The 142,567-nt window shown below is 33.9% G+C and overlaps 11 protein-coding genes, 2 long non-coding RNA genes and 2 pseudogenes across 32 annotated transcripts; 7 read left to right on the top strand and 8 right to left on the bottom strand.

The window, feature by feature from the left end:
* The first annotated feature begins 10,429 nt into the window (after window positions 1–10,429).
* On the top strand, window positions 10,430–17,880 carry LOC112290000 (pentatricopeptide repeat-containing protein At4g21880, mitochondrial). Of its 3 annotated transcripts, XM_090254608.1 has the most exons (17): window positions 10,525–10,712; window positions 10,860–11,124; window positions 11,752–12,188; window positions 12,405–12,732; window positions 13,161–13,337; window positions 13,467–13,534; window positions 13,769–13,876; window positions 14,157–14,270; window positions 14,398–14,493; window positions 14,677–14,775; window positions 14,937–15,065; window positions 15,285–15,389; window positions 15,685–15,852; window positions 16,061–16,224; window positions 16,626–16,695; window positions 16,808–17,043; window positions 17,486–17,880. In XM_090254608.1, the coding sequence occupies exons 2-17, from the start codon at window positions 11,007–11,009 to the stop codon at window positions 17,733–17,735; spliced, it is 2,667 nt and encodes an 888-aa protein (XP_090110734.1). In that variant the 5' UTR covers window positions 10,525–10,712; window positions 10,860–11,006; the 3' UTR covers window positions 17,736–17,880. The 3 variants fall into 3 exon arrangements, with proteins under 3 accessions (XP_024391600.1, XP_024391603.1, XP_090110734.1); XM_024535832.3 differs by having other exon boundaries at window positions 10,430–11,124; XM_024535835.3 differs by lacking the exon at window positions 11,752–12,188 and having other exon boundaries at window positions 10,478–11,124.
* Window positions 17,881–44,906: 27,026 nt separating this feature from the next.
* On the top strand, window positions 44,907–47,610 carry LOC112289410 (arabinosyltransferase RRA2). 4 transcript variants are annotated; one of them, XM_024534597.3, is made up of 5 exons: window positions 44,907–45,225; window positions 45,509–45,755; window positions 46,029–46,358; window positions 46,499–46,664; window positions 46,783–47,610. In XM_024534597.3, the coding sequence occupies exons 2-5, from the start codon at window positions 45,582–45,584 to the stop codon at window positions 47,382–47,384; spliced, it is 1,272 nt and encodes a 423-aa protein (XP_024390365.1). In that variant the 5' UTR covers window positions 44,907–45,225; window positions 45,509–45,581; the 3' UTR covers window positions 47,385–47,610. The 4 variants fall into 4 exon arrangements, with proteins under 4 accessions (XP_024390365.1, XP_024390363.1, XP_024390362.1 ...); XM_024534595.2 differs by having other exon boundaries at window positions 44,928–45,225; window positions 45,531–45,755; window positions 46,026–46,358; XM_024534594.3 differs by having other exon boundaries at window positions 44,928–45,225; window positions 46,026–46,358.
* A 1,491-nt stretch (window positions 47,611–49,101) lies between these two features.
* Window positions 49,102–55,844, bottom strand: LOC112289409 (uncharacterized). 2 transcript variants are annotated; one of them, XM_024534593.3, is made up of 10 exons: window positions 55,114–55,844; window positions 52,825–53,663; window positions 52,579–52,628; window positions 52,269–52,404; window positions 51,861–51,990; window positions 51,013–51,630; window positions 50,731–50,780; window positions 50,191–50,322; window positions 49,957–50,001; window positions 49,102–49,523 (listed from the first exon to the last, which is right to left on the bottom strand). In XM_024534593.3, exons 2-10 carry the CDS (start codon window positions 53,485–53,487, stop codon window positions 49,386–49,388), a joined length of 1,962 nt encoding a protein of 653 aa, XP_024390361.1. In that variant the 5' UTR covers window positions 53,488–53,663; window positions 55,114–55,844; the 3' UTR covers window positions 49,102–49,385. The 2 variants fall into 2 exon arrangements, with proteins under 2 accessions (XP_024390361.1, XP_024390360.1); XM_024534592.3 differs by having other exon boundaries at window positions 50,191–50,325; window positions 55,114–55,843.
* Window positions 55,845–71,013: 15,169 nt separating this feature from the next.
* Window positions 71,014–72,973, top strand: LOC149987997 (uncharacterized). The gene is made up of 2 exons (XR_016505697.1): window positions 71,014–71,751; window positions 71,852–72,973. It is a non-coding gene; the product is annotated as an uncharacterized LOC149987997 (long non-coding RNA).
* On the bottom strand, window positions 72,464–76,337 carry LOC112289642 (transcription factor ILR3). Its single transcript, XM_024535016.3, has 5 exons — window positions 75,677–76,337; window positions 74,628–74,690; window positions 74,031–74,108; window positions 73,675–73,837; window positions 72,464–73,388 (listed from the first exon to the last, which is right to left on the bottom strand). The coding sequence occupies exons 1-5, from the start codon at window positions 75,811–75,813 to the stop codon at window positions 73,113–73,115; spliced, it is 717 nt and encodes a 238-aa protein (XP_024390784.1). The 5' UTR covers window positions 75,814–76,337; the 3' UTR covers window positions 72,464–73,112.
* Window positions 76,338–83,689: 7,352 nt separating this feature from the next.
* LOC112289915 (uncharacterized) lies at window positions 83,690–85,242 on the bottom strand. The gene is made up of 2 exons (XM_024535652.3): window positions 84,608–85,242; window positions 83,690–84,104 (listed from the first exon to the last, which is right to left on the bottom strand). Exons 1-2 carry the CDS (start codon window positions 84,873–84,875, stop codon window positions 83,965–83,967), a joined length of 408 nt encoding a protein of 135 aa, XP_024391420.1. The 5' UTR covers window positions 84,876–85,242; the 3' UTR covers window positions 83,690–83,964.
* A 1,358-nt stretch (window positions 85,243–86,600) lies between these two features.
* Window positions 86,601–92,201, top strand: LOC112289232 (uncharacterized). Of its 2 annotated transcripts, XM_024534274.3 has the most exons (6): window positions 86,601–86,739; window positions 88,554–88,910; window positions 89,177–90,356; window positions 90,875–90,973; window positions 91,160–91,311; window positions 91,508–92,201. In XM_024534274.3, exons 3-6 carry the CDS (start codon window positions 90,098–90,100, stop codon window positions 91,691–91,693), a joined length of 696 nt encoding a protein of 231 aa, XP_024390042.1. In that variant the 5' UTR covers window positions 86,601–86,739; window positions 88,554–88,910; window positions 89,177–90,097; the 3' UTR covers window positions 91,694–92,201. The 2 variants fall into 2 exon arrangements, with proteins under 2 accessions (XP_024390042.1, XP_073393600.1); XM_073537499.2 differs by lacking the exon at window positions 86,601–86,739 and having other exon boundaries at window positions 88,568–88,910; window positions 91,530–92,201.
* Window positions 92,202–98,173: 5,972 nt separating this feature from the next.
* On the top strand, window positions 98,174–99,736 carry LOC112289447 (expansin-A10). The gene is made up of 3 exons (XM_024534670.3): window positions 98,174–98,393; window positions 98,591–98,897; window positions 99,022–99,736. The coding sequence occupies exons 1-3, from the start codon at window positions 98,246–98,248 to the stop codon at window positions 99,332–99,334; spliced, it is 768 nt and encodes a 255-aa protein (XP_024390438.1). The 5' UTR covers window positions 98,174–98,245; the 3' UTR covers window positions 99,335–99,736.
* A 59-nt stretch (window positions 99,737–99,795) lies between these two features.
* Window positions 99,796–104,927, bottom strand: LOC112289445 (COBRA-like protein 2). Of its 3 annotated transcripts, none has more exons than XM_024534663.3 (7): window positions 104,600–104,899; window positions 102,716–103,062; window positions 102,501–102,580; window positions 101,737–102,196; window positions 101,081–101,270; window positions 100,653–100,939; window positions 99,796–100,366 (listed from the first exon to the last, which is right to left on the bottom strand). In XM_024534663.3, exons 2-7 carry the CDS (start codon window positions 102,783–102,785, stop codon window positions 100,080–100,082), a joined length of 1,374 nt encoding a protein of 457 aa, XP_024390431.1. In that variant the 5' UTR covers window positions 102,786–103,062; window positions 104,600–104,899; the 3' UTR covers window positions 99,796–100,079. The 3 variants fall into 3 exon arrangements, with proteins under 3 accessions (XP_024390431.1, XP_024390434.1, XP_073393883.1); XM_073537782.2 differs by having other exon boundaries at window positions 100,032–100,289; window positions 104,602–104,927; XM_024534666.3 differs by lacking the exon at window positions 104,600–104,899 and having other exon boundaries at window positions 101,737–102,207; window positions 102,716–102,777.
* Window positions 104,928–106,438: 1,511 nt separating this feature from the next.
* Window positions 106,439–111,150, bottom strand: LOC112289446 (omega-6 fatty acid desaturase, chloroplastic). 4 transcript variants are annotated; one of them, XR_012218677.2, is made up of 13 exons: window positions 111,087–111,150; window positions 110,580–110,675; window positions 110,210–110,255; window positions 109,884–109,921; window positions 109,378–109,593; window positions 109,048–109,191; window positions 108,735–108,886; window positions 108,343–108,468; window positions 107,965–108,142; window positions 107,717–107,835; window positions 107,393–107,507; window positions 106,962–107,250; window positions 106,439–106,646 (listed from the first exon to the last, which is right to left on the bottom strand). XR_012218677.2 is itself a non-coding variant. In XM_073537783.2 (12 exons), the coding sequence occupies exons 2-12, from the start codon at window positions 110,646–110,648 to the stop codon at window positions 107,092–107,094; spliced, it is 1,362 nt and encodes a 453-aa protein (XP_073393884.1). In that variant the 5' UTR covers window positions 110,649–110,675; window positions 110,950–111,150; the 3' UTR covers window positions 106,730–107,091. The 4 variants fall into 4 exon arrangements, 3 of the variants coding, with proteins under 3 accessions (XP_073393884.1, XP_024390436.1, XP_024390435.1); XM_073537783.2 differs by lacking the exon at window positions 106,439–106,646 and having other exon boundaries at window positions 106,730–107,250; window positions 110,950–111,150; XM_024534668.3 differs by lacking the exon at window positions 106,439–106,646 and having other exon boundaries at window positions 106,730–107,250; window positions 111,022–111,150.
* Window positions 111,151–111,967: 817 nt separating this feature from the next.
* On the bottom strand, window positions 111,968–113,993 carry LOC141046026 (uncharacterized). Of its 2 annotated transcripts, none has more exons than XR_012218680.2 (4): window positions 113,552–113,673; window positions 113,321–113,416; window positions 112,418–112,563; window positions 111,968–112,163 (listed from the first exon to the last, which is right to left on the bottom strand). It is a non-coding gene; the product is annotated as an uncharacterized LOC141046026 (long non-coding RNA). The 2 variants fall into 2 exon arrangements; XR_016505699.1 differs by lacking the exon at window positions 111,968–112,163 and adding an exon at window positions 113,865–113,993 and having other exon boundaries at window positions 112,303–112,563; window positions 113,552–113,612.
* Window positions 113,994–116,335: 2,342 nt separating this feature from the next.
* Window positions 116,336–119,064, top strand: LOC112289448 (reticulon-like protein B10). Of its 5 annotated transcripts, none has more exons than XM_090254603.1 (6): window positions 116,336–116,437; window positions 117,058–117,266; window positions 117,566–117,746; window positions 117,856–117,997; window positions 118,146–118,215; window positions 118,367–119,064. In XM_090254603.1, the coding sequence occupies exons 2-6, from the start codon at window positions 117,095–117,097 to the stop codon at window positions 118,534–118,536; spliced, it is 735 nt and encodes a 244-aa protein (XP_090110729.1). In that variant the 5' UTR covers window positions 116,336–116,437; window positions 117,058–117,094; the 3' UTR covers window positions 118,537–119,064. The 5 variants fall into 5 exon arrangements, with proteins under 5 accessions (XP_090110729.1, XP_090110730.1, XP_090110732.1 ...); XM_090254604.1 differs by having other exon boundaries at window positions 117,048–117,266; XM_090254606.1 differs by having other exon boundaries at window positions 116,336–116,494.
* A 352-nt stretch (window positions 119,065–119,416) lies between these two features.
* LOC112289444 (alpha-1,3-mannosyl-glycoprotein 2-beta-N-acetylglucosaminyltransferase-like) lies at window positions 119,417–125,652 on the bottom strand (annotated as a pseudogene). Its single transcript, XR_016505698.1, has 17 exons — window positions 125,257–125,652; window positions 124,874–124,924; window positions 124,413–124,618; window positions 124,142–124,182; window positions 123,812–123,888; window positions 123,530–123,575; window positions 123,319–123,381; window positions 122,659–122,725; window positions 122,399–122,467; window positions 122,160–122,229; window positions 121,918–121,979; window positions 121,567–121,656; window positions 121,172–121,266; window positions 120,714–120,776; window positions 120,328–120,366; window positions 120,030–120,200; window positions 119,417–119,675 (listed from the first exon to the last, which is right to left on the bottom strand). The product of XR_016505698.1 is annotated as an alpha-1,3-mannosyl-glycoprotein 2-beta-N-acetylglucosaminyltransferase-like (transcript).
* A 3,627-nt stretch (window positions 125,653–129,279) lies between these two features.
* LOC112289350 (argininosuccinate synthase, chloroplastic-like) lies at window positions 129,280–132,176 on the top strand (annotated as a pseudogene). The gene is made up of 7 exons (XR_016505656.1): window positions 129,280–129,345; window positions 129,624–129,646; window positions 129,789–129,918; window positions 130,405–130,587; window positions 130,724–130,797; window positions 130,957–131,126; window positions 131,337–132,176. The product of XR_016505656.1 is annotated as an argininosuccinate synthase, chloroplastic-like (transcript).
* Window positions 132,177–134,908: 2,732 nt separating this feature from the next.
* LOC112289838 (uncharacterized) lies at window positions 134,909–138,308 on the bottom strand. The gene is made up of 4 exons (XM_090254506.1): window positions 138,062–138,308; window positions 137,765–137,834; window positions 136,438–136,650; window positions 134,909–135,562 (listed from the first exon to the last, which is right to left on the bottom strand). Exons 1-4 carry the CDS (start codon window positions 138,306–138,308, stop codon window positions 135,370–135,372), a joined length of 723 nt encoding a protein of 240 aa, XP_090110632.1. The 3' UTR covers window positions 134,909–135,369.
* Between the last annotated feature and the right edge of the window lie 4,259 nt (window positions 138,309–142,567).

The following is a 142,567-nucleotide window of genomic DNA, read 5'->3' as shown; positions in this document are numbered from 1 at the left end:
ATAAGTTGACACCTTAGTGTCTTTGACCTTTCTCATTCTTATAGTATTTTTTAATATTGCATATTGCCTTAAGCTTCTGCCACATATTCAAGTCTATCCAATCTTCTATATTTTGCAATTCAAGGAGTTTTATATTGAGCCAAGGTACTTTTAGGACTCATATCAACCACTACTACTACCACCAATTGTAATTGATGATCAATAAAAGTATGAAATAGACAATATTTTAAAGCATCGCTACTTTTGTTGTGATAATAGACATCTATAACTTTAATACGAAGTCCTCTAAAAAGATTATTCTATTTATAATGCAATGTAAGATCCTACAAAAAATAATCCACTATCAAGAAATAATTTGGAGATACCATTGGGAGCAAAACAAGGATGTTTTACATCAAAGGAGGTAGATTAATTGTAAAAAGATATGAATAAGATATTTATATTGTTGATGCATAGAGATAGGTAGTTGAAGCTATATGTAAGAAGTTTTTAGAAGTTTTTAGAAGTTTCTAAAATTGAGACTAGATTGGTGGTCTATATAGAATCTATCATGAAACATTCTAAAATGAGCTTAAAATGATTATTTAGATAGAATCTATTATTTGGAACATTCTAAAAAGTTCCAAGATGATTGCACAAAGTATAAATAAGATTTATTAGGGCCATTTGGATATCCAATCAAGTATTCCTTTCATCCCTTTTCCTTAATAAAATTTGGTTTTGTACTTTTCTATCCAATTCTATTCTATTGTCTTTTGCTTGATTTTACTTTTTATGTTGTATTCTAATTTTACTCAATTTTATTCTAATTTATATTGTCCTATGTTGTTACAAGATATATATTTCTATAGATTAGAAGAATCTTAGATCTTCAAAATAATCTAGTCTCATTTCAATCATCTACAACTTGATCATTTTGACTACTCAAAAGTTAATAATCTTACAATAAGAGATTTGGTAAATCATTTTTTTGAGCTACATACAACAATAAAGGTAAAATTTAAAGAAGCTTAAAAACAAGAAAAAACCAATATAAATGCCTATCATAAAAAGCAACCTCAATTCCGCATTGGCAATAAGGTATGATTATTTTATCACAATATCAAGATTAGCCATCATTGTAACAAGTTGGATTATTGTAGGCTTGGACTATTTTTTATTTGTGAACAACTCAATCTACTTGCTTATTAATTAAATCTATTGTAGTCTATGAAGATCTATTTCATATTCTATATGTCTCTTTTTGAATCATATAAGATAATATATATTTTAAGAAAAGATAAATGTCACTTCTTTTTATAGAAAAGAATAATAATTATAAATTTGAGAAAAAAGAAGTCTTAAACTCAAGGCAATACTAAAATAAGTTAGAATATTTTGTTCATTGGCATAGATATGATATTAATAAATAAACATAGAATCAAGCTAAGAATCTTACAAATATAATAAAAAAATTGATGCTTTTCATCAAAAACATCTATGAAAATTAAGATGAAGAATAAAAAAACTTTGCTACAAAAGAAACAAGATCTAAAAAAGATATCATTCTACCTTCTATCTTTGTTTATAATTTTTATATATTTATAGCTTTAAAGAAATAGAAAATAAATAACCAACTAATTTAATTCAAGAGCTATTGTTTGATGACTTATTAGACATGACATTATAATTGTTATAGCCTTAAAGAAGAGGTAATATTAATGAAGATGCTAAAAAATGACATGTTCTTCCTTGAATAGATAGCACGATACAATTCATTTGGTATCACAACCTTAGAAGAAACTTCCAATGCTTGATGATTTTATTGAAAGTAGAAATGACTTTTGATGGTATTTCAAGTATTTTATTTAAAAGAAGTTACAAAGGCCTCAATAATGATAAAATTAAGGTGGTCTTTTGACATTGGTAAAGGACACTATTGATGGCTAAGAAGACCTATCAACCATCTTTAAAAGAAATAAAGATTAGAATAGGTAGCAAACACAATTTGATGCATCTTGGACTTCCTTAATATATAATGACCAATCTTCATAGAACTCATTCCTAGAAAAGAGAATAATGCCATTGATACACATATTTATTTAGATATGAAGTACTAGATAAAAAATATATTTATTTTGATTTGATATTATCTTATGATAAAGCTCTTTAGAAGCTTTATAGACACATATTTGACTTTATATATGTTTATAATTGATTAATAGGTTAAACTTGGCCAACAAGATAGTCATGTATTGCATGTATGGATAATTTGTGGTATAAGCTAATCATGTGGCACACTTATAAGAAACTTGTCTTACAAGATAAAATATGTATCTTACAAATTGGACATGTATTGAAGGTCTTATAGAACATCACTACATAGCTTTTAATTAGATAATATATATATAGAAATAAAAATAAAGCCTTTTTTATTCTTGTCAATACATTTCTAGTCCTTAATCTTATTTTAATATTTTTTTAGTTTTTTTTTTTTGGCAATAGTATATTTAATTTAAGATTATACTATTTTTGAATGATTTTTTAGTCTATTTGAATGATACGAGAATTTATTGATCTTTTAATTCTTTGAAATTTATGTCTTTCATACTTGTGTATTTCAAGCAAATTTCACAATATACAACAAATTTGGTAAACTTGATATAAAAAGTTGAGATAGAAGATATTTGAATTTTGTTGTTTATTTGAATTATAACAAATGAAGGCAAGACAATAGAAGGAGGAGCTATAAGTGGTACTTCAATTAGAACTTCAAGTGCAATATGAAGTAGGATTATAAGTAGAGGTATTGGTAGAAGAGAAGGTATTTTGATCCCAATTCTATAGTATATTAGAAGATTTTTCTTTATTTATGTAATAGCAAAAAATTAAAGATCACAAAGAAGATATGGCAAACAAGGCTTTACAAGCATTTTTGATAAAATTCATCAATTCAAAAGAAAAGATATTATAAGTTATTTAAGGTGTTATGTTAAAATAATAGAATTGAAGCATGTTTTTAAAAATGAAATGGTTCAATTATTTGAATTAATATTTGCTCCTAAAATAAAAATTCGTATAAAATCTATTATAGGATATTTTGGAAGTTAATGGAAGAAATTTTTACAATCATTAAAAGATGAATTTTTCTTAAAAGATAGTAATTAGGTTACAAAAAAGTCATGTTTTGAATTGATTAAAAGACCTAAATAGGATCTTTAAGCAACAAAATTATTCAAGGATTTTGAAAGATAATACTCTTATTTATCAAAGAAGAAAAAATAATTATTAGATCTAAGCAAAATGAAGCTTTTTCTTCAAGCGACTAATAGAGAGTTGCAAGAAAAGTTGGAAATTTTACTTGAAGATAAAGAAGAAGAAAAAGAAGGATTTACAACAAATTAGAAGGAAGTATAAGAAGTAATAGGATTTCTTACAAAAAGAAAAAGGAAAAAGAACAAAATTAGGTATTTAAAGACCATTCTAAGAATCTAAGATAAAAATACCTATTAACCATCTTACATCTATGATTCAAAATTTAGTGACTACATCTAAGAAAGAAAAAATGAGAATTGATGAAATCATATATGAAATGAGAGATTTATAAATAAAATTTTTAAAACTTGAAGAAAATGGTTCTATATCAAGAATATTAATAAGACAAAAATTATGACTAATAAAAGATGTGAGTAGGTGTATGTTGTATGATAGTATGGATCATTCAAGAAGAGGGTGTGAAGGTTTTATAGAGGTGCCATGCAAATGATTTTTAATTTTATTTTTAAGATGGTATGATATACTTAAAAGAAAGTAAAAAAAAATAAAAAAAACAAACTTTGATAAAAGAAGAATGAAGGTACTTATAAGGAAAGTATTTAAAGTTTTAAGTAATAAAGCATTAATATATTAAATAAGACAAAATCCAAGTAGATATCTAAGGATAAACCTTAAATTTTTAGAAGAATCTAATTCTTTGTGGTTAAGTGCAATGAATTATGCTGAAAAGAATAAATTTATAAAAAATAATTTAAAAAATTTTAGAGATAATATTTGATAAATCATTAGGTAGAATAATTTTATAGATAATTTATCTATTCATGCATGTATTGCAAAGAGTGATCATAAAGCACTAATTAAGAAACAAAATAAAAATAAAAATAATGAAAAGCCATCAAAAAAGACTACAAGAGAAGAAAAAGCATGACAATAAAAAAAAAATCCTATACATAAAGAGATAATAGATAATGTTTCTACAATATATATATATATATATATATATATATATATGTATATATATATATATATATATATAAAAGAAAAAAAATCCTTGCTTATAAATTAAAATTGGATATTGAGGTTGTTATAGATTTGAAGAAAATATTAGAAAAAAAAAATTTAGGTAAAAAAGTTGAATTTACAATTGGTAAAATTTTAGGAATTATAAAGGATAAATTTCATGAAGTTATGATTTACATAATAAAGAAAAAATAACAATCTATAAAAGATATTATAACATCAAATTCACATAGAACAAAGACAATGAAAAATAGTATAGATGAAGAGCTTAAAATACAAAATATTGGAGATGTTTTATGAGTTAGATTTCCAAAAAAAGAAGATGTGATTCAAGTTTTTAGTCATTTTTTTCAAAATCATTGAGCAAAGGCTACTACAAAAAATTTAGTAAACTTAGAAGAATTAAAAGAACCAATTGTATCATTAATTGATCATGGTTATAAAATTAATTTGATGTCAAAAGAACTATATAAAAAAGAAAAATGACCTAATGATATAGAACATGGATAGATGATGAGATCAACAAAAAATTCAAATAGAGGTTTATATAGGGCTTGCCATAATATCAAGGTCATAATAGGAGGTATTATTTATAAAAAAATCATGAAAAAAATTGAAATAAGATGAAAAAAAAACCATTATCAAATCAAAATTTTGAAGGCCTTGAGGGTTTTTATCATACACCATTGTCAAGTAGGATTGCAATGGATTTAAAAATTTAAAAAAATAAAAAAAATTTCAACTTATTTTTTTAAAAAAAACATATTATCTATTGGATTTATTGAATTAACAAAAGATTGTTTATTATCATTTAAGAGTATTGACAAGATGAAAAGGATGGATAAACGATGTACTAAAAATATTGAGCAAAACTTTAAAGAAAAGAAAAAATTGATTAAGAATGAATTTATTTCAAGAATATTTAAAGAAGTATGATTTGCACATATTTTGAAAGAATTAAATTATTTATTACAATATAGAAGTATTAATGTATATTCTAAAAAAATTATGATAAAATTCAAAGATGTATAGAAAATTTAAGTTTCCAAGAAATATAAGTTGAAACTAAGTATAAATCAATGTAAAAGAAAATTAAACCAATGGCTTTGCTACTACCAATAGATTGTGAAAAAAGGGTGAATATCATTTTAAGGAATCGTAGGAAAATAAAGCATGAATTTACAAATGCTATATTAGATAGATTACAAGTTAAATGTGATGGATTTTTGACAAAATGTGAAAACAATTTAATCTATTCAATGGATGATCTTTACTTAAGATATGATCAATTTTAATTGGCATTACAAAGAGAAAATTTAACTATTATAAAGACTCTATTAAATTTAGTAAAAATGTGTACATTACCTTAAAAGACTACTAATTTAGTGGCTTATATGATGAATGGAATGAATAAAATATCAAAATATTTTTATCAAAAAAGACTATGTATATTTTTAGATAATATTCTAATTAAAAGATATGCAAAAAAAATGAGACATTGGATTAAATGAATTATCAAAGATTTGTTGCAAATCATATTATGGATTGTGAGAAGATTTTATAACAATCAAAAGAAGTATATTTGACCTTATTAAGTCTAAAATTTATATTTGGAATAAATAAGATATTTTTTATTAAGTTCATATATAAATCGTATAAACATAAGTCGAGTATTAAAAAAATTAATATTATTAAAAAATTAAAAGAATGTGCAAACACAATAGAAGTCAAAAGATTTTTAAAAGCATGTATTTTTTTATATATATATAGATATTCCATTTTGCACATGTGATAAATATATTATATGAGTTATTAAGAAAGAATAAAAAAAATTAATGGAAAAAAAAAAAAAAAAACTATAGAAAAAACTATAGAAAAATTGAAAGAACTTCTTTATTTACTTTCAATTTTGAAAAAAAAAATACGAATGTAGAATATCAATGGTATTAATGGTTGATGCAAGTCCAATCAGAATAGGTTGGATAGTTGAATAAGATGATGAATAAGGGAATAGATATGGAGTAAGATTTGGAACAAAGGTTTTGAATATTAGACAAAAGACATATATACAAATAAAAAAAAAAATATATATATATATATATATATATATAGAATGAAGTAATAGCTATGAAAAATAAAAACCAATACTTGATTGATACATTGGTAGTTATAGAAACAAATTGTCTATCTTTATTAGATATGATTATAAATTATTCAACTCTTATTATTGTTATATTAAAATAGATAAAATATATTAAATCTTTAAATTTAGAATTTAAGCATATTACAAGAAAAAATAATTCAATTGCAGATATATTATCAAAAATAAGATATTATGATAAAAAAGATATGATTGATTTAGAAGATGATGTAGGTGCAAAATTTTAGACTAATGTATTATCAAAAAAAAATGTGTATGTTTGAATACACCATTGAAATTATTTTTAAGAGATTTATTTAAAGGTAAATGGAGAGATGTTAAAAAGTATCTAAGCATATTAAAGTAATAAGAGAGTTGGACAAATTAAGAATTTAAGAAAATCCATAAGAAATCCTATTAATATTTTCTACATGATGGATATTTATAGGAATATCCAACAAAGAAGAGAAAAGTACCACAAAGGATGATATGTGGTTTAAAAGCCTAATAAAATATTATCAAGGAATTCCATAAGAGTTTGTGAGTAGTACAAAGGAAAATTTGGACAACTTTTATTTAAGTAAAGGAGAAATATTGGTGGAAAGGCATATAGAAAGATGTGGCTGATTTTATAGGATCATGTGAGATTTGTCAACTTTATTCTAACATTTGGCATTGAAATGGATTACATCTTACTTATCATTTAATACTATGTTATAAGTAGATAGTAGATTTAGTGGCAATGTTTATGGGACTTGGAAAAATAGAGTATTTGATACTTGTATGTAAAGATTTATTGAATATGATTGATGGACAAGCATTAAAAACAAAAAGTAGTGAAACTATATATCAATTTTTTTTAAAAGACGTTGTTTGTTGCTATGGTTGTATTGAAAAAATCTCTATAGATAGAGGTGAATTGGATGCAAAAAAAGCAAGAAAATTCTTTGATAAGATAGGAATTAAATTTTCTTTGATAATAACATATAATCTAGAAGGTAATGGAAGAAGTAAATGTAGACATTTACTTATTGTTAAGACATTAGTAAAAGCATGCAATGGCAAAGTACATCACTAACCTAAGCTAATACCATTTGTATTATGAATAGATGCATAATTCATAGTATAATAACTAGTTATATGCCTTCTAAATTAATGTGTGGACAAAAGTTAGTTATGCCAGTAGAAGAAATAATACCTACGTAGAGAGTGTTGCTTTAGAAGGATGATTTTAATAGAAAAAAGCTATTAGTATTATGAATTCAATAATTGGAAAGAAGACCTAAGAATATTGAAGTAGCAATAGAAAGATTGAAAGAAGCATAAAAAAAGAATAAACAAAGATTTGATAAAATGCATCAACTAGAACCTAAAATAATTGAAAAGGGTAATTGAATCTTAGTCTATGATAATAGTTTGGATAACCAATATAGTACATTACAAAAAAATAATTAAGTATTGGTTTGAACTATATATTATAATAAAATTCATATTTTTTACATACTTGTTAATGATATATACTTGATAATGGTACATACTTGTTATAAAAACTTAATGAAACAAAATTGAAGCCACCTATAATAAATGAGTGAGTTAAGTTATTTAGACAAAAAAATTTATGTACATGTTTTGATGAAGATCAAAATCTATCAAGTGATATTGAAATATAAGTGGAGGAGCAAATTGGAGATCAAGAATTTGACTAAGTTAAAGACAATCCTACATCAATATTTTGAAGAGTCATTAATACATACTAAGAGATGCTTAAGTTTAAGGGAGGTAGACATTGTGTTATAACACGATCATTAGGTGAAAGAGGAAAAAAAATTATACTTTAAAGAGATTAAATAAAAATATTTTAGCAATTTTTTTAAAAAACATAAATAATAGACAAGGAGGTAGTAAAAATTAAAAAGTGTTAAAGCTGCCTTCTTATAAAAGAAGTTTCTACTTACTTTATAAGGCCATAAATAAAGCAAAATAAAATATACTAAGAAATTAAATCATATAGATATCTTTAGGAAGGAGTTAAAAATAGGTTTTAGTAAATATTATCCTAAAATATCAAGAATTGATATCCAAAGAAGACCAATTATGAACTTGGATTAAAATTAGATTCTAAGGTACAAAACCATGTACCTATAGTGATTCTAGGATTTTTTTGGTTAATTAGAGAGTGAAATTTGAAAGCAAATAAGAGAGAGGTTTTTTAAGAGTTAGTTTTATGTGATTTGGAATCATATTGAGTTTTTGAGGGCTTTTCAAAGTGAAAGATGTATTCATGGATTTTGGATTTTAAGAAAAAAAAAAAAATACAATTTTGAATATTGTATGAGTACTATAGCACATTTACAAGTAAAATTTTGTGATTTTTTCATTGTGGTTGTCTTCAATGTATTTGAAAAATTTGATATCAATCAAATAGTTAAATTGAAGGATATGAAAGTTTTATTAAATTAGGATCTTAGATTTTTGAAATTTAAGATCAGTGAGGGTTTTTATGATTCTAAAAAATCCACTAATTAGATTGAAGCTAAAATTAGTAAAAATTATTTAGACTTAGAAATCTACATACCAACCAATTTTTGAAGCAATTAAATAATTTAATAAGGAAAAATAATTGCTCAAAGTTCAACATCTAAATTGGAGAAGAAAGACTGCCAACATCTAAGAGGTTTAGGAGCTTTTTCATTTCATTGATAAGTTCAATTTTTCTCAAATTTTGTATGCTTGTTACTTGCTTGTAGATTAAAATGTGGGTGAAATTTGAGTTGAGATAAATGGTTTGATTAGTATTTATTGAGATTTTAAAACAACTGTAAGGATTGGTTGGGATTTACTTTGAGTTTTCTTGAATTTGTTTAGGATTTTGCTAGGATTGGTTTAGGATTTCATTAAGATTTTATTAGAGTTGGTTTACGGTTTTATTAGAATTTGATTAGGATTGATTTAGGATTTCATTTAGATTTGATTAAGATTGGTTTAGGATTTAACTAGGGATGGTTTTGGATTACATTAGGGTTTAATAAGGCTTCATTTAAGGTTTCTATTTTTAATATTTGTTAAATATTTCTTTAAGATTTTTTTTCTACTTCTTTATGATTTCTTATATATATATATATATATATATATATATATATAAGATTATTTTATAATTTTTTTTATGTTTCTTTTATAAGTTCTTTAAGACTTCTTTTAGAGTTGATTAGAGATGGATTAGCATTGTTATAATTTAATTAGAGTTTGTTTAGGATTCTATTAGAATTGTTAGAACTTTCTTGTTGCAAATTCTATTTTACCTTCTACATCCAAGCACACCTCATGGTATATGAAAATGTAGTAATAGAAAAAATCATTTTACAAAAAAAAAAAAAAAAAAAAAAAAACGAATCTCACTTAAAATCACAAGGTATCCTTGAAAGCTGAGCTCTACAAGACATAATTAAAATTTTATTATCAAATTTAACCCCGCACACATACTCAATTAAAAAAAGAGATGTAGCAAACAATGGAAAATAAAAATATAAACAGTACGCACCAGTTTGAGCATAGCAGAGGCATGAACACCAAACCCGCCACAATTCCCATGACTCTTAATATCTCTGCACACCATTGCTGAGCCATCTTGCACCTGTGGGTCACTTCCACCTCATCTACATAACCAAAAACTACTGAAAACACTCATAATGAAGCTATTTCGACACCAACGTTGTAAGAAATTGTTATCGACATTGCGATGAGCAAATGTTGCCACAAATCAGAGGGAGACATACATAACCTCGCGAATAATTCAGCAATAAAACAAACCAAACGGAAACTCATTATCTTCCAGCGAGAAACTTGTCGTCGCCAGTTCTCAACGAACTATTCACCGATTGTTTCAATCGTTCATTTCTCGTCCATGTTCCCCTATTCATCGTGTTCCTTTTGTCGGAACTGCACACTGTTCGCCATCTGGAATTTGTGTTCATATGGAGAGATTCTTTCCCAGCCAGAAAGTGATACGAAGTCTATTCGACAATTATACGTGGAATGGTCATGCTTTGATCCAAACCCTAAATCTAGATTAAGTTGTTGTTGCCACTTTGTTCTGCTTCATTCCGAAGTGTGCATGCGTCGATGGGTGCTTTACGATCGCGCATTGCAAGCATATCTCAATAAGTTTTTCTAACTGTAGAATACCAATGGTCTGTTGGAATTTAAGGTCCGTTGATTTATAGCATCACTATTTTTTTGAGGATGAGAATCTAAACTGCTTTAGAATCAGTGTTGGTACCGGATATGAGAATTCGCGGAGGTGAGTCTTCATCAATATTACCAGCTCTTCTCCTGCTTGTCGTCAGCTACTTGCGTTGGTTTAGAGCTGCTCAATTGAACCAAGTGCGTTGAGGGATAGGCTTTTCAGCTTGGCTGAGAAAAGAATAATTGGTGGATTGAGGTTTAGTCAGGGTTTTGTCGTGGTGAGAATGGATTGGCGATCTCGTAGGATGAGTCCACAGTGGAATAAGCATATGGCCGAGACGTTCTAGAAGAGATTTTGCGAATGTTTGAAAGGGACTGATGCTGCCGAAGGAGGTGATATCTGTCTGCGATGGCACACATACTGCGACTCCTGTGCCGTGGCTACTTTGTTCAGCGACATCACTTAGTGTCAGCTTCCTCCCGGCGTTTTGCGCACACTTTGGCTGAGTCCTGCGTCCCTGCTGCAGGTTTTTCCCCAAAACTTCTCACATTGTTCTGTCTCACAGGGTTGTTCTACGTTGCACTAAGTTGAATACTTATGTGATAAAGTTGCTTATGTCAGCAACAGGTGCCTTCAAATTTCACGTATTTAATTGAGATTGAGCCCAAAGTGGCGCAAAGAAAATAATGCACTCAAGTAGCTTGTTACGTAAATAAGTACGTGAATGCTATTGCAGGAGGACTTAAATGTGACTTGCAATTTGATTCCGTGACTAAGGTGAAATGTTGTCATCCAATTAAATTTAAAATAAAAGATATTCATCTTCGCCCAAAATAACTATGATTTTATGACATGCCTATTGAATGGGGTCTTGCATGTAATTCTTGTGTGGTACAATGAATTTGATGGTGCGATGTGACAATGTGATGGCTTAGGATTCGCGAGTGTTTTTTGTAGATTTTCTCTTTTGATTCCCAGCACCTGAGATCTTTGGTTTTATCAATTTTAAATTTCTTAAGAGCTTGCGCTAAGCATCATAGGTCTCTATGAATACTTGGTCAGATTGTCGAACGCTTGTAAAGACTTGAAAGTGTTTTTTCTCCACTTCAGAAATCAGCTCATCTCACAATGACCTTCGTCTCAAATTTTGCAGAATCAGATAGTTCAAATGAATTTGTTTCAACAATTTCGTCCTTAGATGCGCAGTTTGCTGAAGAATTTGACAATAACAATGTCCATGCTGCATCCATCAGCAGTTCAAAGGATTGGTCTAGAGACTATCAACTTGATAAAGTCATGACAAGACACCTTGATAGTGCTGTATTGGGTGTGAGACGCCTCTTCGATCTCGTTAAGCAAAATAAGCTTGAAGAGATGTTAGTAGTGCACGATGAATTAGCGGAGAAGGAGAAAGAGACGCTGCATACATCAATGGATGTTGTTATGTATTCTCGTTTAATGACACGTATTCGGGAGTTACGGCCTCATTATGTCCTCCCGGTTTTCCAACGCATGCTGTCTATAGGGGTAGTTCCAAACGTGGTCCCGTACACGATTTTGGTACAGGCTTTCATGGAGATAGTGGCAAGGGTGAGATTCTGCATTTCTGCCGTTGTTTCTTCCGCGCTGCTGTTTCTCTTGGTTTTAATTGGGTGCTGTTTAATTTCTGATTTAAGTAGAAGTTGACGGAAACAGAATACTGAAGATGCGTTAAGATCTCGTGTGTTGACTACATTTTACGGGTCTGAGAATTCAGGAAGCAGAGATCTCACTGTCTGTTTTTATACTGTGCCTAAATGGCTGCAGGAGGATGGGAAAGGTACTAAAGTAGTTTCAGCTACTCAGGAGCTGTACGTGACAAGGGCTTTTGAGTTAATAAAGGAGATGCGAGGCAAGGATATACTTCCCAACAAGTTAACCTATAAGCCCATAATGTCATGGCTTGCTGCTAAGGGAAATGTAGGTCAGTTTCAAGAACTGCGGAAGTTGATGGAAGACGATGGAGTGCCTTTTGATGGAGTATTTAAATACTATGAAATCCAACTTTTTCTGCAGTCACGTGATTTTGAAAGAGCAAAGTCTCTTTACCTTGCTGCTAAGAAGTTGGATCAGAAGCTGCCTTCGTCATTAGATTGTGAGTACTTTCGATGATACTCCATTCAAAAGAGCTGTTCCCAAGATGCATCAACCTTTTTTAATCTCAGGGGAAAACTAAGACTCCTCACATTTTGATAATCAAGAAGCTACTTTTTGGAAATCATAAGAAAATTCTGCAGACTTTTCAGAATTTTTTGTCTGAGAATAACAGTAATTTGCATCATACAATTTATGGATAGAAGAGGCTTTTAATGTCATGACGCCTCTTTTACCAATGATTTGATTTTTTTTCTTCTATATTCTCTTGTACAGTAAAGGTACTTTGTTTTTTTTTTTATTTGTTAGGAGAAGGGCAATTCATCACAAAAGTTATTGTTTTTATAAATGTATTATTCTTGATTTTCTTTCGAGAGATAGGGAAACTGATGGGGCACGCATGATTCAATGGCATGGGAAATATGGTAGCTCGGTTCCTGACGGCATTGGCAAAGGAGGATAACATATCTGTTGTGGTGGACTTGCTCCCGAAAGTTATACCCACCATAAAGTCGAGTGCTAGTGTGGTTACTGCAATGCAGTGTCTCGGCAGACATTTTCAGCGCGATGCTGCTCTGCAAGCCTTCTCTTTGTTGAAAACTAAAGGTACTATGTTGAAGGCAGCATTTCCTTAAAGCGTGAAGTTATCACATCCGTCCGGTCCGGACGATATGCATCCTTATTTTATTACAACTACTTACCAACATTATCTTGAAATGCGGATTGGTATTATAGGTACCAGTGATCAACAAATGACCTTTTACTTGAACGCCTACATCCAAGGATTTAGTCAAGCCGGCAAGGTATAAGCCAAACAACTCATCAAGAGCGCATATCTGCTCTTCTGCACATCTTGATGTTTGCTGATTTCATCAACCATGTAGTAGAGTTGACAAAATCATTTCACAACTGAAGTTTTGGTGATAATGTTCATTTTTCTAAGTAAACAAATGCAGTTTAAGGTTGCCTACGGTGATTGTTTCTTGCGACACTTAATTTGGAATAAAAAATCACACTTCTGTTTGTACTCTTTCCAGCTGGCTGATGCCATAAATGCTTTTAGAGAGCTGGAGATTGTATCTCAGGTCAAGGGAGGACAACATCTGTTCAATATCCTCATAGACTTCTGCTGCAAACAAGGCAAGGTGAGAAGCCCAGCGTTATTCTTTTACAACTATGACCGTTGGTCTAGGAAATTGTAAGATTGGTCTTGTGGGCGTTGTGCTGCTTGTGCTTTCAAGTGGGAGTCTAGACTTCTTTCCTTCTTTCTTTTCTTTCTTTTTTCTGTGTTTTTTAATATATATTTTGATCAAATATTTGGTCAGGTGAGTACCGGAAGATATTGTTGAAGCGTATCCTTCATCCTTGAGAAAGTGTGTTTGAGATTTTTGTTCTGTAAACGCTTTGATTTTACTGTGCTACCAGATTTCTCAAGGCCTTGATTTCTTGGACGAGATGCAAGTAAGAAACTTGGAGCTTTCTTCGTTCTCCTTCAATCCATTTATTCGAGAATTTGGGCGGTGGACAATGATTGATGAGGTAGGTTTACGCTTATGGTGCAATAATTGAGAATATTATATGCTTGGCAGTTTATGTTGATGTGAAAGACACAAGTAGTATGTATGAAAAATAAAGCAAAACTTGGGTTCATGTTGCTGGAAGGTAGGCATTTGAAATGAAAGCGGCAATGCTTCGGCTGGGAGTACAGCCGACTGTTGTGACATACAACTCACTTATAAGTGCTTGTGTCAAGATTGGTGATGTAAGTATAATTCTTCCCAGTCCTGGACATGCTAGATTTCCTGTGTAATTTGAAGACACACACTGAGTTTTGTGAAAAATCAGCTGGTAATGATTGTTCATTCCGTATTGAGCAATATTCCGATTTCTGAGTTTCATCAAAGAAGTCAATGAGATTTACTTGGACAACCTGGAATCGAATCAGTTGGAGAGGGCGTGTAGCTTATTTCCCGAAATGAAGGAGCTTGGTGTGGAGGCCAATACTCACTGCTACAACCCTCTTATTCAAGGCTTTGCTATGCAGGTTATTCACTTACTGATCGGTACACTTTTGTAGTAAGGTTTGAGATCACTTGCAGTGTGCGAGGTAACTAGTGTTCTATCTCGTTTTGTATAGATTTCTTTTCTTCTATCTTAGCTGAAAGTTCAGATGGGAATTTTCTTGTGCTGACATTGTGAAAGCAGGGACGATTTGATCGAGCCCTAGCAGTTATGAGGAGTATGGATGCAGCTGGTGTGAAGCCAGATGTGAACACTTACCGCCTTCTCATATTTGCCTGTTCTCTGAGCAAAGACCAGGACAAGGCAGATCAGGTGACCAGTCAATTGCCTGTGGTATTTTTTTGTGTTGAGCATTTTTCGAAGTAGACCTGTGCACTTCTTACCGACAAAGCGATCCCTTGAGTTCAGCTATCCAGTTTTTCTGTTTAATCATGAGATATCAGGTGGTCACGTAATATACCAGCGGAGACACTTTGATATGATCGTTTTTTCGTATTCTGAAGCCCTTAAAGCTGTAGTGTGGATCTGTAGCTTTTTGCAGAAATGCAAGAGCGTGAAATAAGGCCAGATGAGTCCATATACACTGTGATGATTATTGTATACTCGAAATGTGGCAATGTTGATCGTGGTATCGAGGTAAGCGCATCTCTTTCCCACTTACAGAAGAACTTCTGCTACTCTTCTGCTATGGAGTATTATCTACTTGAACTTTTGAATGAACGATTGATAAATATTTCCTTCATCCAAGTGGCTTGGTTGTGGCGCGGTCACCAACTTATGACGAGTCTTACTCGTACATCAGTTGTATCTCAGTTGATTAGGCTCATAGCACTTTCATGATTGCACGAAAATGAAAGCACCAAAACTCTTTTAACTAAGCAAATCATTCAATAAATAAATGAATAAAACTGAATAATGTCTTTATGTTCAGATGATTAGGAGCCTCGAAAAAAGCGGCGAAACAGCAGGAATTGAGGCCAAGAGTGCCATTTTACATGGGCTTGCTGTTACTGGTCGCCTGGAGGAAGCCTTAGCGTTATATGCAGTTTTCAAAAGGGAACGCCTACTACCACATTCATATGCTGTTGGCACTCTTTTGGTACGTGATTTCCTCTGCTCTCAATGCCTGGATGATCCATATTCCTCATATGGATTTGTCTGTTATTGTCTGTTATCATCAGTCTGATATTGTCTGTTATCATCAGTCTGATATTGTCTGTTGTTGTTTGACTTCGTTGCAGCACTTACTGTTGCAGGATACAAGATATCTTTTTCATTTGGCTCTTGAATTGTATGACTGTATGCAGGCAGCGCTTGGTAAAGTGGGTGATCTGGACAAGATGTTTGAGTTATTTGAGGATGCTCGAGGAGATGGCAAGTGGCCTTTTATGAATTTAAGGCAACGTGCAGAACATCTCAACATTCGGTGCATAAATTCGGTTCTTGCATGTATCCGTCACAACCAACTTGGGTATGCTTTGAGTTTTTTGCAATCTCGTCTCAATTTGTGCTTTATAAGATAACTTTATTGCTTTCCTCTGCATGTTGATTATGCTAACAAATTTATCTCCGATAGTACAATAAGTCCAGATAGCCTTCTCTATGTCTCTAACGAATGAGATGTACCTTCATATTCTAGTGACTCTGCTGTGATCTTACAAGAGGGGCTTGAAAATATATAGATATGTGTTTATATATATATATATATATATATATATATATGTGTGTCTATACACGAAGATGAGATGTAAGGATCTGGTCAACTTGATATATATTTTATTGTCTTTGCTTAAGCTGAGTTTAATTGATGTTTCCTTTTTAAAAGCGTCTCATCTAAGTGGTCTAATTACTGATAACTTAAGAGAACTACAGGCGTGCGATCAGTTTTCTACGAAAGGTGAAGGAAGAGGGCATCGCCGACGAAGGTGTTTTATTCGACAAGGTCGAGACATTATCCATTGCAAGAGTGTAGTTTCAGCTGGTCTTTGGTCTTTGACATGCAGTTTTTGCTTAACAGATATTGAGCTTGTTTGTTTGTTTTATTTTATGCGCAGATTTTTTTGCATATTTCTACCGGAGGGCAAGATGAAAACGAAATGCGCTGGTTAGACGTAAACGATGGTTTTCTAGTGATAAATGCAATGCGAGAGTTGGGATTGCGACCATCTCGAATGTCTTTGGAAGCTCTCCTGGATGGATGTGCTGCCCTGAATGACTCTCAGCAAGCTCATCGAGTGCTTCAAGAGATGGAGCGAGAGGGTCTGCAATTAAATATTTTCTCTATGATCAGGTATCGTATTACTTTAACAGCCTTCTAATATGATTAGACTATATGCTAGGGCTCACACTACATAAAAGCAATCTGGGATAGCATTGTACACTTCATCATTATTGTTTCGTTAATGGTCTTGGAATCTCTTTATCAGGAGTTGTAGTTCCTCCTTACTTTTATCATCCATTAGTTATCGTGCGGATTAGCAGCTGTGTTTCACTTAAATGATGCAGTCTGGTTAGTAATCAGAACAATGAGTTCTTACGAATCTCATCTAGATGTGAAAATTGCTCTTGTCCACAATCCCTCTGAAAGGGTTTGAAGGAAAACATCCACTTCCGTCATCTTCCAACTCTTTTGCATCTGAACGGTATGAATCGACAAGTAATTCGTACATTTTTTCATGAGTTTAACTTTGGAATAAGTGTTTTACTTAGCAAATTGGTCGATTGTTATGCAGGGTGTTCCGTGCATATGTAGCAGGAGAAGATGAAGAGAAAGCATTGGATCTGTTGAACCAAATGCCAGAAGAAGATTTGAAAGACAGTGACGTAAGATTACTGCTTGTTCAGATACTTCAACCACATTATGTGGCAGCTGCAGATTCACCGATTGCTGCAGAAGCACTAGAAACGTTGCCAAGGGTCCGGGAAAAAGTAGACGAATTGCTGGGAGGGAACATGATACCAGATACGGACATAGTTTTATGAGACATCTCTGATGGTAATCGAACACTGTAAGGAGCACCATGGAGCTGCCAATAATATAGGATTTTCACAATCTCAACCACAATACTATTCTTTAGAATAAGGATCACTAATCAAAAGTTTGTGAAATAATTTATTGGTGTTTTAATGCAACCATTTTGAAGCTAAGACAAAAATCTAAGTAAAAATTAGGGTTATTTTTAATTCATTAGGGATTAGAGAGCTTAAAGAGATAATATGTTTGTTAATAATGGAGTGATTTTATTATAGTTTGGACTAGATTAAATCAATTAAAGACTAGCAAGGAATTTTTTATGGATAGGCAAGCAATCTAATATTATCATAGATATACATATATATCTAAATTAGAAGTATTAGGTACAATGTAAATGTAAATAGATTTAATATTATCTTATGGCAAAGCTTCTTAGAAGCTTCATAGACATATATTTGACTTTATACATGTTTGTAGTTGATTGGTAGGTTAGAAATTTGATCAACAAGTTAGCCATGTATTGCATGTATTAGTAACTTATGGGAGAAGCTAACCATGTGGCATACATATAAGAAACTTGATTTATAAATTAGATACATGTCTTATAAGTTGGACACATATTAGAGGTTTTATAGAACATAGCCACATAGCTCCTAGTTAGATAGTATATATGGAAGCAAGAGCAAAGCCTTCTTCACTCTTATCAACATTTTTTTTTTTTTTTTTTTTTTTTTTTTTTTTGTTCTTAGTGTTATTTTAAAACATTCTAGTTTTTTTACCTTTAGCAATAGTCATTTTAATTCAATATTACATCATCTTTGAGTGATTATCTAGTCATTTGAATGATAAAAGAATGTCTTGATTTTTTTATTTTGTAAGATTCATGTTTTTGATAGTTTGATAAGAGTGCTAATTCATTATTCTTATTTTATTTTAGAAGGAAGTAGATTATTTAATTTCTATTGTTCTAGACTATCAACCTTTAAACTAACTTTTTAATTTCTAATAATAATTTTTTCCTTAAAAAAAGTGGACTATCTCTCTCTGTAGAAATTTCCATTTGATATTAGAAGTTATAGATTATCTTCTTATTTGACTTATAGATTTCTTTAAGTTGTCTATAAAAGGAAAAATTATGGATGCTACTCTCAAAAGAAGTGAGAATAGATTTGCAACTATTAAAGATCTTCACAAACTTATCAATACTCTTAGGATGGAAATTTCACATATTTTTAATATCAATGATGGATGTAGTATTTTGACACATATGAAAAAAGTCAATAATAAAGTTTAAAATTTATGCAAAAAAATTATGTAATTGAGAGAAGAAAATAGATCAAATTCACAACTAAATTTAAGAAGTCTTGTTGCTACAAGTTTGAAAGAAGCAAGGATATATATGCTACAGAAGTTTGATGGAATTGGAGCAAAGTTCCAAGGATTTTTATAACAAATAAATCTCTATCTAAGGTTGTATCCTTTTCAATATGTTGATGGATTTATTCAAGTTGGATTTATAATTGTACTTTTTATTTGAAAGATGCAAAGAATAAAGATTTAATTGAAGAAGTAGAAGTCAAGTCATAGTAATAGCTTTTAAGTTTTTAGAAGCTTATTCATTGAGACGAGAACCTATGTAAATTGACATAGTAGGTTTCAAACATCTTATTGAGCAAGAAAAGTTTTAAGCCACCAAAAATGATTCTGCTTATATTGTAGAAAACTTAAGGACAATATTATCCAAAGAAGCAAGCTAATTATAAAGTAAGAAGCATGGTTGAAAAAAAAAATGATGTGTCAAAAAACAAGTTTTTTTAACTACAATAGGAATCATGCAACTCAAATTTCATACAATACCTTATAAAGGTCATATTCTCTTCTCAAATCCCTCATCTTGCTTTATAGTAGAAGTTTGTTTATGACCAAAAAATTAAAAAATCTTTGCTTTGTTAGATTTAGGAATCTCAAACTATTTTTTAAACAAAGACTTTGTCAAAATACAAGAAATATCTCTAATGAAGAATATCAAATTTGTGCATATAAAAGTAATAGATGATTATTTTTTATCTTTTAGAAATATTATCTATGAAATTTTTCTTTTCGGTGTAGCAACTAATGATCATAATAGTTTAATAGTATTTAATATGATTAATAATTAAAAATAAATACATAGACAAAAACTTGGCTAATAATATGACATGCTATTTTAAATCTCTAATAAGAGCTCTTATCTTATTTGTGAAGTAGAAAGACGGATCATTGTAGATGTGTGTAGACTATAAAGGACTCAACAAGATCACCATCAACAATAAATACCTTTTCCCTTTGATTTCAAATTTTTTAGATCAACTCAATTAAGCAAAGATATATAAAGAAATAAATCTACAAAGAGTATAGAATTTAGTCTATATTAAAAAAAAGCTGAATTGATGATTGTATTTTGAATAAGATTTGGATATTTTGAATATACTATCATATCTTTTGGACTCACAAATATACTAGCTGCTTTTTAATATCTAATAAATAATATTTTTTAAGAATTTTTTGATAATTTTGTTGTTTATTATCTATATAACATTCTAATCTATTCTAAAAACATAAAAGAGTATGAACTTTATGTTCATTGTGTGTTACAAAAATTTAAAGATGCAACATTATATGCAAAGATAAAAAAGTGTATATTTCAAACTACTCAAGTTTTCTTAAGATACATCATTTCAAATGATGGCTTCACAATAAATCCTAAGAAGATTCAAACTATCATGGATTGTAAGATTTTAAGAACAATAAGAAATATCCAATGTTTCTTGAGATTTATCAATTACTATTGGATCTTTATTATGAAATTTTTTCAAGTTGCGGCTCTTCTTATATATTTAACATATAAAAATACTCTTGAATAGAATAAAAAAGTTGAAGCATCTTTTTAAGCTTTGAAGATAATTTTTATTTTTATACCAAACTTCTATTCTATCAATTTTTTTAAGATTTTTTTTCATAAAACACATGCATCAAACTTTGCTTTAAAAGTAGTATAATTATAAATAGAAAAAATTAAAAAAATCCATCTAATAGCTTTCTATTTTATAAAGTTTTCAACAACTAAGATTAACTATGAGATACACAACAAAGAGCTTCTTATAATAATGGATTCATTTCAAGAATGGCGTCATTATCTAAAAGGCACTTTTAATCAAGTCACCATATATAAAAATCACAAAAAACTTGAGTATTTCATATTGAGATGTTATATAGTAACATAGCCATTAGGTGGAAAAAAAAAATTATAGAAGAGCCTAATTAAAAAGATGTAGTAAAATATATATATATATATATATATATATATATATATATATATGTATATATATATATATATATATAAAAGATCCTAATTAAAAAGATATAGTAAAAAAGAAATATATTTTATTATAGAAGAGCCTAATTAAAAAGATATAGTAAAAAATATAGATAAAAGATAGGCAAGTAGTAAAATCTTATAGTATTAAAATTGATTTTTATGATAATAGATTCTACTTACTTTGTGTAGCCATAAATAAGACAAAATAAGATAGATTAGAAAAATAAAAAATATAAGCATATATAGAAAGGAGTTAGGAATTTATTTTTACAAAAATTACCTTAAGCAAAACAAAATTGATATCTAGAGAGGACTAATTGCCAACTAGAATCAAAATCAGATCCTAAGGCAAAAAACTAGACATCTATGATGAGTTTGGAGTTTTTTTGTCAATTAAAGAATAAGATTTGAAATAAAACTTGAAAAGCGATTCTTGAAAGTTTATTTCATGCCATTTGAATTAATATTGAAATTTTTAGAGATTTTCAAAGTTAATAATGTGATTGGTGGATTTAGATTTTGAGAAATTAAAATAAGTTTATAAATTTGAGGATTTTGTAAGATTTGTAGTATATTTATAAGTGAAATTTTGGCATTTTTTTTTTTTTTTTTTGTGATTTTTGTAAATGTGTGTAAGAAATTTGAAATCAATCAAGTAGTTACATTGAAGAATACAAAAATTTTGTGAATTATGAACTTGAAAATAGGAGTTTAAAAGACCAATGAGGATTTCTAAGATATCTGGCAATCCACTAATTGGATTGTAATATAATTTTGTTCAAAGATAGTTAGCTTGACTTTTTACAATAATATTAGGTTTGGAACTAATTAAATAGTGAAATTGAGAGATTATAATTCAATAATATTAATATCAAGGTTAAAAAAGGATGTTAGTTGATACTCCAGCAAAATTTAGGAATTATCATCTATTTGATATGTATGATCTTCTTCAAATTGTTTGTACTTATTACTAACTTAATTGTTCCAAATTTTGCAAATTTTGAGTTAAAATCAAAAACTCAATCATTAATTATTAAATTATTAATTTGCTATAGGATTTTTTTAAAATTTATTTAATATTTAGGATTTGATTAAAGATTAATTAGGATTGATTATGGATCTAAGTTTTCATTCAGATTTACTTAAAATTTGATTTAAGATTTAATTAAGATTTAAGATTTATTTAAGATTTGATTAGGATTAGTTGAAAATTTGATAAAGATTTTATTAGGATTTAGAATTTTATTAAGGATTAATAAGGATTTGTTTAAAATTTGATTAAGATCTTATAAGGATTTAGGATTTTATAAGGATTTGATTTTAGATTAGGATTTAGATTTTGATTAGAATTTTTTTATAATTTGATTAAGATTTAATTAAGATTTAAGATTTTATTAGGATTTATTTAGAATTTAATTAGAATTTGATTAATTTTTAGGATTTGATTAAGATTTTATTAGGATTTAAAAAAGATTTCATTAGAATTTTATTAAGATTTTATTTAAGATTTGATTTAAGATTTGGTTAGAATTGGTTTAGCATTTCATTAAGATTTGTTGAGAATTATATTAAAATTTAATTAGGATTCAATTAAAATTCTTGTTTTTGATATTTTTTAAAAATCATAAATTAATATTTCTTTATTATATATATTTCATTAAGATTAATTTATGATTTTTTATATTTCTTATGTAAATTCTAAAGACTTTTTTTGGATTTAATTAAAGATTGATTAGCATTTTTATAATTTAATTGAAGTTTGTATAGAATTCTACTAGAATTGTTAAGATAATCTTGTTGCAACTTCTTTTTTTTCTTCCACAACTAGGTATATAATGAATTTTCAAGCAAATTTCACATTATACAATAACTTATTTTGAATTGTCACCAAACTTGCTAGAACATGTCTTAATCAAGATTTGATTTCAAAATCACTTATTAAACAAAAAAGCAATAAGGTTTGTCAAATATTTTTTTAAAAATATTCTTATCTTCTACCAAAAGAAGGAGATATAACTTTTGACTAATAAAGAACAATTCTCTTGAAGCTAGGGCATTTTCAACTTTGAGCAATGAAATCAATATTGATTGTTGATTCAACACTTTTCAAGCAAGTTCAATCAAGTATATCTTTTAATCTTCTTATTTACAATATTAAGAATAATTCTTCAAAGTCTTATGAAACTTTTAAGTTTGAATTCAAGAATCATCTACTATATTTTAAGGGATAATTACATATTATTGAAGGTGAAGCACAATAATGTATTTTTTAAGCTCGTCACAACTTTCTAGTAATATAATATTTTGGATACAATAAGACTTTAGAACTAATATTTAGGGATTTTTGATAGCTTCAAATATAGAAGATTAATAATAATAATAAAAACTTTACAATCATGTGACGTTTGTTCAAGATCAAAAATTCATCATCATCAACCTTATGGACTTCTTTAGCTATTATTTATTCCAAAACAACCACAGTCTTCTATTTCTATGATTTTATCACTGATCTTTTAGTCTCAAGTTCTTATGACTTTATATTTATTATAGTAGATTGTTTTATGAAGATGAAAAAAATAACTAATCTTTTCCTTGAAAATATTTATTTCTATTATGAATTACTAAGAGATATTATATTAAATAGAAGGCCTTAATTTTTATTTAGATTTTAGAAAATTCTTTTCAAGATTCTAAAGGTAGACATAAAAATATCTTTGGCTTTCTACCTTCAAATTGATGAACAAATGGAGCAAGTGAGTAAAGTTTTGGAGTAGTATTTGAAATATACCATCAACTATCAACAAGATGATTGGACAATTCTTTTGCCACTAATAGAATTTGCTTATAATAATATAATGTCATATTATGTGAAGTCTTGCTTGAGAATGTACTAGGCACTTAACTATGGAAGATAAAACAAAATTACAATAATGAGTCCTAACAACTCTAATAAAATTATATATAAATTATAATTAAAGTTTAATAAATATAATAAAATATTGATTAAGTCCAATTAAATCTTAAAATAAACTATAAAAGAGACAAAAAAATCCTAAATATAACTTAATTGAATTCTAATCAAATTTTGAACAAATCTTATACAAATTTTAATCAAATTATAAACAAATCTTAATAAAATCTTAGACAAATCTTAATCAAATTCTAATAAAATATTAAAAAAATCCTAATCAAATGCTAGATAAATCTTAATCAAATCTTGTACAAACCTTAATCAAACCTTAATCAAATTCTAAATCCTTACCAAATTCTAATAAAATTTTAGATCCTAATCAATCTTTAATCAAATTCTAAATCTTAAATAAAAATTTTAACAATCCTAAAATAAATTAAAATTTCAATAACTAATGATTTTATCATTGATTTTGACTCAAACTTTGCATACCTTAAAACAACTAAGTTATCAACAAACATATAAACATTGAAGATTGCACATACTAAGTAGATTGCACGTACTAAGTAAAAAATAAATCCTAAAGTTTACTTAGATATTGGCCGGCCTCCTTTTTTAATCTTGATGTTAATCTCTCCAAGCCAAAAATCTCTTAATTCTACTATTAAATAGCTCTAAAAATTCACATATATATTAGAAATCAAGTATATTATTCATTCATATGAATTTCACTTCAATTCACATATATATTAGAAATCCTTACTGACCTTCAAAACCCTATTTTTAAAACCTCAATCCACTTGAACTTCAATAACCTTTAATCTAACCATTTGATCATGTTCAAATTTATAGCACATAATAAAAACACCTATAATCATAAATTCACAAATTTTCACTTATAGATCTATTATTAAATTTACAAAAAAAATTCAAATATAATTTTTTTTATTAATTTTAAAAACCAAATTCATTGAAAATAATCCTCACTTTGCAAGGTTTTATAAAGTCATTAAAAACTCAAATTGACCAAAAATAAAGCTCAAAAAAACCTTATAAAGTTTTTTTTCAAATTCCACTCTTTAATTTCCAAAGGAACCCTGAAGTCACTGTAGGTGCATGATTTTGTATCTTGAGTTCTAATTTCAACTTTGGTTAGCAAGTGGTCCTTTTTGGATATCAATTCTTGTTTTTTTGAGATAATATTTGCTAGAATCATCTTCTAACTTCCATGTATATATGCCTATATCTTTTATTTTTTAATCAACCTTATTTTTCTTTATTTATGGTCTTATAAAGTAAATAAAAGCTCATTTTTTAAAAAAGTAGTATTTGTACTTTTAATTTTACTATCCTTTGACTATTATCTATATTTCTAAGATAATTTGCTTTGATATTTTAAAATAAAATCTTCTATAATATAATATTTTTTTTATTCCTTCATCTATTAGCCATATTACATTACAATAATGTTACATTTTTCTATTAAAAAAATATATTTCTTTTTTAATTATGGTTTTTATTCATGATTTCATACTTTTGACTTTTTAAAATTTAATGATCTTATAACAAAAGATTTTATTAATTTTTCAACAAAGCTAAATGTAAAAATAAAGGCATAACTAAAAAAAGCTTAAAAATAACAAAAAATTAATACAAATATTTATTGCAAGAAACAACTTCAATTCAATGTTGATAACAAGGTATGGTTACTTTATCATAATATCAAGAATATTGAATATTGAATCTTAAATCTATATAAAAAAATGAATTATTATAAATTTAAACCATTTTTTATTTGTGAATAAATCAATCCAATTATTTATTGATTACACTTATCAAATTCTATAAAATTTTATTTTATATTCAATGTATTTTTTCTTGAGCCATATAAGGCAATAGATATATCAAGAAGAAAACATATGCAACCTCTTCTTATAGAAGTAGACAATAATCAAGAGTATGAGGTTGAAGAAGTTTTAAATTTAAGGCAGCACTAAAATAGGTTGAAATCAATGTCCATCAAAACTAAGATGAAGAATAGAAAATCTATACTTTAAAAGAAACATGATTCAAGAAAGATCACATTTTACCTTCTATCCTTATTTGTAGTTTATGTATATTTGTGGCATTGAAGAAATGAAAAACCAACAACTAACATATTCAACTTAAAATCTATTATTTATTGAATTATCACATGCCATGGATACACTGTACATGAGATCCAATAAGAAGCCAAACCAAAAAATTTCAACATGAAATCTAACAAGAACTTGTTCTAATCAGATGAGTATAATATCAACACTAAGAAAGTGAACTAGGGCTCCAAAAGATGTGTTGTCAAGATTGAGGATCTTCTTAGTCTCGATTCCTATATATGTTAGGTTATAGGAATCTTTTCAAAGAGTTTCTATATTGCTTAAAGATGAAGCGACTTTAGGAAGCTTCATAAAAAATTCTCATGTTGCTTGAAAATAAAGCAATGTTAGGAAGCTTCTCAAACTTCATTAATTTTTCTAAAACTTTCTAATATTTGTTGGAATATTTTAAAAACCTTCTAAAATCTTTTAAAATCTAATAGAATATTTTTAGAATATTTCTAAAATTTTCTTATTAAATGTCTGTAACATCACTTTTCCTTCTAATTCTAAATTCCATAAGGAGCATTGATTTCATATATATTTTCTTTTATATATACAACATCCTAGCAATAGCTTTATAAAAAAATCATTGTAAAATAGATTTGGATTTTTAAAGATAGCATCAATAAAAAATTCTTATATCTTTTGTGACACATCAATTAGATTCTTTAATCATTTTTATATAAGCTCATTGATATTGTAGCTACACCAATGAATAAAATACTCTAACTTGCCTCTCTTTTTTTTTAATCAAAAATCAAAGATTTTTTCTATCTCATATTCTATATAATTATCTATTTTAATACAAAGTGGTGATAGTTGTATTCTTTCTAAAAAAATTGATTTTGAATATGCTTCTAAGAAAAACATGAAAGATTGGATGTACCTTCATAGATGTGGATAGTTCCAATTAATAAGCTACTAGATTGATTTACTTTTGAATAGAAAATGGTCCAAGTTTTTTATAATCTAATTTATTGTAATGCCAATTGATCTTCATATTTTGTTGAAGAAGCCATATTTCATCTGTAACTTAAAAATTAAGGGATTTTTTAAAAAAAAATTGTTTGAAGATGCTTTTTAAGAATCTTGAGCTGCTTGTAAATGGAGCTTCGAAGTTGTCTAGAATTGTGACAACTGTTTTGTAAGTTCTTCAATTGCTAAATTTTCATCTTTTGATATATCTAATAAATCAAGCTTTATATGGTAACCATAATTAGAGTAAAATGGTGTTTATTGAGTCAAAATATAAAGATTATTATTATTAAAAAACTTTGCTAAAGATAAATATGAAGTCCAATCATCTTACTAATAATTGATGGTACATCACAACTATTACTCAAAAACTTAATTGACTTGTTTTATTTGACTATCTATTTTAAGATGAAAGATAGATGAAAGTTTGATATCTTTCTTCAATATCTCAAAAAAGAATCTCTAAAACTTTGATATAAATTGAAATCTTCAATCAAAAATGATGCCATCAAATAAGCCATGATGTTGATATATATTATTAAAAAAGAGCTTTACCATTTCTTCTTCAAAAACTATCTTTTTTATATAGAAAAAAATAAACCATCTTTATAAGTCAATCCATAAAAACATACATAGCATCAAATGTAACTAATGGCGGCAGATCAATATTGAAATCCATTGATATTCAAGACCATAGTTGCTTTGAGATTAGTAGTGGCTGTAGAAGTCCATAAAGATGATATCAAGAATTCTTGGATCTTAAATTGATGTCATATAAGAAGACAAAGTTCTTTATAGTCAACTACATTTGAAACTACCAAAAATCTTGAGAAATAAGTTCTAATGTTTTATTAGATCCAAAATGTCTTCCAACTAGAAAATCATGATAAAATTGATGAACACAAAGTCACATTGGTCTTCTTGGAATATATCAATGATCTTTAATATATAAAAGATCTTTCACAAATTTGAGCTTATTATTATTAGGGTGCTTCTTGATATTACAAATCAATCAATCCTTAGCTATTTAAGAAAACTTAAATCAATAGATAGAACCATAAAAGTAGCACACAGACAAAATTGTTCTAGCTTCAAAAGACTCATATATTGTTGATCAAATATTGCTTCTTTAATCTTTAAACCAATAAAATGTCTAATAGTCTTTGTTGCTTTTTTGGTCAATATACAATCAAAAACTTAAAATAAAATAATGATATATTCCAACAAACTTAACAACAATTCACAATCTAAGCTAACATGAAATACTTCAAATTCTTATAATTTTTCTATACAATCTAAATATATAATACCTTTCAATAAATGATACTATTTTAAAAAAGTTTTGATGGTTATAAAAAGATCTTTATTAAAAATTTCATACTTGATTTCTAGAATTAAAAACTTTAAAATAGAATGCAATTTCATAGAGCTTTTCATCTTTTTGTATCTATGATAGTATAACTCTTAATGCAAAGTTGGAAGCATCAATCTCCAAATAGAAGGCCTTTGTAAAATTTGGATCCAATAAAATTGGAGCTGTAATAAAAGCTATCTTTAAATCCTAAAAAGCCTTCTATGCTTGAAATCTCTATTCCAATTTATATTTAGATGTAAACCAAGTGAGAGGAGCAGCAACTTGAAAATAATTTTTGATAAATATCTAATAGAAATTAACAAATCTAAGAAAACATTGTACATCTTCTACTATTTTTGAAGTTGTCTATTTATTATAGCTTAAACTTTCTTTTGGTCTACCAACAAGCCTTCATTAGATATAATATATCCAAGAAATTTTACTTTTGATTGATGGAATATACATTTTTTAAATTTGTCATATAATCCTACATCTTATAATTTTTGTAAGACTAACCGCACATGTTCTTCATGTTCTTCAAGAAACTTGGAGTAGATTAAGATATCATCAAGATAATAGATAACAAACATGTCTAAAAATTCTTGAAAAATATCATTCATCAAATGCTGAAATATAGCTGGAGCATTTGTCAATCCAAAAGTCATGACATTATATTCAAAATGTCTATACCTTCTCCAAAAAACTATCTCTTATTTATCTTGTTCTTTAATCTGTACCAAATTATATGCTCTATAAAGTTCTATTTTGATATAGATCTTAACTTCATCGAGTTGGTCCAAAAGCTCTAGTATCAATGGTAATGGATAACAATTCTTCATTGTTAATTTCTTGAGGCCTTGATAATCAATAAATATTTGTAAAGATCTATCTTTTTTATTAATAAAAAATATTGTTGCACCTACTTGATATTTGGAATATCAAATAAAGTTCTTTGCAAGATTTTTATTGATATAATCTTTCAATGCCAAAAACTTGTTTTGTAATAGGTTGTAGATTGGGCCAAATGGTGGTTGAGCCTTTTCTTGAAGATTGATGGAACAATCATATAATCAATACTTTGGCAATGTAATAGGGTATAGATAAGATAATTATGTAGATAATTAGAACCATGAAAGTTTCTAGAATTAGAATTAGGTTAATGGACCAAGTAGGACCCATTGTAGAACATTCTAATAAGGATTTAGGATAGTTATTTAGATGGGCTCTACCATAGAATCTTCTAAAAGAAAGCTTAGGATAATTATCTAAGTAGAATCTATTATAGAACCTTCTAAAAAAAGAATTTAAGGTGATTTTGTAGATAGAGCCTATCACCTAAGAATATTTTAGAAAGTGTAGGATAATTGGATAAGATATGAATAAGACTTGTCAAAGACTTTTTAGGCATCTGGTCAAGTATGGTTTTGGATCCTTTCTCTTAGTTAAGTTTGATTCTACATCTTTCAGTTTAGATCTGTTTTATTTTGTTTTATTTCTGTTTGCTTAGTTTTGACTTTCATGTCTTATTTTATTTAATTTCATTCAATTTTATTCTCAGTTGTTTTGTCTTATTTTATAAGGAGGCCTTATGTTGTTATCGAATAGAAGTATCTTAGATTTTTGAGATAGTTTAGTCGTGTTTCATTTATATCAGAGCGAGTATTAGACTATTCACTTTTGTTAGCATGTCAATAGTCATCATTTAGTCTAAGGTCAATTGTTATGGTCATAGTGGGTACTGTGTTGAGGCTATCACAAGCTACTCTTAAAAAGTCAATCAAGAGGTAAAAAGGTATTATAATAATAAAATCAAATAGAGAAATTATAGTATGAGAGATATGGCAGAGCAATCCCAAATAGAAGCTCAAATACAACTCTTCTTAGGCTAGATCGCTCCTTTCTAAGGACAAATAGAAGCCTCAAGGATAAAAAAGTGAATATCTGATAGGTTGAAATTAAGTAAGCCTAATACATACTCTGAAACTTTAAGACAAGAAGATGTATATCAATGGCTCTTCAATATGCAATAATATCTCAAACTATCTAGAACAAATACCACTGAAGGAATTATATATGTAGCAAGCTATTTAAGAGATGCGGTAGCCATTTGGTGGCGACATTGAGTTCAAAGTTATGGAGCTTAAGAGAGATTTTGTGATTGAGAGGAGTTTGAGACCAAGTTAAGTAATTAATTTTAGACCATCAATGCAAAGAAGATAGCATGCAATCACTTAGTAAATCTTATATAAGCTAAGTCAGTGGAAGATTATGTCTCCCGATTCAAGTCCTTATATCTTCAATTTGGCAATGTTTTAGAAGCAAAGATGATGGATCGATTCCTATAAGATTTGAAAGTTGGAATCTAACAAGAGATAGAGCTAAAGGATCTATAAACATTCGAAGAGGCAATTTGGATTGCAGAGAGGGTCGATGCTATAGATTTAAGAAATCATGGAGTACAATCTATAGCACGAAGTCCTATGCAACTATCTAATATTACAGTACAATAACCAATATCAATAGAGATTGGTACCTTACAATGATCATTGATACCACAAAGATGACAAATATTGATCCAAAAAGAATTATATTTTTATTATCGAGAACCAAGCCATGAGATTGGAGGTTGTCCAAAACATGAAAGTGTAAGTATTAGCAAGACAAAGCAAGTTCATAGTCTCAAAACTCATCAAGTTTATAATAAGTCAGAGTAAGAAAACGAGGCTTTCTAATAAAGATACTAGATGCTAGTATTAGAGGTAGCTATTATCTCTGATAAACAAATGGGATAGCTCCAAATAACTATAAAAAGAGTCAATTGGTGCTTCTAACAAGACTACTAAGAGGACAACTATGTCGAGTGCTTGTAGATTGTGATTCTACAAAAAATTACATCTCAACTGAAATTGTCAACGAACTTGGAATTAAAACCAAGAAAATCAAAGATGAAAGTATATATCTTATAGATGACTAAATGTCACGGACACAGAATACAGACTTGATATCTACCTAGAAGTTCAAGAAGAACTGGCAAGAACTAGATTAATCAGATGAATACAAGAACAACACCAAAGAGGTGAGCTAGAGCTCCAAGAGATGTGTTGTCGAGACTGAAGAACTCTTCAGCCTCGATCCCAATATATACTCCTATTTAGGAAGCTTCTCAAGCAACTTCTACCAACTAGGAAGCTTCTAGAAGGTTCCAGAGACTTGCTTCTAGAAGGTTCTAGAAACTTATCTCTAGAAGGTTCTAGAAACTTATCTCTAGAAGGTTCTAAGGACTATGTCCCTAATATCTTCTACCAACTAAGAAGCTTCTAGAAGGTTCCAGAGACTTGCTTCTAGAAGGTTCTAGAAGCTTGTCTCTAGAAGGTTCTAGAAACTTGTCTCTAGAAGGTTCTAAGGACTATGTCCCTAACACTAAGAGAACGTATTGAGTAAGATGTTTATAAGAGAAACATTGAGATTAACAGACACCTACGTCTTAAGAAAGAGATTGAAGTTAACAAAACTAAGGTATGATGTTATCGTTGGTATGCTATGGCTAGAGATGGAAAATAAGCAAGTTGATTGGATAGCAAAGACAATCTCTTTTAAAGATAGAGGACGCAAGGTGATTCTTTGCACCTCTACATCAAATGAAGAGGAAAAAAAATCTACAATTAAAGACTTACTTGTAGGGACAACCTTTATGAAGAAGCAACTACAACATGAGCAACTAGTATATATGGTGGTTCCAAATCTTGCGTCAGTGGTCGGAAAGACAACCAAAGGTATAGAATAGGCCGAGCAATACATATAAGAATATCAAGATGTCTTTCCAACCGACCTATCTAGTAGCATACCTCTTGATCGAGGTGCCTCCTATCAAATAGAACTATTACCTAGAGCCAAACTAGAAAGAACTATTGCCTAGCACCAAAAGAACTTGAAAAGTTGAAAAAGACATTGGACGAACTCTTGGAGAAAGGCCTCATTTAAAAAAGTACATCACCATTGAAAGCACTTATATTCTTTGCATCTAAAAAAGATGGTGGACTTCACCTTTACATTGACTATTGATGTTTCAATAAGCACACTGTTAAAAATGCATATCCATTTTTACGTGTGGATTAGCTTTTTGACCAACTTTGAGGTGCGATCATCTTTAGTAAATTGGATCTTTGGAGCAGCTATTGGCAAACACCTATTGCAAGAGAGGATGTGAAAAAGAAGACATTTTGTATGGGCTATGGACATTTCAAATGGCTGATTTTATCCTTTGGCCTCACCAATGCTCTAGCCTCTTTTATGAGTCACATGAACAAATTGTTTCAAGATCTTTTAGATAAATATGTACTTGTCTTCATTGATGATATCCTTGTATATAATAAAACCTCTTAAGAGCATAAGCAATACTTATGAGAGGTGTTGTGTTGACTGCAAGATGGTTGCTTTTATTGCAAGCAATCAAAATATGAACTTAGGAAGTTGGAAGTCACCTTTTTGGAGCATGTGGTGTCTTCCAAAGGCTTATGTATGGAGCAAAATAAGGTAAAAGTAGTAGAGGATTGGCCAACATCCAAAGATGCTTTTGAAGTTTGCTCAATTTTAGGCCTTGCTGGATATTATTGCCATTTTGTTCAACAATTTGTTCATATTGCTGCCTTATTGACAAACCTATTCGAGAAGGGTGCTCTATTTGAATGGAAAGTGGAAGAGCAAAATGCCTTTGATAAGTTGAAGGACGCACTCATTACTGCTTTAATATTGTAATTGTATGATCCGAATCTCTCTTGTACACTTGACATTGATACTTTCAGTTTTGCTATTGGAGCAGTTCTTCAACAAGACTTTGGTAGGGCCCATCAACCTGTAGTGTATGAATCATGCAAGCTCAAAAAGATAGAACACAATTACTCTGTATGTGATAGGCAGCAATTAGCAATTATATATGTAACAAAGATATAGCAATACTATTTATTGAGAAAATAAATAGTTGTTCGAATTGACTATCGATCCTTGCTACATGATTTGCATCTCAAAAATATGAAATCATGACATCATCATTGAAAAGAACAGTTTCAACTTTTTGATATCCAGCTTGAGTACAAACAAAGGTGACAACATACTATGCCAGATAATTTATCACAAAGACTAGACTTGAAATATAAATCTAAAGACAATACAGAAGTCGCTACTATAGTGGTATCATTTCAAATCTAATCAAAGAGACAGAATGAAAGGGAGCTATGCAACAAGATACTTATTTCAAGATGATTAGCGATTGGCTGAAGGTGGCTAATATATAATATCAAGATTACACTTTCAATAAAGGCTTATTCTATTTCAAGAAGTGAACTTATGTATCTAACAATGTTAAACTCCAGACGAGCATATTTCAAAAAGGACATGATATCCCAATAATTAGATATCTGAGACGAGAGAAAACCTTAGAACATATCTCAAGGACATGGTTTTGGACAAGTTTGGATTATGATGTTGGAGCCTTTGTATACTCTTGCCAGTTATATCAATGTAACAAAGCACATAATGCAGCATCTCTTAAATTATTGTACCTAATTCCGCTACCCACGGCATGTGATAGGAGGTGACTATAGATCTCATTACATATTTGCCATAGACGTCTCAGAATCATACCACAATTATTGTCTTTATAGATCAATTCTTGAAGCAACTTTACTTAGTTGTGGTGCATTTTCGTAATATATGAAGTCTTGCTTGAGAATGCTCCAAGTACTTGGCTATGGAAGATAGAATGGAAATTATAAAAATAAAATCCTAACTCTAATAGAATACTAACTAAACTCTAATTAGATCGTAATAATGCTAAGTAAGCTTTAATCAAATTCAAAGAAACCTCAAAGAAATTTCAAAGAAACAATAAGAAAATCTTTAAGAAATATTAGAATGATCACAAATATATCTCAAATACATCTCAATTCAATCTTAATTTAATCCTAGTTAAAATCCTATTAGACTTCATTCAAACTTTGGGCCAAAACTAATTAAATCTTAAATCCTAAACAAACCCGAATAAAATCCTAAACCCTAAATCAAACCCTAAATCCTAAACCAAATCCTAACCAAACCTTAAATCAAACCCTAACCACATCCTAAACCAAATCCTAACCAAATCCTAAATCAAACCCTAACCAAATCCTAAAGCAAATCATAAATCCTAAATCAAACTCTAACCAAATCCTAATCCTAAATCAAATCCTAACCAAATCCTAACCAAACTCTAAACCCTAAACCAAATCCTAACCAAATCCTAGTAATTTCCATAATAGATTTAAACTTCAATAACTAATGAATGAACCGTTGATCTTAACTCAAATTTTGCATACTTCTTAAAAACTAAGTTGAAAACAAGCACAAAAAATTTGAAAAGAATCGGAATTATCAAATAGACAATAACCTCAAAAATGTGCTCGGATATTGATTGGCCTCCTTCTCCAATCTTGATGCGAATCTTCCAGAGCCAAAGTCTCTCTTTTTTACCATTCGATTGATTTCAAAATTCTCATATACATAGAAAAACAAGTCTAATATCTTCTCACATAAATTTCACTCCAATTCAACTAGTAGATTGCAAGAAATCTTAAAAACCCTCACTAGACCTAAAATTCTACTTTCTGAGACCTTGATCCATTTAAACTTCATTAATCCTCAATTCTATCATTAGATCGAATTAACATTTATAATACATATTGATCACAACTATGACCATTAATCCACAAAATTTTACTTGTAGATCTCTTATAAAACTCTTAAAATCACTAAAAATATCAACCCTATTTTATTTCACAAATCCTAAGTCATCCAAAAACAATCTTAACTTTGTAAAGCTCTTACAAAGTCATAATAATTCCAAATCACCAAAAATCAATGCTCAAAGAAACGCTATTAAGTTTGTTCTCTACTACACTCTTCGATCTGCAAAAGAGTCCTAGAGTCATCATCGAGACTTAGTTTTGTGCCTTAGGGTCTGATTTCGACCTTGGTTCATAACCGGCCCTCTCTAGGTATCAATATCTAATTTTTCTAAGTAAATTTTGCTAAAATTTATTCTTAACTTCCTTCTAAAGATGCTTATATTATTTATTTTTCCAATCTACTTTGTTTTGCCTTATTTATGGCCCTACAAAGTAAGAAGAAGTCACTTTTCTAAAAAGACAACATTACTACTAAAAGTTTTACTACCTTCCTATCTTTTATCTATATTTTTTTATTTTATATTTTAACTTGGCTCTTCTATAATAAGATCCATATTATCATCTTTCACCATATAGTTGTGTTACAACACAACATCCACCTCTTTTGAACTTGTGTATCCTCCGATATGTGCCAAATAATCCAACTTTGTTTGATTCATACTATATTCTCAATGTCTTCATCTAATTCTTCTTCTTCATTTTTGCTATTCAAATCAAAATCATCTTAATGTCTTAAAAGATTTATGTCTTCAACAAAGTCTTTTATATTTATTTTCCTCTATCTTTGTTTGAATATCTTCAATCATTTTCCTTATCATCATCCTTCAATTCAATAGATGCAATTTTCTCCAAAAATCTTCCAATCCATTTTCTTGATAAATCCCAAAATCTTTCATCATCTTCTAATGTTCCTAATTCACATAATTCTTTCTCAATCAATTTTGGTTGTAGTGCGCTCAAATATTGATGCCTCAACGCTTGTATGACTCTTCTTTAATACCATCTTTTTTCACCATAGATTACCTCATCTCATCATTTCATATTGGAATCCATGCTTTACGAGAAGTTTTTGGCAAGCCTTATTCAAGCTACTAAGTACACGACTTGCCATTTCTACAACCTTCCATCTTCAAAGAGATGGACAAACAGAGCATGCAAATTGGACCTTAGATGATATGTTGTAGGTATTTGTGGCAATTCATCATAATGATTGAGATCAATACTTGACATTCTTCAAGTTTGCTTATAATAATAGTATTCAAGCAAGTATCTGTTATTCACCATTTTTCCTTAATATTTGTCAGTATTCAATTATGCTAGTAATTTTCTATCATTCCATCAACACCAACAATCTATGAATGAAATAATTTATACAATAGCTTACAATGGCCTTATAAGACGTATAGTGCTGCCTTTCTATTGCACAAAATTGACTAAAATAATATGTAGATAACCATCGATAATACAAGACCTTTTGAGAGGGTGTTTAAGTATTACTTTCTAATGCCAACTTGTTACTTGCTACATCAATCCAAATTCGTAAACTAGCTTAGACCTTTCCACATTTCTGCAATGATATTTGATGTTGCATACTGCCTCGAGCTTCTGCCACATATTCGAGTCCATCCAATCTTCCATCATTTGTAACTAAAGGAATTTCATATCAAGCCAAAGTACTTTCTGGATCGATACCAACCACCACCACCACCACCAGTTGTAGTTGATGACTAACAAAAATATGAAGTAGACAATGTTTTGGAGCATCGCTACCTTCATCGTGGCAGTGGACGTCCACAACTTCAGTACAAAGTTCTTTGGAAAGGTTATCCTATTCACAATGCAACATGAGTACCTACACAAAACCTCACTCATTGCCAAGAGACAATTTGGAGATACCATCGAGAGCAAAATGAGGACGTTCTACATTAGTAGAGGAGGATTAATTATAACAAGGTATAAATAAGATAATTATATAGATAATTAAAATAATAGAAGTTTTTAGAATTGATGTTAGGTTAATATATTAGATAGGATCCATTGTAGAACATTCTAAAACGAATTTAGGATAGTAATTTAGATGGAACTTATCATAGAACCTTCTAAAAAAAAAGTTTAATTCAATTATCTAGGTGGAACCTACCACCCAAGAACATTCTAGAAAATGTAAGGTGGTAGGACAAGATATGAATAGGACTAGTCAAGGCCTTTTCAAGCATCTGGTCAAATATGGCTTCGGATCCACTCTCTTAGTAAAGCTTGGTTCTACATCTTTCTATTTAGATCTATTTTGTTTTGTTTTTATTTGCTCAGTTTTGTCTTTAATGTCCTATTTTTTTTTTAGTTCCATTCAATTTTTTTTAGGTTTTTTTTTGTCCTATTTTATAAAGAGGCCTTATGTTTTTGTGAATTAGAAGGATCTTGGATTTTTGAAATAGTCTAGTTATATTTCACGCAATATGTCAACATTCTTCTTTTCAAAGATAACTTGAAACTTTTTATATTGCTTTGACATAGCTATTAGCAAGCTACTTCTTCATGAGTTAGAGTTGCATAAATAAAAAATAGAATTTTTTTTAGTAGCTATCTTTATAAAAGCTTATGCTCTCAAAAATAAAGGCTTTATTGTTGATGACTTTTTCATAGGTTTTGCTCAAAGAGATTTTATAGGAAATTCAATCTTATGATACCTCCAATCTATAGATGGATTATATCATTTTAACTACAAAATTCCTAGCATGATAGGATTAGAAGAGGTTTTAATAATAATAAATATTATTTTATTAATATGGCCCTTAAGTGATATTTTTAGTGGTATGATTTCATGAGTAACATTGCTTGTAGATAAAGGTCAATCATCTATTGCTTTTATATATATATATATATATATATATATATATATATATATATATATTTTCATTTATATACTAAAAGAATTTTATGAAGTTTAAAAAATTCTTCATCTAAAAAGTAAGAAAATGGTCCTAAATCTAATAAGGTATTTCTTTTTGTAGGAAAAAAAATAAATATGTAGTAAAACAACAAGCAAATTAGAGAGATAGGGACCTTAAAGAATTTGAGGTATTAAAATATCTAACTACACGTTTCCTATTATGATTGGACTTCCTTGTTTTCCTAAATGATTGTACTTTTTAGTCCTAGTTTTATGTTATTTCTTTAGACAATTCTCAAATTTCTTCATCATAATATAAAAATAGGTATTATTAAAATCAATACTTTTTTTTCTTTTATTATAAGAAGTTTAAATTTATTGTATCAATTTGCATATTTTCAACTCCAAAGTATGGAAGTAATGTATTTTTTGAAGCAATAGAATAGAAATTTTTAGTGTATTATTTTATCAAAGTCCACAAGCATTGATCTTCATAGCATTGAAATAATTGATTATTATACTTCATACCTTAGTTGATAGCTTCATTGAGTATTTAATGATCAAGTAATAATAGTAATAGGTCTTTTATATCATCCCTTAGTTTTCAATAGAATTGGCTTATAAGAGCTTATTCATCCTAATTGATTTTATAAGCCAATTATCTAAAATTAAATATATAAATTGATGCAAAGCATGACCTCTGATATAATGAATAAATCGTTATTCTTGCCCATTGAGCCTTAACATATTTTTCAAATATTTTTACAAATTCTTCTAAAAAAAAGCTTTAAAGTTGTTGAAGATTAGAAATCTCTTTTCAAATAAAGGAGCAAATCAAAATTAGTCTTGTTTTATGAATAAGGTTCTAACTAAATCAACTCGCAATTCTTTTGTTATATAGTGTAGTTGTAATATGTGTTGTCTTGTTTGAAAATGTACTATATACTTGGCTGTGTAAGGTGAAGTATTTTACAAATATTCAAAAAATCTTAATAGGTTCCACATATATATGAAAAATGCATTTCGAATTTTAATTAAAAAGTTCTTAAAGCTAGTGAAAAGTGCTCAAAAACACTCTTCTTAGAAACCTCAATCATACATGAAATCCAATTGCCTTATTACTTTCATAATTATGCAATTTTGATTTTTCCTTGCAAGTCCTAATACTAATCAATGAGCTTTTGTAAGCTATAACTTCTAATTTGACTATCTACTTTGTATAAAAAAATTCTAAAAAATGCCATTATAAGCCTTCTACATGTTTAGAAAAATTCAATCCAATCCAACTTGTAGATTGTAAAAAAAAAGTCTAAAAATAGTATTGATGTTTTTAATATCTTCTTATATCAAAACCCAAGTATCTTTCAATTGTACCATTAAATTAATACAAAATATTACACACACTTAGTATACCTAATGAACCAAGTACTATCAAATTTTGAATTATAAATGTGACACCAATTGCATGAATTAGTTGAAAGTACTAGCTCTTTTTGTATTGCATAATTCCCAAATCACCAATACAAACCTTGATTTTGAACAAAAATTGCAAAGTCATTCCAAATCCTCTAAAAACAAGCCTATACCTTTAAAATCAACTTAAAGCTAGCTTCCAAATTCTAATTGTTGATCTTCAAATGCCTTTTTGTTTTATCGTAGGTGATTATTTTAGTCATTAGAGATCTGATTTTGACCTTGTCCCACAAATGGTTGACCCTCGGATATCTATCTAATCTATCTTAGGAATTTTTTTAGCCTAGCTCTACTCTCAATTTAATGCTAGTATCAACTATGCTAATTATTTATCTCTTCTAATCTAATTTTACTAATTTTATAGCCTTTTTAAAGTAATAAAAGAGTTTCTATAGCCTTAAAGGAAAAATTATTAATCAATCTTTAATCTACTAGCTATTAAGATAAAAAAATATACTAAGAGGTTTTTATAAAAGTCATGTTTAAATATCTTAAATTATTATTGAATCAAGATATCAAATTAATAATTAAAATTATTAATTAAAAATTAAATTTTTATTATAATTTTACCATATAATTATATTATAACACAACAACGCTCAAATTGTAGAAAAGTTATCAATCAAATTTGATTAACAAACTCTTAGAACTGTAAGCGTGTGCTATCAAATTTTTTTGGAAGATTAATCTAAAGCTTTTTATATTATTGAATAGGTGAATTTTCTTCTTGAGGTACAGGTGCTATTGCCTCTTTGGATGTAAAAGTTTAAAAAATTGATTACATTATAGGCTGATCTGTTCTAAGTCTTGTATCACCATAAAATCTTGCAATAAATCCTTCAATTTCAATAGTTCTATGAGCTAAATCATTTAGTGTATTTATAATAATATCTAAGTTGGACTTGGAAGATTCAACCATACTAACATCTTCACCTCCAGCCATCCTAGAAAAAAAAAATCTAAAAGAATTTTAATTTAGAAGAAGATACTTTGTAATCTCTAAAGTATTTAGATGCCTTTAAGAAGATGGGTAATCTACTCTCTATCAAGAAGAATCAAGCTCTATTATTGATAAGAGAGCAATCTTTACAAACTATCATGGATATATTTTATATGAAACAAAAAATAAAACTAAACCAAAAAGTTTTAATATAAAAATTAACAAGAACTTGATTAAATCTGATGAATACAAGATCAACACTGAAAAGGTGAGCTAAAGTTCAAAGAGTTGTGTTGTAAAAATTGAGGATCTTCTCAACTTTAATTCTTATATATACTAAGTATTAAGAAGATTATCAAAAAGTTTCCATATTGCTTGAAGATGAAGCAACCTTAAGAAGCTTCACAAGAATTTTTTATGTTGCTTGAAAGTGAAGCAACCCTAAAAAGCTCCTCAAAGAACTTCATTAATTTTCTTAAAACTTTCTAGTACCTATTAAAATATTCTAAGAATATTCTAAAATCTTTTAGAAATCTTTTTAGAATATTTTGAAATCTTCTAAAATCTAATAAAATATTCTTAGAATATTCTTTTTGATTGTTCATAATACCAGATAAGATATTGCAACTATTACAACCTTCAAGATGACGTAATAGACATGAAGATCCTCAAGAACATGTTCTTTCTTAAAAAGATGGTAAAATATAATGTGTTTGGTATCACAACCTCAAAAGAGACTCCTAATGATTAGAGATATTATTGAAGGTAGAAACCACTTTTGATAGTATTTCAAATATTTTATTTGAAGGAAGTTATGAAAGCTTCAACAATGATTATATATCAAGGTGGTTATCTCACCCTGATATGAAACACCATTAATGGCTAAGAAGACCTATCAACCACCTTCAAATGGAGCAAAGATTAGAATATGTAGTAAACACAATTTATTGCATCTTGAACTTCTTCAACATATGCTTGTTGCTTCTTGTGGAACTTTTTCCTAGAAGGAGAAATAATGGCATAAACATACATATTTATCTATATAAGAAGTATTGGATATAAGATAAATGTAGGTAGATTTGATATTAACTTGTGGCAAAACTTCATAGATGTGTATTTGACTTTCTACATATTTGTAGTTGATTGATAAATTAAAAACTTGGCTAATAAATTAGCTAAGTATTGCATGTGTTAATAATTTGTGGAATAAACTAATCATGTGGCATACATATAAGAAAATTGACTTATAAGTCAAACATGTATCTTGCAAATTGAATACATATCAAAGGTCTTATATGATGCAGCCATATACTTCCTAATTAGATAGTATATGTCGAGGCAAGAATGAAACTTTCTTCATACTTTCAATGCCTTTTTTGTTCTTAATCTTGTTTCAAGAGACTCTAGCTTTTTTAACTTTGACAATAGCCATTTGAATTTAATATTATACCATCTCTAAGTAATTATCTAATCTTTTAAATGGCATAAGAATGTATTGATTTTTTGGTTCTTTGATATTCATGTCCTTGATAAATACTTGTATTAGATTCTTTAGATAAATAGTTAGTAATTACATAAAAAATAGAAATATTTTATTTCTTTAACTATAAAAAATAACTTATAATATATTAGTAGCTAGATGGATGGTTAAAGCATTGATGCATAATGGTACTTATCTGTAGCAATTTTTAGAATATAAAGCCTAAGACACAAGATCTTTCAAAAGTATAAATTGATGGACTTTTATATCTATTAGATAACTAATTTGACATCAAAATATTCCATTAGTTGATATATTTATATGATTTAGAAATTATTTGATAAAAATATTAAATATATATGAATTAAAAATTATTATTTCATCTTCAAATTTCCTCTAAAAAATAAATATGGTTTAAATTTTATTTATATATTTATTAATTTTTTTAAATATATTGGAATTTGATTCTATAAGGTTAGAATATACTAGATTAAAGGCATGTGGTATAAACAAGCAAATAATCTAAGACAATGGAATGATGCAATAATTTGATTTAATTTATTTCCTTAAAATTACATATAGAAATATTCTTAATTTTATAAACACATCAACATTGGATTGAGACCTTATATCAAGGCTCTTTATTTTTTTAAGATAAAGATTAGATAGGAGTCTATAATATTAACAATTTAGCATGGTCTAATCTTTTGCTTCAAATTTCCAAAGATAAAAGACAAAGATAAGAAGAAAAAAAATTCTTGTTATAATTGAATAATATCTAGAACATCTACACATAAAATAAGGTAAGTTTTGTTTTAAGAAAAGATCCTAAAATAATCACATTGCATGAATTCTATACAAAAATAGATATGGATAATTGGAAGATAATATTGATGTATCTTTACAAGATGGTAACTTGGCAAAAAAAACAATGTAGTTGCACATCTACTCTTATTGTTTACAACTTCTACAAAACTTAGAATTTGACTCTAATAATTTTTTATCAAGCAATAAGTGTTCTCTAAAAAGATATCAAGCCAAAAAGAGCAAAAATACTACTAATAAAAGATCTCTTTATTAATCTAATCTAAATCTGATTAAAATTTAAAATAAATCAAAAAGTTGAATAAAACTATATAGAAAGAAAGAAAGAAAAAGAGAGATTAATTAATTAATCTAGCTTATTTTCCATTGAAATAGTATGTTAAATATATTGAAGAAAAAACTACAAAAAGATATCAATAATACATGTCTTATTAGTACCTCCAAAACAACAAAAACTATCATATATGGATTTTAAAAATATCCAAAAGCAAAACCAATATAGGATTGAGAAGCTATTTTTCTACACTTTTTGAGTAAAAATGGAATCTAAGCAAGTATATACACAACCCTAAACTAACAACAAACAATCTTTGCTAACAACCTTAATTACTTCAAAGGTATGAAAGCACTTTTGGCACTAATTGTTAAACTTTGCTTTTGGACTATTTAGAAGCAACATAAGAATATAAAATTTAGGAAATTTTATTGGCCAAATGACAAAGTAAAAAGAATAATATGGTATAGATTTTTAATCCAAAAAAAAAAACAAAACAAAACAAAAAAAAACAAACATGTTAGAAAAAGACAAAAGAGAATATCATAAAGGAATTTTAAAATCAGCCAATTCTTTTTTGCAATTTGAAAAATCATGGATTAAGGATAATTACTTTAGTTGTTGAAATGCAAGTTCATATGTACAATTGAACTACATACTCTCACCTAAGATATGTAAAAGACTTGCAAGAACCTAAAAATAAGACTCTTTTGTATTGGCCTTATTATTAAACAATAAAGGAATAAATCTCCTAAAAAAATTTAAATATATATATATATATATATATATATATATGATTGTAATTTTCTTGAAAAGATAAGCAATAATTACAAAAATTTGGTTCACTTTTGTATCTTGCTTAAAGCAATCAGATATGGATTTATACATAATCATGACTTTTGTAATATTTTAACTTCTTGTAATAATATATTATGATGTCCCCACATTCTAATGAAATTATAAAAATAATAATAATAATGGAATAGTTCTTAAAGGAGGAATATTAAATTGACCCATCTATATCTTAAATCAATCCACCACATGACTTTGTGGTTTTAAATTGCCCCAATGATCTACTTGATTAGCCCCAATTCTATTGCAATAGAGATTTTTATTTATTTTAAACCTAAGTGATATTTTGATTGTTAATTCAAGCAAACAGCTTAGGATATCTTGTTGGTGGGGCACCAGTATCCAAACACATGAAATCAAAACCTAATTAAAATATCACAAATCCACAACAACTAGGAGGAGACTTGAATGTTTATGTACACAAGTATTTTGTGGTTGGTCAATTTAAGATTTAGACAAATTAATTTATCATCCTCCTTTTCACAAGGGGTGCTCAATCAACCAAAGTTTACATAGAAAAGCATTTGATTTTCTCTACACATTGTGAAAATAGCTCTATGAAAATATCGCAAACTCTAGGAGAGTCGGAACAAGTGGGGCACACGAGCTCCATGGCTTAGGGCACCTGCGGCTGAATCAGACTTTGGCACATGCTGTTCATGTTTTCACTCACAAGATGGTAACCTCCACGTCTTGATAGACATTATTAAATAACCCATCTGCGAAACCCACTGGACACTGCATCTCTTATACCGAAGCATCATTGAGATCATTTCCAGCCAACTTTTTTGCACCGGAAGAATGTCGGATTCAATCGAAGGATTCCAATTTCAAAAGATGCCACCAAATTTCGAAATCCCCGCTCGCTCCCTCGCTCCATATTGTACCATTCATTCCGTCGATGAGATGAACGAACTTCAATTCAAGCTTCCGTTGGTTAGGAGTTCGTCACTCTGGTCCCTGGTTCGCAAATCCCGTGTATTTCACGAGGGGAGACTTGTCTTGTCCGTCACCATCCTTCGCCAAACTAACCCATCGAATTCCGCCATAGCTGAAGGGCTTCATCTCGGGTGTGGATGCTCTCACCTAGTCTACCAGTATTTGTTCCCCTGTGTCTTCGTTACTGCAATTTCACATCACAGTTGCATATTAGATGAACCCCGAATAGGTGTGTGTGTTAAAGACAATCTAAGTAGAGGCCAGCGCGCGAGGAGGTGGTGAGCGAACACCTCCGAATGGGTGGATGGAATCGTCTGGCTTCGTGTTGATGCGCAATCAGCTCATGAAGCTTGTGGTGCTCATTCAACAGGTGGGTTACTTCTCCACCCCTCTTTTGCTTCTTCTTGGGGGTTGGTGATGTTCAGTGTAATGTGGGTTCGGAACTGCTTGGATCCAGCGAGTGTGGGTTGTCTTCTGGGAGGATTTGTTTAGTACGAAGAGTCAGCGATCGATGTGAGAGAAAGAACGGAGGAATGTGGGTTCGGTCGCCTTGACTTGGAGCAAGGCATGAGAGAGTCATTCGCGTTGAGTGTTGAGTCATTGAAGACGCCATAGCTGGTTCAGGGGGGCATAAGAGAATGGTGATGATGCAGAGAATGGGGTAGGGCTTTGCAGAGCTGGAGAAAGTGAAGGTTGGTATATCTGGAAGGGAAGGGAGAGGAGAAGATGAAGGGAAGGAAGGACCCTTTGGGATTGCGAGGAGCGACGAGGGATTACAGAATTGTGTACGCTGTTGTGATCGGCCTGACCTTGGGAGCCCTGTGGGCCTATCTCAGACCCCATGGCATGTCCACCTCATCCACCTTCGGCTACGATCGCTTGGATGGCTCTTCAAGCAAGGTAGGCAGTTGTCGCCTCATTTCGGTTGACCCAAGATCTATAGACACACCCAATTTTCATGAGAAGAATGCTTTTGCTTTGTAATTGTTGCCCGAGTTAGGGTTTTCAATATGTCTTTTAATTGTTTCAAAATATAAAAAGAATTAAAACTTGTAGTAAATGTGCCTGTGAAACCTGAATACCTATGAGAAGATTGTTATCTGAGGATAGATCGCTGTATGTATCGACATTTGACTCCATCTTCCTGGAGACGTCTTGCGGGTCATGCAGCAGGATGGAGCCATCTTGTCTTTGGAATCGAAAGTGGCGATGCTTGAAAGGGAAGTCAAGCGCCTCAAGGTCGAAAACACCGAACTAGCTCAACTCAATTTAAAGAATGCCTTGTTGGAGCAAGAGGCTGCTGCAGCTAAAAAGCAGCTGAAGGCGGTGTCTCCTCCTGTCAAGGTAGGGCCTCCTGGCACTGTAAAAAGCATGCGTACAAATCAGGAGGTGCACCCAGATGAATCGACCAATCCCAAGCTCTCTGCGCTTCTGAAGAAGGTTGCCGTGAATGGAGAGCTGATTGTTGGCATCTCGAACAACAATGTCCGAGATATGGTCCAGGTAATGTTCCACACAAACCATGTAAATCAACTCACTCAGTAATGGTTTAGTAGCAAATGTTTCTGCTGGTAGTGCAACCCCATCATCCTGCTATTATCTTCGTCTGGGTCCACGCTTACCCTTCGCCAAACCCTCCACAGATTTGGTTTGAGAGCATCAAGCGGGTGGGTGTTACAAATTACTTGGTGGTTGCTTTGGACGATGAGATTGCCTCTTTTTGTCAAGACCATGATGTGCCTGTCTACAGACGAGACGCCACGATTTCGAAATCACAAGCTGGAACTGGCGCCAATCATGCTATCTCAGGTGACCCATCCTCCATCCCCCACAATCCTTACCACAACCAATCTTTCTACTTCATCTTGAAGTAACATTTCCTTTTTTTAATGACTTATTTGTCGAACTCCTGCTGTTGCCCTAATAGGTTTGAAGTTTCATCTTCTGCGAGAGTTCCTAGTGCTGGGGTATAGCATCCTCCTCTCCGACGTTGATATTGTCTACCTTCAAAACCCCTTTAACCATCTCCACCGTGACTGTGACGTGGAGAGCATGTCGGATGGCTTCGACAATACCACAGCCTATGGGTACGATGACGTTATGACTGACCCTTCTATGGGCTGGTCCCGCTACGCACACACCATGCGTATCTGGGTGTTCAACTCTGGCCTGTTCTATATTCGCCCTACCGTCCCCTCTATCGAGCTCCTCGACCGCGTGACTGCCAAGCTGACGAAAGAGAAAGCTTGGGACCAAGCAGTCTTCAACGAGGAGCTCTTCAATCCTTCACATCCTGGTTACGAGGGCCTCCATGCCTCCCGGCGAGTACTCGACTTCTATCTGTTCATGAACAGCAAGGTATTGTTCAAAATACTTCGCAAGGAAAAGGATTTTGCAGAGTATAAACCCGTGACCATTCATGTGAACTATCATCCTGACAAATACGATCGCATGCTTGCCATTGTGGAGTACTACGTGAAGGGGAATACGAAGGCTTTGCAGCGCTTTCCGGATGGTTCTGAAAGGTAATGCTGTCTAATATTGGCATTCGATAGATGAGGCTTCTGAATTGAAGGTCTCTTGAAACTTAATTTTTCGCCTCGTGCCCGTAAAAGTTGAGTTTGGGCTATGAGGTGTGACCATGGGAGACGACAGTTGTAGAAGAACAGCTAATTTTATTACCAGGAGAAGCAATCAAGTACTTCACTGCTCATCTTTAACTAATTCTTGAAAAGTCCCCTGTTTTTCGCCGCGACTAGAACTATTTTTTTTCCCATTTTCAATCTTCTATTCATCTTGTGGTGTAACTTAAGACTATGCTCCACGAAGCCGTATGGGCTCACCCGGCAAATAACCACATGCCCACCACTCAAAATTGCTATTCTACGGACATAAGTTTGATGGTTGAAATAATCTAAGTTCAACTTTCCAAGGTTCTTTTCCATGAGAAAACGTACAGAGATGGAAGCCAAGACGGAGCAGATTAGAAACACGTATGTAAGTCTACAATATTTAGGCTAATTACACCCAAATCACTTCTAGGATGGGACTTCGTTACCATACAAGCTCCGGTTCGACTGATTCTTTTGTTCTAAATCTTTCCCGTCCAGGAATGAACCGAATCATCCATTCCTCAATCGCTCTAAATGGTTGTCCGTAGACTCATGGTACTACACGGTAAACGTGATAGTCCCGGCCAGCTTGATTGCAGCGAACCTGCCTGCATGCTCACCACTGGTGTGAAGAAAATGATGAGCAACATTGTACCCAGTTTCTGGAACGTACACCCCCTCAAATCGCAAGCAAAATCTTTCTCATGAAAATCTCAACTGCAAATAGTATATGATTCCCTTCGGCCACTGACTCCGAAGCTCTCGGCACATTAAGGCTGGCACGGAAGCTTGAAGGTAGTCATGCTTCCTGAATGTAATTGCAAATTCAAAGCAAGTCAATATGAATTTGATTTTACATAGTTATTTTACAATTATTTTAAGAGTTGGTGGTAATAAGTCTAATAGCAATTTTCACTACGTAAACAACAATTGCACTATATAAACGACACTGTGTATGATTACGTTAATTTATCAATAAAAGATGATGTTTTTGATAGTATAATCTGATGTATATCGGAGAAGCTTAGGACACATTAAGATATTATATCCCACTTCAGTCGCAAGATTATTTTCATGTTGCAAGTAGGATAAAACAGGTAGTACATGCGAAACGCACACGAGAATGCGATAAAATGTTACATATAGAAACTAATAACTTTTTGAGTTTTATGGTACCTACACATGAAAAGATTGACTACGAGGCCACTGTAATGTTATCACAAAACCTACCCGCTACCACAACGTGATTGCCACTCCAACAAGTTCTAAATTAGTTGCTAAAATAACTTACTACTAAGAAAAAATTCTAATGTTCATGTGACTAGTAAATCAATCCAATTCTTTTGTAATGTGATACACGTTGGATTATGACTGCAAACTTGACAAACACTCTTCAATACACATTAGATTGTGTATCGCCATTCGTCAAGGTTTTCTGCCCCTCATCTACAGACGAATGCAAATCAAATGTAGAAAAAAGGAGATTAAGAGTATAAAAGCATACGTATGCACAAGAATGAATTCAATTACTATGCTTCAACTGTTGATGCGCGTGCCATGCTTTCAAGAAGTTCAACTAGGAAATAAAAAATATTAACAGGTACTAGGAAACAATGTTCAGAATTCAAGAGCAATTAAAAGGGGACTGGCAGTAGAACTGCAAGCATAAAAGCCTGAATTGGGCTTTATTACTTTACCTGAAAACCTACTGAAGTGGGCTTTAAATACCATTCAAAGACCCAAATAATAGAATATTGTACATACAGTTGGGATGCCTCCCATGGATAAAACTGACCCATATGCATAGCACTCAGTGACACATCTACCCAATGTTCCAGTGAAGGAAAATAAATAAACAAACAAAATCTTGTGGTAGATACAGGTGACATCATTTCCTACAAACATGCACAGTACAAAATCAGTTGGATAGCGTCTGAGGACTGCCTTCTTCGTACTCTGTATCCCAATTTTGGTAGAGAAGAGCAGCAGCAGCCCGAGCTGCCACAGAAGAGCTATACTTCTTCCGCAAAGATGCCAGCAATGCATCATGAGATTCCTGAATGTCAGACAATTACTTGATCGTTAATGGCTTTACTAAGAGCTTGTTTTACAAAAAACAAAAAGTAAGAACCAACTAACGGGGACAGCCATGAGAAAGACACTGCCAGGTTCGAGAATTTGGAAAAGTTGCAATGTCCAGGTCTATTAAGATCGGCTGAAGAGGCTCCCAGAAATAATTCATGTGAGGAGCAAAGCACAATGCTCCACACTAAATGATAATGGAAGTATTAATGATGATAATTTTAAATTAGTTGTTTCAGAATAGTTCTAAATGACTTCACTCAGTGCATTGCTAGGGAGCTAGATACGATTTCTGCAATGGTAAATATTCAAAAAAGTTGATTTAAATCACAAAATTGCATGTATGAAACGACAAGATCCCGGATAGATGAGTCAGCCATGTGATTGGAGCTAGCTACAGCCCATACCTTCAAGACCCGAACTTCCTCTTCAAGAGCAGCTGCTGTTTCTTTCTGAGAGCCAAAATAACAATCACACTTTCATGTTAAGACCCTCAAATCTGCACATAGAACGCGACTTGAGAATAACAAAAACTCGAAAACAGATATTTGTTCTAATGTAAGTCATATCAAAGCAGATAACTACTAGTAACCAAGAATACACATTCTCGGACGCATAACACGACGACGTACAAACAATACCTGGCGACTTATTTTAACTTGCAATTCGAGACTACGTTGACGTTCTTCAGCTAAAGCTCGCATAGCCGCCTGCCGATTCTTTTCCGCAGCCTGCACTGCCTTGCGCAATTCCTCCACACGGTCTTTAAAGTCCTGCTGCAAAACCAAATAAATGCGATGTAAATATGCAATGCATGACGCATCACATTTTCTGTTGAAGTGTGTCAAAGAAATGAATCGTACACCATCCATAAATTAGGGCTGGTGACGGCCAAAGCACAAGTACCGGCTGCAAATATAAGTGCCAACATCGCCCATAAGTTGTCACCAATACCATATTTTAGAACCTACGACTTTCCTACGGAAGTTCGCGCTCGGCTGTCATATAGCTACCACTACGAAATTGATAGAAACATCACTAACAACTGCACAACTTATATACAATAACACTTTTAAAAGAGAGAAACTATGACAAACAACAATCCCTTTCGAGGTTCCTTGATCGTACAACCATTCCCAATTCAAATGTGGACACGATGTTCTACAAGACAACGTCCTCACCTCATCCTCGTCCCGCCATCGGTTGCCACCCATCTTGAAAGCCTTGGAATCTGTTTCAGTATCGAAAAGAATGTGCTTGTTATAGATCCTATCGTTACGTTGTGCTGGAAACTGAACCCAGAACTTGTCTCTAGTTTCGTCCTAATCTCCCAAAACCACCAACTTCTAGGAGAGAATGAAACTGAGAAAAAGGTTGCAGATAGAGTTTGATTGCATTTTACTTGATTATCTTTGTAGGCTTGTTAAACTACCTGCAGCATTCAAATCTACTACGTTTCTCACCTCGATTGCGCGCATTAGTCAACCCATTGAAGGGAATCTGACTATCTTGAGAAATTTTCTCGCGTAATGCAGGGAGTCTCTCGTTACTTGCTGATTTTTGCATAGTTTTGTCTGTCGATTCTTGTAAAGAAAATGAGGATGTCTTTGCTTTGGGAGGAACTTGAGAAGTCCTTCCAGAACCACGGCGAGACGTTGGGTCGGTCACAAAACGATGCGCATGACCAAGTGTTTCATCTCCAGTTAATACCTGTCCTTCATACAATATCAAGCGATCTGTACGCCCAACACCATTCGTTGAACTAGGATTTGACTTTGAACGAAGCTTATACTTGAAATTTCCTTCTCCAACTGGAGGCAGATCTAAGCCTAGGAAAACGTTAAGGTGCCTTTTTGGCTTTGTCGAGGTTTTGCCAATTAAGTCATCACGCCAATGTGCTCTTAACAGCCTTCGCCTTACAGGTTGCCCACGTTGTCCATGAAACAACCCTACGACAGAGTATCCAAGACCAAATAGAGCCACCAGCACCCCTAAGAATAGTCCAAATATTGCAGCACTTTTAGGGATTTTGGCTGGCAAATGTCCCCAGTGTAGAGCAGAAGACAAGGTTGACATAAATTCTGCGGCATACAAAAGGGACAAATTAGGAGATTGGTCCACCAACCTCTCAAAATCGAAACACAGACAAGAATGCGTTGATCGAGTAGGCCAGTAAGACTGCAGATACAGGAGCACACCCAATGTTCTACTCCAGCGACTAATTAGCATCATCACATGAAATCTCCTCACAATACTTCAACATTGTCTCTTGATCATAATAGTGAGGAACTGAACAAGAGTAGAAAAAGACCTTGACTGTGCCCACCCATGCTGTTCATCAGTTCTGAAACACGTATGCGAACATCTGCACCTCCTGCATTAACTTCGTCTACCGAAGTAGAATCCGGAAGTTGAAAATCATCGTGAACAATGCTTCCCTCCTGCAGAATGTCAACATCGAAGGAGTTTCAGTTACCTCCTCATCAATGCTGATTGTTAAAAAGAAACGTTACAGACTACTAATCATAGAAGGAGATTATAATCTTAACAGCGCCGGGATATGATCCAATGCACCAAATACTTCGCATCAACCCAGCGGCACATCAGACCTACAACGAGGTCAAAAGCCAGAAATTCACAACTGAAACCCTGATAATAACTGGGAAGTGCCAATCCCAAACTATTCAAGTACTGAACGCAGTAAACAAAGAACACTCACAGAAAATGAAGACCTGTCTTCACTGAGTAGCTTCCACAAAGCTTGTCGAGATGAGGATCCCCATGCACCAGTGGCCGGCACGCCATGCGCAATCTGAAACTGCTGCAATGCTTTCTTTGTCTCTGGTCCAAAATAACTGATAACAACACAGTTTAAGAGCGCGTATTTTCACTATCAAAAAACTCGATAAGAATGTTGAAAAACCACACAAAGTAAAGGATAATTAACTCGTAACTACTGTACATATTCAAAAAAAATAAAAAATTCTGTAACGTTTCTTTTTAACAATCAGCATTGATGAATCTCTTACGCTGTCAATGCTGTACGATTTGGGAGGTAACCGAACCAGTATAATGTTCTCTGTTCATCATCAAAAAAACAACCTTTTAGATATTGAAAACTGGAAAAAGCTCGGTTGTGCTCTGATATGAACTAGTATCACCAGAGCTAGTTTATAGCGAACCATCCCTGCCACAGCCTATACTTACCAAAAAACAGAGAATACTCGAGCGAATCAGAGAACCAGCCATAGAGGCAAAAGATACTATGAACCAACCTGTAAATCCAAAACCTGAGGTCCTGAGTCGTTCTCCCATATGTCGCCCGAAAATCTTAAATCCTGAATCTTTTGATATTCTGAATTAGATATCCCAACCTCCAATCCCCCTCCGTATGGGGGGTTAGTTAGCAAAAAATTCTTCGGTTCGCTACCTTCTCCTGAATCTAGCGAAACACTATTTGTCCAAGATGAGGTACTCTCAATAGGACCGGATTGCTTTCCACCATGACCCCTGCTTCCCCCTCCATTTTTATCATCCTCCCTTGATACACCATTCGCGTAACACCTTATCCAGCGTCTCTTTACTGTGACTTGATTGCATATTCCACGTCTTCTTATCAGATTTGTACTAACCACCACTCTGCTAAGAGATACTCCTGATTCTGAGCCAGTGACGCTGGTACAGCTTCCGTTCACGCACAATATACAGGATTGGTATTTGCATGTCGGCAAGTTCCTACAACTGATTCTTGTTCTAACAAGTCCAGTAATTCTTAGATTCTCTTTCCTGAATACGCTCGTGTGCCATTCCTTGCTCCTCTGAGATACTTCGAGATTCTCGTTGCTCGATAATCCACAATATGGTGGAGCCTGACAACAGCTTTGCAGGAGATCACAACGACTCCCACCAGTCACCATCATCGTGAACAGTCCATGCATTGAATAAAAACATTTAAAGGTCTTTGCGATTCAAGATGATTCATTCCGAAGAAAAGATAAATAGTGTCTCGCCATCTAAACCAGAGGGTAGTCGATAAAAAGAGCTTAACAATGTCGTGAAACTGATCTCATTCCAGGATAATGAACTCAAGAATATGGTTTCCTTCACGGCTTTCCTGCACAAACATGTCCTTAATGTCATTCGATGGCAGCACTTCAAATATAGATATCTAGATTCCAGTCCAAAAACAGCAACAAAAGCTTGAATAACTCACGACGGACATTCGAAAGTGTGAAATTTGAGTGCAAGTGTCTGCATGAACACCACAAACCCCAGTGATCTTCGTTACATAGGCACAATATGTTCAAGCCTTGCGCTCTTCTTGGGAGGAGAGCTCAAGACTTGATGGTTCTGTTGACTGATAAGATTATCATATTTGGCGATATGCACCATTATCAGTATAACGTAACTGATAGTATCTCAAAGCTACGTAATCAAAAAAAGTACGAAAATCATTCACAATTAGCAATCAGCTTCGTTAGATCGACAAATGCAGATAACTTTCAGAAACCTCTAATGGAGAGGTGGAATAAAGGTAATTACAGATAATCTTGCAGTCTACAATCTTCTGCATGCACATAGATATACAGAAGCAGCAACAAAGCTTTTTTTCCAATACTGTAGAGATCCAGATTGTCCACAGATGTAAAAGGCCTATCATCAGGAAGTCACTGAGACGTAGGTTATCTCCTAATATGATCTCTCTTCAGTTGTTCTTCTGGATTGCAAGAGGTCCTTTAACCGAGAACAAGCTATGCAGTGTCCATCATAATTTGAGTGCAGAGCTGTGCATGTTCTTCCTGGAAGAAATGGCATCGCTCATATGCGGAAAACGACACCAACTAAAATAAGGTAGATTCCGACACCATTATACTTCACTATTGAAGAAGTAGGAAATTGATGATCAACCTAACCACGGCACCTGGAAACTGCATCATATAGGACTTATAATCCTAATGACCTAAATAACTGTGAATGTAGGAAACACCACCTTAAATAGTAATTGAATATGTATTAAAAGTTTGAAACAAGAAGAAATAACTCCATAAGTCTTCAGAGACTGGCGGTGCGTGAGTAATCGACGACCCTCCTACATTTCTGATTGAGAGCTACAGTAATCCGGAAAGTTGTTTAGGAACAAAAGCAAGATAGGCGGTTAAGAGCAAGGAGACCGAGACGAAGACATTAAAAGAGAGGCCATTATTAATGCGTCATGTAAATAAACAGCTACTTCAATCGATTAAGTGCTGCTTGATCTGAATGTACAAAACACGTTCAAGGATGTGATCAACTCTGACAGCATTGGACCATCAACTCAATTCCCGGGACAGGGAGAAGCGCATAGCTCATTGCCAATGAATTAGAAAAAACAAAAGCGTAAGGAACCACGCAACAACATTTCGGCACTTATGGATCACTGCACGGACATCCCCGCACATAAACTAAAAGCCTCCCCGTGCGAATACCACCTCGTCGTAAAATGTCACCCGCAATCAAAACTGATGGCAAACATCACAAACGAGATGATAAGCGAAGCGCGGGAAAATGACCAATGAATAACTCACCATCGTCGTGAAATTCCGCCGGACGCCCGCCCGCAAAGAACGGCACTACAGGCAAACTTCAAATCCACGACCCTCCGACCGCCCCTGGCTAGCTCCCCACCACAACGAAGACGACGCGGATCGGTAATCCCGCTCCGCGTGGGGGAACAAACAACCCGATGTGCCGTCAGGGTAACACCTCCTGAACGGCCAATTCCAAACGCCTCCCCCCTTCTCACATCCACAACTACCCTAGACTACTACCTCTTTAACCCGAACACACACTTTTCAGCCACCGGAAACGGACCCTTGCATTGAATGAGCACCAGCAGCAAGCTGGCAACTAATGCACGGGGAGAAACAAAACCCCCTGCGACAACAACGGACAAGGAATCCCCGTAACGACACTAGTCTAAGCCTACGAAACGCAAAACCAAACGAGAGAGAGAATCAAGCTGAAATGATTCCGACTCCCGCCCTACGCCTCGGCGTCTCTCAGTGCGGCACACAAATCGAGCTTACAGTGTGGTTTAATTGTTTCCACTTCGATGAAATCCATGACCACGCACCACCGACCGGCGGCGATGGACACAATCTACCATCGGCGAGGAAGAGCGACTATAGCCTTTGAAATCCATCGTCGCGACGAGGAGGGCCAGTGAATTTGAAGCCCTACCCGAACGAACTCGCAAATCCGACGTCGTTTGAGGCGCGAATTTGATTCGGGGGCCAAGGAGTCGACAACGACGCAAATGTGCCAGTGGCGGGGTGGGAGGTTCCTCGGCGGATTCAAAGTGGCGTAGGGCCATTGGATGGACCAGGTTCTAATCTGCCACGTCGGAGATTTCTGCGTGCTCCCATTGGTTCCGTTCGTCCAGATAGAGTCGTGGCCGGTGCTGAGCTGGAGCTCGTGCAGGAGTGGCCGAGACCCCTTTGGACGGGTTGTCGGATGCCAGAGCGGGTTGGGCCTAATTCCCCGTTGTTCTCTATCGCCCGTTCTAATATCCAGGTCCCATCCCACGGAATCGAGATGTTGTCCCTGCCTTCCAGAGGCATGGCAATTGTACTCTCTTCAACCCACTCTATTTCTAATAGAATAAAATTTGATTGTATAAAATATGTAATTCAGAAATTTTTAAATTCATGAAAAAAAAACTCTGTAGTGATATTTTTATTTAGAAATTCAGAATTAATATTTAAATGAAATAAATAAAAATAATAAAAATAAAAAGTTTTATTTTATAAATTAAAATTTTCTATTATTTTTACATAAATTCAAATAATTTTAATTGAAATATATATATATATATATATATATATAGGCTTAGATAGATCAAAATATTGATATGTACTATTTTTTTGAGTTGATTTTAAATCCAAATATAAATTTGAAGCACTTTCTAAAAAAACATTGGTATCAAGGACATGAATCTCAAAGAAAAAAAACTCAATATACTATTGTATTACTCAAAAAGATTAGAAAGTCAATCAAAAATGACAATATATTGAACTAAAATGGCTATTGTCAAAGACAAGAAGACTATAAAGTCTTGAAACAAGATTAAGGACTAGAAAGGCATTGATAAGAGTATAAAAGGCTTCACTTTTGATTCTATATATACTATCTAACTAGAAGCTATACAACAATGTTCTGTAAGACCTCCAATACATGTTAACTTTGGTGGACACATGTCTTAACTTACAAGGCAAATTTTCAATATGTATGCCATATAATTAGCTTATTTTACAAGCTATCAACATTTATAGTGTGTAGTTAATTTATTGACCAAATTTCTATCTTATCAATCAATTATAAATATGTATAAAGTCAAATTTACATCTATAAAGCTTTTAAGAATCTTTTTTAGAATATATTATGAAATTAATCAATATTTATCTATTTTTACTTAATTATATAGCTAATTATTGGAATAAATATGTATATCTGTGATATTACTCCCTTTTTTAGAGGTGAGTTCCATGATGAGTAGTCATCATCTTTTATAGATCTTGCTATTCTTCATCTTGATTTTGATAGGTGTTATTGATAAAAAAAAAAAAAAAAAAAAAAAAAAACTTAATTTTCTTTGCTATATTTTTTAGATTCTTTGTTGGCTCTCATGTGCATACACTAATATCATATCTGCACCAATGAACAAGAGATTTCAATCTATATTGGTGCTATCTTAAATCTAAAACTACTTCTATTTCAAACTCTTGATTATTATCCATTTCTGTAAAAGACGTGGTATTTATCTTCTTCTAAGATATTCACTATCTTATATGGCTCAAGAAAAGATATTTAAATTATGAAATGGATCTTTATAGACTCCGATTGATATAATCGATAAGCAATAAGATTGACTTGATTACTAATAGAAAATAGTCTAAGACTATAATAATCCAATTTATCATAAGGGCAATTAGTCTTGATATTGTGACAAAGTAATCATACCTTATTATCAACGTGAAATTAAGGTTGTTCCTTGCAATAGGCATCTACATTAGTATTTTTTTGTTCTTCAGATTCTTTTAAATGTGCCTTCATTATTGTATGTATCTCAAATAAATAATTTACTAATTCTTTTGCTACAAGAATATCAACTTATGAGAATTCAAAAACATCAAGACATGGATGACAACCATAATTAACAAAGAAAGGTATTTGTTGTATAGAAGAATGTACCATATTATTATAAGCAAACTCTACCAATGGTAAAAAAAATTGTCCAATCATCTATTTGGTAATTGATAGTACATTATAAATACTACTCCAGAACTTGATTTATGCACTTTGTTTGTTTATCAATTTGAAAATATACAGCAAAAGAGAGCTTTATATCTACCTTTAAAATCTTAAAAAAGATTCTTTAAAATCTTGATACAAATTAAGCCTTCTTAATTAATATAATATTCTCAGATAATCCATGATATTAATAGATATTATAAAAAAAAGCTTAGAATTTCTTCACCTATGATAGACTTTATACATAATACAAAATGTGCCATCTTGGTAAAACAATCTACTATCCTAAATATAAAATCATACAAACATGAGACTAAAAGATCCATAGAAACAAAAGACTATGGTTATTCCAAAATAACTAATGGTTGAAAAAGTCTATAAAGTTGATGTTGAGTACTTTTTAATCTTGAACAAATATCACATAATTGTACAAAGACTTTGACTGCCTTCCATATTTGAGGCTATCAAAAATCTCTTAATATTAGCTTCAAAGTCTTGTTGTATCCAAAATAACTAATTGTTCTAAAGCCATGACAAGTTTAAAGAACACATAATTATACTTTGCTTATTAAAATGTATAATCATTCTTCAAAATAGAATAGATTATTTTTAAACTTGAACATAAAAGTATTATAAAACTTGGAAGAATTATACTTAATATCATAAATAAGAAGATCAAAGGTCATACAAATTAAACTTGCTTAAAAAAGATTGAATCAATAAATAATGTTGGTTTTATTGCTCAAATGTAAAAATGCTCTAGCTTCAAGAAGATTAATTTTTGGTGATTAAAAGTTATATTTTCTTTTTTAATATAAAATAAAAATATCTAAAAAGGATATTCTTGTAATATATATTTTTTTATTTGGAAAATGTACCACGTACTTAGCACTCAAAGACAAAGTTATATTTTATAAGTATATGAGAAATCCTAATAGGTTTCACTTATATAATAAGAATGTAATTTTAATTTTAATTCATAAGTACTTAAAGCCAATACAAAGTCCTCAAAATCATTCTTTTTAATAATCTCAACTATATACAAACTCTAATTCCTTACTACTTTTATAATTAGATAATTTTGATTTTTCTTTGCAAGTCCTAATCCTAATCAATGAGCTTCAGTAAGTTAAAACTCCTAATCTAACTATCTACTTGGTACAAAAATATTCACATAAATGCCACTATATGTCTTTTATATGTTTAGGAAAATTTAGTCCAATCCAACTTACAAATTGTGAAAAAGTGTCTAAAAAAACTGCATTGATATTACTTGGCGACCAATTCAAAAGTTGCTATAGATATTCCAGTAGTAATTTTTCCTTCTCTAGTCATTAACTTCAATTCAAAATTGATATCTAACTTGATCTTAAAGTCTTCTAACACCATGCTAAATTTCACCATGTTTCAATTAGTGGATCTTTAGATATCATAGAAATTCTATTTGACTCCAAATTACCAACTTCAAATATCATCTTATATCAAAAACCAGATATCTTCCAACTATATTTTTAGATTAATATAAAAGTTTATTCACATTTAATACATCAAATCAATCAAGTATTATTAATTTTTAAATTGTAGATGTGATACCAATTGCACAAACTAGCTAAAAAAGCTAGCCCTAATTATATTGCATAAATTTGAATTCACCAATATAAACTCTAACTTTAAACATCAAGTGCAAAGTCATTCCAAATCTTATGAAAATAATCCTTATGTTTTTCAAATAAGCTTAAAGCTAGCTTTTTAATTCTTATAGCTAATCTCCAAATACCTCCTTATTTTGTCCTAGGTGGCCATTTTAGTGGTTGGAGGATTGATTTTAACCATATTCCACTAATGGTCAACCCTTGAGTATCAATTTAACCTATCCTAGGGATTTTTTATTCTAATCTTATCATCAACATAATTCTAGTATCAACCATATTAATTATTTATTTCTTTTATTATGTTTTTATCAATTTGTGGCCTTTTTAAGACAATGAAAGAATTTCTATAGCTTGAAAGATAAAATTAATAATCAATTTTTAAACTACTAGCTATTGAAACAAAAAAATAAACTAAAAGGATTTTATAAAATCCATGTTTAAATGTCTTGAATTATTATCAAAAAAAGATGATGAAATATTCATTAGAAAATTATTTTTAATTATATTTTCATCATATCATCATATTACAATATGATAGTGTCTAACAAACCTTATTATTTTTTGGGTGGATAAGTGATCTTAAATTCAAATCTTAATAAGGACATATTCCAATGAACTTAGAAACAATTCAAAATATGTGTCAATATGAAGTACTCGAGGTTCTTTTGATCTATATATATATTGTAACATGTCTAATAGTACTTTCTAAATAATGACACTATTCTTGAAATGAATCCATGATTATAAGAAGCTCTTTACCATGGATCTTGTAGTTAATCATGGCTATTGAAATTTTCTTGAAAAGAAAAGCTAATAAATGGAATTTATCATCTTTTTTTATTTGTGGCAAAACAACATATAAAAATTTCTCCAAAGTGAGGTAATTTGCTTTATTTAAAGAGAAAATTAGTACTAAAAAACTAAATTATTTATTTAAAGGTGGATAGTCTGCAACATTTAAAATACAACAATAGAAGTGAGGTAATCCACTCACTTTTAAAATAGGATAAAAACAATGAGTTAGCACTCTTATTGAATTGCCAAGAATATGAATCTCAAAAAAAAAAAAAAAAAAAAAAAAAAAAAAAAATCTCAATATATTCTTATATTAATCAAAAAGTTTTAAAAAATCATTTAAAGATAGTAATATATTGAACTGGAATGGCTATTGTGGAAGATAAGTAGACTAGAAAGTCTTGAAATAAGATTAAGGACTAAAAAAGCATTGATAAGAGTAAAAAAGGCTTTACTCTTGCTTCTATATATACTATCTAACTAGAAGCTATGTAGCAATGTTCTATAAGACCTCCAATACATGTTGACTTTATTAGACACATATTTTAACTTGCAAGGCAAGTTTCTAATATGTGCCCTACATAGTTAGCTTATTCCATAAGCTACCGAAATCTATAGCATGTGGTTAACTTGTTGACAAAGTTTCTAACCTATCAATCAATTATAAACATGTATAGGGTCAAAACCGCATCTATGAAGCTTTTAGGAAGTTTTTTTAAAAAATATTATGAAATTAATCTACATTCACATATTTCTATTTAATTATAATAGTAATTATTAGAATAAATATGTATGTCCATGATAATTAGATAGTAAAGAAAACATAAAATGACATAATTGTGAATGAAATAAGGATTCGAATTTTTCAAAAAAAAGATTAAAGTAACATTTGAATATTTCAAAAGATCGTCACTTTTAGATAAAAGAACCACAATATATCTTTAAATGTATCTATAAAAGAAAGAAAAAGAAAAAAACAACTAATCAAATAAAATCCACATCTTTTCTTATTATAATAATTATGTTTTTTTAATATAAATTATCAGTATTAATGTCTATCTCATACCAAGAAATATTTATAAACTCTTATTGGTGAGCTAGTTGCTTTGATATTTTATAATCTAAATAAACGGGATGAAAATTTAGGTGATTTGATTTAATATGATTTAAGAATTAAATTGGATCCAAAATATTCTTTTCAGATTAAGCTGTATCTTCTTTTTTTCACTTAGTCATAGTATTCCATGATGAGTTTAAATTAGACAACAGTAAAAATAAATTATATTTATTATTATTTATTTTTTTCTTACAAAATGTATGTTTGTACAAGATAAATAACATGAAGTATTTTTTGGAACTCTAAATAAATAAGTATTTGATTTTTTGCTGTAACATGTTTATTGCATTTTCTAATCGAGAAAAAAAAATGTTATGACATAACAATCTAAACAAGCCATTTCAAAAGTGTTATTAAAATTTTATGATTTATGTAAAGTAATAAATTTTGAAGGCTGTTTCTTATCAATTAAGATTGCAAAAAAATTATCTCAACTTAACAATTAGAATACTTGAACAAACACAGCTTCTATTTTATATAAGCAGCTTCAGCCTTGTGTAAATAATTAAAAAAAACAATAATCTAAATTTCATGAATCTATCTGTGTTATTATCATATAATAAATACAGAAATAAGTATTGATGTTTTTTAAATTCTAACATGTACAATAATTGTTTAAAATGTATTATATAGGTAATTATTTTTAACATCATATAAGTTTAGTTTAAATGTATAATTTCTATGTAAAAATCATTCAGATATTGGGAACCTAAATCCTATAAAAGCATCATGCATACATTAGTTCTAAATGAAATCATTCTTTATTCCAAAATATGATACTCTTAGAAGTAAATTTTTGATTAATTTTAAGATAATAATCTAATTAGCATATAAAATTAATGAATTTTTTAATTTTTTTTATTGCTATCCTAATAATTAAATAAAATTTAAAGAAAATATATATATATATATATATATATATATACCTATCTATTATATTGATATTAGGATTGAGCTGAATAAAATAAATTGGACTTAAGATAAGAGTTAATAACTTATATTTTAAAATTTCTTATCTTAAGGTGAAAATAACTTATATTTTAAAATTTCTTATTTTTATTTTATCATACATATTTAAATTTTTTTCTAATATTTTTGCAACTTGTTAATACAATTGTTTTATTGATTGTTATTGTACATAATATTATTATAATCATTTTGAGATTTTAATTTTATATGTTTTAATAATTATATTAAAAAATCCATTAATATTTATAAAATAATTCTTTTATCAATACAAAAGAATTTTGATCAATACATTCTTTTGTCACTCAAAAAGATTAGAAAATCATTTAGAGATAGTATAATGTTCAACTAAGATAGCTATTGCCAAAGACAAGAAGACTAGAAAGTCTTGAAACAAGACTAAGGACTAAAAATACATTGACAAGAATGAAGAAGGCTTCACGCTTGCCTTGACATATACTATATAACTAGGAGCCACTTAGGTGCATTCTAAAGGATCTCTAATATGTGTCCAACTTGCAAGATATATGTCTTAACTTACAAGACAAGTTTCCTATATCAATGCCACATTTTAAGCTTATGCCACAAGTTTCTAAAATGTGCAACACATGGCTAATTTGTTGGCAAAGTTTCTAACCAACCAATTAACTACAAACATATATAAAATTAAATATATATTTATAAAACTTCTAAAAAAATTTTCCACAAGATAATATCAAATTTAAAAATATTTATCTTCTACCTAATACTTCTTATTTAGGTTAATATGTATATATGTGACATAATTATAGATTCAAATAGATTTTTTGTTACACAAGTATTCTTAAAAATTAAATCAATCTTATTTTAACTCTTGTTAGTGTAATTTATATTAAGTAAAATTTAAATTTTAACTTCTAATAGAACTTATTTAATACATGTTATGAATAAATATATTATTAAATATAGAAAAATATATCCAAAGTAAATCTCAATTAATTTTTTATTAGTATATTGGATAGTAATAAGATAATCATTATCTTCTTTAATAAATATAAAAGTTTGTATTATGCATGGGTGTTTGTTGAGAATGTAGATTAACTTAGAAACAAAAAAAAACATAGTTCTAAATCTTCTATCATGATTCAGCATTGATACCTCATGCTTATTTAAAATAGTTTAAGTACAATTGTTTTATTTTTATTCATATTAGAATAAAAAAATTGATATATTGGTGTAATTTATTGGCAATAATATTTCTAAGGTTTTTCTGTAAAAACCTTTGAAAAAAAATTATATTTTTTTGGTAAAAGACTCAATTTAATATAAATCCAAAAATAATAAGATATTATTTTTAAATAATATCAAAGTTATTGTAATAAATGAAAAAAGTTTACTTCTAAAAGAAATATTTTTATGTCTATTTATTATTTTTATTAATTTTCTAAATATAAATATAAAAATATTTTTAAATTTTTAATTATTAAAATACTAAATACATTTGTCAATATAGTTTTTTAAAATTATTTATTTTATTATTCATGAAAGAGAGATTATAAAAATGTGATTTCATAATATGATAAGACTAAATGGTTTTAGAAATCTTAAAAATAATCTTAAAAGATATGGAATTGATTTCTATTACAATTATAAATAAATTTTATTACTTGATTAATTTTTAATTGTACATAAAGTATTATTTCGCTTCTTCATAAAATTTATGATTTTTAAAATGATCACTATTTTATTTACAAAATAAAAAATAAAAAATTTTTTACATTCAAAATCTAACTTCATAACAACAATATTCAATACAAAATTTGTAGAATATGTTATTACATCTTTTTGCCTTAGTTATTTTATAATTATAAGAAATTTAACAATTTATTTATACATATAATTAAAATAAAAATTACATATAATTCTAGTTTTTAAATTTAAATTTTAAGAAAAATAAATAAAATATATTAGTTTAGCTTTTAATTTTATTTTTGGAATTATAATATATAATTTTGATAAACTTAATTTAATTAATTTAATATCAAACTCAATATTCTAATATATTTTTTTATATTTATATTTATAATTTGAAAATTTTAAAATATAAAAAAATATTAATAAAGAATAAAATAGATGACTAATAATTTAATTATTTTATATAAGATAGTAGTTAACAATCAAACATGCTTCACTCAATTTTAGTAGCATGAAAATTTTAATATATTATCTTAAATTACTTATTCTGTTTTTATAAATTATTCTTCTTTATTTTAATAATTTTTCATTTAATTAATCTTACTCTAATGTATGTTTATATTTTTTTCTTCTTCTGAGAAATGTATAGACAAAATTTTATATATAATTTATTTTGTAGAAAACATCTTATATATGCATTTAATTTAATAACATAAAATTTAGGCTTGATTAAATAACAACCTAGGTGTTTTTTTTTTTGTTTTGTTTTTTTTTTTTTAAATTTATTAACAATATTTAGTAAAGAAGTTGGTGACCAATATCATGTGAAGAAAACAAATCTATGTTTGTTATTTTCTTGTTACAATAGATTACCTTCTAAGTCCTTATTCCTGTTGTTATTGTATTTTCTATCTGTTTTATATTAAATAATCCTTATTTCAACTTGTTAGTTTTTGAGAGAGCTTATTTTAAATAAGAAAATAATAATAAAGAAGAAATGAGAAGAAAAAACTTTTAACTTCATGTGGTTTTTGTCAATGATTAATCGTCACTATAATGGTTATTTTAATGGTCACTATAATGGTTGTACGATTCACATCTATATTCTTATACACACAATAAACCCTTCAAGTTACTAAGCCTTTTTGTTACATCTAATCATTGATATGTTTCTATCATCTTAGAATTGATTAATAAGTATTAAAAAAAATTATAAAAAGAATATGATAAATATAAGTTATTTATAAATGATAAATTGCTAAAAATTAGTGAAGGACGTTGCTATTAAAATAACAAAGAATGATGCAATTATTTTTTATATAATTATTATACAAAACCATTAATAATTCAAATATTAGTGTAACATAAAAATTAATTTTATGTTGAAACTATATATTAAAAAATTAGAAGCAAAAGATCATTAAAATTGAACTTGACAATTAACTTGTTAAGAACTATTTATAAATGTATAATTTTTTTATATCTTAAGACATACTATATAAAACATATATATTTTTATAATATTACAAACAAATGAAATTAACTAAAACAAATATTATTATATTATAAACATATTATTATTTTTCTTTTATAAAATTATTAATATAAATACAAATATATATTAATAAAATTTATATACAATAAATAAACCAATAATAATAATAATAATTATTATTATTATTTTAATATATATAAAATATATATAAAATATATATATATATATATATATATATATAGTTACATATTTGATCTAAAAATCTTCTAACACCATGTTGAATTTTACCATGTTTTGATTAGTGGATCTTTAGATATCATAGAAATCCTATTATTTTAGATTTAGTTTATAAATATTTAGTCATGTCATATTACATTGGATATGTGCTTCTGCCTTTGAATAAAGATACATGTAGCTTTTAAACCGAAAATTCAGAAAAACATCACATGTGAATAATATATCATCGAAATTGATACTTCATTTAATAAAGAATTGTTATTAGAATAATTTTACATGTTTTTTAATAGATTTAAAAAGAACTTTAAAAAATAAAATAAAGATAAAATCATAGTATAATATAATAATGATATTCTAAAAAAAATAATCCTTGCATGATTGGAGATTTATTTTTAAATAATTCTTATATTATAAAATGTAATTTTTAATCATAAAATTCATCATCAAATAAAAAAAAATTAATGAAGTCAGACAAATATAATATAAATAATGTTAATATATTTTAATATATAATAAATTTATACTTATATTATATTTAAGTTTTTTCTATAAGATATTTCTTGAATTATTCAAATTATAACATTTTTTGATTTTTTAGGCATATTTTCATTTATTTTATATTTTAAATTTAATATATAGACATAGATATAGATATATTTTATTTTACTAATTTTCATACTTATCAAAATTAGTCAATTTGAAGAATAAACTTAAGTTTTATAAATTTACTTAAATATGAATGTTTAATATGTAAAAACAAATTAAAAGTAAAAAATCAAAGTATATATATAATGTATAATATATTATATAATTATATTATATTATCAAAATATAAAAATATATATATATATATATATATATATATATATTCAAAATATATATAATATAATATAATACATAATATATAATTTTATATCATATGATACAAAAATGATATAAATAAATTATTTTGGAATAGTAATCTTATTATTATAAATACACAAATAATAAATTTATAAAATAGACCATTTAATTTAGAAGTAATATGTTGAAAAAAGTTATAAATAATTTATCATAAAATTTAGTAATGTCCTATAGAATTAATAATATAATTAAAATATATATATATATATATTAATATATAAAATACACAAGTTTTTTTTAATCCATAAAAAAATATAAATAAAAGTGTAAGAAGTAGGTCTATATATATATATATATATATATATATAATATTTTAGAAAAATTACATTTTAAATAATCTAATAGTTTTGATTAGTTGAGTCTTTTTTTAACTTTGATATAAATTTAAATATTTATGTATATAAACATGTACATGCATATATGTATAGCATTTTTGAATGTTATTAATAATTACTTTAGAATTATATTTTTATTTGATTTTATATATATATATATATATTAAAATACATATATATATTAAAATAATTAAATACATAAACATGTGAATATACATATTTAAATGTAAACACATTTGTAATTCTGATCTTACACAAGTGCATTTAGGTGAAATTCTAGTGTTTGAGTGTCAAATTTCAATTATACATAGATTTTGGTTTTTTAAAAATCCTTAACATCATATAACTAAAATTTAAGTTTTTTTTTTTTTTTTTTTTTTTTTTTTAATTTGTTTTTTGTAGATACTCTAAATCTAAAATTTTAATTCACATAAATCGAATTAGTTTTGATAGGGAATTATAGTAGTAAATATGCATATAAAAAATACATAGTTAATATCTAATACCAATGAAATTAGGGGTCAGAAGATTTAAAATAGGTGTGACTGTTCGATTTTGTAATTATTGTAAATAAACATGTTCAAAAGTGCATCTAAATTAAATCATTAGTATGCAAAAGAATTTGATAAGATGTCGTGTCTTTTCTTTTAAGCATATAGTTTTTCTTCCATACACAAATTTATGTCTATATACCTATAAAATCTGTAGCATGTACATGCTTATGTACATGTTATTTTATAGGTATGTAAACATGTGAATATAATTTTTCAATAAAGATATTCATTTCAAGAACATCTCATTGGAAAGGATGTCTTGTCAAGTCATCACACCTACATGCATTAGATAATAAAAATAATAATCATAATCATAATAATTCAATGAACAAGTTGATATCTTCGTCAAAAATAGATTTAATATTATTAGAGTAATTTTTATATTTAATATAAATTCTAGAGTAAAAAAAAAATATCAATATCTATAATTAATGTGTTATATACTACTTATAATATATTCTTCTTTATAAGTCACCATCTTTATGACTTGAACCTTCATACAACGGCCTTAGTCAAAGTTAAAATTGGTCATACATCACATTATATTATCTTATTGTATTTCTTTTATCTATGCAATAATATCCTGATTTATTGCCTTGATTTGCATGTCTATATACCTATAAAATCTTATTCCATTCTATTAAATTATATCTAAATATCTATCATTTCTTGAAAAATTTGAAGTATTTTAGACTCCTTCAAGACAACTACCTAATAATATCAAAATAAATTGCACACAAACTAGTTGATGCTAGAATGAGCAAAAAAATATTATAGAAATTACTAATGATTGGAATAACATGATTTCTGTTGATCACCCACAATTTGATTAAGATAAGGAGATACTTTCAAAGGTATCTTGGATGTAAATCTAAGTAAGCATTATGAGTACTTTAATTATACAAAAAGTTGAAGAAATAATTTAAACAATATTGATCAACATAAAGTTCTTACTAAAGCAATTAGTGGAATTGAAAAATATCATAGTCAAGGAATCAATTCATATTATCTTTTTACTAAAATACATGACAAAGGTGACACAATTATTTTAAAAAACATTAACTATTGTTGGATCTATCATTTTACAGAGACTAAAAAACTTATATGACACATAAAAATATACAAATCAATAGTTATTATGGAAAAAATATCACATACTAAGTAAAAGATTATATAACATTTGGGAGTAATTAATCACAAGTCATCAATCATTTCTTGCAATTAAAGAAGACCACATTACAAATATTGCATTTTATCTTCTATATCTGAATTTTTAAAAGGTATAATAGATAAAAACTTAATTGAGAATATAAATAAGATGCATTTTGTTATTAACATAGATAATAGGAAGACAATTGGTTTTTGTAGTAATAATGATGTTAAGTATGTAGATGTCATGTTTGAAAGACCGGCATGATAATAGTCATCTATTTCATTGGTAGTTCCAAATCAATGATATGTCAATCCTTTATGATTTTTCAAAATACATACTACTTCTATCCAATTTGTGATATACTTGATAATATTTTTGATATCTCATATTATTTAATAAAAGACTTTATTACGAAATAAGTATAGCTATAATAACTTAAAGAACCATATATGTAGTGACTAGGTGATCTTTATGGATAATTATAATTGACATAATGATATTCTTGAGGTTTTGATGCAATTTGTGAAATTGAGAGCATCCATTCCTAAGCTTATAGTATACATGTTAATCTTAGAATTATACTTATTATTTAATTTAATAATATAAATTATTTTTTATTTTTTTAAAAGTATATTTGAAAAAAATATTAGATATGAATTATTATAAAAAAAAACTTAGTAAAAAAAGAAAACATTGGTATGAAAAGGAATCAAAACAAGAAGAAAAGACTATGAATAAAAGGAATTAGAAGAAGAAGAAGAAGAAATAATGTAAAAAGAATTAAAAGATAGAAGTTAGGACATTAGTGTAAATAGAATAATAGTTAGCTACTCATGTGATATAATAGATAATGTCATTAAATCACTTTAGGTAGTTAAGGTAATTAAAAATAAATTAATTTTATTAAGTTCAAATAGTATTAAATAAAACTTACTATAAATTGATCTTGATTATAATTATGATTTCAACTCCAAGAGCTTACATCAAGACCACAACTATTGAAAGATAAAGAATAATCTTTATTAAGAGTTGATGTCAGCACAAAGATAACTTTTTTGTAGAAACATAAAAAATAAAAAATAAATTATAATTTTTAAGATATAAAATTCTATGTGTTTAATATACAATCAATAAAGTCTAATTATCCAACAACTTTATTTTTTCAAATATAAAAGTTTCTTAGATATCCTTGTAAGAAGCATACAAATTCAAGGCTATTAAGGAAGGTAAATGGTTAAGGATTTTGGGAGCTATGAAGAATCCTAGTAAGACATTCTTCTTGAATTTCATAGCCTTTAAGCAAGTAAATGCAATGTGAAATGAAAATAATATGTTGTATTCATGCAAAAATATGATTTAATGTGGTTTTTCACTTGACATAATAAACAAGTAATATATAAAGTAATTATTACCAAAGCTAAAGGTAATTATTACCAAATATTGTATTTATATTGATGAAAAAGTTATGCCTCTATTTTGTGATTTTTTTCAATAAAAAACAACATTTAAATATATTTCATAGATCTTAAGCTATTTGCATTTTACATTGCATTTGCATTGTTAACAACGTTTCTTGCAAGCTTCAAGAATACAAACAAGTTGTCATGGATTTAATTTTAAATAAGAACTAATGTATACCTAATTTATCTATTAAACAATGCTTTTAAGAATGAATTTGATTCATCCTTCAATTCTACATCATTCAAAATTTAAATTAATCTCTTTTTTTTTTCTAATTTAAAACTATTTTTCATTGATTTTAATTGACAAACTCTAAAATATTGTCTTAACTTTTAGCAACTACAAGTTGGCAAGCACATGAATTTTAAAGAACTAATAGATCAAGACACTGTTAAGTCACTCAAAAAAACTAGATAATCACTCAAAGGTGGTAATATATTAACTAACATGACTATTTCCAAAGACAAGAAGACTAAAAAGTCTTAAAATAAGACTAAAGATTAGAAAGGCATTAGTAAGAGTAAAGAAAGCTTTATTCTTCTCTCCATATATACTCTTTAATTAGGAGCTACATAGTTATATTTTATAGGACCTCTAACACGTATTGATTTTTCAAAACACAAATCTTAACTTACAATACAAGTTTCCTATATGTGTGCTATATAGTTAGCTTGTTCTACAAGCTAATAATACATGTGACATGTGGTTAACTTGTTGACAAAGTTTCTAACCTACCAATCAATTACAAACACATGTAAAGTCAAAACCATGAAGCTTCTCTAAAAGATATTATGAAATCAATCTATTTTTACTTACTTTTATCTAATCATATAGGTAATTATTGGAGTAAATATGTATGTCTATAATATAAGCTACATACTAATTAGATGTGCATTTGAATATTATAATACATTATAATAAAAATATCCTACTATTAAAATACATTCTCTATTGATATGATATACATTAATTACAAACATGAATGTAGATACAATTATATACAATTCCATATATATTCTGTAAATGTTCATTAACCAATCCCTATCCTCTTTTATCTCTCCTAATAAGTCACATTCTCAAATAAACTCAAAAGTGAGTGAGTAATTGGTTTGCAACATTTGTGAGAAGTTTCCATCCCCCAAATCTCCTTGTTGGCAAACAACAACCCCTTGTTCATCCTTGGATGGATGAATGCAGACATCCATGGTAATGGAAAGTCATCCATAATCATGGTTGTGGAGTACCACACAACGAATTAGAAGAGGGATGATACCGTAATGCATCTACGATAAATGCATCCTTTTCATCCATGGATGGATGAAGCGAAAAGGGGAGAGCCGGAGCCCTAGAATGGCGATGGCGGGCGTGATATGGAGTAGCGTTGTAGTATATCGTTATGTTGCAGTTTGGCATGCGATCCATTACGGGAGGGACCGTTTTGTCGCCTCGAGTGCCTCGAAAGAGTCGCTGATCGGTGGAAGGTGCGGAGGCATTCGCGGACCACCGGTGATGTGCGTGTGTTGCCGAAGCATCTCGCGGTTCTGAGATTGAACCTTATCGTGTTGGCGCCTGTAAGATCACGACCAGTTAGTTCACAGCTTTTTCCCCTCACCTCAAGTGGTGGATCTCTCCAGCGTGGATCTCACTCGCTGTTTGTTGCTTTGTGTCAAGAATATCCCCGCTTCCCAGAATTGGATTCCGATTCTTGGAGGTTGGGGGTTGATGCTGTCATTCTTTGCTGGAGCCCGCCCACGGAGTGTCGAGTTTCCTCACCGATTATGCGCCGTGATCCAACGATCTCAATCATGTGATGAACCACAGCAACTGTTCCGGGTGCATGTGGTCTCCACATCGCCAAAAGCCACGTGAATCGACTGTGCGAGTAGGAGTGGGCTGCCTGTCGTTTATCTGCATTCGAACAGTAGATGACGTAAGAAATTACGCAGTACTCTGATCGGGTGTTCGTTTGAATCGCTTCTGCTTATGAACGCACAACTCTCTTGTGAGACCTGGGAAACTCAGCGGTTAATAGAGCAGTGCCGTGTACAGATTCAGGGGACCGCAGCTTTGTACTATTTGAAGTACTTCGTGAATATTTCGAAGGATAAGGATGAGATTCATATGTTGTGAAAAAACAATGGCTGACGTGAGAATCACTGATGCGATGATGGGAAGGATTCTCTCGTTGCAGGAACACACAAAACAACTGTGATAGTGAGAAAGGAAGGTTTTTGCATCACTTGTATGCTGACCAAGTCACGCCAGCGATGGGGAATGCAAGTCTTGCAGGAGAGAGGACCGTACTCGATTTCCTCGGAGGAAACTAATATTATCTTCGATTCAGAGAAGAATCACAGAGAAGTAGGTTTCACAATGTTCATTAAGACTGGACATCTACAAAGACCAGGTCAGGCTCTGGCAATTCGAAGCACTTTTTTACTCCTGAGGTTTTTTGGTAGGAAAGGAAAGGCAACTCCTCGAGGTAAGGACCTCCAAAACTTTCACCCATCGCAGGGATTCCAAATAGGTGGGAGGACCTCTATCGTAGTTCACAGCCCTGCCAACGTGCAGGTCTCTCTTGCTTCCGCCTAAAGGTCGGATTACCAAAACCCAACTTCTGTACACTTCAGAGATCCGAGAGGAAAGACGCAACGTTCTTTCGAATGACAAATCAATTGTGAAATACAGGGACGTCCGATGAGATAGCAGCTTGATCGCATGATTCACCAGGTGCCATTCTAAATGGTGATGCTCAGTGACCAAAGTGCACGCATTTGCTCCTTTCCTCGTTTGCTGAGGAGGTCAAAATTTAAACACCGGGTTTCCAAAACCAGAATATTGAACCCAACCCCTAATTACAGTGTATATAAGAAAGGAAGAAGATCGACCACCGGCTGGGAGAGGAACGGTGACAAGTTTGAAAGATATTGCTCTACGCCACTGGGGGCCTCAGGACATGATCCTGTGATGTGTCAACAGCAGCAGGCGGCATCCATTGCCACATGGCCATGCCAGGATACCCAGCAATTTGCGCAGCTTTATTGGATGCAGCCTGTGTCTGTGCAGCGAAAGCAGCAACTGCTGCATGTAAAGCCGCAGGATGAGGCATGTATCCGGCGGGAATAGTCATCGCCTTTACTTGCTGCTCTAACCTTTCCTTGTCTGCCTTCAGTCGAGTCTTCTCCTCACGCAGTTCATTCTTCTCATTCTGAAAAGAACCAATATGAACTGTCGTAAATAAAAACAGATCATCGAAGTTCACAACATTCAAACCATGCGTAACCCGTCAAAATAGAGAACTAGAATGTATCCTGCAACCCCCAGTCCTTGCACAACACGTCGCAAAAATAAAAGATGTGAATCATCTAAGAAACAATCATAATCAACAAGGTTGAATATAAACTTGGCCACTATCACGCATGCATGGTAACACATGGGCTTGTCATGCGACTGGGAAATGAGAATGATATTTAGAAAATGATTGGGCTGTGAACCTTCAAATCCTTGATTGTTTCTCGTAGCTGATTGTTCGACTCTGTAAGCCCTTGAGCCTCAGCACGAAGCTGAGTTAGGATGCGAACAGCATCACTTAAGATTGTGGCTTTGTCAGTCTTAGGTGGCCTTCCAGGTTCCAATGCCGCACTTAAATCCAAGAACCTGAAAAGATCGTAAGTACTAATGCGGTGTTAGAAAATTCTGCAGAAGCCTTCCACATCTCCACACTCGGTAACAAACTAGAGGAACGTACGCTGGATCGAAACCCCACCAATGTAAAACACTACATCCAACTCGTATTCTCCAAGCACGAGAAGCACAACAATCCACTGGTGCATAATGTCGAATCACTGACCTATCATTGAGGCGGTCGCGACGCATCTTCTCACGGCATGCTTTATTGCCAGAGCCACTGGAGCCCTCCTCTCGAGACCTGAAAGAACATCAGGTCAGTCACAAGATAAAGTGGAATCTTCCCAAAATAGGATATTCATAACCAACAGCACCCGGGATTCTACAAACAAATGAGTCGTCTTTAGTGTTCTGCGCAATGAAATCGGAGGCGCGGATGGGATGAGATACAACGTTTCTCGTTGTGTAAAAAAAAAGTGAAACTAACATTTTAATACAACTTCCAATGTCAAAGAAACTTACCAATTTTCTTATGATATATTATTAATGTTTTTTGATAAGTCTTTAAAATTTGAGTACGAATGATGAGTACTTACATGAATCGCTGCACCGTACGGACAACTTAAAAACATGACTCACATCTATTTAATTTCCAAAACATTATGTAAGATACTAATTACAGCACTTCCGATAGGCAGCAAAAGTGTAGGAGCTCTCTGAGTTGAGACAGTGATGCCCATGCATTCGGCACAGATTATCTAAATCTGCAACTTTTAGCAAAGAATTCAAATAAATGTTCGCTAAGTGGAGTCTGACAAACCTCTTTCGAGAACAGCTTTTCTCAGGCACGTCTGACTCCCCCTTTGAACATTCATTGTCGATACTGTACATGGCAAAACAACGAAGTTACAACTTGCACGCCTTAATCACTCACAGATCGACCAAGCAGACCTGACCTGGCTGAAAAAACCTTCCGACAGCAAAGGAGAATCTCTCGCTCTGCCAAAGAGTCCCGAAGCCCCTTGAATGGCATCGTTGCGCACGTTACAACACAACGGGAACAGGTAGACAATAAGAAGTACCACCGCTCAAGCAGAGAAGTACATGAAATCCAAAATACAGCGAAACCCGCAGATAACCGGCACATATGTCGCATGTAGCCAAAGCAGCTAATGCGAGGGCTCAGGATTGATAAGACATCTGCCGCTAGTGAAATGCGTGTAAATTGTTGAAAGTACCGTTGCCTACCAGGATTCCATGATATGATTTCAGAAAGTGTAGTATTACAAAGCTCAAGATGGTGATGTTAACGCTACACACAACAGAGCAGGACCTAACTGCTGGATTATCTCCTTTGTGCTAATAAATCATGTCATGAGAACTGTGTTGTGTGTGAAGGCAACCAACAGCACATGATGAGATGATAAAACTACAAGGTTACCGATGTTGCACTCACGTGATGCCGTAGCTACATGTGGATTGAGTAATCACTATACACTGCCCACAAAGACAATGCTTTTTTTCTGAAGTTAAAGATGTTGCTTCACACTAGCTCCTCCACAATCGCGAAAAATGAGCAAGAACGATGTTGCTGAACATTTGCAAAGATTTCACACGACCAGAAAAGTAGGAAATGAGGAAAGAGAACCATCCAGAGCTAAATCCTCGTTCGACACGTACAAGGCAAACTATCGCAAAAACACACTGATACTGCGCAAAGGGGCTTCGCATTACAACTAAAAGAATGGTAAACGAGGTCATGATCGCCAACATCAGAAGTGGCCTAATCGTAACGAGCTGAAGAGGAAAAGCCATAACGTTAGTAATCTTTGGCAGGCAATGAGTATGCCACGGGATGTCCATGAGTACCTGCAATCGATTTGCTCAACGGGTTGCTGGGTGGTGCACCAGAAAAACGGATTAGAAGGCTGAACCTCCTCCTCCGCCAGCAAATTTTCAGCCAGATACGACATCCACTTGCTCGTATTAGACGGTGAGGACATCATCCTCCCCAGCAAGCAAGGCACTCACGTATACCACTTTCAGCAGTGCGGCAAGATCAAGACTGTCCGGAATTCTGTGCGCCTACGCAACACAGGTCCGTCACCAACTTTTCGAACCCACTTCTCACAACACTTCACCTCTTCCGTGGCTATCCTCTTCCCCTCCCTTCGTATTTTTTTCTTCTCAATCTTTTTTAATTTCGTTCCTCTCTTTACCCCTCTATAAAAACTACAGAATGACTCCTCGCTAGGCTGTTCCCATGTCTGAACAATGCACAACAGTCGACAGTCGAGCAAGATCCTACAAATACGCACCAAGATTAATACCCAACTCCCGCTGAGCTCGAACGATACGCAGCAGTAAACAAGATGTTGTTCCCTGGATATTCTATGATTGCATTACCAGAACAGCCCTACCACACACGCGCACAGCAACAAAACAGCGCCCAGCAAACCTGTAGATGACCCCGCACAGCAACGACCCCCTAACACTCTCTCTCTCACTGTCGCTCTCCCTGGACAATCTCCCAAAACACATTACTAGAAACTCGGCCCTGTTCCACCACAAGACAACATCCACTAACCCCAAAAGTTAAAATAAAATAAACAACCCAAAAAATAATAAAACCATATATAATGATCCCCAAATACCCACAGCCTCCCGAAAGCTCGCACCAAACCCCCCCCCCCTCCCCCCTACAGAAACCCTTCCCCTTACCAGAAAGTCCTTTCTCCTCCGAATCACGCAACAACCAGCGCAAGTACACGGCACACGAAACTCATCAACCCAATGGGCCCTCCATCCCCCACCCCCACACGAAATCTGGCTCCAATCTGCCTCTCTATTTACGGAAGCGTCGGAGGCGAGGTGGCGGCAAATGATTGTAGACGCGTCCAGAGGCACAAAGGAATCGCAGTCGCTCGAGTCGGCTTCGAATTCAACAGCCCAGTGGCATCACTCACACTCCAATCGGAGCAAGCTTCCACTTCGGCTCGATCGCTCGCTCGCTCAATCTCGCTTGTCGTCGTCTCGCCGAGCAACCAGCACCGCGACCGCGACGCCGTCCCACAGCGGACCCCGCCGGAGCCAGTCTCTGCGTTCGGTTCCGCGCGCGGCCTCCTCCAAGCCTGCGCGCTTCTGCACCGCTACCTCACTGCTTCCGAACCGGGCGTGTAGGCTGCTTTGTCTCGCGCGTGGTTTTTCTTTGACCCGAGCAGCGCAGGCCAGCATGCGGTCAGGGGCCGTGATTCCAATAATGTGCGTACCCTCGGAAAATGTTCTTTTTCCGTACATAAACAGGTTTTGGATATATCGTAGATCCTCAGTGGTCAAGGATCCGGCGGCTGAGATCAGTCCTGCGCGCACATGCAACGGCGGGATTGTGGAGAGCTGTGATGGATAACTCGATAAGTATGCTGGGACCTCTACGTTCTGGAAAGGACCACGAGCAAGGGGCAAGGCACGGTAATAGGTCCCCACGGCGAACTCTTGAAAGCAGTTGGAGTTATCCTCTATTGTGCGCTTTGTGGGTACAGGGCACTTTCCTAGAAGTGGGTAAGGGGCTATATTGGCTCTAGAATTTTTGTAATAATGCTATAAAAAGGAGTTACATGAACTTGGTGGGGCTTAGAATCTAATCCAGTTACTTCTTTTAAAATCATAAAATAAAATAAATAGATCATCTGTAGACAACCTCATACAAATGCATGTATTAACACAGCTTCTATTGGGTTTTAATGTATTTGGGATTTGTGACATGTTGAAAAGCATACTAGCTGGTGACATTTGGTGTATAAAACAAGGTCATGTGTACATTAGTTTGTTGGGTTTAGTGCAACTTTATGATTCAAAAAGAAAATCGACACTTTTGTAATTCCATCATGTAGTTGACAATACCAAATAAAAAATTTAATCATTTTGATGAATAAACACTACTTTTCAAAATAGTTTAGAAGCTTCAAAACTCACCTTCTACAATTTTGAAGATACTTTGTAACAAGCAAAATATGTTTGAATTTTTGCATTTGTTTTCATTTTATGAAGATGTCATGTGTGTATTATATGTTGAACTGTAAAAATAACAACAACAATGTAATGTTGTGGCACTTCAATACGTGCTTTTTTGAAATTTTCACAGGTGAAATGTTTAATGCAATGTTTTTTTTTTTAATGTGAATGCAGTTGTTGCATATATCAAAAATAACATATATGGATTTGTGTATGTTAATATGTCTTAGTATATATACATACATACATACATACATACATGTACATTCAATCTATTTCTGCTGATCATAGATATAAATGTTAAAAAAGAATAATATCAAAATTGCTTCAAAGGCTCCACAGACCATGTGAGATTTACTGGTTTCATTCTAATATATACATATATATATACATATATATATATATATATATATATATACATACATACATATATTCCTCAGAATGAACTGATTTGTTTCTCTGTGATTACAAACTAAAAGTTTTATGTTTTCATGTGAATGTGAACATGTAATAGTAAGTTCAAAGATTTTTTTTTACAATGTAAATGAGATGCATGATATCACAGTATTTGTAGTTGTCTACAGTCTGAAGTAAAATTTTATGAATAATCTTTCAATTTTGTGTTGTTTTAAACATGACTTAGAAATTTTAATTGTAGAAATAGAGGCAAAATCAGACCTTTGTACAGAATTGATTATTGCACTACTTTTCACAAATTTGGAGGAAGTTCATAAATAAATAATAAGCTAGTTAAATAAAGCATGAAAGAGCAACAAGGATATCTGTTTTGTTTCTTTTTTCAAGTAAATATATATATATATATATATATATATATATATATACATATAGTTAGTTAGTTAGTAAGGAGAAAGAGAATTATTATGTTTTCAAAAATATTGATAATGTTTGAAATGTTTCAAGGAATTGACATAGTATTTTTTACAACAAATTTTACAAGTGCATATATTTGTGTGTGTAGATATATATATATTTGTTGGATGTATTGGCATTAAACCAAAATAATGCAACTAATCTTATATTTTTTGTTCAACACAAAAATAGGTATATCTAATGCATTAATGTGGTTATTAGTTACAAATGACATTTCAATTCCTAATACTTATTTAGGAAAATTTGAAGCTACATCTTGAAGTAATTAGACTTCTTTCTTAAGATATTATACTTTTGTATATTATTAAATTACTCTTGGGATTTCTAAAGTTTTATTTTGTTATTATATTTATTCTAGAACCTATCATTTGTTTTGTCATCCAAGACTTCTCCCATCTTTTTACAAGAGCAATTTCTTGCTTTGAATATTTGTATATTTTCTTTTATAAGAACTTGAAGAAAATTTCACCATTATTTAGAATACCTTGCTAAATTATTACTCTAATATGAGGGTTGCTCTATACTTCTTGCTTAAAAATAAACTCATTTCTTTGAATTCAAATTTTTCATAAGAAGAGTCTTCTAAGAAGCAACTAGTTTTTTTGAAACATTTCAAAAAAAATATATTTTTATTTGCAAAAATGATATGTCTTCAAGAGAAGGCCTCCCGTAGTTCCCATCTCTATGGATTTGAGGTTAATTTATGTAAGAGGGAGATAAACCAATCCTAAATTTTCTTGACTTATAATAATTACTAAAAATATCATATGATAGATTTTGGCTTATATATTAAGAAAATATCATAATTAACATTGATAGTTTCATATATATATATATATATATATATATATATATTTAAATATTTCTAACTATAATCTCTTTATTTTAGATGAGCCAAATACACATAGTCTTTCTACAAGATTGGAATTGAGCCCAAATCTCATTTTGTTTAATTTTAAGTTATGATCTAACAATATATTCTACTTTTGTAATGGTGTATTAGAGGTAAGAGAGTTCTTTTGCATAAATTCTCTATATAGTTTAATATAATATATCATTAATTATTTTCATAATAAATAAAAGAACAAATTAAGATCAAAGATAAGATCACTAGTTGAGTCATATGATAACTTGATGTTTGAATTACTTCTTCTTGTTAGACCATTCTAAGAAGATCCTCAATTTGATTTCACAAAGTTTTCCACTAGGTGCCTCTTTATTTACAAAGGTATGGAATTCTAAGGTCTTTGAATTTTTATTTTCAATTTTTATTATTGTCTAGAACTTTGAATTGAGTTCAAATATTAAAACTTTTAATTTTAATGGGATGTGGAAGAATGAATCAATTGTCCTCTTCTATTCTTCAAACTAAAAAAGAAGTTGGAAAACCATTGATAGATGTTAATTGCTTAGCATTGTATATAACTCAACCTAATTATAGATTATAGAAGTATCTCAACTTTGTTAAAGAAGACATTTCTATAGACTAAGAATACATGAGTGTAGAACCGTCTAAGATTAACTATTACAATTACTATGAATTATTTTATACTTTGGCAATGCTTCTTCAAAAGAAAGATGTTGTGAAGGTTCTTTAAATACATTTTTTATTCTTTATATACTATTTCAATGTAAAGAAATTGCTTTAGAGGAATCAAGATAAAAGTTAATAAGTGGAACCACATGATTCTTCCATAATAATCTATCATATACTTCATCCAATTATTTTTAATGAATTAGGATGTGTATAATAGCACATTCAAGTCAAAATTTTATCTATTTCATTCCAAATTTTGAATCTAGTACTTTACTTATTTTTAGAAATTAAAGACCAAGTGACATCTAAAAGCTAATATTATAATATAGTAGATATAATATTTTCTAATTACATTGTAAGATTTTTGGAAAAAATATGCTAATATCATTTAGACTAGGTGTATTTTTTTTGGCCATCTCTTTCATAATGTCTTCAATTTACTTGAGGTTAATAGAAAAAAGAAGATTTGTATTTATTCTATTAATGATTTTTTTTAGATTATATTTAATAAAATATTAGAATATCTCAAATAAGCTTACATAATAATCTACTTTTTTACAAAGTTTAGAATAAAAATTAAAACATATACCTTTCAAGTCAATAGAATCTTTAAATAAGATTCTTAATTAATTTTATAATTTTATAATAATAAAACAAAATTGATGTAATATAATAGCTTGAAGAAAAATTGGCATTTCTATTATTTTATCAATTTTAATAGATCCTAACTCTAGAACATTGACTTTCTTGAGACTAATATTTTAATTGATTGAATTAAAATTGGATTAATTTTAGTCTTTTTTATGTATTGAGATCTTGTATATTAATTTGAAGTTGTAAGTGGGTCAACTAAAAATATTCTTTAAATTCAAGATATTGTTTTATTCTCAAATAATTTTTTTCTTTACAAAAATCCTTCCAAAAATAAAGAAATGTATTTATTTTTAAAATAAAAAACCTTATATTCTATATTATGATTAAAATTTACTTATCAATTAAATAATTCTTGGATCTCCTGAAAAATAGATTTAATTTATAATAAGACTATATAGGAGTAGATTTTTGTAATTAAATAGCAAATTTAATTAAGAAATAGTTCGATATGACATTATTATCTATTATTTAATATATTTATATTTGATTTTTTTAAAAAATAAAAGAACTTAAATAGAACCTAACTAACCTTGGAAGAATCCTAACTTGTCTCATTTGATGTCTCAAGAGTAGTTTAGAGCACTATTGTTGTGTATTAATAAATCTATATTATTTATTAGATATTTAATAGATAAAAAATAAAGATGTAAACATTACTTGCACTTATACCATCAAGGTTTTTTTTCTTTTAAATAACTTAGAGTTGTTTCAAAAATATAAAAATAATATTAGACTATAATAGATTATATAATTTTTAGACCATTGATTTATATAGTTTATATCAAGATCTTTGTAAGTTGCATCTAAAGATGTATTAGTCTTCTTAATGATATCTAGTGCTAAAGTTTGCTCCATAATAAATCTTTATAATATCTTAATAGGAAGAATCTCAATAGATTGCTTTAAAGCAAAGTCATGTAACATCTTAGTTAAAAGAATTTCAATTTTGCATACATAAAGACAATATGTTTTTGGTGATTTCTCTTCATGTGTCACTACTATTTCTTGCACTTCTTGATGTATTTAAAGATCAATTCTTTGTATATGTATTCCTTAATTGGAAGTAGTTTTGATTTTTATTATAGCCACTTATATGCTTTGGATAGTAGTAACTAAGTTGTGGCTTAGTGTCTACTTTAGCAAAAATAATTTGTATTTTTTTTTTTTTTTTTTTTTTTTTTCTGTCATCCTATCTATCAGAATAATATCTACATAAAATGTTTTTAACATTTGATTAATGATGTGTCAATGTACATAGCTCTTAAGCCCAATTTGTATTAGTTATGTCTTATTATATATCTCCAAACTATTGCTTTACCCTTGAATATTTGTGTCTAGTGAAAATGAATCTTTTTGCATCTATATCAACATTTGTTTGATAAATAGAAACTGACATTGGAGGATTATATAATAATATAGATTTTTTGTTATTCTTAGAAAAGAAGTCATGAGCTTGCTATGCTTTGAAGTTGGCCTAAATTTTTTCTTTGGTAGAATAGATTGAATAATTGCCTTACATTTAGATAATGCATTACAATCCTTGATACAATGATTGATGGCCATACAAAAATATCACCAAATTTGTAAGTTTAGGTAGTCAATCAAAATAGTCTTTATAATATTAATTACAAGGTTTTAAACTTAGGTCTAAACTCTTATCATATTTTCAAATCTATTGCAACGTAAAAATGTGGTTTAAAAAAGTGCTTATTTTTTAGACCACTACCTAAGACTTTGCCTAAATCTTCAATGATTTCTAGAGTCTTGGAATTTTTCTTTTTAAAATAAAATAAAATAAAATAAACTTTTAATACAATCCATATTAAAATTTTAATGGAACCTCAAAAAAAATATATATATATTTTTGTAGGATCCTAGATTGCTTGAAGATCTAAATGTGGATCTCAAGCTCAAAATGGGTAATACCTAAAGATATATTTATGTGGAGATCATATTAGAATTTGGCAAGTGGATTCTAAAGAAGTGGTTTATAAATACAAATAACCCTGCCTTAGGTTCTTATCAAACAAACAGAGCCATCTATGTTCTTTGCTAGTAAGTCTTTCAAGAGTTTGAAATTAGAGCCATCCAATCATCTTTGCACAAAACAAAAAATCATTGTAATTTGCAATAACTCGGTTATTTCTTTCCATATAATGTCCTTGTGTACCAAGATGTTGCTTCACCTTACTAGACCACTTCCATCCTTTCATTTCACATTCCTGCTTTATTTTAAGATTATGTGATGATCGAGTTTTAAGAAAATAAAAACTAGTTTTGTATTTAGAAACTTAAATATAAAAATAATACATATGAATGACTTTTGATGGCTTTGAATAAACTTGTGAATAGAATGTGAGTTATTAAAATAAAAACAAATAGCTACTGGATTGTACGGATTTAATTTAATTTTTTTTTTTTTTCACATTACCCATATTCAAACTTTCATGATTCTCAACCACATCATTAAATTAATATATTTCTTTAGATTAAGAATCAATTATTCTATGCAGTGTTTAACTGTCCATATATTTTTATGTTAACTATTATTCCATACTTTCAGATGTTTCTTACATTAATATTGTTATTATTCCAAGGAAAAAATATGTTTGAAGTCCATAACTATTCAATAAAATCCATAATTGAATATTTTTTTTATTTGTTTTCAGTGTGGATGCTTCATATCTTAACATCATTCAATTAGTAATATATATATATATATATATATATATAGTGACAAACAAAACCGAGTACAAAATCTGAAGTGCCAACTTTCAAGAGCAATTACAGAAATTTCAATGATTGCTTTATAAATCTGAAAGTTACATGGAATAATACACACAGTTTTGTACACATGTACAAAGTTGCACATCAAATTGATAACTAAACATCCTTCTACAAAGTCAAATCAACAACTATGTCTTGTACTCAGTATTGTTCAAAGAAAATCTTCAAACTTCAATATTTAGTCCAATAACTTTTTGCTTCCAAAACAGCTGAAATCCTTCTTGGCATACTTTTGAATAGTTTCTCACAATCTTTTGCATCAAAACTAGGGTAAATACTACAAACATTCTCCCACAATTCTTGAACACCTCTTGGCTTTGGAGTGACTTGGCTTAAACACTGTTTGAGAAGGGCCCAAAAATGTTCCATTGGATTCAAATCTGGAGATTGAGCTGGCCATCGAAGGAGCTGAAATGGCTGTGAAGAGAGCCAAAACTGAATACTTTTTGCCATATGTTTGGGATCATTATCATGTTGAAAAACCACCTTAGTAGGATCTAAGTTGTAATTCTGTGTGGTACTTTGCAAGTAGGTTTCTAAAATTTTTTTATACAAGTGTTGCTCCATTCTACCTTCAATTTGATACCAAGCACCCGGCCCAAAAGCAGTCATACAACCCCAAATCATAAATGAACCACCACCATGTTTGACAGTTTGACTAACATGTTTAGGTCCTGGTCGTTCTCCTTCTCTCAATCAACACCAAGACCTACCATCTGAGTTGATTAGGTTAATCTTTGTCTCATCACTGAAAATAACCCATCTCCAATCATCAACGATCCAATTTTTGTATTTATGAGCAAAACTCAACCTTGCAAGAACATGTCTTTTGGCAAGTAGAGGCTTCTTTTGTTGCACACAAGCACCCAAACCAGCTTCTCTCAAACCACGCCTCAAGGTGATGTCTGAGAAGTGTTTACCTGTTTTTTCTCGAAGTTGTTTTGCAGCTGCACTTGCCGTTTTGAGACAACCAGCAGTGACAAGGTGTACACCAAGTCGCTTCTTTTGCTCTCCTAAAACCTTTGGACGTCCTCCTCTTTGCTTTTCTATTTCACTACTAATCTCCCTCCTCAAATGAGCTACTGAAGTCTGATTCATTCCAAGTGAGTCTACAACTTTTCTTGTAGAAACACCACTCCTAAGCTGCACCAATGCTTGGTGCTTCAATGATTCATACAACCGAGGCATAGAGATACAATTGACAAATCAACTTTCACTATAGATAGTACACAACAAGAGCAACACAACAAACAAAAAATACCCTCAAATCTTGCAACAAGGAGTGTACATTGAAATTTCGAAATTCAGCAAGAAGAAGCAACCAAAACTGAGTATGCACGTCTGTGTGCTTCTACAACACTTTTCTCATAAACCCTACCTCAAATGATAATGAGATTTTTCATCCATGTAGAAGACTGGATGAATATACACAATAAAAAAGTAATTCTATCAATTGACTTATGTGTCAGTTGGAAGGATTAATGAACTATGAGTATTCAGATTTTGTACTCGGTTTTGTTTGTCACTGTATATATATATTTAATCCAAATGAAATCCATCAAAGAAAAAGAAACAGACAAAGCAAAACAAAATCGAACCAATCATAACAAGTCAATTTTTTTTATTTAAAAAACAAACAAAGCAACAAAAAAAAAAAATCATAAAAAGTGATTTTTTTACTATAAATATTAAATCAAAAACAAACAAGTAAACAAAGGAAAGTTGTAAAAATCACAAAAACCTCATCATTCATTGTCATAAACAATCCACACACTAAAGAATATTATCTTTAGTGTTTATCTCTCTTTTTTTGTTTATGGACAGTAGATCAAAAAAATGAGATTCTCAAAACCAACATTCTTTATCATTTTTTATCACTTTTATTTGACTTTTCACCTCATCCAATATCCTTTGTAGAGAATCCTCTGTTAGGGCATCTGATCACATGCTCTTTTGCTCTTTTTGTTTTAATTTTTCATTTTTGTTTTTCTAAATTTGTTTGTTCGCACATGTGGATATCTCTGTTAACATATTTGAAGACAAAAAGGACTCTCTTCCCATGATCTTACCCCAATGCGATGCACAAGGAGGGCCACTGCATCTTCGCAGTGGGCACCGAGCAATCGGACCCACCTCTCACACATTGTTCTTCACAAAAAAGAAAGCTTTTTTATGTTTTTAATCCTAATATATCACTAATATCTTTGCTAAATTCAGGACCTAAGCAGAGCTTTATCACAAAATGACCGTACTATATGCACAAGAGCCGCTCAAGGCCATGCTTGGTGAGCTTATGCGACAGCTTTTAGGGTTTAGAATACTAAACTGGGGAGGATTCGAGGGATCCGAGTGGAGTCGGAGGTGAGATCTGGTCAGTGATGCAACAGTGGCTATGGCAGGATTGTTTCATGGCATCGCAAGTGCAGGTGCTGGCGGTGCATCTCGGCCATGCACATGCACCCATCACACATTCGCTCTTTGTGAATCCATCGCCACCAAGCAACCCACCCCCAGGCACCGATTTCGTGCCGTTGTCTCCATCCGAAGAGCGCGTTTCGACGTCGAATGCGTGTCGTCAACAAGCGCTTCGCTGACCCCTGTGGAGAACAAACAATCAGGCTCTCACGGCGAGCTGTCCGTTTCTCCAGACAAAAACGTGGTGTCCGGGCGCGTTGAATCTCTGTCTTCCTCGGCCACTGGTCGCATTGCACTACTCTCTCTGCTTCTGCCATGAAGCCGGGAGATGTTCAGAGCAGAACCCCAGACAGTAAACGCGCTCTACCTCGGAATGCGATTCAGTCCGACGACATTCAGAACCCAAAACTAATTGAGCGATGGCGTTTGGAAGGACATATTGTCGAGTAAACTGAAAATCATAAGTTGCATTGAATTCTGTATTACATTCAAAGCTGTAACTCAATATCTGTTTTGGACTTTGCGTGGCTGCAGCAGCGTTGACGGTTTTCGCCATTGCAGCTCCAAGTCCAGAAACTACCATCAACTGCAACATCGGTGTCCAACAAATTCATGATCCAGAAGACGAGCTTGAGCGGTGAGTAAAAATGGTTAGCCCTAATTTCTACAAGTTCTGAATCGCGACCTCTATGACTTTCTGCTTCCGCTTGTGGGAGAGAGCTAGAGTGTGTACAAATAAATGAATAAATATAGGAGAATCTTAAATAGACGCAGGCTTTTATTAAATTGATCCACCCATCCTAACCATCATGAAAAAAAAATGATTCATTTCTCCATTAGTGGATCTAAAACCAATGAAATCTAACCCAGTAAAAATTTGAGTCTATTTAACATTCCACTAAATGAACAAATGAATAAATAAAGCTTGTTTCAATCAAATGTCTAGTAAAGTTGAGTTGAAGTTTCTCTTGTTCAACTTCACCAACAGCTTTTATTACATGGCTATGGCCAAATATACAAATTTTGTTTTAGAATTTTGTCAAGTTGTTTAATTAGAAGTTTTTTATATTCTTGAATATGGTTTGAATGGTTTATAATGCAAGAAATTGGTATTTGTTGTCTTAGTAGATATATGAAGAAGTTTTAGTACAACTCAAGGTAGTGTTGTAAATTTGTTTTTATTAGATGCTATCACTTAATTTGCAATCAAAATCTATTATTGATAGAGAGAAATATACGTAAAGTTGTGATTGTTATATTCTTCTTTTACTAATATCAATCCTACTAATGATATAAATTATATTCTTTGATGAGATGTAATTTTGAGTGTGGCTCCAAAGATTGTGGAATGAAGTTGTATTCTTATCACTTTGTACTCTACATTTACAAAGTTCTATTGTACACTCATAAGCTAAGTATATAAATTTTATTTTAAAAATAAAAGTTAATGGAAGATAAATTATTGTATTGTGTTTTAGAACTAAGATGCTAAATCGACATTATTTATGCTTTGTGATGTTAAATTAATTTATTGAGTATTATCCTAGACTCTTTGGAAAAGAAAATTATAATACTTTTCTTCCAATTAATTTTTTTGAGACATATTGAAGCACAATTACGTGTTATTGTTCATTTTTAAATTAAAGATGAGTGCTATAAATAAGAATGATTTTTAATTGTTACATTCATTCAAAGTACTAATAAAAACATTTAATACAACTCTTATCATTCTTACATTTTGTAACACTTACAATTCTATATAACCATTAGAAAAAATAATATTTATTATGCTACAACATTAAAAAATAAAAAATAAATGAAATATATATATTCCGAGGTAGAGCGCGTTGGTGTTGTCGATGGATCAAAACGACCTATGGAATTAGTCGCTTTCAGTGAGGTTAATTGCATGGACTTTCTTTGCGTCAATCTTCTACTCAATCTTCTGTTGTGCGAATAATTTCTTGCTGTCGAATTTTATTGCTGGACCCGATGTTCCTCTTGCTCCAATTGTGATGTAGTCTCAATCTGTGTGCTGAAGCAATATTTAAGTCTGCTTCGATTATTATTAGCTGCTGTTGTATTGTTTGAATAGATTATGGAATTTAACTTTATTAAGCTTTTCCCTCGGGTTATTCTCGTACTTCTTTCTTTCTTTTTCGTTTTTTATTTTATTTTATTTGAAACAACAGCGGTAAATCCCGTACTTCGGTCGTGACAACGTCTCACTACAAGGATTTGCTAAGTCGATTATCTTGAGGTAGTTAGGAACCTTTGACATCGTTACTACTGTATTTATGTTTAGGAATAGGTATTCAAGATATTTATTCTGTACCTCGACATACACATTTTTCAATGAGAATAGTGGAAAGAAAACATAGATGCCGGTAAGCTGACAAAGTATCAAATGGAGTTACGATAATTGTCTTTTGTGGCCAACTCTTTGTGCAGAGGCACTATTCATTTGCGGAAGCACCTATAAATGCCACCACGCTGTCCCGTCTCAACCGTTTCCGGTGAAAGCAGTCTGTGCAGTGACCTATTCTTTTCCTCGGCAGTATGCTCAAGACATTTGACCAACTTGATTGAGGAATGCAACTGTTGGTTTTGGTATGATCAGAATACGTCTGTGAAGTTGAATTTTGCGCGTTTTGTTACATATCAAAAGGCGCAAATTAAACTTCTAAAAGATACGTTTATAGTAAAATAGTTATAGTACCATGATTCCCAAATTGGCAGAGATATGTTCTAGTCACTTCTGTGTACAGGTTATGGTAACACTTGCAGACAACCAACAAGATCGTGCAAGTTGAGTGCTAACATCATCATTTTCTTTTCTTTTTGTATTATTTACAAGTTCTTGAAACGGTTGTGGTGGGTCTTTCCTTAATTATTTTCATGACAAGTCGGATTCTCATGTTATTGTTGATTGAGAACCAGAGTTGTTGTACTCAATTTTAAAAAATGTACAGAGAATTATCTTCATTTGTTGATACCAAGCATTTTGACGTAGCTGGAAGTCGAGGAATGAATGTCTCAAACAATTATAGGGGCTGCAACATTTGCTTGTGCAGGTGCGTTGAGTGTTAGAAAGAGGAAGCCCTTATAGCTGGTGAAGTTTTTATTTATCAGAATATTACCTGATAACGGGTCCGTAAAATCGAAAAATACCACCGCAGTTTCTCGGATCCCAGATCTCAAAGTGAATAACCATGCACTTCTCGACAGCATGAGTTTTGTAGAAATTGATATCACCACGAAATTCAACCGTGGAGATCTGAGGATCTGTGACCATTAACGGCCTTCGGGCTCCAACCACAAAAATGCTGTTTTCTGGGAACTCTTCGTGTCTATGTTGCGAGTTCGAGTACACAATTGAAATCGCAACCTTCTTTGATGGGAATCGGACTCGACAACAACGTCCAGAATTTTAAGTGGGCCATGAGTGTTAAGGACACAACTCAGTGAGACAGAGTGGATGGAGCAGCGGTGATGGGTGCGCTATCCACCGACGGGCGTGGCCGCCTCACAACCACCACAGACTTCGTCTTTTTCCTTAATATCTTCAATGCTTTTCACATTATTAATGCTCATGAATCTCTGGCACCGACGAGCTGTACACGGCGTTCAATGAGATTTGAATCCAGCGTTCCTACTTGGCTTACAACTTTTCTTAATTTGTAAACTGTAGCTGGATTGCAGCTGCGGTTTGCAAGGGTTCTAGAGTGGAAAATTATCTGGGAGGCGCTCAACTGTGGCCGTGAAGAAGACTGCGAGCTGTAGCACGTGTGCTGGTCAGGGTTGTGTGATTTTCCATTTTGCACGAGTATCGTGTAGACGTTTGTTTTGTGCCCATGTTAAACGATAACGTGGGTGCTTCCATTCCGTCACGAATGTGCTTGAAGAATGACAGACGATTGTAGAAGTTCTTTTTTGGGTACAGCGGCACCCTGATCATGTGATTCTAAGCTCGTGGAACTCTCCAGAGATTAAGAATGGCTTGCGGCATGCAGTTGAGTCGCTTGAGCAGCTTGAGCAGCAGGTTTATGTGTCCGGGGGAATTCCACATCAACCGGTCCATCCTTAGTGTGGCGCCCCCGAAAGGAGTTGACTCAAGAGCGTGTATTCCCAAATGTAGAGCATCGGGACAGGCGGGAAGCGGTGCGCCTGCTCAACGGATTGCGGCAGAAGACAACCTCTTCGTGAAACCCCTGTCCAATATTTACACTGTAGTTCCTTGTCGATTATGCCAAGGTATGAATGCGAGTGGTCGCATCAGTTAATTTGTTTCTAGAGTCAGTCTGATACACATTGTTACACTGTTCTGAAATTCCCACAACCTAATTAGGTTTTAGATAAATTGCCACTATTTATCAATGGATTTGAATCCATACATGAGCTGAGTGACTTCTAAGGAATCATAGGAACTTCAGCTAAACTTTCTTTAAATTTGCTAACTCTGGTGAGTATTAGCCAAGTAGCGAATCACTTCAAATTTTAGAGACTACCTTGAGCGCAGTTCGTGTTCAATTTTGTAAGAATCAGAAGTATTCTTTTTCAGTCTTGAGAAGTTTCTACATTGATGTTCTTCACCGTATTACTTCGAAACAACTGCACGGTCTATATGTTAATCGTTTATTGCTGCTTTTGAATTGATGTTTTGTACACGCATTTTTGTCTCAATTGTAGTGTCCTTTTTGATACAATCCCTGTTGCATGTTCATTGCGTATGTAAAGGAATCACGCATGAAAGGTGTCTTTCTTAATTGCAGGCTCAGGGGAAGTCAAGTGTGATGTATGTGATGGCCTAGGCAGTCTTGCGCGAGGAGGATTTCACAAGAGGAATCCAGTGTCAATAGCGCGCATTGTGGGTGAGTAACTATCGCAGACAGCTGTTGCTTTTGATTTACAGTCCTGTGAAGGGACGTCCCAGACACCAGCTGGAAACCTTGATATTGCCAATGACGTTGCGGATACGTGTTCCATGTGTGGATTCCAAGAGGAGAGGAAGTTATAACTAAACCCTAAACCCTACACCTGATTCCAAATGTGAGCAGGATCGAAATGGACTGCGATGGAGACCACATTTGGGTGGCGTCATTTCCATGTCCATTCTAAGCGCCGAGGGCCTGGGAAGGATTGGTTTCTGGAAATGGTCTCAACGTGTGATGAGACAACCCGGTTTTGGATGAATGCCAAGATTCTTAAGGTTCGTCGACCCCTTCAAAACTCGAGCTGATAGGGTCAAACCACAAGGGCGGTTGTTGGATATCTTGCATGCACTCTATCTTCAACGTAGGGCCTTCAAGAAGTTGACGCTTAGAAGATACGATGATGAAGTGGAGTTCAATTGAACTCACTGTAGTTTGAGATGACGAGAGTCCCTTGTTTCATTGTGTTAACAGGACAGAGAGCGCTGGAGTGCAGGTTGGCTCCAAAAGGAAGAGCTTTTGAGCATACAAGGGGAGGGAGATTCGAAAGCCACAATCTGCAAGGCGTGCAAAGGATGTCGAACTAAGCTATGTCCAATGTGTGCTAAAACTGAAGATGGGTTTTCCCAATCACGGACGCTTGACATCATTGACGTGTAAATACATGCAAGTGTGAAGCTCCTCCTTGTGCACTATTGAAAGAAGAAAACACTTCAATGTGCAACTTGTATTATGCAGTGAACCTGTATTCTATGTGTTTGTCATGGCAGCCTCGTAACATTGGGAGGATGTTTTCCCAGATTCGCAATACAGAACGGAAACTGTTTATTTAGGAAAAAAAATCTTAACATCGTGGAGAGGGATAGCCAGGATTGAGAGGTTATTTGACTTGGAGATGATCTTAGTGGGTAAGGTGTGGGAACGGTCCTTGATCTCATCACTTGAAGGATTTCGTGTCACAGAAGAGTGTAGGCTTTCGTGCATTGGCAGACGAAAAATGTAGGGATTAGGTGATAGAGCAAGCGATTCAAGTCGTGAAAGTAGTGGATTGTTTGATTAAATGCATCGAATAGCATATGGCTATGCATAGGTAGTCATTGATCTATTGTACACTAATGTGATATTCAATTATTATTTCCATTTACTGCTTTAGTAAATGAGACAATGATATGCGCTTCAATCTAGATATTGGCCAAACAGACATTTTAGTCGATCACAGCTGCATTATATGTAAGTGTCGGACCTTGTTTAAGAAATTATATTTCATAGTCTTGGTAAATTGTGTGGTTGTATGGTGGAAGAAAATCCTGCAAAGTTTAATCGCAAGGTTTTATTGGGAAGCATAAACTGCATAATTGGAACAATCTCCACCAAATTCAGTGTCTTCTTAAGTACAATACACGTTGGTTTGTGGGTGAAAATCTGGAAATCCAAGTAGAACTTCTGTAGTAATGGATATGTCTGATAAAGTTGTATTTTCCCTGTGACATTTTTGTGATTGACTATTTTATTCGTTTTGTTACTACGTAATTCATGTATTGCAACATATCATTATAAACACAATATAATAATGATAAAGTTTCAGTTTAAGAATTTAAATAAAAATGAAAATCAAAGATTAATTTTGTTAAAACATATGACAAATATTTGAAAAACAGATTTTGCCTTGTTCAAATAAAAATGGTTAAGCAACAATTTCAAATTACTTTTTTTTAATTCTTATTTTTTGGAAAAATAAAATACCCAAAGAAAAAGATTCCAACATAACATTTAGTTATATCACATTAAAAATTTACATTTAGAATATAAAATATCTACAATTTACAAAATAAAATCTAAGTTACATGTTGACCAGAATTTCACCACATCTATTAATGAATAAAGAGTTTCCAAATTTCAGAAGTTTTGCTGAACCAAAGCCAAGTTTGTTGAGTTTTAAAATTTCTTTTAAATTATAATTCAAATCCAACTTCAAAAAATATCCAATTTTGTGAAGTAGATTTTGTACGATATCATTTTATAAAGGTCACATGTTATCATATGAATCATGTGTTTGTTTTAATGTAAAATTTTGTTTATGATCCAAATATTATGTTATATGATTTTTTTATTTTTTAATTAGATTTTAAAGCTTATATTTTTTTGTTCATAAACAAAAAATTGATAGTACTTAAAGAAAACATTAATAAAAATCTTATAATTTTTTTCTTTGATATTCATTATTTTGTATAAAGCGTATTAATCTTTAATGAAAAAATTACCAATATTACTTGAGTAAATAGAAATAACTAAAATCATGTTGAAAAAATAATATCTTCTTCAAGAATTATTGTTAAGTTTTTTTTGGATATGAATTAGATTTACAAATTTATCTTGATATGTATTGTAGATAATAATCTCTTTTAGAAGTTTTTTATATTTGAAATGTTGTTATAGAAGGATTCTATAACTTAGATGCTAGATGTATAAACCATGTGATCTTGAAGAAGCTTCTACTAAGCTTTCTTTGTAGCTAGTATATATGCAAGCAAGCTTAATGAATTTTTTGGTCTTGTTAATGCATTAATGGTATTTTAATTTCAATTCAAAACTTTCTATTTCTATTCTATTTTACAATAGCAATTGTAGTTCTTCTATCTTGTAATAATATCAATTCTATATTTGGTTTATTTATTTTCTTTTCTTAATTAAGACATGTTTACACTATTTTTTCAAAATTTTACTTATATTTATATTATTAATAATTTAACAAAAACATTACGTACTTGCTATGTATTATTTTGTCTACAACTCTAATCAACATTAGAAAAAACTAATCAAGAAGACATATAAATATAAAGGGTTTTTCAGCAACTATATTATTTAAAGTGACTCATAGAAATACATTTGTACCTAATTTGAACTCTAAGTTCTTAGAACTCTAAGTACCTAATTAAGTTTCTCAACCCAAATATCTCAAATAAATTTTATTGGAACTTTACTTAGTATATATGTTATTTCTTAATTTAAACTATTTTTTTAAAAAAAGATTGTAAAGTAGAGAACTTAGATGCATTTCTAACAAAATTTCAAAATATTTTTAGAAAATATGATGCAATTTACTTATCAACTAATAAAAATTTAGATTGCAACTAAAAAAATTGATTTGTACCCATGTGTTCTTTTTAATTTTAACAACCATTAAGGTCAAGTAGAACAATGTTGAGTTTATCAAATAATTTCTTATAAAATATAATATGAGGTGAAGAAATTAATCCTCAACTTATATAATCCTCAAGCACTAAATAAAACAATCTATTATTTTTTATCTAAAATATTAGATATAAAAAACATCATTTAATATTGTTCAAAAATAAAAATAAGAAAAAATAAAGTGTATAAATTTTTAAAAAATATAAAAATTTAAAGATCAAGTTGAGCTAATTACATTAGAATATTATATAACTGGACTATTTTGTATATGATGTTTTTTTTTTAAAAATATTTATTGCAAGTTTATTTTAAATTATTAAATTATTATAGTTTTAATATCTTTCTTTCTTCTTTTTTCTTATTATTTTTTCTATTTTAAGTATTTTTTTTTTCTTAATGAGATTTTTTAAAAAAATATCACAAGGTGTTTTTGATATAAAAAGTTTCAACTTAGACTTGTAGATAGCAAAAAAAAAACTATTGTAATGTTATTTGTAAAAGTAGTTGTCAAAGGTTAAAAAAATCAAATAGTGTTTTATATTATTAAACTACCTATTAATTCTATTGTTTTGAATGAACTTTGGTTAGAATTTATTATTTAAAAATAGAATAGAGTATTTATATAGAATAGAGTATTTTAAATAGAATAGCATTGTAGATATAGTCTTAAATCTCTTCTTGATTTCTCTACAAAAACATCAAAAATAAGAAGTATGTTTTATGTCTATATATATATATATATATATATATATATAAACTACTTGTAGGAAATAAAAAAATTACACGAGGAGCAACAAAACGAGTTCTTTTTTCATTTGTATAACCCCTTATTGTCATTAGAGTAGAAGTTGTAGAAAAATCTTGAGGCAATTAAAAGATATTAAGGTGTATGTAAAAAAAATATTATATTCTTTTCTCTACATTGTCTTTATAAATTTACAATTAACCTTTAAGAAGGATTTGAACCACAATTTGAACCAATTTATTAGTTATTGCAAAAAAAGAAAAAAAAAAGAAAAAAAATCTTAAAGAATGTGTTAACAAGACAATTCAAATAAATTTATTTAACATTTAAAACTTCTTGCAAGTATTCAAATTTTATTGTGAATTATATATATCAAAAAATAAAAAATAAAAAAAATAAAAACTTACATAATTTAAAATGTGCACAGGTTTTTTTAAGCTCAAAAATCAATTATTGGAAATCTATTCTTTTTTCTTTGATATCGGAATTGTTTGACTAATTAAGTAACTATAAGTTCTTTATTTTGATAGATTTATAAGAAATCTTGAATCTAATATGTTATAAACAAGAAAGTGAATAGAATATTGTATTTAAATTTAGGTTTGGCTATTTTGAATATAATGTTTTATCCTAAATTGCTTTATTTTTTTAGCATTTAATTAATGATTTATTTTATTGATTTATATGTAATTATTTTGTATTTTATTTGTATAACATTCTTGTATATTAAAAAAATATGAGAAGAAACAAAGTATACGTTTGCTTTGTACAACAAAAAATCAAAGATATATGATATTAAAAATAAGATATGTTATTTTGAAAGGAACCTACAAAAATGCTTTATCTACAACTCTTATGGTCTTGAAGAAACTTTTACATAACTTCCTTGGTAGCCAAAATAATCTTTAATATCTTATATATTGGTACAAATACAATCTTAGTAAATGCACAAGAGAACAATTCTAGTCTTAAGAATCTATTAAAAGAAATTGTTTTTTTTTCTTTTTCTTTTATTCACAATATCTATCTAAAATAATAATAACAATAAACAATTTAAATTAAAAAAGAAAATAAAAATAAAAAACAAGCTCAACAATTTTTTCTTTTCTATATATATATATATTATATAGATTTATCTTTAGTAGGATGAAAAAATAACATCTAACAAGTTTATTCCAATAATTATCATTTGCAAAGTTTGTAGATAAAAACATATTTACTACCACAATTGTTTTAAAGAATTTTGGTCACTTGTAATATTACTAGAATAAATGCTACACTTTTGAAAACCTCAAAAATAAAATAAAAAAATAAAAAAACAAGTAGTATATTCACCTATGTATGAAATAATTTTATTAGTTTAAAAGATCTATCAACTACTTTTATACACAAACATAAAATAATAATGATAATAATAATGAAAGTAAAATAAGAATATGACAAATACAACTTATGGACCATAAACTTCATTCATTGTTTCAAAAAGAGGAGAAATAATTAATATAAAATTACATCTATTCTATTCAAATAAAGGACAATAAGTAGAAATAAATCAATAAAACCATCAAAATGCATTATTCTTAACTTAAGCCAAACAATTTCAAGACTAAGCAAGCTTCAAATTATAGAATTTTTACCTCCACAATTATGAAACCCAATAAATGTATAGATCTCCCTACTTCTTAATCCCAAAACCCAAGACATTCGGTCGAGGAATACTAGAGAAAGAAGATGAGGTGCATGAAAACTGTAGTCTAGTGAAGCTTATAGGGAGTTGGGTTTTAGGATTTTGAGGAATTAGGGTTTCAGGAACACCATTCCATCTCGAATCGCTTTGATTTCTCGAGCTTGAATTGGCAGCAGTGAAGAAATTGACTAGCGATCAGAAAGGCCTCGTGATAATCAGCGGTCTCGCGACGACTTCCACCAACTTCAGGTACTTAGGGTTCGGGGTTTTGTCGCGATTATTCTGACGGCTGCGAGGGATCAGCTTCACGTCCCTGCAGTCGATGGGCAACAACGCGGTGCACAGGTGCCCAGCATGCACTCGTTCTCGGCTCCGCAAAAACCCTGGACCTTGCGAAAATCAGAGCACGAACGGAGGTTTCGCAACAGATGAGGGACATGAGGCAGGTGAAACAGAACCCCATCGCACACTCTCAGTCTGTGATGATGAAGCTACGAGCCAATCTACTTGCACTGCAGCAACTTGCGGGCGATCGCAACGGTGCAGAAGCGGCAGCGAGGTCGAAGTGGACCAAAATTCTCGGCCCAATTTTGCAACGCGCTCCGAATTGTTGTGAGCCAAGCGCCGCTTCGAATCTGTCAGCTAAAACCGCGCCGCCAGCATCGAAACAAATTGCCTTTTGGGCGGTATACACCACCCCCCCCCCACCTACTTCTGTCATCAGAAATCTCGCAATTGTCGGCAATGATGAACTCTATTTCCGATCGTTGTCGCCGCACGTTACAAAATAGAAATACTGGGCTCCACGTGGGATATTTCTAAAGGTCTGGCATTCAATATCCATCATCGCAGAGGTGGTTTGTGGATTCAGACTTCCCGACGTGGAAACGTTGTTGCCTTTCTGGCTGTACGCTTAACATGGAATATAGACGGAAGTCAAATCTCGTGTAGTTATTGACTCGGCGCTGCCGAATTAATACGAAATGGATCAGCAGCGGAAAATTGAGATCAGCGGGCTGGGATTGATCTGGAAGGCTCTTGACAGTTTGGGGTTTAACGCATGAAATTGGTATATGATGTCATCGCCATTGCTGCTTCGCATCCAAATGTAGCTGTGACTCATTCTTTTAAAAAGAGAATCGATGCTTAAAAATACTGAACTATTCAAAATAATTCGAACAGAAATGGAGAAGCGGCAAAACTCGTTCCACGCTAGAGGGTTTCAATTTTCATTAAAAGGAAAAAAAGGATACAAAAAAGGCTAGCTATCCTTGTTCAGCAAACCGGAGCCGAATGTGGACGAATTTATAGTCATTTACTTCATTTGGAGATGACAAGTTCGGAAACTGAATATATCCTGGGAAAAGTAGAGGCAGCCGCTGACGAGAAATTGACGCTATTCATTGACAAAGGACAATTGCGAGATGTGAATCACCAGACACTTCCTGATTTGGTGCTCACGATTTGGGGACTTATAAATATGACACCGTTGTCAGCAGAACCTGCATCATTCGGCGTCTGATCCCCATCCGTCCACCTTCTCCGAATTTCAGTCGCAGCTGCGCAGCCAACTGAAGCTCGGGGAGCGATGGCGATGGCTACCCATGTTGCGCTCTTGCTCGTATCGGCTCTAGCGTTGGTGACTTCGGTGCAGTCTGGGTATGCTGGCAGCGACTGGATCAGCGGCGTTGCTCATGCGACGTTCTACGGTGGCGTGGACGCACAGGGAACTCAAGGTGTGAATCTAATGCAGCTCCTCTAGAGGGTAGCGGGGTCTTTGAACTGGGAAGTTTTCTAGCTCGGCAATGTCGAGGATTGGATGGATGCGTTGATAGATACATCGATAGATGAATTACTGAAGGTGTCCACAGGTCCATGTTCTTGAAGACGCCTGAGCATGTTTGACATAGCAGTTCTCAATGGGTATGTGCAGGTGGAGCTTGCGGTTACGGAAACCTCTACTCAACCGGATATGGCACCAGTACCACCGCACTCAGTAGTGCTTTGTTTAATGCGGGCCTTAGCTGCGGAGCCTGCTTCGAACTCAAGTGCGACAGCGCCAACTCCAAGTACTGTCTTCCAGGGGACAAGTCCATCACAGTTACAGCAACGAACTACTGTCCTCAGGGCTCAGATGGCGGGTGGTGCGATTCCCCGAAGCAGCACTTCGACCTCTCGCACCCCATGTTCACCAGCCTTGCTCAAGAGGTTGGGGGTGTCATTCCCGTCACGTATCGGAGGTCAGTCATTCAATCTACTCTCCTTCTTCACACGCGTTCTTTGAATTGCATCAATACTACATCGTGAGTCGCCCAATTGATACGTCACCGCTCACTCTCTTTTTCGCTGCCTGTGCTTCTTCAGAGCTCCTTGCGCAAAGAAAGGCGGCATGAGGTTCACAATTAACGGCAACCCATGGTTCGTGATGATACTAGTCACCAATTGCGGTGGTGCAGGAGATGTGCAGCAACTTCAGATCAGGGGCAGCGACACCCCGTGGTACCCTTGCGTCCGCAACTGGGGACAGATGTGGCAGATGACCTCGGACCCAAATCTGCCTGGGAAGGCACTCTCCTTCAGAGCTACCCTGAGTGACGGCAGCGTGGCCGAGTCTCTGAACGCCGCGCCCTCCAACTGGGGCTGGGGTCAAACGTTCGAGGGCGTCGCTACCTACTAGATTTAATTCTCCACAGGTCCCTTCCAGCATTGCCGCATTTTAACTCACTAAATGATTAAGCACAAATGCTTACTGTGGTGGTCTGTTCAAGCTAGGTCGCCGAGGTGGTTTTAGGCCGCTCGCTGGAAATCCCACCACCCGCTCCTGGTCCACTTGTAATATTCTAGCTATGTAGTAGACGCCAGCGCACAATATTGCGCTCGCTCGTGCAGATTCTTCTAGCAATGCAGCTAGGACATGTAAACGAGAGTGCAGAGGAGAGACTCACGATCTCGTATGCTTTCACCCGCACTCGGTTCGGCCCAAATACGAGCTCACAGTGTACAAGCGCACTGTTCAGAGTGTTTCTAATTTTTTTCACGATTTTGAGGACTAATAGAACATATTGTTTAAGTTATCTCAGCCAAGTTTTGTCGCAGTTCTCCTTATTTGTGCCTCTAGTTAGGAGACAACAAATAAAATGACTTCATAACCACATTCCCATTCACAAACTAGTATAAACGTTTACAAAATCCATAACCCCTTTCAATAATTCCTGCTGCGGTGTTAGATCTCATCTAAACAGTTCATTTAGAAACCCTCATTAATATTCTGCACCGATATATCTACAGAAAAGAAAAAGTATCATGCTAAATATGGAACCTTCATGCTCTTGGTGAATTGAAAATCTCTCATCCTGCTGGAGATTTACAAGTACTTTCTGTAGTTATTTCATCTTCGTGTCTTGTGAACACAGTAATATTTTCTAAAATACGAATTCTATCAATGACAATCCAATTACTATGAAAACTAAAGAGAGAAAACTTGATGGAACTCGTGGGCTGTTACTCGGTAAAGCTGGATAGTTTTGTGGTTCGGGCAGGACGCAGTCATCCCCATTGAAGTAGACACGATGTGGAAATGCCCACCCATGGCTAAATTTGAAATCCTTTCCTTTGGCGAACAAGAGCTCCGACTGAACATTTCCAGAAGGACCAGCTTGCATCAGAATGTCGTTGAAATACTTTACACCCCAAAACACAGCCGTGTCATCTACAAGCAGCAGATTAAATTCACATCAGTGGTGGACCAAAATAATGTACGTTGTGGACTTCGGCTGATAAACATACCAACATACTCTGACCATAACTCATGAGCAATAAGATTTATAATTTTTCATTAGGTTACATACGCTTAACACTGTATGGAATCTCCCACGAAGTCTACGACACTGCACAGATCAATATACCTCCACGACTGTCAGACTCTGCAGGTCATTAAACTTCTAGAATCTGACTGAATACGTGACCAGATTTATGAAATCGTGTTCGGGACTTACTGCTGAATGTGCCATAAGGGTTCAATCCCCTGTGGTTGAAGCTGAAGGCGTCTGTAAAGTTGTCAAAATTAGGGTGCTGAAGAGTTAAGGTCCACTGCGTGAAATTCCGAGAAAAATCGCGGTTGGTGATCGTAACCTTAACTCGCCAATACTCTTTGTAATTAGTTTTGATATGCCAATGGATCTTGACTGGACACATGTCTCTAGTGCAATACAAAAGGTCGGGATGACTGGCTGAAGAGCCGCCCCTTGTGGTTATTGCTGGAAGCTCATCGTACCGTGTATTCCTGCATGCATATCTATATGTTAAGAATTTGAGCTCTCATGATCTTCTGGTAACATCGAAATTTATGATATAAAAGGACAGGTCGTATCATCGAATCCAATCTGCATTGGAATTCTAAAAATGGTGTTATAAGCGATCTTACGGATCGATGCACGAATTTGTGGATTCTGCTGCTCCTCTCAAAGCAGCGAGTGTGGAATTTGATGCGCAAGCACATGAGCACTCGGCACAAGGCGTAATCGTTGGGCTGTAAAATGTTGAAAAAGAAACACAACAAGTCGGCGCTCGCTGAGCCAAATTTTGTAAGTAAGTGCATGTTATGTTCCATGTCACTGCAAAAAACCAATTCCAAAGCGTCAGATATTATGCAATCTGATGAGAGTAAATTGACAGATCCACGTGTAATGCCCCTAAAGTTGACAACTGAACGTTGGAGTGAAGGATTACCCTTCCTTTGTTGTCCTGGTTTTCGGTTCTTGTGGTCGAAGAATTCAATCCCTCATTTCATCATTCTTTTAAGATCAAGCGTTATTGAATGGAGTTTTCTTCGTTAATTTATATCACAAGACTGTGATTAATGGAGTTCAGGCGAAGCCAGGGTATCAACTGGTAGCAGAGCATCAATTAACCATGTCATGATTATGATTATCGACCCTGTAACACGTCTGAACAAAGTATCCAGTATTTACACATCTTCAAATTAAAAGTACTTCAACCCTACTTTATTCCACAAATCCTCATGATTCAAGAAAATTGATGGTAAACAGCCCAAAAAAGGAGTCAAGAAAGTCTACTTACTGAAAGCTTGGGTGACCCTTCTATTGTCTGTTGAATGGAACTGGCTAGGGGGGACTTTAGTTGCAGGTCCACAAGAATACCCAGGCCCAGGCGTGTTCAAAGTAAAGTTGACTGGCAATGCCACAGTAGTATTTGATGTCCCAGCATTCCCCACTGTAATCTGGAACGCTGATAATGCAGTCTCTGGATCTTGAGCATAAGATGAGATAACCCCACCTCTACAACAATTTGATACTTGCTGGTTGTAGGGCACTCCCGGAAGCAGATCGACAACACTAGGATTAGGGGCACAACAGTGGGGAATAGGATCGCTATGATATGCAGAACAGTCTCCTTGTGACGTGGCTTGTGCTCCAACCATGTTCCATATCACCTCCTTTTTAGCCCACTCCCACCCCAAGATCCACCCAGGCGAAGATATGTGCCTGTACTGCTGCCAATTGAAAATGGTGACAATTGCCTGTGACCACACTAGCAGCAACAGTGGATTAGTTCCATCTTATCCAGCAATCTCTTCAGATGCAACGAAGCACTCGAACAGTACTAGCTGTCATAATTGGAGCTAATATTTTTCGTAACGCGAAGTTAAACTGCAACCCAATCGTTGCACGACCTAGAAATTGGTAGAGCACCCGCATGTTATCGAGAGGATACAGCATTTCTAAGATTGTGCGGCTAGTGGTGTTGGAAAGGTAATGTGCATGAAAACTGTGAACTTCATGCTTCAGAGAAAATCAACAGAGTGATGCAAAGAAGAAACTCACTACGTAACCCTCCGGGGTCCACGAATTAATGTCCCATTTGACGGTGATATTCCCATTGGGGTCCAAAGGATCGTAACTCTCTGTTCACATAATGCAATAACGTCATTATAAAACGAATCTTTGGGCTTCGAACAATACGCATTGGTTAAGGGGCATTTTCGTTGAATTTAAGATTCTTTGAAACGGCTTTCACAAAATCTAAACCAAAGAGTTACCTGCTAACAATGAGAAGCTTATCAAAAAAGTAGCTGTGACAGGGAAGAACTTGAACGCGGATCCTTTCATTCCGACGAGCGCTTCTGTTCACCTTCCTGAATTTATCTCCTCACAAGCTCAAATGTTCTTCACCAGAGCTTTTCTCACCACTGTTTGTGGAACTGCAGAGCGTCATCACTCGACAATGAGTTGGTTCATGGCCAATAAAAATCCAGTCTAGGTACAACTGTCCAACGTGCTCCAAGAGGTGCATGAGACCTCAGACTTAGTTTTCCTCAACGTCCTCCAGCATACTCATGCATCAAGTATCGTGGGAAGGAAGTTATTTTTTCGTCTTGCGAAAGAACTGCAAAACATATAAAAATTCAAATGATGTTAATCTTGTTTTAGGATCAAGATTCGTTGTAACATGACGCTCATTCTGACAATCAGATACAGAAATGAAACCTCAGGAAAGTAGCCTGTGAAAAATACTATGGCCGTGATCTTCCTCAACCTTATGCTACCGTTTAACTTACAACACCAGAGATCAGATTGAAATAGTCTAAGAAATTGCATCATTCAGATCAAAACCCTCAAATGCGATGTTGAAATTGAAACTGAAAAAGATGAAACGAACAAAGCAGGAGGATGACATTGGACTTCTTAGTAGGATTTAAACTTTAAATCATCTAAATTGGTGGATTTGAATAACTCGTGCTCAATGTTTTCGTTGTTTTCAAAGACAAAGTAACGCTTATCCAAAGTCGTTTTAAGCTCATCACAGGCAGTAGTGTTCAACAATGTATTCTGATGTTAGATGAAGACTTCACAATTGCATGTTAAAAGGGCAAAGCAAAGAACACCGTGCAGTGATGAAGACGTGCAGTGCACCCGTACTGACTGAGCAACGCCACAAATAGAATGAGGACATGGGAGAGGCTGACTCTTTACTCCCATCTCTGGCCAATACTGGCATTATAATGAAGCTATAGCTCCACCTACGCAAGTGACTCGAAAGAGAAACGGGGCGGGATTGATGGAATCGTATCAGTGAAATTTTTCATGAAGGTCCAATGTAATTCCCTCATGACGTATTCTTGTTATGTGAAACAGCTAACTCCGATCGTATGGGTTGACCAAATGCATCACAGTAGAATAATAAGAGTTGAAGACCGAATAGCGAAGACGATTTCACTTACATCCAATTTGGAAAAGTGACCTTTCTTTCTCTATCTTGCGACGGAAACGTGAATGGCCGACAAGGTGATGGGGGAAACACTCACTAAATCGATGAGCCGTATAAACTATCATAGCTCGTGATAATGAGGAGAAGAAATTTCAGTGCGAATTCGCGTAACTCACAAGAAGCCAAAGTTACATCGTTTTCATGTCCTCACAAATCGAGGTAGCTTGAGAATCGCAGTGCACCGAACCGAAATCTCGGAGTAGAGAATTCGTCCTATGTTGAACCGTCCACTGAAAGAGTTGATCCACGTTAATTCCTAGCGGAATGGCCAGCAATGAACTTCTTACAACACGGCCAAAATCAGGAATCTCCATCAACATGACTCGACTCTCGCATAATCCTCCCAAACCTCTCAAAATGAGCAATCAGTCTGTATCCTACTCCACAGATGATACGGAACCACTTCGAAATCTGATCACTGACCTCATTATCCAGCTCGAGAGAAGACTATTTTCGCGACGTCGAAGAGGATACAACCAAAACATTCTCACGAATACAACTAAACCTTCTCAACGTTCCACCTTTTTTTTCTTCCTTGAAACTAATCCTTAACAGCCTCACTAAGAAGCATTTCAAGATGAAATTGATCAACAGGAGCGAGAATACAACATCGCTGAAAAAAACCAAAAACTCCCTGTGCAAGCAGATAACTCACACGGAAACGAAAAAGCCTTCAACGCGCGCGGACTCCCGCTCTTCCAAAATCCTCCCTCCTCCTCTACGATAACTCCATTCCACAACCACGCAATGCTGTGATTTAACAGCTGTGAGCAAGGAAGAAAATGCCCTCTCAACCAGCAGTTAAACGACGCCCTGCGAGAAGAAGACGAAGGCGAGAAATTAAAGACCGCATGGAATCCACCACAGCCGCAGAAGAAGCAGCGCTTTTGCACTGCTCGATTGGGGAGCCTTCCGAGCTCCACGCCGAGTGATCTCCCAGTGCTACTCTCGGCAATCTGCAGCAACACAACAGCATGCAAACACGAATCCGTGGAACGAGCAGAGGAGCCGGCTGCAGACTCACGTGGTCATACCGGTAATGCAGACCGCCGTCAACCCCGCCCTAAAATCTCCATTATTCCCAATTCCACCTACATCTACAAATATATCAAATTATTCCTAGAAAGCATGTGGTGGATTCAATCATCAGTGGAGGAAGAGAAGCCGTTGTGAGTGAAGACGAGGACACATCTACATTTATGGCTGATGTTACGTAACATAAGGTGACCTGAGTGGGGTGATTAAGTGGTATAGGTGTGAATGGGGTTGCCAGCGAGATCTGGGTGATCTTGACAGAGTGGAGGTTAGCGCGGGGCAGTAAAGTGGAAGGCCTCCTCCTCGGGGCGTTACATCGTGAAGGGTCATGTTCCTGGGGCGGATTATGGTTCCCGGGTCATTGGGAACGCGGTCCATGGGAACGTCGCTGTTGAGGTTGTTCTCAGCATAATGACATGTGGGGGGACAAGATTAATATTCTTCTACCCTCAAGATTCGATGGGCTAGGGATGAGCGGTTCATCTATATATATATATATACGCATATATTTTCTTAAAATATTTCAGTGTTTTTTTAAGTCTTTTAGTTTAGTTTAGTTTAGTTTTTTTTTTTTGGAAAAGGTTGGGTTCAAGGTTTTTGAATCACAATAAACAAATATAACAACCATGGTTATAAATTCATAGAGTTGAGTATTAAAATAAGAGCATTAACTTAATTAACGAAGCACTTCTATTGTTATATTGTTTTTAAAGTGCATTAGGATCAATATTATAGTTCAAACAATCATTGCAGATACTACATTTATTAGCCTAGTTTCATGTTAAGGGTATGATTTCTTGATCTAAATTACTTTGTGCATTATTGTCGTTATCCTTTGAAACTACTCAATGAATACGCTTATCAATGAAACTACTGAATATTTTAAAAGTTGTGTTTGAAAATATTTATTCATTTTTATTACTATCATCCAAGGGTTAATGGTTTGTGCAAAAATAAACGAAAGAATAAAAAAGTTGAACAAAAATGATAAAAACAGATCAATTGGTTGCATACATGGCAAGGTTGGTCTCCAAAGCTTTGTATGACTGTTTCAAGTTAAAATACATGGTACTTGCCAGTATACAACATTCAATAGACACGAAATTCACTGTGACGAAATAGTTACAGAGGAAGAAAATTAAACAATTACTGTATAGATGCACGAAAGACGAGGAGGAAGAAAGAGCATGAAAATTCAGCTGAGATATTTCGTTCTGTGCATGCAAAAATGATCAGATTCGTGCATAAATGTCCACGTCTCAACCAATGACTATCATGCAAAACTTTCTCCACTGATTAGGAGTAAGTTGTGCTGATCGTTTAGAGAGGGATTGTCATGTTGTTGCCACGCTTCGATCGAGGTTTGACAATATCTGCATCAGAGCATCACCCATTATTCCATTTCAAATCAAAAAAATTAATCACCAGTATTCATTTACAGATCATTTCATTGGATAGATTGTGAATCAAGTCTAAGTGGTGGCTATCGCTAATAAAAACAGATTGGTTCAGGAGCATACCAGAGTTTCTATCCACTATATGCTCGTGTGATACCCTTACCATCAATTTTCTGACGCACTGATCATGTGACTCTACTGTAAACACTTCTTAGTCTATACCCATATAGAGGAAATCTACGAATAGTTTCTTCAAGAGAAGATACTTTCTATCCATCTTCACGACACTACGAAGTACAAGCATAAACAAATAGATCATGCTCACAAATTAGGCAATGTTTACTTAGAAATGGTACATTCAAAGCTGCTCAGAGTGTCTTGTATTATTACGAAGAGTCCTTAACAGCCCACGTCGTACAAGTCAGTAATGTTCCTGCGGATAATCCTCCTATCACAACCCCCAGCGATAGAAAACACTGGTACTATTGTTGCGCCATGCCCAGCATTTTACTGGCGTAAAGGAATCGATTCCTATGTGTGGTGTCAGTGGCAAAAAACATGCTTTCGCTCACCAAGATTTTCCAACAACCAAATTCATCTACTTCGCAGCTATACCCTGCGTTACAGCCCGAGAGTATTCTACACTCAAGGCACATGAATTAAGTGCCAAGGAACAAATTGTTGCAAATAGTTACAGAATTGTTCGGCAAAATCATTACGCCATATCGGGCATAACCTTCCTCAAAGTGCCGATGACGGGTGACTTATCTTCACCATTGTCAAATGAGGTGTAGTTCTTTTCCGGGTCGTAATAGTGGCATTCCGTCATGATCACTTTCATCAATCTCCAGTTGAATTTGGCAATGTTCAAGTGCTGCAAAACAAATTCAGCCACATAAGCATTCACCAAGAAAAAAGCTGATCCAGAAATATTGATAATCCTGTAGAAAAATAAGAGAATGTGCAGTACTTCCTCAATTCAAAGATGCCCTGTTATAAGAGTACTGAGGACATACCTTTCCCCAGTTCTCAACAAGAGACTCATGAGCCAATCGAAGGTTGTAGCTGGGTATCTTCTGTGAAATGTGGTGGGGAATGTGAACACTGATGTCATGGCAAAGTACTTCAACCCTGTATGAAACAATAAATGAGAGTGATCCCAGGACCTTCGTGGGACTAGAAACTGAAAAATCATAAATCAAAACCATATGTGTAAAACATTTGCTATGAATAAGAAGAGCACTCCTCAGAAGGTTTTCATTCATGTCTTCTGACTCCACGTCACGAAATCACACAACCCAACAAACTAAGTTCACACGAGAAAAGGGCTACTGACAAACCATTTTGGATAGTCACAATGTACTGTTCCACCCAATTGAGCAGCAGCGGAATTCCAGTCTTCCTTGTTCTTAAATGGAATGTGAGGAGCAGTGTGATGCACCATGGTGAAAGTGCTCATCTGCGCAAAATCCAAGAAAATACATCATATTGAGAGATTTGCGTAAGACTAGGATCACGCAAAACTACAACCCGGGAATTCATGCAACGTACATTGGCAATGAATGGTAGACACTAGGGAATTCCGTACCCAAAAGTGATACCCGAGCCAGGGCATGAGCCAGAATTTCAACCATCCAGCAATGCCGGTGGTATAGATGATGGCAGGCCACCCAATTGCCATGAAAGCAAACACTGCAGCCAGGCTGATCTTCACTCTAGGTTTCTCGCTTTCTCTGTATTTGCTCAGGTCGAAGTGCCACAGCAGCCTGAAAAGAAGGAACCATAAAAAACTATGTTATCGTCCGAACTTAGACAAAAACCAGCAGGAATTAAAACTGATAAGAAACGGTCGTAGTACTTGCACCTTTTCACTCATCAGCCAACTTCACTTTGCAAAGAAATACATCTTCAATATTTCATACATATTAACTAAACAGTTGACCATCTAACAATTAAAAAATCTCACCAGTGACCAATAGAAGCCCATGGTCTCAAAGGACCCATGCCGAGCTCCATAAGAGTTTTCGTAGCTGGTGAAAAGTTTTGGAACTGTTCTTTCATCACTGGATGCCATGCGGTATCCTCCACTAACCTGCAAATTCACATATTATTATCGAATCGCATAGAAGTTATCCATGTGAATGAGATTGTTCACCCCTCTGCTTATCCCATGAATTTTCGCTCCAAAGAGGAAGCCGAAGACCAAGTCATTTTCATATGCTAAGTCTATTTCTAGCTAAATCAAACGTAAAAAGTGTGATTGAGTAATAACGAAAATATCCAATGCCACACTTCGGTGCTATTCGATATATAACCATTTCTGCAGCATGAAAAGCAGGAATTGGTGCAAGTACTTACATGTTAGTTTTGGCATGGTGCTTATCGTGCTTGAATCTCCACGGCTCATATGGGTAGATGAGTGGGAGGAATGCAATAGTTCCGATGATGTCTTCTACCAATTTGTTCTTCGAAAACGACTTGTGCGCACAATCATGACCTATCACGAAGAACTGAACCACATAGTTTCCGTAAGGGCCCTAATGTTGTCCCAACAAGTACACACTAGACTATCCCATTATCATCATACAAACACCAAAGACAAGTTGTATCCACTACTCTGAACAAGTATATTTGAGGCCTAAGGAGAGACAATGTTGTCATCGGAACACACCCCTGTGATGGCAGTGCCGGTCCAAGCCCAAGCCAATGGGAGCAGGTACCATGGTGCCTTCGCAATCATGAAGAGGCCAAGGGAGTAGGAGGCCACGGAGATGGCAATCGTCTTCCACGCTTTCAAGTCGTTGATCTCAAAGACCTGAGCCACAGTGCGGAGGATTCCATAAGAAACTAAATTATCACCAACCACACCGTTACATCCATTTTACTTCACCCTCGTTACCTGTATAGCTTTGTACAACAGTAGCTGGGATTAACAGTGGGTACAAAGATCGGCAAGTTCAATGTGAATTGTAGCGCTTCCCCCCAACCTAAGGAAACTCACCTCCGATGGGAAGGAATCGATCACTTTCTTCAATGTCACGTCTGCAGGCACTGGCTCCCCAATTTGGGTGAATCCATACTCTTCAGCCAAGCGTTGCCTTTCCCCAGCATCTTCAAGTGGGGATGACGGGGGTGCGATAGGGGCCGCAACTGCGGAGATTGGACCCCTGCCGGCTTTGCCTGACAATGTCACCTTCCTCGCTCTCGAGATTTCCAACTGTTAATTGATGAAATTGTGCATATCAGCAACAGATGATTGTGGTGTCCACATTTCACAAAGTGTGACAAACATACCACCCGATGTTACTTAAAAAACACAGAACTGACGAATTTTACAGTTCACAGAAGATATTCAACAGAGAATAGAACGCATCGATTTCATTTTGACTTCAATGAGGCCACAAGTACCAGTACCTACACTTACACACATGAGTGACTGCAGAATGTTCTGCAATCACCTGTCAGTTACAGGTAGAAACAAGGACCTGATAGTCAAATATAACCCACCTTAAATCCAGCACCGAGTCCTTTCAAAGACCTGCTAGCTGTTGACCACACAGACAAACAATGTCACCAACCAATTACCACCTCACCATCCCCTTCGAGAGTCAACCACCTCGAAGAGTGACTGTTATTGTATACATGTAACGACTGATCATATTCATTGACCATCCATTCTGGAAGGACATCTACATTTTCATTCTAAGGACGTTTCCACAAACTACAAAAGGATGACGCACAAACAACAACATTAAGCAAAGCACCACCAACATCCGATATCATTCAGTATAGGTGCGGGAGAGATGTAAGAACAACTGGCTCGAGTGTCTCACCTGCCGGAAGACACAGAATTGCAGATTGTCTGGTGACCGCACATTTCTGCTGGCCAATGTCCAATGTCAGCATAGCTCAATGCCGAAGAATACGACAACTGTTCGGACCATGCTCTTTTAGCATTATACGATGCACTACAATGCGATACCTATGAGATGTTCCTCACTGTTGAAACTAGCTTAATGTTCGCCGCACATTCAAAGACTACGGTCCTACTACTTATACTGTCAATTTCAGTGCAATAAGCTATGGGTAGCTACAAGCATACCCAGTAAAATTTATGCAGACATTCGCGCAACCTCTACTTAGAGAGAGGGCAAACATGAATACCAGCATTTGAAGTAGGAAAACAAAGGAACAACTTCGTACCTTCTGCGAAACAACCGCCGAGAAGCTGGGTCGGAGGCTCAAGACACACTCCAAAGATGCAGCTGCCATGGTTGCCAGCCCTCACGCGCAGCCAAGCTACATAAAGACCGAAAGTGTAAGGGAAGATGGACACAAGAGTAATAACCAATTTCAGCGACTCAACAACTATAACCAATACTAACATTCCAACCAACCACCGCAGACCCATTTGCCAACAACGAGAACTCCAGTCCCATAGACAGGGACCACCGGTGGTCCAACTCTCACGACCCCCTCGTCGCCATTTTGAGAAAGCATTATACCAAAGCTATCCAAAATGACACACTCCGCTTCCCCCAAGAGCCAAGTGAAGAACCCCAACTATGCTTACAGCGAACCCCGCCGACCGTCGGCTCCCTTCCTAAATTGACAAAGGCCCGTGACTGAAGACATGTTCACCAACCTGACGGGAAAATTGCTCAAAGAGCCCAACACAAGATGTGCAAATGGAGAAATGCGGGGACCAACCAGACAGAGTGAACGAGCACGCCGGTCCTTGGTACTGTTGAAGACTCCGAGAACTGGGACTGGAGAGCCGAGGGTGAGAGGGATAAGAGGTGCAGGAGAAGGGATATAAGGAGTCCAGGCTGCCACACACAACCCCTGTCCTTCACCGCCTTTGTTGGATGATTACTTTTTGAGAATCCGGACTTCTGGAATTTCCTCTCCCCTTGGACGGTCATTGGTATTCGCGGACTAGGTATTTTTGAAATAGACTAAGTATACAGTTGAGAGGTGGATTCATATTGGGGCGACGACTATGGGTTTCATTAAGTTTGTCTATTAGAAGAGTAACTGTCGTAGCATCAACTGTGAGAATAGAAATGTTTTAACTAAAGATATGGAGTGAAGACTTGCACAATAGGGTTAAGGTGGAAATATAATTTTTCAAGTTACACGGTGGAGTTCCTGTCAATCATGATAATAAAGATACGTGCTGAAGCAGTATTTCAGCATTAGATTGTCAAGCGCACAAGGCGATCTTAGAGTTGCATTTTCGATATAACAGATAGAATCGTGAATTAAACTTTTCTAGGAGTTGGCGAGTTGGTGAAAGTAGAACGACGGAGTTGGAGAAACCGCCTGAAGTTACGCCACGTCGAAAGAGATGGACCGCTCAACCCACACAGCTGAAATATTACTAGTAGGACCCACCAACTTTGTGCTGGAATTATTGTTAGCAAGCCCTGGTTTGTTGAAATCCCTCCAAAGTTGGCGACACATCATGCGGCCACCTACGACAATTGTGTCCTCACAATACTCTTGGCTCAAAACAATTCAACTCTGTTCACTCCGCAAGGACCAGTAAACAACTTAGAAATCGTGTACGAAGGACAGAGAACTTGTGATACTATAAGATATGTGTGGCTAGCTTTAAATAAATATAAACCAGAAGATCCACTTCTAGTGCGTTGCCACAAATTCTGAAGCAATTTAGATGCACGCAGATTCCTCTCGTCTTATCAGTTTCACTTGCTCTTCCACTCAGAAGATATGGATGCATTGCATTCTAAGAATTCCGCAGTTGTCTGCAGCCTCCCTTTCCTGGAATAGATTGTGACGTCAAGCTCAGAACTTGTCAGATATTCGGAATTCTTCTCTAACCATCGACGTCGTCTGAGGCAGGATTTGTACTTTTGTAACCGTCCCAACAGTTTATCCATTCCCAAGGTGCTCAGGGTCACAGTGAAGCACCACCTACTCTCAGTGAACGTGGCTCTGGAGAATAATTCTAACAGATCCCTAGAATGTTCACATTTACATTTCGAAAAACAATTCTTAGGATTCGAAAACCTGACCTTCCTCTGAACCCGCAAATGAGCTTACATTCTTTCAGCATTCCCTGTCGAATTCCAAGCAATCATCGAGTTGACAAAGCGAGGGTTTCCGTCCGATCGCTTGCCTGCATGAATATAATGAAGAAACAGCTCCGAAGAGCAGGATCCTGCCAGAGGATGAAGCGACCACATGAGATGCATGAGTACGAATTGTAGAGTAACTTGTAAATTGATGTGCGGGGCTCCTCAGTTTCAGGAGTTTTGAAGAGGGTTACTCAATAACTTCGCGTATTCTAAATGAAAACAATCCCTGAGTTGCACTCGAACTTGTGTACAAAATTGTGCCAGCCAGAGGGATTAGTCACATTTGGAATTTGAGTTCAGGTCATCTCTTGCGTCCTCGACTGCGAGAAGATTGTATAGGGATGAAATTCTCTTACATCCTGAACCAACAATTCGTAAAATTGTGCCGACAAACACCTCAGAACTGCAGAATTGCCAACTGAGAAAATTGCGCTGGGTTGAAGTGATCGAAGGGAGATGTAAAAAAGCATTCTAGAAAGTACAAAGTCCCTTGCAGAATGTCTGTGTCGGAGACTAGGATGTTCCATGTTTATGTTATGCTGAAAAGTAACTTAACCACCCAGTCATTTCATATCACAAGCTGCAGGCGTAACATTCAGGAACTCGCATCACATTCAAAAAATGTCCTACACTTTCGGTAGCACGAATACTTGAAATTGATACCAAATTTTGGCCTTCAAGTCCAGAAGGATGTGTCGTGGCCGCTCGCGGCATCTTTGAGTTGACGACATGGTGGAGTGATCCTGTACACTTTGATGCCCGGTGATAAGCAGAGGTTTGCCAACAAACCTCAAGTCAAACTGTATTTCTTGCCAAAATTATCCATGTAACATAACGTACATGTGTGAAATCGCTGGTTGCTGTTCAGCGAAGTTTCCGGCGGGCAAAGCAAACGCCAAAGCCATTAGGTCCTCCCAGCTGGATATGCCCTTAAATCTATACTCGAGGCTCAATATTGATAGTTAGCAGTTAGTCAATAAAATAGTGAGAACCTAAACAGAGTAACATGCCAGTCATTTCTGCGAACATTGTTCTTCTAAACAAACAAAACATGCTCATCACAACCCCAACCTGCACATTAGCGAAATCCAGGTTTGTCATGTCGGAGCAGTGAATGTGCAATTTTCGCTACCTGACAAAACACGAACTATCACTGCCCTTGAATGAAATAACACCTTAGCAGTGCTCAAAAGTATCCCATCCGTGCTACGTTGACTCATGAGTCCTCACAAAACAATTCAGACGCGCTCATCACTGCGAGTAAACATTACACTCCAAGATGCAACACACAAATGCAACTTAAGCTTTCAAGCACAGAACTCAGTTAAAAGAGATTCCAGGCAGAGCTAAGCATGTCGAGGCCCGTGAGTAACAGTGCCACCACCTGTGTGGCAGCAGATTCAGCAGCTTGAGATGTTCACGTCATGAAAAGTAGACTCTAAACCTCACGATCGAATGCGAAAACTCTCACTACAACATCAACCCATCTCTCCACCACTTCCCTAAGGATGCTCCAGGCATCGATCACGCCTTGAGATAAGCAGAAGATGCCCTGTTTCAGGAAACCCCCAAAATAAAAATGCAAACGAGAGACTGCCACGAAATCCAAATCGGAAAGAGTAGGCGCGAGATTGAATCAGAAATTGGGATCTGAGGGCGCTAAAGCTGGCGACAGGCCGCCACGCTTGCACGGATTCCACGCATAAGGGGAAGATGATGGTACCCAAGACGACAATGGATGCTTCGTTTTCGAATCGGGAGGTGGGTGATCCGGCGCCCGGGAAGATCGCCAAGCGCGATTCAATTTTTTTTAAACGAAATGCGATGGTCGGGGCGGAGCCATCGATGCTCGCGCGCGGGGCAATGAATTGGGGCGCTGCCTTGGAATTGACGGCGGCTGGTCAGAGTTTTTGATTCTGGTGGTGTCGTCTTCCTGCCATCGATGTCCCTAAATCTCTATTGTTTTTATTTCTTCCTGCGGTGTTGTCTATTAAATTATACTTTTTTGCGATCTGTATCATGATTTCATCGCCGACGAAAATGTAGTGTCGTTCATGTATACAACCATAGACTATGGTCTTTTGATAATGGTCAAACATTAGTTACCAGTTCATAATTTCTACGAGTAATGTTTATTGTCATCAATCAAACTCCACGCAATACAATGTAAAAAATAATGAAATGAATCCGATGAAAATGTTTATATACATACATATAGATAGATTCATTTCTCTGCCTATTTTCGTAAATATGATTCGTAGTACTTTTCACAAGCGAACAAGTAAACAACAAAAGGCAAGGAGACAAATGTTTAGGGGAAAGCAATAGACGTATTTCCTTTCAAACTATCCATTCATGCAAGTCTCAGATCCCTAAACATCACTGAATCCATAAACCTTCATACACTATTTTTGAAACCTGTAGTTGAGCTTATCACAGGCAATATTTGCATATGCTTTGAATTATTATGTATCATTGCAAACATTACGAGCAGTATGAAACATTACAGATTAGGACAAGTACTTGGTAAACAAAATGTGCGTTTATTGTTCTAGGCGAGTTACTATAATAAGGTGCATAATTGAGTGGACAGAGTACTCTGCTTTCAAGACCTAAAATGCCCACAAGTATTACTTTGTGTTTTTCAAATTCTATTTTGATTTTTCAAAACAGAAAAGTATTTGATGCAGAGCAAAACCTTTTCAAATCATGGTTTAAAATAATGTTCAACTCCTCAACCCCAAAATAAGCTGGAGAGATGGGAAGGCAAGGAAGAGCGTCAACGATGGCGCCTCATCGAAATCCCTCGCTCGAATGCTGCAGACGAATGGGTCGAAATTGGAGGTCTCATCGCAGTTACAAATGACGTCGTTGCATCAGATGTTGCGTGAAAGGGAAGAAGAAGTTGAATCAGACGCCAAGGCTGGAGTCGCAACCTCAAAGACCTAATTCCAGGCCCCACGGATGATATTAAATTGCGATTGCTTGGCTTACGAGGTCAGTGATCGGCATCGTTGATTCGTTCACAAGACCCACAATTGAATATATTCCGTACCTCGGAGCAAACACCAGATTCTCGAACATTTGTTGAGTCGATTACAGGGGAGCACCAGTCCACTAAGCGAAAAAGCGAAGTTCAGTAACAGTAACACGCCGAAGAGTTGACCCAAGTGTAGACTCGACCCCGGACTTCGAGAATCTCGGCATAGAGTTCCGACAGAATCATCTGGGTTTCGATGGGTTCATCGGCTACATCACGCAGCATTGAGAAACGAAGCTTTCAATGTCGTAACGCCTAATACGACGACATCGAGAGTTAGCAAAAAATAACTTACTGGGTTTTGAGAAATTGACGCGAAAAAACAGACGAAAGCTTAGTCCAGTTCAAGCTCGACTCCAAGTTGCGCTAAAACCCAATTCCGGCGACTCGCCGTAAATCTCATGCGGCACACAAAAGGCTATGCGGTTTTGTATTTCTCGATATTTAGGGGGATATTTTCCCGAAGCCGGCGTCACCTCAATCGCTGCGACGTGGGACTGGGTTCAAAGTTCAAACTCAGCGCACTGTCTCTTCCAGTCTTCGCTGCGTCCAACCGCTCCAGCTGCAGACAGACGTTAACGAGCCGTGACGGAACGGCCGATGACGCGGGTCAGAGCTTCGATCATAGTCTAGCGACACCGATCGAGGGGCTTTCTCGCCCCGCCCTCCCTCTCGACGGCGGCTGCGCGGTGATAGGCGAACGTCCTTCGGCCCCAAGAGGACTGAACCCTTGTGGCCTACCTTCCCACGCTTTGGCGATGGCGCTGGTTTCTATTTAACGCTCTGAGTTGCCACCCGCCTTCATTCTGTTGATTCGGGGTGTAGGTTTCGCTTCGTGGGGTTCTTTTTCATTTCCTTCAGTCGCACGCCAGCCGTCAAGCTCCGCCTCGTCGCCAATTCCGTCCAACTTCGCACTGGTGGGTCTTGCATCTCCTGCCACTCCCACGCGTATCTCTCTCTCTCTCTCTTTCCAAGTAAGCTTGTTCTGCTTGATGCGACGTTTTCTCCTCGTTTGCATCCTGATGCTGTGGGCCTGAGGAGGTTGGGTTCTGGAGGTCAGCTCCTCTGAAGGACAGGGCACGTGCAGTGTTGGGTTTTGGTTGGTGTTGATATGTGTGTCTAGTGCTATGGCCAAGGAAGTGGCTGTTGGGTTTTGGTGTCGTGGTGCGGGTTGGGTTTAGTTTGGTTTGGTTTATATTTTTTATTGTTTGGAAGTTCTATGGTTTGTTGGGTTCTTGTGCGTGCGGTGAGTCATGTTTCAGTTGCGGCATTTGTGGGAGGGTCAGACGTAGGGATAAGAGTATTGGGCCACGTGCTTGTGTTCCTTTTTTCTTTTCTCTCTTGACCGTTTTCCTATCTAGTATTTTCCGATCCGGAACCGAAGAACTTCGAGTTTGTGGTGTATGGTTTCCAGGGCTATCCTTTGGTTTGATTTCTGATTTTGGTAATCGACCAGCCGGTTGATGGCGCTCATCTTTGACATGTGTTTAATGAGGAATTTGAACATTTGGAGATAATGACTGCTAGGTTTGTTCAGATCTTACCAGCGAGGCAAGTATATCCGAACTGCAGTCATGTCCGAACAAAGCGACGTTAGCCATTCCAGCGAATCCGTGATGGACTCGGTGATTGATCAGGTTGGAAAAATGCCCGCTTCGCAACCGGCGCCCTCATCAGGGTATGGGCCGGGAAATCGCTTCTTGACCAAGGACAAGAATGTGCACCAAATACTGGGTGGGGGTCGAGGTGAGATTACTCACCTCTGAAGGTTTCTCAGTTCTACAGAATCAGTTGAATCCATGTGAGACTATCGTTCTATGTAGATAAATCCGTAAGCCACTTCGTTTTAAATTCAGCAAGTTCGTGGGTGACCTGCATAGCATGTACACAAACTGGATTCGGGGTGATGTCCTTACCAGTGACAGTCTCACTAAGATGTTTAATATGTATATATATATGTATATATATATATATATATATATATATATATTTACTGCTTTATCCGGCGAATGTCTGATCCGAACCCTGCACATGATATCATGCAGCTGCCGATGCTTTCTTGTGGAAGGACAGAAACCTGTCTGCTATCATCTTGGGCGGATCCACCCTGGTGTGGTTTCTTCTGGAGAAGTCAGGATACACGTTCCTCACGCTTTTGTCCAACATCCTTATGTTCTCGGTCATCATCCTCTTCGTCTGGGCTAACGTCGCAGCTCTCTTGAACCGGTGGGCCTTGATCCGAACCCATGAATAGAGGCTACCTATTCTTTCGTTTGTAATGATTGGTCTCCCAGGAGTTCCTTTGTGTAATCCGTGGTCGTCTGTGTGTTTGCAGTGCGGGTCCTCCAGTCCCTGAACTTTCTCTTTCCGAAGACTTCGTATTGAGAACAGCTAGCACTGTCCGCGTTGAGCTCAACAAGGCTCTGAGCATAGCTAGGGACGTTGCCTTGGGCAAGGACTTCAAGCTCTTCCTCAAGGTATCGTCTGGGCTGTAGACAGTCATTCATCATTTGACACTTATTCCCGTTCGTTATACGATCTTGAATGCACATGTGTTCGGGAATTCTAGCCATTGTGTCAGCATTTCTGAGATTTTTTGCTAAATTCCGGATCATTCTCTTTCAGATGGTGGTGTTGCTGTGGGTAGTTTCGACCGTCACCTCGTGGTTTAACTTCCTTACTTGCATCTGGATCGGTAAGTTTCTCATTGATCTCAATTTCAGAAAGCGTGGTGCCTGCATGATATTCAGCAGCCAGTTCATAGTGAAAAGCATAAAAATCCCAGGAGTCGTCTTAGTATTCTTATATCTTGCTCATATGTGAAATGCCGTGTTTCGGCGCAACAGGTGTTGTATTGTTGCACGTTGTCCCCTTCGTCTACGACAAGTATGAGGATATCATTGATCTTCACGCTGCGAAGGCAGTTGATGCTGCTAACATTCATTACAAGAAGTTGGACGATGCCGTTCTGCGGAAAATCCCTAGAGCTCCTGCCAAGGAGAAGAAGGTGCTTTAGATGTGGAAGTGATCTGTCCACTTAAGGGAGTGTTTTGATTTTCTAGTCGTTGAAGGGTCTGTATATACGGATATATCTGTGCTGCATCTTTAGGAGCTGGACATGTACCTTCATCATTGGACGGCTTCATCTCTTAGGCGGGATCCGTGCTGTGTCGGAGAACTAACTTAATCACCTACTGACTTAGACTTTCTGTAGAAGTTGTACGTTAGATGCGCTCAATTTCGCGTCGTTGGACAATTTTTTCCCCTCCCTCCAACCTGCTTGGTTACTAATGTCATAGCTGAAGCCTCTCTTGGGTATGACTGTTTTGGGTCCTCATTTCCTCATAATTTTTTTTCTCATGTCCATGGTCAATGGACATTAGTCAGTAAGAACGTACACATTACCCTAAATTCTGTGCCAGCTGAGCATTTCAACATGAATGATATGCCTCTGACCAGTGCCTGAAATGTATGGTAATCCTGCAAAGTACATTCTTTTGAATGGTTAAGTTGGAATATCAGATACTTTCACTTCTTCTCTCTATTTCCTGACTGAGTATGACAGTACACTACAAGCACAATGATCATATCTTTGTCCACATTTCACCACTTAAAAAGTAAACCATTAGGATGCTAAACCACAAACCTGTGTAAATGAAATTCCAATCAAACTTGTTAAGTAGTGTGTCATTCATTCAACAAATACTCTGAACTGAGAATATATTTCGCACAATGTTAATCTAAATGTAAAATGTCGAGGCATTCCACTAATTGCATTGAAATAGTTTCTTTCATAATACAACTACTTACATTATTCTTATTCATACGTAAATGAATACTATTTTAATGTGAAAGACTATTAATGGAAAATTAAAACTTCAACATGGTAGAAATGATTTCAACCAAAAAATGTTCCCATTTAATTCAGATGTTCCATCCAGTGGTATACTATATGTACACATACATGCAACTTTGAGTAAGCTTCGAATAATGGTTTTGGTTCATAAAGGAACATGCAGGATCTTAATCTATACTAATCATTTACAGAGTTTCTATGGTATCTAACTGCTGAAAGAAATTGGTGAGAAATACACGCTTTTGACCCTTCCATCTAAAAACTATCACCCCATTATATGCTGTCCTTGGTATACCGTCCTGCACTTCACAACAATACAGGAGTCAGAATACAATTATTATACAAGAAAAACACTCCATGCTGTTTTTATGTTCCATGCAGAACAGGAAATACGTTTTTAAGTTGAATTGAAAGCTAACATAAATTATCTTCGGCAAACAAACCTTTTGACTAACAAAAAGCAGAATTCAAAATCATACTCAACTAAAAGCAGGTGACCATAGTGACAAGATACGTTAAGGTTTGTTTTAAAAGCAAAAGAAATAGTAGCAGGCAAGCACAAAGAAACGCCAACAAAAATTCGAGAACTCGCTACGAAACGTAGCATCGAAAGATCTGCCGCTCCCACATGGACACGTTAGGAGAAAGGCTACCTTTGTATCTTCAAATATACCGAACTCATGAGCAAGGTATTTGAACTCCACCAAGGAATAGTATTGGACCCGAATGTCTCCTTCTCCGTAATTTGCCTCTGTTAGTGCCTGTGATGCTGGTATAATAGCTGCTTTGGAAACAAGTGAATTAAAGATTGGATTGAATTGTCCCTGCACCAAATGCAAATATGAGACCAACCTTATGGTTCTCTGCACCAGTTAATGAGATCCATTTTGATTAACATGAAGTATATTTTAGTCTCAAGTTTTTCATGCCTTCAGGTTAGCAATGCAGTACCTTTTTCAAGTAATTCAAATCCTTCGACCTCCAATCAACCTGCGCATCATAAAATGATAAGTATATCACTCATTAGAGTATTGCTGTTTACCGAGAAGATGACCAACCGGAGTCAAACCTCGATCCCCTAGTATCCCCTAGTAAGCTTATGGAGCTCGTCCTTAAACAAAGAAATACCAAATGTTAAAAAAATCCGTTAAAAGTTTCTCTTGAGGTTCATGACGAAGTAAGGAGACTAAATTCCTGGTGAAGCAAACTGAAACAATCACGAGAACTTGCTATTGGCTGTACCCAGTAAACCAAGCATCAGAAAATCTATACGATCCAATAACATAGCAAGACATTTCACTGAGTTCTGCGCTTGCTCAGAGACTTTGGCTACTTACGTTCACATTGTTCAATTTGATAGACTTCAAGTACTGCTCATAGAACTGCCCTAAGCTTGATCCCTGTAAATCTCAAACGAAACAACCACCTGCGTTAAGTTTCTTCAGGTGAGGGCAATGTAGATTGCTCACATTCGACAATCTTTAAATTCTACAGTGCTAAGTTGATCAATTGGGAATGAACAAAGCAATAGACGACCTCAAATTTCATTCACAATAAAGAACCAAGGTGACAAGAACTGCAAAACACTGACACACAGTATTAATAAATTTTACAGATTGCTTAAGAGATTTGAATATGGAAATTATTAAGACTCACTCAAGGTTTTAAAAGCGTGGACTGTACTTGATGTTATGACCTAAAGTTCAAGTGTAATAAAATCCACTACACTTTCTCAATTCACGTCATTGTAGAAAGCAGAACGAGACAGGAAAAAGTAGGAGGTAGACACATTTACCTGCTCTCCAAAATTGTAGGTCCGGCAAACTTCAGGTCGGATAACCTGGCGACCTTTCCTATTCTCCTTCAGTCTTAGCCAATCATCCCAGTAGGTGTTACAAGAGGTTAAGGAACAGCGTATGATCCAACAAAGGACGGCTTTCGGTGCAAAAGGATATTATAAGGTGAAGCTGATATGCACAAATAAATCATACTGAGCACAGCCCTGGTTGCTACATATTGCTCATAGCATACTGCACAAGTAGTAGTTAATGCCAGTAAGAGCATCAGCCGTGAAATTGATGTTCCTCAAAATAAGGTGTGAAAGGCTCTCTGAAGTAGCCAAATTCAAACTGAAACGAAAGAACGATGAACAGCGAGGTATTCAAGAAAGTAGAAAAAGATGTGGATATGCATTGGGCCACTTTGGAGCAAGTTCTTCCCAGGTGGATTTCGTGAGCATCCAACCTAGACCTGGAAAAAAGTCAGAGCGATACAATTGCTCTGCACGAATCAAATCAACAGAATAGGTTAATGCTGGAACTTGGGGCTTCTGTAGCTTATGAAATAGCACAACAGATAAACTAATCAAGAACATAGAGGCACTCTAAAGTTCATCAACTTTGAGTCTTCACGTTCTTCTGAGGGAAGAGGAATATACTAATAAGGCTTCTCTAAAATATTCAGTGTTTTCTTCATAATATGACGAATGTCAAACATTCTTCAGATTCACATGCCTAAAAAGAGACAGGTATAATCTCTCACCTGGATCAGATACAAATTTCTCTTGACCATTATCATTCCATGATGAAATAGCAAGCAAAGTCCTGCTCAAACCATCGAACACGGCGGAACTTTAGCCTCTGAGTCAAGTTTTTGAAATGGCGGACTATTCGTGCCAGCTGATCATCCTTTAAGCTTGAAGAAAACACGGTGCAAAACTTGAACACCAACTTTAGAGAGCAATCTAAAAAATGGTGTAGAAGCTACAAATGACTAACACCCACTTGTCCGTGTCCAATAAAGGAGCAGTTGCCTCAAAGTAACTGAAAAAGTCGGGAGAGATTTCCATGTCATCTGCAATGCAAGCAAGACCCAGGGTTGTGTGAACTTCTCAATCTACATCTTCTCTAAGATTTCGAACCACCCTCAAATAGTTTAAGCTTACAATTTTCTACTACCCGTATCTTCGTTCTGATTAAACAATGATCAGGCCCAAATCAAATTAAACAATGCTCAGACCCACCTTCTAAGATGACGACCCTTCGGAAGTCCCGCTTGTTAAAAAGTTGTGTTAAAGCCCACTTGTAATGACCTGTTGGACGCAGGTGTAATCATCCACTGAGATAATTTAAACGACAGACATGTTGAAATATAAATAGAGCCTCAGGTCATCCTACGAGGAAAACATGTAAAATAGATTCCGCTTTACTGTAAGACCTTTGCCGCTTTGATGTACTAAAGCACCTAGAAAGGCAAGTAACAAAGGTTGGATAAGACACCCACTTGCAATTTTGTAATAGGCGATTATCTCTCCAGGGTTCCTTGTCTTGGGAGGATTTTCATCTAAATGCTGAAACCCCACAGAAGCAGAAACAGGGCTCGAGCATTCAGTCCATAAATTGATGAGAACAACCGCAGTCACATTAACTTGACAGAATTTTAGATTTTGCTTCTTACGGCAGATAGCCAAATGAGTCATCCCAGTTCTCGAGCACACTTGGAGAAATCAGAAAATCTCACATACTTTGCTGAAGTAAATGAACACAAACAGCGACACATTCTCATTTTTGATTCCCACTTCGCAGTTTTAGACAATCAATGACGTCACAAGAAAATGCAACAACTGCCACCTTTTACATGTCTTCATCACCTAAACAAGTTTGGAATTGAAACAAAAGAAAAATTGCGACCATATCCGTGTGACCACATTAACATCCGCCTAAAACGGTGGGCTAACCACGATCATCTGATCCGGGTACAAAGCCTGGGAGCTTTTCAAAGTGGTAAGTAAATTGGCCATAGTGTTAGGCGGACACCGAGGAAGGGTTATTATCCATGGTTTCTGGGATAGCATGGGCCCAGCTCGAAAGCGCACTCCAACATACATTCGATTGTCGCAACCCTACCAGCTGTCGAACTAACTTATGACGGTAAGTATATTACCTGCAGGAAATTCACTGAAGAAAAGCTTCGAGCTGTATCCATGACATCCTGGTTCGAGCCATCCTGCACTACCAAAAACACTCACCATAAACTGCCGCTTAAAAATTAATTGCAAATGAATGAGATGCAAGCATAGACACAATGCAATAAGCGAATTAATTCCTGAGTGTTGTATCATAGACCTTGTGAGAAATAGTGTTAAAACGATTACCTGAGAAACAAAAAGTGGAAATTTCTCCGCCACATCTTTGTGATATCTACAAACATGGCCCCATTTCGTTTAGAAGGCACCTGGAACTAGGGTATTTACAGGCAATGTAGGGTGCATACAAAGCAGGGCCATATGCGGCGGAGAGAGAAGGACAAGACATCAGTCATTGTAAAGCACTCGCTAATGCACAAAACTTGCCATTGGTAAAATAAAGCATGCAGCAAGCCGATTTTGCTGCATTACCACAAGAGTTGGGAATCCAATAGTACAGAAATTACGTACTTAGTTACAGACTTCAATGTACGCTCCAAATAATCAGGACGGTTGCAAGCCATAATCACCACAGCAGCAACTGGTCCCTGCTTCAAGCCGACTGTATAAGTTAAAAAAATGGCCCTTTCACCGCACCTACTACTACAGTCATTAGCTTTGAAGACTTAAACCCTTGAAACGAATTGCATACTAATCTGTATCTTATATTGCCCACTGTTTATCTTCTAGATTGATTGTTCTAAATACTGTTGACAGATTTTGAGGTGCTTCATTTAGCAATGTCCTGTTCTTTTGCTAGCCTAGTATTTTTGAATACCAAGAGAGCAAACTGGTTCCTACCAGCTTCGAACTGCCAGAGATTTTTGCCAATTGTTCCTTATCTACACAAAGTTTCAAATGATTAGTGTCAAAAGATTATGAAATGTCAAATAAAACGAAAATTTTCAGCTGCTTAGCAGGTAACGTACATACATTCACTATGGGGACCAACAAAAAATGAAGAATCATCCACTTGTTTAAATATTTTGCGGTACCCACAGCTGCTGCCCTCAACTATCTCTCCCATACTGATGAGAATTCAAAGTACATTTTTACTAAAAAGCATACATACTTTGAAAATCCTCAAGTTCAGTGCCCAAAACTCTATTATCTTCCTCCAGCCGAGCTTTCTCATCTACACCAGACATAACGACAATGTTACAAATCACAAACCAAAAACCATCAAACTTCTTTAATTCAAAAAAGGGTTGTCTGTTGTGTCAAAATTTTATCCCCGAGCTTCCGCAATTCGCGTTGACAACCCTCTTCACTTTCTACCTGCAACCATTTTCCCACCATTCCAGTGTCTCATGTATGTAAGGTTTACATGTAGTGCATCATGACAACGAAGATGTGATATGCATAAGAAGTATGCTCCGATGCGAAACAACAAAACCTCCAGCTCGTAGGAATTACCCATGCATAAAACCCATAGCAAGATTATCTAATCTTAGAGCCACTCTAGTTGATAATGCAACGCATTTTTACAGGCATTCGGAGATATTAGTCATGAGAGAGAAATCTGAAACTCACTGCAAATGATGCTCGATTGGCATACTTCTGCTGTGTCACGAACAAATGCATCTGTCTCCATTGGAACAACTCCAGCTAGTCAAAAAGGCTTACTTACAACATTGCCTTCTCACTATCTCTCAACAATCTACGAACCTTCAACACTACAACACCAATCTCACTTCCCATGGACCTAAGTAACGCCTGCCTGTAAAATCAACCCAACATTACCAACAATTCATACATTCAGTGGCGATGAACTACACTTGGTTCTCGTAATATACTCACAACACTCAGTACTAGTAAGATCCAAGTTCACCGACACCCACAGATAATGAAAGACTGGACACCAAACGTGTTGGTGACGAACTGACACGAATTAAGGAACATGAACCACGGCTTACCTCGACCAACACGAAAAAGATGATGGCAACAGAGAATCCGATCGAGAGTGCACCGACACGCCATGGACACCGCAATCGAGCCATATCTGCCATTCAAGCTCAAACATTCCCTCGAACGCTTGTTTCTAGATACAATTCCATTCTTCTTCTTCTGTAAACCATGCCTCTGTCTCCAGTCACGCCATTCTGGATCCAAACCAACAGCGCTCCAAGCACTTGTTTCTGCTCAGCGCTGCGACCAAATGAGCTCAACTTATGGTCAAAAACCTTTCTGCTGATCAAGCGAATCACGGGAAACACAACCTCGGTTGCTGGAGAATCGCTGTAGTCTACTGGGATTGCGAGGCAATCCGATGCACGGATTCATGACGCATGAAACCCTAATTCGGGCATTGCACGAGGCGACTTGAACGCGGCGGGGATATTCGAACTCTATTAATTGCAGGGTGTCGGCAAATATGTACGATTACCGTCTATGGTACATCATATACAAGTGTGTAAATACGTATTTTATGACTAGTCGCTGTTTTAAAACTTATTTTGAATGACGTTGTCTAAGAATTTAGAGATAAAACTTTTTTTTGTGCAAAGCATTCACCTCCTTGAATCCAAAATTCTTGTTCAAGAATGTGAATATACATATATATATATATATATATATATATATAGATATATTTTAAGTCAACAAAAAATTAAAAAATAAATAAAATTTTAATTAATTAATTGATAGTATAAGTGGATGTATATTTTTTCAATTTTTGTTAAATTTGATACTTTTACATAGTAAGAGTAATACATTGCTAATAAAAGGTGCCAAAGTCACAAAAATTTCTTTCATGTATTATTGTGAAGTTTCATTAATCTAAAAATAATATAAAAGTAAATTTAATATTATATTATATTCTGTTTTAAAGTAATTTATATTATCTTGCTATTCAAAATATATGTTTGGTGGACTATGCTTTAATTCTTTTGCTAGTTATGTTCTTTTGACATTAATCACCTTAAAACTACTATATCTAAGACTATGATTCCTATCCATATTGCTGTGTCAAGGAAATATATCAACAGAATTACCTATTAATAAGATTCATCTTTATTAAATGGTATTGTTTTTATAACAAAATGATTTTAAACAATATGAAAGTTTCTAACTAATTGTAGATGTTTCTCAACTTTTTTAACATAATATCAAGAATAATTAATGATTTATGATCCATTGTAACCTATGTTGTGTACTTTTTTTAATATATTTTTGAATTTGATACAAAAATGTCTAACATATTTTGTACATTGGTTATTTTAATATTAAATATATAAACATTTATTATTATTATTCTTATTTTAATAAACTAGACAAGAACTATGCAACAATATCTAGGATACATCAACAGATGTCTATGTATTTGTATTCCTACTTAACTAAACCTAACTAATCAACAAATATTTTTAAAATGATGCATTTATATTTTATATAAAAAATAATTATAAGATGAAAAATATTCCTTTCTACTTTAAGGTCATTTTTGGTCAAAATTGAAAAGATTATAGATTAGATTGTTACATTATGAGACTAAAATTTAATATAATAATCTGAAAACCATGCACCTCTGTAATACATAGTTGTTTTTTTTAAATGTTTTTTATTCAAAAATTTAAATGCATGTTTTCAGAAGCTCACTATAGATAACATCCTACAATTTTATTACAATTACAATAAAATGCCAACACACGTAATAATTAATCAAGTTGTTTGCTTCAAAATTTTGATTATGTTATCACCATAAAAGTATTCTACCAAATAGATTAAAGCCAAAGATTGAGAAAGAAATGTGGCTAATAAAATAGTCTAGTTTCTGCAAAAGCATATTTTAGACCTAATTTGGATGTCTAAATTATCTAATAAATGATTGAGATGTCAAATTTATGAAAAGTTGTAATATTTTAAAAACTAAATTATTAGAACTTGAAATATAATTATATAAGAAGATTTTTTCAAACAATACAAAGAAAAATAAAATTAAAGATAAAATATATTAATAAATAAGCTAATTTTTTTTTATAGAATTGAATAAGACTACATTTAAAATTTAGCTACCAATCTTAATCTATACTATATAATCCAAAATCAAGCACAATATGATTGTATATTTTTACAAACTAATTACACAATATGATTATATATGATTGTGTATTTTTATAAACATAATTATATTTTTGTACAATAATTAAAAATTCAAATTTATAGCAATTTGTCTATTTTTATGTTATTTACTCATTTTAACTCTTTCTTGATTCCCATTTTAACTCTTTCTTGATTTTTCTCTTTTCTAAAACTACAATTGGGACCAAAACTAAGCCTATTACAACAAGTGTATCAAATTATAAAATTAAAAAGTCTTTACCTCATGAAAAAATATTTAATAATTTCCTTTTGTATCACCTTGAAATAAAAATGCATCGGTAAAAGAAAATGACTAAGAATAAAAATAAATAAAATAAATATTCATAATTCCTTGTTATTTTCAAAGTTTCTTATGAAAATCTAAGATTATGGTTTAGTAGCCAATAATATTTGTACTAATAAATCTCATAGAATTTTCTTGAATCAAAGGTTTTGAGATGATGTTTTATAATTATGACTAAAAACTTAAACTATATGCCATTTTTTTTCTTCATTTATCTTTTCAACAGAAATAATTGTAATATTTCACTTCACCATATTAGCAATCAATTTATCATTATAGCTTCAAAATTATATATTCTACTAAATAAATAGCATATTAATGATTGTTTTATTTCTCTATGTGTGTACGAATGTACTTACATGTGCATGTAGCCAATATATATTTTTGGTAGAGAATAAAAACAACAATAATAACAATAAAAATATGTTCAGTCTGAATTCCAAAATTCTATTGTTAAAAATGTACGTCTACCATAAGTATAAAATACAACAATTACTGTAAGTCACACACAGCAGCACAAAAAGAATGAAGATGAGGTTGGATCTTCTCCCCGAATCCATGGATGAGGGTGGTGATTGGGAAGTGTGTCAAATCTGTAAATCTGTATTTGTCAACAGATATGTTTAATTAAAGATAGCGATTGTGAATCACACAATCGTTATCTTTAATTAGTAATTTAGATTATTTGGATCGATTGAAGTGCAACACAGGAAACCCGTGTCTCAATATATTGCTGTGTATATCAGTGCATTGCATACAAAGCTCACTGCAGCTGTGATATAGAAAAACGTGAGTGCCCACGTGTACAAATGTTGTATTCAGGCAGTGGGAATTGTGATGAACGTGTGCAAGTGAAAGTGCATCAGACCGCTTGTTTCTAGATTACGTGTCCAGATGTTGGGTGGCCTTGACTTTGTATCGTTGCTCTCCTTTCTGAAGATTCTGAAACATTGATATTTTTGTTCATTTTTCCCAAATCCATACTGGGATCTTGGAACTGGTGGTTGTTAGTTGTAGGGGAAAAACAGCTGTATTGAACCCGCGAGAAGTTGAGCAGGTTGACGCGATAATACCACACTGCCTTCGCACACAAACCTCACATGAAATCCCATGTACTTCACACCCATGCAAAACTACACTTTGCATGGCAACCATAGCGACTGCACCCAACTCAGTCTCACCGCTTGAGTCACAAGTAACCAGCTCGCACACACACACTGCAACAACAAAAGTTGCAGCTGTAGCATCGGCACACATTTCTAGTCGACTGGTTGAAATCAAGACTGGATTTTTACTGTGTCGGTGCCGAAAAGAAGTTAGTGACAATCGATCTTGCTAGATTACAACCTTTTATAGTGCTAGAAAAGGCTAGTTCTGTGAGGGATCGATCACTGCTGTGATGCACTCGGAGGTCAATTGTATTTCTTAAACACAACACAACGACTTCTTTTGTTGTTTTGCAGATGAGGTTAATTCAATTTAACACTATATTGTTTGAATCCGCTTTCTTCAACATTCAACAATTGTATAGCAATATAGACGTGCAATTGTTAAGATGTACTTCGCATGTTCAGAGTTTGTACCAGGCATTTTCGAACATGCTGAATGTTTAGTCTATTGTGTTGGTTGGATTCTCTGATTATGAAATTGCCTCTGCAACGTAGTCTTGGGTATATTGTTTAGTGTGGTAGTATGATTGCTTCACAACAATCAACAATCTGTTTGTGCGCTGCTCATTTTACAAAACAGATGAAACAGGATACAATATTCAAGTCACCCATGTCATTTTATGAATTCTTTGTCATCATGCATTACATTGACAGTATGTGTTGTTGCAGCAAGAGTTGAGACGGTGCCTCAAACATCTTGTGCAATGTCACCAACATCTTGCACTGTTAGTGCTCAACGCAAAGTTTCTCAAGGTAATGGTGCAGAATGTAAGCAAGTCTTTTGTCAGTGTGCAGTAGTACCTTGATATTCAGTTCGGGACTTTCTTTCGACTGTTTTTGGGACTTCAAATCACCGAAAATATCTGCTCATTAACGTGCTATTCTTGTATTGCAGGAATCGGAGCAACTACTGCTCCCGGCGAGATGAGAGAAGAAAAGAAGGAAGGAATTCGTGGGACTTTGAACAAAGTCGTGCTGGCTTACAGCGGCGGTTTAGACACATCAGTGATAGTTCCATGGCTGAGGTGAGGATATTGGTGCACAGTAGATAGCTTTGTCCTTGCGTTTCTCATTTAATGTTCTAGTTTTATGTTGAAGAACGCAAAAAAAACGGGAGGGGGTTTCAAGAGCAGCTGTTGTTTGCTAAAATCACCCTTTAACATTTAAACTATGAAAAGTTTCAAAAGTATTAACATTAGAATGTTTGCTAAAAGCAAGAGAAATTCACCTCGGACAGGTTGTGAATAATGGCCCTGTTAACACTTTACTTTTACGTTGTCTCAAGGAAAACTATGGCTGTGAGGTTGTAAGCTTTACGGCTGACGTGGGTCAGGTATTATGCTCGTTCAATTTGATCGATGAGCATCCTTAAAGAACAAGATGGAACTTGTGAGTAGTTAGAAACTCCATGTAGTAGCAGTTTGGTGAGAACAAGATTGGGTATGAGAGATACTAGTATTAATTTATTCTATTCTATTCTATTCTATGTTTTTTAACACTGGCAAGTGCAGGGTATTGGGGAAACCGAAGGTCTAGAAGCCAAAGCGAAAGCTAGCGGAGCTAGCCAACTTTTCATTGTGGACTTGAAAGAGGAGTTTGTGAAAGACTACATCTTTCCTTGTCTGAGAGCAGGCGCCGTTTATGAGCGCAAGTACTTGCTTGGCACGTCCATGGCTCGACCTATCATTGCCAAGGTCTACTAGCCCTGCTCAGTTTTCTGAAGCTTTGGATTTGTTTCAAGTTGCTGAGAGTAGTTTTCACCCTGTTTTTGAGGTTTTCCGAATTTCGTTTTGCTCATGATATTTGTGGTTTTTGCGCATCACTCAATAGGCCATGGTAGATGTCGCAAAGCACCCGGTGCAGATGCAGTGTCACACGGGTGCACTGGGAAGGGCAATGATCAGGTAAGTACCCATATTCATCTTCATTCTGTATTTATAGCAATTAATCCCCTACCCTCTGTACTGCCTTCATCAAAACTAGCTTCTCCTCTTTTTAGAATTTGTTTCATCAAAGGGATCCCACGTATCTGACATTCTGGTTTAAAGTACCATTTTGAGCAGGTGAGGTTTGAGCTGACCTTCTTTGCTCTCGATCCAAAGCTGGCGGTGGTTGCACCGAGGAGGGAGTGGGACATCAAAGGACGTGAGGATGCCATTGAATATGCCAATGAACCGGTGGAGGACATGTACATGATGACTGTAGACCCGAAGGATGCTCCAGACTCTCCCGAGTAAGTGTCAAAATCTGCATAGAATTCTGAGTATGCATTGAATTGTTACCAACTGCTGAATCAAAATTCCTCTTCCGGCACGTACGGTTGGTTTCGGTGTGAGAAAATTTGCTCCTGGTTTTTTGTTTTTCTTAATGAATCTTCCTGATTGTTTTCATCTCTGAAGATTAGTTTGAGGTTGATTCCGATTGGGTTGTCAGTAATCAACAGATATGTCACCATTCAGATAGAAAAGGGCTTGCCAGTTGGCTATAACGGCAACAAACTCTCCCCTGCCATTCTACTAGAGGAATTGAATGAACTTGGAGGCAAGCACGGTATTGGCCGTATCGATATGGTTGAGAATCGTCTTGTGGGGATGAAATCAAGAGGTGTTTATGAAACTCCCGGAGGCACCATCTTGGCAGTTGCTTTCCGTGAACTCGAGGCTCTCACTCTCGACAGGACTGCAGACAAAGGACTTGCTTGCATTGAAGTATGCTGAACTGGTCTACGCAGGCCGATGGTTTGATCCTCTCCGCGAATCTATGGATGCGTTTATGAAGAAGATGACGGAGACAACCACGGGAGAAGTCACCCTTAAGCTTTTCAAAGGTTCGGTAAATGTGGCCTGCAGATCGAGTCCCAATAGCCTTTACAGGGAAGACATCTCATCGTTTCAGGAGGGGAGTGGGATTTACAACCAAGCTGACGCAGCTGGTTTCATCCGCTTGTATGGACTGCCGACGCGGGTGCGCGCCATGCAAAACAGCGGTCTTTAGTGTGAATTAGTATCACATCAAATTGCCTTTTTTATCAAAGTTGATTTACAATTGCCAATAGAGTTACAGCTGCTTGGTATGTAGCATACAATGTTGATTAAGATTTGATGCTAGTGAGATCAGATATTTTCTAATCTAGTTTAAGTCTTTGATTCTACTAGCTAGTATATTTGTCTTACACTATGTAATGTACATTTTGTAAGTTAGGGTTGATGTATATTTTGTAAGTTAGTGTTGTGTTGATTTATAATTAAGCAAAGTCTTTTGCTAACTTTGTGTGTATTAACTCTATGAGTGTGCTTTTTACACCATGCATGAAAACATACATATATGTTAACAAGATTGAGGCTATGGTAAGGTAATTAAATAATTTAGGAGAAACCTTTGGTGAACCTATAACTATCACCAACTTCATTTGTAGTCTCTTGTTGTCATATTCTCAAACATGTTGGTAGCTTGGAATAGTATACCTTCAAACTAGTAGATGATTACAAGTCAACTCTTGAAAAAAAAGACATTATTGAAAGGAGACAATTCATTCCAATAAAATGATATACAAGCTTTCTTTAATATGAATAAAAAAATCTACTTAGATGCTAAACATATTATAAAAAACAAAATAGATGCAAATCACAATAAAAAGACTATTACTAGTGAAACAAGAAGGGCCACTAAATACATAAATGCAAGAGCAAATGACATTCTAACATAAAAAACATCAAGAAGACATGACAAAAGCAAACTAAGGTATATGTATTGGTTGTAATTAACATCATATTTGTTGTATTTTTGTCACCAAAAAATGACAATCATATTTTATATATCAATGGATATACAAGTGAACTCATGAAAAACAAGAGATCTTGGTTCTAAATTTTTTTAGCCAATATGTCTTAATACATGGTTTGTCCAAATCATAGACAACTTCCAGCTACAGATTAAATGTTGTAGTAATATCAACATCTTTATTCAAGCAAAAGCCAGAGTCTGTGTTGGTGTTCTTTAAATCTTGTTTTTTTTCTAAATTAAGAAAAAATCTAATATATACTATTAATAGTATATCATAATAGAATTTCAATTATGTACTATTAATATGGTTGCTAAGTTCAAAATAAAGAAGTCATTGAGGCTGTAAAAAAAAGAAAAGAAGATAAGTTCTTCAAACTCTATATTGAATAGAAACATTTAGAATATGCACATGAAATCATATCCATGCCATCAATTTTTAAGATTGATGATTTGTTGTTATAACACTATAGCCATAATTATGTCAATCTTCAATTTGTAAGAAAAACATGACAAAAGAAGATGGATAAAGGTCTTTTTGATGAATTGAAAGAGCATATAGATTCACTTTGTGAGGAATGTGTTATTGAGAATAAACATCAACAACTATTCTAAGGCTCCAATAGTCATGAACATATTGGAAAATATTGTCAATTCTTCTACTTTGATTAAACAGATGCACTTTATTTGTTGCCCACTCCAACCACAAAAGGCCCAAATCCACAAAGACTCATTGTTCAAATATTAATTATAATACTTCACATGCCATTATTGAAAGACTTTCCATACAAATATTTATTTGCAAAGTATTCATGAGAAGGATAGATGTGAGATTTAGAACCTGGTTGCACCACCTCAACAGCAATGATAATAAACTGTTAATAAAATAACAAGAGGTAACAACATATAAAAGAGTGATGAGCCTCTTCTCCATAATAGAATAGCTTCGCATCTATTTGACATAGCAACCACCACTTGTTTTATTTCATCAAATTGTTGCTTTACTATAATTAAAAAGAAGACAAAAAACATGAAAGCTTTAAGTAAAGCCCATCAACTTCAAACTCACTCCTCAAACACACTTTTCAAACCTTTGTTAAATGTTCTCTTAAAATCATGGAGCATCTTCCTCCTATCCCACAAAAAAGTTACATTCTCTAGTCAATTGTGTAATGGCTCTCTCCTATTGACTTCTCAATTTCCAAAAAAATATCTCCACTGTATCCTCCTGTTGTGACGCCCCCTAATGACAATGACTTTTTCTCTGATGTGAGGATATTGACACAGTAAGCAGTAGTACAATAGGTACTTAGTGCAGTATACAAACTCCAAAAACTGGTGCAGACACACATCATGCTATGTAGTGACAGTACTGTGAACAACATTTTTGAAGAAAATATCTAAGGCTGCATCATTCTCAGACATGTGTTACATGTGGGATCAGCCTCAGAGGATAATTAGAATCAACAAGCAATGGTGAAGTCAAGCAACCCATGTCATCTGTCCCTTGTATACATCACTATTGAGTGGGAAGCCTGGTAAATTCTGACCTTAAAGCAAAACTGCAGCAAACCCATCTTCTATGAGGACACCAACCTCCAGGAGAGCCAAAAGCATGATCCACTTGTAAGGGGATTCCCACTGTCAACAGACCTTTTAACCAAAAACGATGTGTACAAGAGACTGACCACAAAAGAATTGAATGCAGGAATAAAAAAATCCAGTATTGCAGAAAGATGTACCGTTCCAAGTGCAGTCAATCTTTGACAACCATCTCCCTCATGAGGATTCTGTTGATGTGCAGAGTGACTAAGCATTTTTACCTTTCTTAATCTGTAACTGTGCAGAACTTACATCTTAAGAATACAACGTTGGCAATTTTAATTGTCAAGGTAGTAGAACTGAATAGCCCACAGAAACAATTGAATTTTTAACGCAAATTTACCTTATTACATGATTATTACCAAAAATACTTCTATTAAAGACAAGTTTATTGGTCAAACAATAATTAAGTGTAATTCCTCTATACATGTTTTTTCTACTTATGCCCACTCTGTTAACAATTAAGCAGGGTACTCAGTAGGTACAGCCGCTAGCAATGTACGATTGAATGACTAGTGACCAAACAATCCATCAGGTAATCGTCAGAACATTTTGCGGTGAGTTGTAGACTAAATAAACATTTTGGATACACACCTGAGGAAAAAATAAACTAAGGCACGAAAAGATAAGCAGTGATCTGTGACACTGGAAAAGCCAGCTTACATAGTGTCTTTACTTTACAGATAGATCTCGTAAAATTACACGGGGTCTCCTCATATCCCCTGAAAAGAAATTTAACTTAATACATCTCGGCATGCTCTGCTAGTCAAAGAATTCCAAGCGCAGAACGTCAGACAAGGGTCTGTGTTCTGGCTACTGCATGACTTCCGATGAAGTCACGCTTCATCAGATTCATTACGGGTGCTCGACTGCAACAGCCTGCACATTTTCCCCGATAAGGAGTAGCCCTTCTTAAACATAGCACTTAAAAGTAGAATTTTTGGTTTTAGTTTTTTTGATTTAGAAAAACGGCAGATACCCTAGACCCCGGGAAAAACATTTACAATCTGGATTTGCTATCCAGGAGCAGGTATCTCCCAGTACCTATTCACATGAGGATATAGTAGCATCAGGATATATGCAGACTGATGTCACTATCCATATCGCAGAGCTCGAGGATGGAGCCCATGCCTCACTGCCGAGTACCTCAACGGAAACTCACAATCGGCCGATGTTTCTTTGGAGAATCGACGGGAGCGTGTGTCTCGTGAAGGATAGTCCACATGGTATGCACATCGTCGTATCCACAGGAGAGTACATCGTTGTACAACTTCCCTACACCACTTCCTGCAAGGTAAGGACAACCGGGCATGAGAACTAATGTTCTCCCTAGAAAGATTCAACTTGACCATGTGAAGCACATTAACAAAGCCAAACACTACAGGTATTACCTAAGGAACGATGTTCTTTTAACTTATTTACGATTCAAATAACTGAACATGACAATTTAACTGTACGGGCATCAGGAACAGGCATTCTGCACAAATCCATTCTTTCATAGAGGTTGGACCCACATTCATGCAATACAAGTGAGATCTTCTTTCAAATGCAAGAAAAGACTGCTACTCATCGACCTCGACTTTAACGCAGTATGCCCCTCGAAGTTCTCAAAGACAATCTTAAGTCCTTTAGGCTGAATTCACCCTCACATTTTGTTGATTGCAGAGAAAACTACGTCATACGATAAACTGGTTTTCGGGCGAGTAGAAGCCGATACGACTCTACCTCAGCACCGTACATGTGATCTACGATCGGAGGATCGAGCTACTAGTTCGGATAAGCCCAATCGCTGAAGCCTCTCTCATGTAAGAATCTAAACCTACCACACATCGTAACCTATGCATGCCGCAACGTCTTACGCGCCTCTATACTCTCCCACGGTTTCGGTTGATCTACTGAGAATCAGCCCCAACATCTCCACGTGTAAAATCTACTCGGGCACTGTCCCGAAACAACCTATCTATCAAATCCGAGAGCTATGGTGTAAAATCAAAGATACCCAAGCCTACGAGTCGTCACAGAAACAAGGGCGGCGTGTAGAGAGTGTACTACAGAGCGAGCATGAAAAGTGAGCAAAAAGGACCGTTGGGAATTCAAGAGGCTGAACCTTAATCCAAGATCAATAGATTAACATGATGTGATCCATCCTAAAGGTGACTAACCTCGCTTGTGCTTGCGAGGACGAAGCTTGGCGAAAATAGCTTTCCACACCCGTCTGAAAGGTGTGGATACCTTTCGCAGCCACCTCATCGTCGCTTACAGTTTTAAAAGCACGAAAACTCCCACAAATCTCCCGAACCGAACTGTGAGTAAGTAGTTTTAAGACTACATACCGGGGACTTCGATGGTTGTCATAAGTCTTCTCCGATTCACACCTGAGATTCAAAAGCCACACAATTCCCTGCAACCGTTAATAAAATGATTTCAAATTCTTTTGGTGAAGAAAGAATGTTCTTCTGGTGGAATGCTACAATAAAATTCTGATTATTCGCAGTGATATTCCGCACCTCAAAAACACAAGAAACTGCCTCGCGTAAGTTTTATATATATATATATATATATAATGTAACTTGAACTAGCAACAAGCATGCGTTCAGTTTTCGGACCCTATTGCTTAAAGCGATACTAAGAGACCTAGCTCTGTCTGCATCATTCTCTAGCTTAGCCTACTACGCACAGTCGCAGTCCTCAAAATCCATGACGCAATTTCGCTCTCCACTCTGAACCGAGCACTCCTCATTACAATCCACAACCGAAGCCGTCAACCTACCCGAGACACACAATCACTACAGATAGATCTTCCTGCCAGAAGATACCACCGCTGCACCAGACGATCCACGCCACTGGAACGGCGACCTCTCGTTCAAACTCCCCCACACTATCCCCCCTCACACTCACACCACCACGAGGCAAATAACACAAAAAAAAACAACAACAGTGACCAACTCGCCTCCAAACATAGACGAGGCGAAGAGAAGTCTGGCAGAGCGCGCCGCCGAGGCTTCAGAAACTGCAGGAGCCTGACAACAGTGGCGAGCTAAGCCAATCTATGTACAACAGCCGCACCACGACCACGACGACGCGATGCGATAATTCGATGGGATAGACTGCCTTGCATGATGACGGGCCAAACACCAAATCACTCGTCAAACAAGAAATAGAAAGTAACATATGGACGGGGAACTGTCGAAAGTGTAGGGCCACACGAGTCCTGCTTGGAAAGCTTACCATACCTGATGAATAAGAGAGAGAGAGAGAGAGAGAGAGAGAGCGACGATGCGCGCGTGCAATCGATCTCCGACAACGAGTCACGAGAATCCAATGAAATTAGAAAAAGATGAGATGGCAACCTACCTCTACCTACATCACCACCGCAGTGGTAGCGATCGCGGAATCGACGCTTATTCCAACAACGAATGACGGAGAAGTTGCAAAGAACCACAACCTTTTGGTATGGAAGGGAACAGGAAAAGGGCGAGACTCACTCACTCACTCACTGAAGCAGGTAAGCTGCTTCGTGCTGTGGCAGTTTCTTTCGGCCCTCGGGAAGTGTTCTCCTCTCATTCACCCATGGCCCGCCATAGCCGTCGTCTCCATTCACTCACCATCGCCAACGCTCCCTCTCTCCCCTTAAAACATTCCCCCCACTCCCTTGAAACACTCCTCTCTCTTCTCATCGCTTCCTTTCCCTTTCCTTCCCTTCCTCGCCCCCACCCACGAGAGTCCATTTCCTAGCCCTCGCGCTTCATTATTACCGCGTGCATGATTGCGACCCCCCCTTTTCGCCTTCCTCCGCCCCGTTTTCCTCCCCGCAGCCTCGCCCCCGCCGTCGCCCATCCCATCCCCGGTCATTCCACGGATAAAACGAGGTGAGGATCCTATCACCGCGGTTGATTGGAACGAACACCGTGCCGACGTGGATGAGGCCTGTACCGTCGGGATATTTGATCATGATGGCTCTCTCCATTGATGGGAAAACAAGCTGCTTCAGATTCTCTCTCTCTCTCTCTCGAGGATAGATGACGTGCTTCATTGTAACAACTCGGTTTTCGTTTCATCCATCCATCCTACCGTGTTGGCCTTGTCATTCCGATCTGCCTACCCATCCATGGGGATAAAGAAGGTGAAAGCAAAGGACATGGGACCGAGGTGGGCTGCATGTCTTGAAGGATGAATACGTGGATGGATGATGTACGGATGGAAGTGCCGTGCCATGTCCCCGGGGGAGGACGCGTTCACACCCACGTCCTGGTGCGCAGCAGAAGCATCTTGCTGGGTCTTTCTTTCTATCCCAGGACCAACAACTTTCTAGAGGCGTGGAGACCTCCACGTCATCCCCGTGCATCCGGATCCTTTGGAATGCGCCTTCGAGTGTTGCCCATTGCTCGCCACCCATTCCCACGGTCTCTTTGGATGAATGCTTTACGATTCATCCAAACTTCGTCGATCGGTGTACGTTCGTCACTGCACCACAATTTGGCTGCCTGCTCATGATTTATATATTTTTAAATCCCCATTTTAATTATAAAATATTATTATTTATTCAAGTTTATCACGAGAAAGTAGGAAGATGATTTATTTATTTTTTAAGCCAAATTAATGACTTTAAAGTATCGAGTAGCAACCACATTGAGCTTGATGAAAATGATTAAAATTAAATAAAACAATTCCCAAAAAACCCATTAACTGAGAGAGAAGGAAGGAATTAAATCTTATTGCAAGTCCTGAAGTTACGTTAAAACGTATTTATTATTATAAATTGATCATGGTACATGATTCCAAATAAGCTATACTAGTTCTCTTCTTTGAAGTTTACTTTAACTCGGTCAAGCATATTTGAAAAATATATATACATATATATATATACACATACATATATAAGAAAACACATCATTTTTCAACTATCTTTGATTCTATTTAAATCTCTCGAATAATTTTTTTTGCTGCATTTATTGACTACTTTCTTGCAAACATATTTTTTTCATTCATCATCGGTTATATTTAATTGCTATTAATAGTTTTGATTTAATCTTTGAAAGATCTGGTAAATTTGCATCTCTTCTTTCAAAAGCCACATTCTAACAAACATCACAAATTTGATGTTGAAATAAGTATAATATGTATGTATGTATGTATGTATGTATACATGCAGTAAATAATTACAAGGGTCGATTAATTATCCAAGTCATTAAAATCTCGTTAAATTCAAAATTATAACCGGTTTCATCAAAGTGTAAAAATCTTGGTGCTTGCAATAATTGTTCAGTCTTGAAAGTATTGTAAAAATTATTTTGTCACCAATTCATACTAATTCACGCTTATTGGATATATTTGTTACAAATTAAGGATCCTTAGAAACAGTCGACTCTGCTCAATTTATTCGCAATTAAAGATTGGAATCCAGGCATTTATCATCTTTCAATATGTCATTCAACTAGAATCAACAGAAATGATGTTATGAAGACAACATCCAGATTTTTGTTCAAAAAACAGTGTACATATATAATAATAATAATAATAACTTAAATTTAATTACTCATTTCAAGCTAGTTGGTGAAACAACACTTAAATATTAGGCACAATGTCAATTTCATTCAAATTAGATTCCTTTAATAAAATACATTTGTTTTTACCAGCAAGTGTAGAGAACTCTCGAACACAACTTCCCACAACAGTGATTATTGTTGAAAATGGAGTTATTAATAATGAAAAAAATGTGGAACAAAAAAAACAAACAAACAAAATGGTATGTTTTTTTGTGGCAAAAAAATTCGTGGATAATCTCACAACACTAAGTGTCATCAAAGAGCACAAGTTTTTATTTATCAACAAAATGTGATTTCAATTCAATATTTTTTTAAAGATTAATGGAAAAAATAATATACATGACCTATGGGTATTTTAGCTCATGGTGTGAATGCATTTAGCTCAACCAATCAAGCATGAAAACAAGCACAAGGTTAAAAAGAAAAAAGAAAAAAGTATCATCAAACTTTTCTTCCCATGTGTTATGTCTTTGGTTACCATCCCAACACATTCCAAAACCAAGTCTTAAACAATATTTCCTTAATGACTTTTCTTAACTCATCTTATCATTATATTATTACCCTTCTTTCCTAAGAGAATAAACTCAAAAACACATGGGACTTTCCAATATCCCATTTCTAACACCAATTACTTTTAACTTTTTAACTTGACTTGACTTTGCTTTTTATATTCCACTAAAGAACCATGAGTTGGGGAGTTTCCTTGTGAATGGTGAGCGACTATGTTGACGTGGAATATCCCCATCCATCAAGCGCAAACTTGAGGGAGATCGAGAGACATATAAATACAAAAGGACCACAATCATAGAGACCTCAAAACTCCCTTGCTTTACCCCCCCCCCCCCCCCCCCCCACCTGATAATGCCAATGCTTGTGAATGATCAAGGGGCCGGGCCAAGTCGAGCCGGGCCGAGTCGAGCCAGGCGGGACCCGAACTGCGGGCCTCAACCACCACTTCCTCTGTCGGTACCCGTCCCACGATCCCCTTGCCATCATGGCGCGCGGCATGCCGTCCGATGAGCCACCGATCGCATGGCAACGGGCGACCCAAATGGCCGCAACGAGAAGCTTCCGCTGCCAACTCAGCCACTCCTTTCCCAGGAGGAGTCCACGTGGAGCTCACTGATAGATCCAAAAAATCCAGAAAGCTCATCCATGGGAGTCCACGTGGGAAAACACGAGAGGCTTGAAAGGACCCCACCCCCGTTACAAGTCCACCACCCCCGCCATGCATGCATGCAAGGACGGGGTCTGATGCTCCGGCATGGGTCTTGTTTGAACGAGACTCGGGTGTCCTAAGCGGAGTGGCTATCGGATTGGTCGAGTATTTGGGATCGGGGCCAATTCAGCTTGCGCAGATTCCAGTGTGGAACGGTCCTTTCAGATTAAAACGAGCTATTCTGGCCAAATTTTCTTCGGTGCCTGCCCGGTCACTGTCTTTTTTATCCAACGGGCAGGATGACCTGGACTGGAAATTCTTAAAAGTAAAAAGGAGGGGAGGGGGCAGTGCAGTTGAGCAGTTGTAGGGTTCCCTTCTTCTTCCTTTTGGCACGGTGGGTCATTTATGCTTGAGGTTGTTGTTTTTTCTAAGCTCTTTTTTAAAAATATAGAAAATAAAATATTTTTTTAATATATATATATATATATTAGTTTTTTCCTACTTTTCTACCCCACTTTAACATCACATGAGATTAAACCCATTGCTCCCCTTTCATCGTGTGTGTGTGTGTGTTTTTTTTTTTTTTTTTTTTTTTTTTTTTCGCAATGAAAAGTGAAAGTGAAGTTGTATATACACGTGGAATCTCATTTATTATCAACATTTACAAGTAATCCAAACCATGAGCAATTTTGATTTTGCTTGGACTCATGTCTTTTGAAGAATATTGGTGATATTTAGAAGAAGAAAAAGAAAAAGATAAAGGAATAAGATTATGGATGGTTACAAAATGCTATTGCACACATACATGCACACCAAATATAATTTTTATTTTGAAACATTGATAACTAAAACTTATCGTATAAGCGGCAATTAAATCAAAGATACAAAGAATCACAGTATTTGATCCACCGAAGAGAGAAAAATCAACGATGAAGAATGAAATTATGCATCACTTATTGCGGTTTTCATACCCCATTCTTATCCTTTTCAATTGTCCTGATGTTTTTATAAAACACTGTGAATTTTGGAATTGTTAATAGTGTTAACAAAAAATATTATTTTGATGCCAATTATTGTGATTCATAACTTGAAGTAAATGTTTTAATCTAATTCAGAAAAATTATAATTTACATTCTAGTGAGTTGTTCAAATACATTATAATATTCTACAGTTACTCACATTACAATCATATATATAAACAAAAATAAGTTGTTGGTAGTTTTTTTTACTAATATGTTTCATGAATACACCACAAACTTTATTTTGCAACAATATTTAGTTAAATCAATATTTTAAAATACAAGCAATAGATATATTTTTATAAGATTTCGCCAATCAAATAGCTCTTGACAATTCTAATCTAGCTAGTTTTAATTGCATCAAAGCTCAAAAAATAGTGGATAAATTTATTTGTATGCAAGATGAAAATCCGTGATTTATTTTAAAAAAATGGTAAAATTCTACAAATAAAATTTAAAAAGTAGACAGTAGTTAATATTTTAAATTAAGAAGATTAAAGTTTGGAAATTTTTTTAGTTAAATGTGGACGAATGAAAAAATGACTATTTTTAAGACATGAATTTACTT

This window comes from Physcomitrium patens, chromosome 12 (genome assembly GCF_059467195.1).
Source record: "Physcomitrium patens ecotype Gransden chromosome 12, ASM5946719v1, whole genome shotgun sequence".
Classification (NCBI taxonomy): domain Eukaryota; kingdom Viridiplantae; phylum Streptophyta; class Bryopsida; order Funariales; family Funariaceae; genus Physcomitrium; species Physcomitrium patens.
Note: the sequence above shows the minus strand (reverse complement) of the source record. Positions and strands in the feature narration are given on the sequence as shown.

Excerpts from the sequence above, each read along its gene's own strand:
- LOC112290000 (XM_024535832.3), top strand. The coding sequence starts at position 11,007 with ATGGCACACATACTGCGACTCCTGTGCCGTGGCTACTTTGTTCAGCGA. Across the intron at positions 11,125-11,751 it reads GTCCTGCGTCCCTGCTGCAG|AATCAGATAGTTCAAATGAA; the intron begins GTTTTTCCCCAA and ends CAAATTTTGCAG. Across the intron at positions 14,271-14,397 it reads GGTGGACAATGATTGATGAG|GCATTTGAAATGAAAGCGGC; the intron begins GTAGGTTTACGC and ends GCTGGAAGGTAG.
- LOC112289410 (XM_024534595.2), top strand. The coding sequence starts at position 45,582 with ATGAAGGGAAGGAAGGACCCTTTGGGATTGCGAGGAGCGACGAGGGAT. Across the intron at positions 45,756-46,025 it reads TGGATGGCTCTTCAAGCAAG|CAGGATGGAGCCATCTTGTC; the intron begins GTAGGCAGTTGT and ends CGGGTCATGCAG. Across the intron at positions 46,665-46,782 it reads CGCCAATCATGCTATCTCAG|GTTTGAAGTTTCATCTTCTG; the intron begins GTGACCCATCCT and ends TTGCCCTAATAG.
- LOC112289409 (XM_024534592.3), bottom strand. The coding sequence starts at position 53,487 with ATGCATGGACTGTTCACGATGATGGTGACTGGTGGGAGTCGTTGTGAT. Across the intron at positions 51,991-52,268 it reads AAGACAGGTCTTCATTTTCT|GAGGGAAGCATTGTTCACGA; the intron begins GTGAGTGTTCTT and ends GACATTCTGCAG. Across the intron at positions 49,524-49,956 it reads AGGAAGTTCGGGTCTTGAAG|GAATCTCATGATGCATTGCT; the intron begins GTATGGGCTGTA and ends TCTGACATTCAG.
- LOC112289642 (XM_024535016.3), bottom strand. The coding sequence starts at position 75,813 with ATGATGTCCTCACCGTCTAATACGAGCAAGTGGATGTCGTATCTGGCT. Across the intron at positions 74,691-75,676 it reads GTTGAGCAAATCGATTGCAG|TATCGACAATGAATGTTCAA; the intron begins GTACTCATGGAC and ends TGCCATGTACAG. Across the intron at positions 73,838-74,030 it reads CGCGACCGCCTCAATGATAG|GTTCTTGGATTTAAGTGCGG; the intron begins GTCAGTGATTCG and ends CGATCTTTTCAG.
- LOC112289915 (XM_024535652.3), bottom strand. The coding sequence starts at position 84,875 with ATGCCTCGGTTGTATGAATCATTGAAGCACCAAGCATTGGTGCAGCTT. Across the intron at positions 84,105-84,607 it reads ACAACTTCGAGAAAAAACAG|CCATTTCAGCTCCTTCGATG; the intron begins GTAAACACTTCT and ends CTCTCTTCACAG.
- LOC112289232 (XM_024534274.3), top strand. The coding sequence starts at position 90,098 with ATGGCTTGCGGCATGCAGTTGAGTCGCTTGAGCAGCTTGAGCAGCAGG. Across the intron at positions 90,357-90,874 it reads TCCTTGTCGATTATGCCAAG|GCTCAGGGGAAGTCAAGTGT; the intron begins GTATGAATGCGA and ends TCTTAATTGCAG. Across the intron at positions 90,974-91,159 it reads GTCAATAGCGCGCATTGTGG|GATCGAAATGGACTGCGATG; the intron begins GTGAGTAACTAT and ends AAATGTGAGCAG.
- LOC112289447 (XM_024534670.3), top strand. The coding sequence starts at position 98,246 with ATGGCGATGGCTACCCATGTTGCGCTCTTGCTCGTATCGGCTCTAGCG. Across the intron at positions 98,394-98,590 it reads GGACGCACAGGGAACTCAAG|GTGGAGCTTGCGGTTACGGA; the intron begins GTGTGAATCTAA and ends GGGTATGTGCAG. Across the intron at positions 98,898-99,021 it reads ATTCCCGTCACGTATCGGAG|AGCTCCTTGCGCAAAGAAAG; the intron begins GTCAGTCATTCA and ends GTGCTTCTTCAG.
- LOC112289445 (XM_024534663.3), bottom strand. The coding sequence starts at position 102,785 with ATGAAAGGATCCGCGTTCAAGTTCTTCCCTGTCACAGCTACTTTTTTG. Across the intron at positions 102,197-102,500 it reads GGACCCCGGAGGGTTACGTA|GCAATTGTCACCATTTTCAA; the intron begins GTGAGTTTCTTC and ends GTGTGGTCACAG. Across the intron at positions 100,940-101,080 it reads ACAAATTCGTGCATCGATCC|GAATACACGGTACGATGAGC; the intron begins GTAAGATCGCTT and ends ATATGCATGCAG.
- LOC112289446 (XM_073537783.2), bottom strand. The coding sequence starts at position 110,648 with ATGGCAGCTGCATCTTTGGAGTGTGTCTTGAGCCTCCGACCCAGCTTC. Across the intron at positions 109,594-109,883 it reads GACTCGGTGCTGGATTTAAG|TTGGAAATCTCGAGAGCGAG; the intron begins GTGGGTTATATT and ends ATCAATTAACAG. Across the intron at positions 109,192-109,377 it reads TCGATTCCTTCCCATCGGAG|GTCTTTGAGATCAACGACTT; the intron begins GTGAGTTTCCTT and ends ACTGTGGCTCAG.
- LOC112289448 (XM_090254603.1), top strand. The coding sequence starts at position 117,095 with ATGTCCGAACAAAGCGACGTTAGCCATTCCAGCGAATCCGTGATGGAC. Across the intron at positions 117,267-117,565 it reads AATACTGGGTGGGGGTCGAG|CTGCCGATGCTTTCTTGTGG; the intron begins GTGAGATTACTC and ends GATATCATGCAG. Across the intron at positions 117,998-118,145 it reads ACTTCAAGCTCTTCCTCAAG|ATGGTGGTGTTGCTGTGGGT; the intron begins GTATCGTCTGGG and ends ATTCTCTTTCAG.
- LOC112289838 (XM_090254506.1), bottom strand. The coding sequence starts at position 138,308 with ATGAAGCACGTCATCTATCCTCGAGAGAGAGAGAGAGAGAATCTGAAG. Across the intron at positions 136,651-137,764 it reads TTACCTGCTTCAGTGAGTGA|GTGTGAATCGGAGAAGACTT; the intron begins GTGAGTGAGTCT and ends TTTGAATCTCAG. Across the intron at positions 135,563-136,437 it reads TCCTCGCAAGCACAAGCGAG|GAAGTGGTGTAGGGAAGTTG; the intron begins GTTAGTCACCTT and ends CTTACCTTGCAG.